Here is a 144,179-nt window from a genome sequence, read left to right as displayed (position 1 = left end):
GAATGGATTTTTTTCTGTCGCCAAGTTGTGAGAGCCATAACGGTTCTAAATTTTTCGTCGGCGGAGCTGTATTAGGGCTTGTTTTTAGCGAGACGAGTTATAGTTTTTATAGACACCATTTTTAGGTACATGCGACTTTTTGATCACTTTTTATTTCAATTTTTGGAAGACAAAGTGACCAAAAAATAGCAATTATGTCAGTATTTTTTAGTTATTTTTTTTACGGCGTTCACTGTGCGGAATAAATAACATAATATTTTTATAGTTCAGGTCGTTACGGTCGCAGCGATACCAAATATGTATGGCTTTATTATTTTTTTCAATAATAAATGACTTGATAAGGGAAATAGGGCGATTGTGTTTTGTGTTATTATTTGAAACTTTTATTGTATTTTTTACAACTTTTATTTTTACTTTTTTGACACTTTTTTTGACACTTTTCTTTAGTCCCACTAGGGGACATGAAGGTCCAACTGTTTGTTTGATGTTCTAATACATTGCACTACCTATGTAGTGCAATGTATTAGAACTGTCAGTTGTTCACTGACAGCAAGCCGATCAGGCTCCGCCTCTGGGCGGGGCCTAATCAGCTTACGTAATGGCAGACAGGAGTCCATTGTTAGGGCTCCTGTTGCCATGGTAGCAGTCGCCAGCCTTGCCATCGCGTGGCAAGGCTGCCGATTTGCTACAAACCTCTAGGATGCAGCGATCACAATGGATCGCTGCATCGAAGGGGTTAATGCCAGGAATCGGAGCTAGCTCCGGTTCCTGGCGATAGATCGGGGTGTCCGCTGTAACATACAGCGGACACCCACTGCTGATGACGCCGGCTCAGCTTCTGAGCCGGAAGCTGAGCCGGCGCCATCTTGCCGATGGTACCGGAAGCCTCCTGGGCCCCGCCGACGACGGGGCATAGGAGGATTCCGTTGCTGGCGGACCGGGAGGTAAGCATTAGCCCTCCGATCGCCTTTGCAGCCACCGGCAACCCAGCGATCATGTTGCTGGGGCGCCGGTGGCTATAAACTCCTCACATGCTGCGATCGCTATTCAACGCAGCATGTGAGGGGTTAATCGGTCGGATCGGAGGCTAGCTCCAGTCCTGGCCGATACCTCAGGGTGCCAGCTGTAACATACAGCTGTCACCCGGCGGTGATGTCGCTGGCTCAGCTCCTCAGCCAGCTTCATCTCCATGACGTACAGTTACGTCAAGATGCGGGAACAGTCCATCTCCCATGACGTAACTGTACGTGATTTTGCGGGAAGGGGTTAATAACAATGCTCAGGCAAGGATCAGAAAAGCAGGGCGCATTTTATAGTTCAGGGTGATCATGGAATAATTAATTAATTATCTACATATATGCGCGCTGGCCCTTTAAGGCCGGGAACCAGCACGCGCACGCCCTCTAGTGATCACTACGGGACAGAGCGGGCACATGTGCCGACGTCTCTGGGGAGGAAGACGCCGACAGGACGAGGAGGATGGTAGGCAGGTAAATAAAGGTCGCGGTCCGTGACCGCGGGCATAACAGTAGTATTGTTCAGTCTATGGAAGATGTTCAGAAATTACAAGCCGATTTGGGCACACTGAGTGTTTGGGCATCCACTTGGCATATGAGGTTTAATGTAGATAAATGTAAAGTTATGCATCTGGGTACCAACAATCTGCATGCATCATATGTCCTAGCGGGAGCTATCCTGGGGGAGTTACTTGTTGGGAAGTAGCTGGGTGTACTTGTAGATCATAAACTAAATAACAGCATGCAATGTCAATCAGCTGCTTCTAAGGCCAGCAAGATATTGTCGTGTATTAAAAGTGGCATGGACTCATGCGACAGGGATATAATATTATCACTTTACAAACCATTAGTGCGGCCTCATCTAGAATATGCAGTTAAGTTCTGGGCTCCAGTTCATTAAAAGGATGCCCTGGAGTTGGAAAAAAATACAAAGAAGAGCAACTAAACTAATAAGGGGCATGGAGAATCTAAGTTATGAGGAAAGATTAAACAAATTAAACCAATTTAGCCTTGAAAAGAGACAAATAATGGGGGGACATGATTAACTTATATAAATATATGAATGGCACATACAAAAAATATGGTGAAATCCTGTTCCATGTAAAACCCCCTCAGAAAACAAGGGGGCACCCCCGCCGTCTGGAGAAAAAAGGTTCAATCTGCAGAGGCAACAAGCCTTCTTTACTATGGGAACTGTGAATCTGTGGAATAGCCGACTGCAGGAGTTGGTCACAACAGGATCAGTAGATGGCTTTATAATAGGCTTAGATCATTTCCTAGAACAAAAAAATATCAGCTCCTATGACAATGTGTAGAATTCTTGTTTCATCCTTTCCCTTTCCTATATCTTTTTTCAACCATACTATGTAATTATGTAATGTTAACGATGTTATCTATTGGATTAATGCAATAGATATTGGGTGGTAATACTCACCTCTCCCCACTTGTCTGCAGCTCCAGGCCCCGCCATACTGGGTCCTGACGCTAGTAGCGGCAGGTCTGGGAGCAGGGAGACATAACTATATAGAGGGGGTCTGGTTTTGGTCTGATTATTAAAGGGGTCTGGGGTCTGAAGTAATGTAGCGTTTTGAAGTTATAAAGGGGTCTGAAGTAATTTAGGGGTCTGGTATGGGGTCTGACGTAATTTAGCTGTCTGAAAATAACTTAGAAGTCTGGTCTGGGTTCTGAAAATCATTTAGTGGTTTGGTCTGTGGTAAGTAGTAATATAGGGGTCTGATCTGGGGTCTGAAGTAATTTAGGGGAATGTTTGGGGGTCTGAAATAAGTTAAGGGATCTGGTCTGGGTTATGAATTTATTTAGGGGTCCGGTGTGGTGTGAATTTATTGCTCTGGTCTGGGGTCTGACTTAATTTTGTGGTCTGGGATCTGAATTAATTTTGGGCTCTGATATGGGGTTTGAATTAATTTAGGGGTCTGTTATGGGGACTGAATTTATTTGTGTTGCCATAGAGACTGGGGATGGTTGCAGAAGCGGGTGTCCAAATATGTCTGGGAAGCAAACTCAGGAGAAGTCTTTATTGCGCTCTGAGTCTGATGGTTAAGAAAAGAAAATATCTAAACAATCAGAGTAAACGTCACTTGTGATTTAAAGAGGGTTTAAAGATGATCCGTCGGCTCTCCTGACATGTATGTTTTAGTAAATGTAAAATTTTAAGTAATAAGAATTCTGGAGCATCTTTACTTAAAGCTATGTGTTGTTATTTTCCGCAGTTATTCCTCCTGGAAATGTATCAATAAGGCCGGGCGACTTCTTCCAGCCACGACTTCTGCCTGAAGAGTTTGTTGCCAAGACATCTTTTGCTCCTTGATTTTTCAGCACCCACCTTAGCAATTCATAACCAATAAAAACTCCCCATCCTGCTTCTACCCCCAATTCTGTGCCTGTACCTTCCTCCTTTTCCCCTATTAACGTACCTGCTACGTTGCACAGTTCCCCAAACATAGTACTTAAAAAATAATAGTATCAGAACTTTAGTTACCCCCTAAAAATGCCATACAGACTGTGCCGCTGAAAAGGATAGTGCCAGATAGTGCCCCCAATAATAATAGAGTCAAACAGATTGTGCCCTAAACATAAGTCATACCACAGATAGTAATAGTGCCGCACAAATGGTGGTATTATTATTTGGTGGGGAAGAAAGTGAGTATGTTTTGGGGGCAGAAAGTTGGTATTATTAATAATAATACCCCTTTTATTCCACTAAAACAGTAATACTGTCAGAGTAATTCTATAAATTGTATAATATTATCAAAATGACTGCATTATATTGTTTGAGATATGTATTAGTTATGTTTTAGATGTTTTTAATCTTCTCTTAAATTAATGTATTCCCTATCATCTAAAATAGGGTAAAGATGACATCTGGCATTCCAAACAAATGAATACCAGGATTCATACTAGGAAGAAAGTCATTACCTTATATGGAAGTATTTTTGGATATATACCTATATGTACTTGGCATCATCTGATTGGTTAATGTGTGTTAAGTGAAAGCATGAATCTATAAATAAAGGCTCAATTCACAGCCATTTTAGATTTTCTGTACATCAAACCATTGTATGTGCAATTTCTCCCGATCGGTCATTTTTGTGAATTTGAATGAATCCTGGACAAATTCTGGTATCGAGAAAAGGAACTCAAGAATGATGTAGTCCACTCTGACAGTTGGAGGCCCCAGCGAGATCTCATCAAAAGCCACCTGATCCGAAACTAGCGTGGAATTTCCCTTTGGAGGAAGGGAGAGAAAAACCGGTGAGTAAGCCATTGTCTTGCTATTCAAACTCTCCCTCTCTCTGTGGGGTAAGTCCCTTGTGGGTCTGGTGGGCAGCGGAGAATCTCTGTGAATTTGTCTGGGATACTGTACGGGTTATATGTGTGTGCTTTATGTATGCTACGTGTATGATTAAAATATGAGGGGAATAGCTGTTTGTCTCTGTTAGATGTATGCTTCTGTTAATATTAATGTATGATATGAGCCATATCTGAGTCAGTGAAATGGTCCTCTTCAGTATGGTGTTAACAGGAATTATCCCACCACAACTTCTATTACTAAATTCTCCAGAACTGCTAGTAATCCTCACATAAAGGGTTAATATTGAATCTTGTTGTGCATAGCTGAACTTTAGAAAAGGTGTGGGTGGATGGATACAGAGGGAGTATATGTTGTAGTACTACAAGACCCAGTTTCTTTCATTACCTCATCCTGATTGGTCCTTTCACAGCTGCCTTATCTCTTCTTGAAAAGATGCTGTTCCACAGCTCATCCAGCTATGTCTGTTTTTATCCCCCTTCCTCCGCCCCTTCTGAAAGCCTGGGAATGTCTTTGTCCAGTGTCTTCTGTATCTTTATTATAAAAGTAATAGTTTTAAGTGGGTATTGGCATTTGCAAATGTAAAATATTTTGGTTGAACATTTGTATGTAACATTTAATTATCAAATGTTTGTAAGGTAAAAATTGGTCCCCAGAATAGCTGCTGCAGTGTTTTCTTATTGTGGTGTATTATATCTGTGTTTGAAATATTGATTCCAGAAAGTCAGGTAGTCATCCTAAAGCATCCTAAAGCCATTCCAGGTTAATGGAAATTTAGATTCAAATTTCCGGGATAGGGGAACTTTTAAAGGGGAACGTAAGGTAAAATAGTTCCAGGAGTAGACCTAAAGAATACCCTAATAAGTAGAGGTGTGTATTAAAATGTCCTCACTAAATAGCAAATTAGGTTCTAAGGGTCAGGAAAAGGCGAGGAGAACCAGCGCTATGGATATAGTGAGACCACAAAAGGGAGGATGGGCAGTAGAAGGAAAGTAAAGATGTAGAAAGTGATTATGTAAATGAGAGGGTCAAACTTGGTTAGAAGTGTCAGAGAAAGCAATGAAAAGTAAAGTGAAAAATGTTGTAGTATAACCAGATATAAAACACACAAGGTCATAAATACGGAAATAAAACACTGCAGCTAGAGATACAGCTGGAGATAAGTCTACCACTATGATAGTCATCCCACCCCCCAATTGATACCTCAGATAACTTAACCTCCACTTCCCCAGGACAGGTACACGTTATATCCCCACCCTATCCCTATCTCAGGTATCAATATGGGAAAGACTATAAGGGAAGGATCTTGGTTGTATCCAAATATCTACTGAGAGTTGGAGTACCCCATAGATAGACAATGTAATCCTATGAATGCCTTCTTTTGTTCTAAATGAAGAAATGCCAAACCACTACCTGTTAATTAATGTTGGGGTGCTTGCTCTCATGGACCCTACCTGAACATCTGGCTATGACAAGTAAATTGCCAGATGCTACGGAATTGAGGGGAGGAGTACACCGGACTGTATTCTGATACCTGTGGAGCAAACAATTTTGGTCCTCAGAGCATTAGAAGAGCAGGAAGTAAGACAGAGAGGGGGCAAATAAACCCCAGCCCATCATGATGAATCTAGTCACAGAAACCCAGAGCAATGCCAGACTGTCAAGAAGTAAATGGTCGTGCTTCATGTTTAAAGTTTTTTGTAATGTTTGTAACCTTTGTTGTGGTACAGGAGTTCCCTGGTTTACAAAACTGTGTGACTGCTTCTAATTCTTTTATTCCTCGCTTTCCCCATCAGGCTGGCCACCTAATGCTCTATTTATTCTCCACTTTATGTTTTGTCACCTGGGAACAATGTTCCAAAACCAAGGAAATACTCCCAACAATATGAGCCGATATGTTAATCTATTAGTGTTTCTGTGTAACTATATTTCACTTACCTGCACTAGAGCAGCTGCAGCAGGTTATACTATGAGCGTATAAGAGACAGACCTGCAGCGACTCTAGTCTTTTATAGTGAAATCTGCATGGGCTTGTGGAAGTTTTGTTGTTATGAAAGGTCTCATGAAACTGCAATCAGAGGTAGATGAGGGTGGAGACTGAGGTGTGGTGTTAACATGATAGGAGTCTATGGAATTGCAACATCCTGATGTTTAAGGATTTTGTTGTACAAATGATTGATTTTTCAAACCTAAATTCAGGTTGTACCAGACTAAGGGTGTGATGACTAGGAAAAAGGCAGAAAAATTTCACTTGACAGCTGAGGAATTGACAACACTTCAGCAGCTAAAGTAGGAAATGTTTAGCTACATCAGCCTTATGCATACCAGACGACATGAAACCCTTTAATCTCTTTTGTCATGAGACAAAAGGACATGCACAAGGCGTCATTACACAACTACATGGGTCAAACCAAACACCATTGGGGTAGTACTCTGTACATCTAGGCCCTGTGATCAGGTGGGCACCGTCATGCATCAGATCAGAAGAAGCAGCAGAACTTTAAAAGATAAAGCAGCAGATATTGTACTTGAGAGCCCTCTTACCATACAGGTGCCACATACCATACAGGAAACGTTGTCACAGGGCAGGACAAAACATCTATCAGATGCGGGACTTACAAAATACGAGGTAGCATTACTTACCCCCCACCCCTCACCATCGAAAGATGCCCAGTTCTGAACCCAGCGACATTACTTACGGTTGGTCCAAAAGAGGGGAATGACTAATGGGAACAAAGGCTAGAACAGAAAGAAGAGGCCCATAAGAAAGCATTAGATGGAGCAGAACGTGAAGCTGATAGTCAGATAAGATTGGAAATTAGGAAGAAAGGTGAGAATAAAATACCACACCAATTTTTCTTATTTGATACTCCAGATGACATACAGGATTGTTTTGAATTAATGAAACAAGAAGAAAATACATTTGATAATGTGGTGAAAATACACAATGCTGATGTAGATCTTGAACTTTTTGTAGATGGATCCTGATCATATCACAACGGAGAAGCCAAGACAGGATATGCCATTACCACCTTGTATGAAAGATTGATCGATCAAACCACTCCCACCTGGGATTTCGGACCAGGAGGCGGAGCTGAAGGCACTCACTGCAGCGTGTACACAGGCCAAGGTTCATACTGTAGGCTTTTATACAGTCTCGAGGTATGCTTTTGGTTTTGCACATGATTACGGCCCAATTTGGAGGAGCAGAGATTTTGTTGGCTTATCAGGTAAACCTGCGGAAAAACAGTGAAGCTGTAGCAGGCCTATAAAGTGCCTTACAGCTACCTAAAAAGCTAGCATTATAAAAGTCCAGGCACATACAAGGGAACAGTCACCTGAGGTCATAGGTAACCGAAAGGCAGATGAGGCGGCCAATGCAGCTGCACTGATGCCTCTCCCCACAATAAGATATGATCCTGCTGAAGCAGGCTAGGGGCGGTTGGCATGACAAATCTCAGATTACTCCAAAAACAGGCTGCAATGGAAGAAAAAGGAAAATGGAAGGAAAAAGGGGCAAAAGAGGCCCAAGACGGGCTATGATAGACAGAAGGAAAAATGTGCCTACCCCTGGTCCGATACCCTATGATGACACATCATTTGACACATGGACCAACACATGCAGCTAAGGATGCAATGGTAAGTTTAGTTTCCAGGTTCTGGGTTGCCCCTGGGTACAACAAAACTGATACCCGTTATGTGCAGACATGTCTTCTCTGTGCCGGCCATAACACAGGGAGAACAGTAAAAATCCCAGAGAAGCATATCACAAGGCCATTGTACCCGTTCCAGCGACTGCAGATTGATTACATACAGCTACCCAAGGTTGGTCGGTATGACTATATCTTTGTCTGTGTTGATATCTTTTCAGGATGGCCTGAAGCATTATCTGTGGTATCAGCAAATGCAAAAACATGGCTAAGAAGCTTTGCAATGAAGTGGTATGTAGGTATGGTGTTCCAGAAACCATAGAAAGTGATCCAGCTACACAATCCACAGGAGATAGGGAAGTAATTTCAGAATTAAACATTGAACAAGCGTTCCATACACCCCATCACCCCCAGAGTAGTGGGAAGGTAGAAAGAATAAATGCTACACTGAAGTTAAAAATTCAAAAGGCAATGGCTGAGACAGGAAAACCATGGACAGAATGCCTTCTAATAGCATTACACTCAGTCAGAGTCACTGCAAACAGAGAGATAGGGCTGAGCCCATATGGGATATTGCTTGGATGTCCACCCAAAACAGGATTATTTTTCCTCAACAGCTTCAATATTTGCACTCTTGATCTTACTGCATATGTGGGAGCACTGAATAAAAATAGAATTTCTTTGTATCATCATGTTCATGGTTCCCTTCCAGATCCAGATTCCCTTGCAGGGTCTAATGCATTAAGCCCAGAGAATGGATAATGATAAAGAAATACATCCAGAGAACTCTTGAGCCAGGATTTAATGAACCATATCAAGTCCAGCTGACCATTTCCACTTCGGTAAAACTTGAAGGGGAAGCTTCCTGGATATATACCAGTCACTGCAGGAAGGTTCTGAACCCAGAGGCTTCATCATTGTAACCTATCTTTTACTCCCAAGTATTGCAACCTTGAATCCTAAAGGAGAATTGAGACAAGTTTATCAAATATCATCAGGATGTAGTAAAAAAAAAAAAGACTAACTTGTGTCCGATTGTTGGAACTTGACATTGTACGATTAACATATGTAGCCGAATGTTAGTGTCCCTCTTCCAATGGTGGGGCATGTTTTTGACCCTTGATGGGTGGTTAACATTACTGAAAGAGTGAATAGACAAAGAATCCCTGGAAGTTGGAAATGGGTCAATATGACAGCACTTAAGTTGGGAGATACTACTAGTAGCAAATTGAAAATTAGCTTTCAGAAGGCCTCAGATTATCTAGGCTGTAACATGCCATATTCAAATAACTGTTTGGGCCCGCATGTGCATGATCCAGTTGGAGATGGGCATCAAATTTCACGAAAGGAGAAAATACCACATATACCCAAATGGTAGCTATTCCTGATTTTGGTGATAATTATAATCACAGTGACCCTTCTATATACAGACAGGAAAGATATCATATAACTATATCATTCCATAAGGCTTGTGGAACTAGCAGATATAATGGTACATCATATGAGTGGCGCCTTTAAGCCTCCAAATTGTATATATATATATATATATATATATATATATATATAGAAGAAAACGTAGAAAGCAGTGACAGCACCAGGACTTCAAGGCAGATGAAAGCAAAGTGGATTTATTCACCTCAAAAATAACAGCAACGTTTCGGTTCAACAGAAACCTTTCTCAAGCCATGTCAAACTCACAAAAGTGCCAAGTATATATAGGGAGGACGTACATCAACTGGCAATAAAACAAATTGACAGTACAATTCTCATAAAATGCATAAAAATGTGAACATAGCAGTGTATTATAAACTTTATACAGACAGTGCAGCAATGAGTCTTCAAAACGCTATTAATAGGCGACAATAAATTTGAAGACATGATTTATACATATCATAAATAGTGGAGACTAAGTGTAATAGGATAAATTAGGAGGACAGCAGAGGCCAATTATTAATTAATTCGATTAAATAGACTTACAGTTTACACTCTCTTCATGTGCCCAGCGTGTGGAGTTTGCGCGCATATACTGCGCATGCTCCAAGATGGCGTCGAAACCGGATATCCAATCCGGTGAAACGCATCGTGGAACGCAATCGCTACCGCGCATGCGCAGGGATGGAGCTTGCGTTCCAATCCCATTGCGCAGGCGCAAGTAGCGATAGAATAGGAATATAGAATGGATTAGGTATAAACAATTAAGTCCTATAGACTATCTGGAGGATAATATTCAAACCAATACTGCACAGATCGGGATGTGAAGAGATCATTAATGTAAATGGGCATGAATTTAAAAATACAAAGATTTTTTATATCACATATCCCATATATGAAAGATGTGACTATAGTCACCCATGGGTTTAATAGGCACGCCATAATAGATAGACATTAATGATCCCCGACATAAGTGTTAAATACATCAGATATATCAAGAACAAGAGGAGAAATCATATATGTCATATATCACAAACAATATATATTTCTGTTGAAAACATGCTCATCCATAAAAAGATAGCAAACCTACAATATGATAAGAACCATACTCCAGAGTGAATATAATTATCTATAAATGTATGCACGATAGATATACTATAGTGCTGAGATCAATGCTGGATATAGAGAAAAATAGGTAAACTATTTTCTCTATATCCAGCATTGATCTCAGTCTCAGTCTATTTAATCAAATTAATTAATAATTGGCCTCTGCTGTCCTCCTAATTTATCCTATTACACTTAGGCCTCATTTACACGAGCGTATTATACGCGCGTGCGACGCGCGTGCTTTTCACGCGTGTCGTACGCACCTATAATAGTCTATGGGGCTGTTTAGACGATGCGTGAATTTTGCGCAGCGTGAGTGCGTTGCGTAAAACTCACGACATGTTCTATATTCTTGCGTTTTTCACGCAACACGCACCCATTGACTTCAATGGGTGCGTGAAAACAACGCATGCCACACTGACGGTCCTGCGTTGCATGCGCGAAAATCACGCAAGAGCTGTCAAAAGGATGAATGTAAACAGAAAAGCACCACGTGCTTTTCTGGTTACAAACATCCAAACGGAGTGTCAAATTAGAGATGAGCGCACCGAACTTCACCGGGTTCGGCCGAACTCGTTTTAACCGAACCCGGCAAAAAATGTTCGGGTACGCGACGTCAGGAGACAGTCACTGCCCACGGTGCTGAAAGACTTAAACTGTTTCAGCACCATGGACAGTGACTTTCGATCACAATATACATATACGTGTAAAAAAAAAAAGAAGTTCTGACTTACCGATAACTCCCGGCTTCTTCCTCCAGTCCGACCTCCCGGGATGACAATTCAGGCCAAGTGACAGCTGCAGCCAATCACAGGCCAAGCACAGGCTGCAGCCAATCACAGGCTGCAGCGGTCTCATGGCCTGCCGCGTCATCCTGGGAGGTGGGGCCGGATGACAAGAGAGGGACGCGTCACCAAGGCAACGGCCGGGAGACCGGACTGGAGGAAGCAGGCAGTTCATGGTAAGTGTGAACGTCTTTTTTTATTCACAGGTTGGTGTAGATTGTGATCGGCATTCACTGTCGAGGGTGCTGAAAGAGTTACTGCCGATCAGTTAGCTCGTTCAGCACCTTGGACAGTGACGGGCGTCGACTACCTCATCTCTATGATGGCGGCTGCGCGAAAATCACGCAGCCGCGCATCATACACGGATGACACACGGAGCTGTCAATTGCCTTTTGCGCACGCAAAACGCAGCGTTTTTTTGCGTGCGCAAAACGCACACGCTCGTGTAAATGAGGCCTAAGTCTCCACTATTTATGATATGTATAAATCATGTCTTCAAATTTATTGTCATCTATTAATAGCGTTTTGAAGACTCATTGCTGCACTGTCTGTATAAAGTTTATAATACACTGCTATGTTCACATTTTTATGCATTTTATGAGAATTGTACTGTCAATTTGTTTTATTGCCAGTTGATGTACGTCCTCCCTATATATACTTGGCACTTTTGTGAGTTTGTCATGGCTTGAGAAAGGTTCCTGTTGAACCGAAACGTTGCTGTTATTTTTGAGGTGAATAAATCCACTTTGCTTTCATCTGCCTTGAAGTCCTGGTGCTGTCACTGCTTTCTACGTTTTCTTCTATTTAAAAAAAAAAGGGGGGGATCGATTCATCCCCTGGTGACGAGCATATGGCCTGATTTCCTGTTATTGTGGAGTGCTGTGTTTATCTATTGCTGGACTATATATATATATATATATATATATATATATATATATATATATATATATATATATATATATATATATATATATATATTGTGTGGTCATAATGCATATAAATGGATACCTTTGGGAGCAGAAGGAAACTGTACATTAGCTAGACTCCAGCCAGCCACATGGGTATGGGTAGATAATAATTTTCATTATAGGAACATACCAAATCATATGTTTTTCAAGAGGTAAGCCAACCCCTGGTAAGGCTAAATCCCTAGTACATTTTCCCTGGCAAGAAAGGTTTGGCATGTCACTCACACTAGTAGGCACATAATATTGAAAAGCTTGCTGACTTATTTGACAATATTACAGAATATGTCTTTGATGCTTTACATATAACTAGCACACTTACCAGTCAGCTTATCTTAGTAACTAATCAGCATGCTATAGTAACTGGACTATCTCATAACATCCCAAGGCGGTATGTGTCAGATAGTAGGTCCTGCCTGCTGCCATTATATAGAACACTCTGGCCTGCTGTAAGTCAAGTAGGATATCAAGCAGGCTTAGAAGGTAAAGGAAGAGTTCAGGAAAGTTAATAACTCAGGATAACTGGAATTCAGATTTGCTTAGTTGGCTAAACCCTGCTAACTGGTTTAAGGGAATAGGTGGATGGTTTTACGGAATATTACATGTAGCTTTGCAGGTATTTATTATAGGAATACGTATTTATTTGATTGTCAAACTATTTTTTATGCTGATGACGAAGCGTTGTAATGGTTATAAAAACTCAACGCAGATTAAAGTTCTATGTGTAGAAAAAGGAAAAACATTGGGACATAAAATAACTTCTACATCCTTTCCTCCAGTAACAGTTCACATGCCTCGATTTATCAAGGATGATGGATGGATATACGCCTACTGTGATGGATGAAACTCTTCTCAAGTTGACATATGTGTCCTTTGTGGTGTTGTTAGGAAAGAATCAGATAATTAGGGATAGATTTGTGTGGCCAGGAACACCCCACCCTTAGGTCAATGATTTATAGATGATCTGTGGGAAAGGATCTCAAGGCAAGTTTGATGATCCCACTGTTTATATGGCTACCCATGTAATCCGTGATATACCACAGTTTCGGCTGTAACTCATGATAAGTAGATTCCCCAATCTAATGGCCACTATACTAGGTTAGGAAGGGATGGGAGGATCTGAGTTTTCACCTTCAGAGGATATCGGTTCCTATAGGGATGGAATAGTTGGAAGCAGTATTTTGTCAAAAAGAGGTTGAACTGTCAGAGTAATTCTATAAATTGTATAAATATTATCAAAATGACTGCATTATATTGTTTGAGATATGTATTAGATATGTTTTAGATATGTTTTTAGTCTTCTCTTAAATGAATGTATTCCCTATCATCTAAGATAGGGTAAAGATGACATCATCTGGCATTCCAAACTAATGAATACCAGGATTCATACTAGGAAGAAAGTCATTACCTTATATGGAAGTATTTTTGGATGTATGCCTATATGTACTTGGCATCATCTGATTGGTTAATGTGTGTTAAGTGAAAGCATGAACCTATAAATAAAGGCTTCATTCAAAGCCATTTTAGATTTTCTGTACATCAAACCATTGTATGTACAATCCCTCCCGATCGGTCATTTTTGTGAATTTTAATGAATCCTGAACAAATTCTGGTATCGAGAAAAGGAACTCAAGCATGATGGAGTTCACTCTGACAATACCAACCCTTTTTGTGGCCTTACACAATAAAAATGCTCACTTTTGTGCCCCTAATAGTTAAGAGTGCCCACTTACAGGTAAAAGTATCCCCTTAAAGCTAATAGTGCCCCCTAATAGGTAAAAGTGCGGCCTTATAGGTAACAGTGCCCACTTATACTGTAGGTAATATTGTCCCCTTATAGTTAACAGTGTCCCATTATAGCTAATTTGCCCCTTTTATAGGTAATACTAGCCCTTCTTAGCTAACTGTGCCCCCTAATAGGTAACAAAATGATAAAACATTTACTCACCTACCCTTGATCCCACGCCAAGCAGAGAAGCTCAGGCCTAAAGCAGCCAGTGGCCTAAGGAATAGCTGGGCAGGGAGCCTATTCCTCCCTGCTCTGCCATAGATTTAAACTGTAACCGCATCCTTAAAGAGGCTCTGTCACCAGATTTTGCAACCCCTATCTGCTATTGCAGCAGATCGGCGCTGCTATGTAGATTACAGTAACGTTTTTATTTTTTTAAAACGAGCATTTTTGGCCAAGTTATGACCATTTTCGTATTTATGCAAATGAGGCTTGCAAAAGTACAACTGGGCGTGTTGAAAAGTAAAAGTACAACTGGGCGTGTATTATGTGCGTACATCGGGGTGTGTTTACTACTTTTACTAGCTGGGCGTTGTGTATAGAAGTGTCATCCACTTCTCTTCACAACGCCCAGCTTCTGGCAGTGCAGCACTGTGACGTCACTCACAGGTCCTGCATCGTGTCGGCACCAGAGGCTACAGATGATTCTGCAGCAGCATCGGCGTTTGCAGGTAAGTCGATGTAGCTACTTACCTGCAAATGCTGATGCTGCTGCAGAATCAAGTGTAGCCTCTGGTGCCGACACGATGCAGGACCTGTGAGTGACGTCACAGTGCTGCACTGCCAGAAGCTGGGCGTTGTGAAGAGAAGTGGATGACACTTCTATACACAACGCCCAGCTAGTAAAAGTAGTAAACACACCCCGATGTACGCACATAATACACGCCCAGTTGTACTTTTACTTTTCAACACGCCCAGTTGTACTTTTGCAAGCCTCATTTGCATAAATACGAAAATGGTCATAACTTGGCCAAAAATGCTCGTTTTTTAAAAATAAAAACGTTACTGTAATCTACATTGCAGCGCCTATCTGCTGCATTAGCAGATAGGGGCTGCAAAATCTGGTGACAGAGCCTCTTTAAGATGTTGGATTCGGTGTGGGGGCCCTGGGTAATTGCCCAGTTTGCCCCTCCCTAATGCTGGCCCTGCTTTCAGCGATAAATGGAGAGTGAGGGAGTGTGTAGGGACACATTTTTACATATATATCGGAGATAGCATATCTATAAGACTAAGGCCCCTATAGCTACACCACTGGATAGAGTTGGATGCATTGCCTCAGCAGACAGTATCACACATGATAGGCTTAGATACAGGGCCCCAGCAGACAGTATCACACATGATAGACTTAGGGCTCATTCAGACGAGTGTGAATCTCGTCCATGTGCTGTGTGTTGAAATAACGCACAGCACACGGACCCATTGATTTCAATGGGGCTATTCACATATGCGTGAGTTTTCACACAGCGAGTGTCCATTGCGTAAAACTCACTGCATGTCCTATATTAGTGCGTTTTCACGCACCTAGTCGCCCATTGAAGTCAATGGGTGCGTGCAAACCACGGACAGCACACGGACGACATCCGTGTACTGTCCGTGTTTCACGCATCAATTACATTGATGTGCTTGCAGGTGCGTGGAAAAACACATGCTACACGCAAAGCACACTGATGCAAAATGCAACACACACAACTAGATTTAAATCTGTCACGCTCGTGTGAATGTAGCCTTAGATACAGGGCCCCAGCAGTAAGTATCCTTGTACTCACCCTCAGGGGCAAATTTGGCATTTCCGGGGCCCCAAGCAAAGTTATGTCTAATCAAAGACACCTGTAAAGAGTTCCCCACACACTGCCCTATGTATGGTTCCACACACAGACCCCTGCCTTACACCCCCCTTGTAGACAGTGCCATGCAGTCCCCTGTAGGTAGTCCAACATACCCCCTTGTCTCAGCAGACAGTATCATACATGATAGGCTTTGATACATGGCCCAGCAGACAGTACCACGCATGATAGACTTAGATACAGTGCCCCAGCAGTCAGTATCACACATGATAGACTTAGATACAGGTCCCCAGCAGTAAGTATCCTTGTACTAACATATGTTCACCCCCCACCCCCCCCCCCCCAAATGTGTGTGCGTGTATGTATATGTGTTTATATGTATGTGTGTGAGTATATATATATATATATATATATATACATATACATATATATGAGACATCATATTTGTAGCACTCTGAACCTGTAGCTATGGATAGGATTGGATACAATGGCTCCGCAGACAGTATCACACATGTTAGGCTTAGATATAGGGCCCGGCTTGCTATCATTGCGGCTCCAGTGCTGGACTCAGGAAAGGAAAGTATAATAATTGTTTTGCTTTTTAATAAGTTGTGTGTTTTTTTTTTATTTCAATAAAATATTGTTTTTATGTCTTTGTATTTTTTTAAACTTTATTACTACCACCTTATTAAAAGCTGCTGGATGATTGACAGCTAGCATTACTAAGGTGTGGTTTAGTGTTAGCCGGTGCAGAGGCTAGCACTCACCCCCATTATTACCCCGGTACCCACCGCCACCAGGGGTGCCAGGAAGAGCTGGGTACGATCCAGTACCCGATCATCTGTCTGGATTGTCGGGCAATGGGCCGGCCACAGGCTGGTATTATTAGGCTGGGAAAAATGGGGGGGGGGGGGTGACCATGTCGTTTTTTCATATTAATTATTTAAAAAATAAATCAACTTTAACAAACAACGACGTGGGGTACCCCCCAATTTTTATGACCAGCCAGATAAAACACATCAGCAGCAGTAGCCAAGAATTACCAGGGTGGGAAAGGCCATTGCTTTTGGCCTTTCCCAGGTTAATAATACCAGCCTGCGGTCGCCCCAGTGCCCAACCATCGCTACAGATGATCAGGTATTGGATCGTACCCGGCTCCCAGTACCCCTGGTGGCGGTGGGTACCAGGGTAATAATGGGGGTTAGTGTTAGCCTCTGCATCGGCTAACACTTAGCCCCGCCTTAATAATAGATGCTGTCAATCAGCCAGCAGCCATTACTAGGGCGTTAGTAATAAATTTTAAAAGAAAATACAAAAACATAGAAAACATTGTGACGTCATGACGCGAGAAAACGTCAGGACTTCTGATGCACTTGGGATGGAAGATGGGTCGCTGCGGGACAACTGTCCTGTACTGTAATCATGTTTTCAGTATGGGATAGTAGTTCCACGGAGAGGCAGGGACTCCTAGCGTCGTACATAACTATGATGCTAGGAGCCCGTCTCCCTGCAGTGTGTTCGGTCCGGGACTTGTGGCCGAAATATGTTCCGTCCTTTACGGATCGAACATGCTCATGTGAATCCAGCCTAAAGCTGATAATTTTGCCAAATGGGTTTGTTAACGCTATTTCAAACCCTAAGGATGCAGCCATTCTTCTTAAGAAATGGTCTCTTTATTCTCCACAAGATGGCGACAACTCCCCAATAAGGAGAAAGCCTCCTAACATCCCTCAAGAATGGATTACAGTAAACCAGAAGGATTGCCCTTCAGAGGAGACTTGAATTTATCCTGTTTTCTCGACTTCATGTTCTTTCTATTAGCAATGGTTTATCTTGCAATTATAAAATATACTTTTGGTTCACTTTAAACTAAGTCAGAAACCTACCAGGACTTTCATCAACCTGAAAGATTTCAGTACACCTGCGATAATCTATATTTCCCAATATAACATATATGGGCTCTGTGTAGATCCTGTTTGATCATCGCCTTTCTCCTATATTTATTGCTCACCCTCCCCAGCCTGATAGTTGAAGTTAGTTCATGTAGAACCAGGACTGTTACTAACTGTAGATTCTACAATTTTTCTCCACGTTCTTTGTTACATTATTATGTTCATTAAATTTTGCGGATTTATGGAATCTTGGTACATTCTATATATATTCTATGTCATTGTGGGGACTTCACTTACTTATTGTAATGGCAGGAAGGAGGTGAAGGGAACAAGTGAGCCCTAATCTACCCACCGCCCTGTCCCTGCCTACTTGCAACGACCCGCCCTAGGCGACGGGGTACAACTTGGCGGCGGTCCCTACGCTGTCTAAGTGCAAGGGAGTACAAACAGGGAACACGCAAGGGAAGGGGCAGTAGCCCACGGAACGCCGCGAGGAAACGGAGCGGTGAATGAGTCAGTCAGGATCAGGATGTAGTGGAGTATACCAACGAGAGCACGGAGCAGGAAGCAAGCCAGGGGCAAAGCGAAGCAGGATAAGCGGAACTGAAGCAAGGCAGAAGCACGGCAGAAGCAGGCTGGGGCAAGGCAGCAGTGGGGCCAGGAATCCAAGAAGAATAACAAGCACTGAGGAAGAGAACACGGCAGGTATAAATGGACAGGGGGCGGAGCTAACTCCGACTGACCAGGCCGCGATAGGCTCTCCCACTCCTGAGCCTGCCACCCTGGTTGGTGGGAGCCGGTGTCAGTCTAAGAGGTCTGGCCTCAGGTGTCGACTGATTAATCCCGGGAGTATACACAGTAGTACCTGGCAGATCCTTTACACTTATGTTATCATTAGATATTTCCATATAGCTTTCATGTATGCTCGGTACGGGTGCCCCCCTTGGACTATTTGTTGATCTCGTTGGTGGATTGCGGGTGGCCACGCTCCTCACAGCCCCCGGGCGAGATCTAACACGGCCCATGCCGGTAAGAGATGTCAGACCCGGCGAGGGAGGAATAACATCCTCGTCGGGCTCCCTGGGCACGTCTCGCGATATCGGCGAGAGTGCGGTGTGCGCATGCGCGGACTGTCTAGCCGACAGTGAGCGAACTCTACTGTCGCCGGAGGGGGATAGATGCTCTGGCGGCCTGGAGCGCCGGGAGGAGCGACGCGCAGGAAGTGTGCCAGGTAGGGAGGACGTCGGTGCTACATTCTCTTGAATAAGAGACTGCAGCCATACTGAACCTTTCTCATCCAGCTCTTGCCGGTACATGACAATCAGGTAAATGTACATACAATTTTTTGGCAATACAAATCCCTGAGTGGTAACAGCCAAAAGAGGAAGATGGCTACCCTCTTTGCCCTTATAAACCCTAGCATAGGGAGGGTGTGTAAGACTGCCCTCTATCCCCCCAAAAAACGCCCTGTACGTGGGTACCCCATCCCTATAGGCCCCATTATTAACAACATTGCCTGGAACAATCCCCCTAGCGTAAATGTGGCTAAGTTAACCCTCTTATTGCCACCCAGTCATGGGCACAACGGCCAATAAGCCTGAGTGCCTTCAATAATGTTAAGGGTCTGAATAGTCCCTTCAAAAGCTCCCCCTTATGGAAAGAGGCTAGGAAACAAAAATGTGACATATTATGGGTTCAGGAAACGCATCTTAATGACGCCGATGGGCCAAGAGTTTCAAATTGCCACTTCCAGGATATATTTTTTTCTCACGCTGTCAATAAGAAAAGAGGAGTACTGATGGCATTTAAAAACATTATTGCCTTCCAATTGACATCAACTGTTTCTGACCCAAAGGGTAGATATCTTATTTTGATATGTAAAATTAACCCCTTCTTGACCAAGCTCATTTTGGCCTTCAGGACCAGCCCTATTTTATCAAATCTGACATGTGTCACTTTATGTCGTAATAACTTTGGAATGCTTTAACCTATCAAAGCGATTCGGAGATTGTTTTCTCGTGACATATTGTACTTTATGTTAGTGGAAAAATTTGGTCGATGAATTCATTGCTTATTTGTGAAAAACACCAAAATTTTGAGAAAATTTGAAGAAATTATGATTTTTCTAATTTTAAATGTATCTGCTTGTAAAATAGATAGTAATACCACACAAAATAGATACTAATTAACATTTCCCATATATCTACTTTGTGTTGTTTTTTGAACGTTATTTTATTTTTCTAGGACGTTACAAGGCTTAGAACTTTAGCAGCAATTTCTCAAATTTTTAAGAAAATTTCAAAAGGCTATATTTTCAGGGACGAGTTCAGTTCTGAAGTGGCTTTGAGGGGCCATATAATAGAAACCTCCATAAATCACCCCATTTTGAAAACTGCACCCCTCAAAGTATTCAAAACAGCATTCAGAAAGTGTTTTAACCCTTTAGGCATTTCACAAGAATTGAAGCAATGTAGAGGTGAAATCTCCAAATTAAATTTTTTTTTGCCAAGTTTCATTTGTAATAAAATTTTTTACCCGAACGTTTTACCCGAGAAATGCATCTCAATATTTATTGCCCAGATTCTGCAGTTTTTAGAAATATCCCACATGTGGCCCTAGTGTGGTAATGGACTGAAACATCAGCCTCAGAAACCAAGGAGCACCTAGAGGGTTTTGGGGCCTCCTTTTTATTGGAATATATTTTAGGCACCATGTCAGATTTTGAAGAGGTCTTGTGGTGCCAAAACAGTGGAAACCCCCCCCCCCCCCCCAAAGTGACCCTTTTTTTGAAACTACACCCCTCAGGGAATTTATCTAAGGGTATAGTTAGCGTTTTGACCCCACAGGTTTTTTTTGCTGAATTTATTGGAATTAGTCTAAAGATGAAAATCTTTTTTTCTGGATCTTTTTGCAAGGAATAAAGGAGAAAAAGCACCTCAACATTTGTCATGATTACGGCAATACTCCATATGTGGTAATAAACTGCTGTTTGGACCCTCGGCAGGGCTTAGAAGGGAAGGAGTGCCATTTGGATTTTGCAGCTCACATTTTGCTAAATTGGTTTCTGGGGACCATGTCGCATTTGCATTGTGCTGAGGTACCAGTACAGTGAAAACCCCCGAGAAATGACTCCATTTAGGAAACTACAGCCCTCAAGGAATTCGTCTAGAAGGGTAGTGAGCATTTTGACCGCAAAGGTTTTGCAGAAATTAGTACACAGTAGATGTTGCAGACTGAAAATTGCCATTTTCCACAGATATGCTATTTCAGTGCCCAATGTGTTGTGCTCAGATTGTGCCACTTTAGACACACACCCCATAAATTGTTAAGCGTGTTCTCCAAAGTACAGTAATGGTACAAAGTACAGTACAGTCAGGCCCAGAAAGTGCGCCATTTGGCTTTTGGAGCACAGATTTTGCTTGGTAGTAGTTTTGTTTAGTGTTTTACTGGTGTTTCAGTTTATAATGTGGGGGCATATGTAAGCTGGATGGAGTGCATCAGGGTATATGTAATTTGTGCGGAGTACATCAGGGCATATGTAATCTATGTAAGCTGTGAGGAGTATATCAGGGTATATGTAAGCTGGGCAGAGTGCATCAGGCTATATGTAAGCTGGGCGGAGTACATCAGAGTATATGTAAACTGTGGGGAGTACATCAGGGTATATTTAATATAGGAATTACCTCATAAGTGTTTCTGCTCTTGCTTGTGCTCTCAGTTGGCCACTGGGGTAAAGTGAGCTTATTCCATCTGTTCACATGTTGTGGTGCTCTCGGGTGGCGTCTGTTGTTGTAGTGCTGCACTTGTGGGGGGATGTGGCCCAGAGCCAAGGAAGCTTGGCACAGCCTGATAACATGGGTGCTTTTGGGCCCCTGGGTTGCTCCCTCTGCAGGATCAACGTATATATTTTGAATGTGTGGTCCATGTCTAGTTTCTCACAATGCTGATACATCAGGGTATATGTTAGCTGGGCGGAGTACATCAGGGTATATGTAAGCTGAGCGGAGTACATCAGGGTATATGTAAGCTGTGAGGAGTACATCAGGGTATATGTAAGATGGGCAGAGTATATTAGGGTATATGTAAGCTGGGCGGAGTACATCAGGGTATATGTTATCTGGGCGGAGTATATCAGGCTATATGTAAGCTGGGCGGAGTGCATCAGGTCATAATAGGATGATGTAATAATGGGGTAAATGAATAATAAAAATAATTATCCATGGATAGTGACGTACGCTTTGAACCAATCCATTATGCACAGGCCAGTTTTTTGGGTGCAGGAGTCGCACTTCTAAAGGGCGTCCATGGCATTGTAAAAAACATCCGCACTCCAGCATTGCCTAATCTTTGACTTCTTCACTAGCCCCATATGTAGCACAGACCCCAAAATGTCATAGTTTCCGCTGCATTTACAGGGTCTACCAGTGGGGGCTATCAAATGATGACGTTAGATTTTAGGTGAAGAACTGCTGGATGTATAAATTACTCTGGGCCGTCGGTTTATTATTGCGTTTCGAGAGTCATAACTTTTTATTTTTCCGTTGAAAAATAAAAGTGAGTGCTTGATTTTCATGGGACGAGCTGTAGTTTTTATTCGTATCATTTTGGGGTACATGTAATTTTTTTGATCAGTTTTTATTCAGTTTTTTGGGAGGTATATATTTTATATGTTTTACTACTTTTACATAATAAAAATACTTTTTTCTGAATAAAATAATGTTTTAATGTCACCATATCCTGAGAGCCATAACTTTTTTATTTTTTTGTCGACGGCGCAGTGTTAGGGCTTGTTTTTTGTGTGACAAACTGTAGTTTTTATTTGTACCATTTTCGGGTACTTGCGACTTTTTGATCACTTTTTATTCCATTTTTTTGGAAACAATGTGACCAAAAAAGGAAATTCTGCCAAAGTTTTTAATTTTATTTTTTTAAAGTGTTCACTGTGCGGGATAAACAATATGATATTTTGATAGGTCAGGCTGATACGAACGTGCCAATACCTATTATGTATAGTTTTTTTTTATTTTTTCATTCTTGTTCTAATTATAAAGGACTTGATCAGGGAAACAGGGCGATTATTGTTTTGATTCCGTAAAACTTTTATTTATTTATTTATCTAAAACATTTTTTTTACTTTTAAAAAAAAAAATTTTTTACACTTACTAGGGGAATGGAATATCTGATCTTCTGATCCCTAGTACAATACACAGTGTATTGTAACTATAATTTTACAACTGACAGTTAAGCCTATTACGTCCTGCCTTGGGCAGGACCTAATAGGCTTCCGTACCTGGCAACCAGGATGCCGTTGCTAGGCTTCCTGGTTGCCATAGCAACCATCGGCACCCCGCAGGCTCTAACGGGGTATCGAGGGAGCCCCCTTCCTCTGTCAATCACTTAAATGCCGCTGTCGCTATTGACAGCGGCATTTAAGGGGTTAAACGGCGGCGATCGGAGATAAATAAAATCAGTAAAAATTTAATAACATTAGCAAAAAAACAAAATGAAAGGCGAGGCCAAGGATAGTAAAACAAATCCCAAAAAATTCTTCCAGTATATAAATGCAATAATAGAATATATCAGTTGATATACTGAATTGGCTGAATGTAGATATGGTCCAAGCTAAATTAAATAAAATAAATGTGCACAAGGCCCCGGGACCAAATGGGTTACACCCTAGAGTTCTTAAAGAGTTTAGTTCAGTTATTTTAGTCCCCCTCTTCATAATATTCAGAGATTCTCTAGTGACAGGTATAGTGCCAAAGGACTGGCGGAGGGAAAATATGGTGCCTATTTTCAAAAAGGGCTCTAAGTCTTCCCCGGGTAATTATAGACCAGTAAGCTTAAAGGGAATGTGTTGCCAGCAAAACATGTTTTTTTTTTTTTTTAGTTAAACAGATAGTGTGTAGGTGATTAAACATTGCTGTAATTTTTTTTATTTTTTTCACGAGTCAGGAAATATTATAAATTGGATTCAATTTATAATATTTCCCAGCACTGGTCACTAGATGGAGCAATTCCCAAAATTGCAGCATTGCATGTGGTAAAGCAACCACATTGCTTTATGCTGCAAAATTGGGAAAAAATCCCTCGCTCTAGTGAGCTCTCAGAATCCCCCCCCCCTCCTTTATCCTGGCTAGTGCCGGGAGAAACGAGGGGTTTGAACGGTCTAACCTCCTACACTGTGTGTCGCCATTTTTTGAGCTAACACACAGTGTAGAAGGTTTACATACACTAGTAAACAGACACTGAAACACGAACATACATAGAAATCACTTACCTGCTCCAGTCGCCGCCGCTCCCTCCGGTCCGACCGCTCCGTCTGCTGCCGCTGCTCCATGTGCACAAGTCCAGAAGCCGCGACCGGAAGTAGTAATCTTACTGTCCGGCCGCGACTTCCGGTCCACAGGAAAATGGCGCCGGACGGCGCGCATTTCAAATTGGACTGTGTGGGAGCGGCGCATGCGCCATTCCCACACACACGGCGTACACCATAGTGGATGGAACGGGCCCCGTTCGCATTCCCTATGGGACTGGAGCTGCCGTATTCCATGTCTGTATGTGTCGTTAATCGACACATACAGAAATGGAAAAAAAAATGGTAGCCCCCATAGGGAAGAAAAAGTGTAAAAATAGAAAAAAGTAACACACAAACACACAAATAAATATAAACGTTTTTAATAAAACCCTAACATAAAACTGATATAAAAAAAAAAAATTTGGTGACACTGTTCCTTTAACATCCATCGTGGGTTAAAATGTTTGAGGGGCTATTGAGGGACTATATACAGGATTATGTGACAAAAAATAGTATTATAAGTGACAGCCAGCACGGTTTTACTAAGGACAGAAGTTGTCAAACTAACCTGATTTGTTTTTATGAAGAGGTGAGCAGAAGTCTAGACAGAGGGGCCGCTGTGGATATAGTGTTTTTGGACATTGCAAAGGCATTTGACACTGTCCCTCATAGACGTCTAATGGGTAAATTAAGGACTATAGGTTTAGAAAGTATAGTTTGTAATTGAATTGAGAATTGGCTCAAGGACCGTATCCAGAGAGTGGTGGTCAATGATTCCTACTCTGAATGGTCCCCGGTTATAAGTGGTGTACCCCAGGGTTCAGAGCTGGGACCACTATTATTCAACTTATTTATTAATGATATAGAGGATGGGATTAATAGCACTATTTCTATTTTTGCAGATGACACCAAGCTATGCAATATAGTTCAGACTATGGAAGATGTTTGTGAATTGCAGGCAGATTTAAACAAACTAAGTGTTTGGGCGTCCACTTGGCAAATGAAGTTTAATGTAGATAAATGTAAAGTTATGCACCTGGGTACGAACAACCTGCATGAATCATATGTCCTAGGGGGAGCTACACTTGGGGAGTCACTTGTTGAAAAGGATCTGGGTGTACTTGTAAATCATAAACTAAATAACAGCATGCAGTGTCAATCAGCTGCTTCAAAGGCCAGCAAGATATTGTCGTGTATCAAAAGAGGCATGGACTCGCGGTACAGGGATGTAATATTACCACTTTACAAAGCATTAGTGAGGCCTCATCTAGAATATGCAGTCCAGTTCTGGGCTCCAGTTCATAGAAAGGATGCCCTGGAGTTGGAAAAAATACGAAGAAGAGCAACGAAGCTAATAAGGGGCATGGAGAATCAGTCATGAGGAAAGATTAAAAGAACTAAACCTATTTAGCCTTGAGAAAAAACGACTAAGGGGGGACATGATTAACTCATATAAATATATGAATGGCACATACAAAAAATATGGTGAAATCCTGTTCCATGTAAAACCCCCTCAAAAAACAAGGGGGCACTCCCTCCGTCTGGAAAAAGAAAGGTTCAACATGCAGAGGCGACAAGCCTTCTTTACTGTGAGAACGGTGAATTTATGGAATAGCCTATCGCAGGAGCTGGTCACAGCAGGGACAGTAGATGGCTTCAAAAAAGGCTTAGATCATTTTCTAGAACAAAAAAATATTAGCTCCTATGTGTAGAAATTTTTTCCTTCCCTTTTCCCATCCCTTGGTTGAACTTGATGGACATGTGTCTTTTTTCAACCGTACAAACTATGTAACTATGTAACTATATGTCCTATTTCAGGCCGTAATTACGGCACGGGCAGGCCCATAGAAGTCTATGGGGCTCCCGTAATTACGGGTGACTACGTGTGTGCACCTGTAATTACTATGAGCGTTGCTAGGCGACGTCAGTAAATAGTCACTGTCCAGGGTGCTGAAAGCGTTAAACGATCGGCAGTAACTGTTTCAGCACCCTGGACAGTGACTTCCGATCACAATATAGAGCAACCTGTAAATACTGGTGCAATACGGGTCGAATACGTGTGACCAAGGACCCGTATTTACGCCAGTATTTACGGGAGGACAAAATTAAGTTTGTGTGCATGAGGCCTTACTCGGCAGGTACTGGCGGAATTTAAGTTTCCCTTTAAAATGTACCAGGGACTCATCAACAGAAATACACTTCTCGGGGGTGTATGCTTGGGAATACCGGGCACTGAAATGGTCTAATAGGGGTCTCAGTTTATACAAACGGTGAAAACTGGAGTCATCTCGGGGTGGGCACTGCTTATTATCAGCATAATGTAAGTATTGGTTCATAACGCATCCTGGAGATGGCCATGCGGTACATCAAGGTGTGGTATAACAGGTCTGTACTCCAGTAGGTCCTAATGGATGGCTTTTTCAGAAACCCCATGTTCAAGAGCAGTCCCCAGAACTTGCCCAACTCTGCTGCGTCTACAGGAGTCCACCTGTGGGATTGGGCATAAAATTATGTGGGGTTCTTTGTTATATACTCTTGGGCATATAAATTTGTCTGGGATACCATAAGCTCTATATAAATTCATCCGTGAAAAAGAACTTGAAAAAGTCCATCTCACTGAGCCCTGCTGTATTAAATTTTATCCCTGGGCTGCCCATGTACTCAGGGATTTGGGGCTCGTAATTGTCTGGTGTGGTGGTCCAAATGGGGTCACTTCGCTCAGAGGTTTCAACTGTCGCGGGTTCACTTCTCTCAGGGGTTTCAACTGTGGTGGAGGTCCTGGGGCGTCTCCTAGGGCGTCCCTCCTCTTCATCACTGGATGAGGAGGTTGATAAATAAAAGAGAGTCTCGCCATCTGACGAGTCCGTGTCAGAGGCAAGAAACGCATAGGCCTCTTCCAGAGAAAATGACCTTTGGGACATATTTTATTATTTATGTATCACACGTGTAAATTGTGTGCTTAGACACGTGTATTATGTATACAGCAAAATGTATTCTCTTGCACAGTACTTTTATTAGTACTTTTATTAGTACTAGTAGAAGCAATAGATTGCTACCTAAAACTTTTTTTGTTTTTATGGAATGATTCCCTGACACTAACAAACCCTAATACCAGCTGAGATGCTGCAGATAACTAAATATCTAAACTTTTATATATATGTGTGTGTATATATATATGATTTTTTTTTTTTTTATAGAACGAGTGGACTTCCCTGACACTAAACCTAACTAGGGCAAGGGTTCCTAACACTAAACCTAACAAGATTGTACATGAACTTCCCTGACACTAAACCTATCTACGGAGACGATTCCCTGACACTAAACCTATCTACGGCGACGATTCCCTGACACTAAACCTAACTAGATCATTCTTTATAGCTTTCCTGACGCTAAACCTAACTACGGTGACGGATGCCTGACACTACACCTATCTAGATTATTCCGAGCTTTCCTGGCGCTAACAAGTGATTTTACTCTAAACCTAACTACAGTGATGGATCCCTAATGCTAAACCTGACTACAGTGACGGATTCCTGCCGCTAAACCTGAGGGTATGTTCACACGATGAGAGGCATTTACGTGTGAAAAGACAGACTGTTAACAGCTGCCTCGTTTCACACGTAAATGCTCCTCCTCGCATTTTGCGAGCTGTCTGAGACGCTCGTAAATCTTGAGCTGTGCTTCATTGAGTTCAATGAAGAACAGCTGAAATTACGTGGCAAAGAAGTGCCCTGCACTTCTTTGCCGAGGCAGTCCATTTACGCGTCGTCGTTTGACAGCTGTCAAACGACGATGCGTAAATTACATGTTGTCTGCACAGTACGTCGGCAAACCCATTCAAATGAATGGGCAGATGTTTGCCGACGTATTGCAGCCCTATTTTCAGGCGTAAAACGAGGCATAATACGCCTCGTTTACGTCTGAAAATAGGTCGTGTGAACCCAGCCTGACTACGGTGATGGATCCCTAACGCTAAACCTAACTACGGTGACGGAGTGTTGACGCCAAATTCCATGACACTAAACCTCACTATGCTTTTTGACGGTTCCCTGACAATAACTAACCCTAATACTAAACTAGCTAAATTATAACATTCTAAATTAACTTTTTTTTTAATACATTTTTTTTTGTTTTTTGTATTATATAAAGAAAAAAAAAAGTAAAAAAAAATCCACAGGGACCAAGAATATGTGGCCCTGAAGACTAAGAAGTGGTCAGTGATAGGAGATCACTGACCAAAAATGGGGGTGACAAGGGGAACACAAGGAGGAGGACAGGTGTGGGAAGTGGATGGAGCAAGTGGGATGTACAAAAAAGTAACTTTTTCAAGTTTTTTTAAAGTTTTCCTAACACAACCGCTCTGAACAACTCTCCAACGGCAACAGAGAAGTTCAGAGCGGGTGCAGCAGGATGTGAGGTCTGGGGAAGGAAATGATGTATGCAATCGCTGCTATTGGTTAGTAGTCACTGACTAACTAATAGCAGCGATCGCCGGGGCGGGACCACTGCAATTGGTCCCGGAGTATTGAGCTGTGATAGCCTGCTGTCGGAAACAGCAGTTATCACAGCTCGATGAAGCGCTGGGGGGAAAATGGCAATGCATTTTCCCCTGGACGTACTATTCCGGCACTGAGCGCGAACAATGCACTTAGCGCGACGGAATAGTACGTCGCTGAGCGCGAAGGGGTTAAGTCAGGGTAGAGCTGTGGAGGGTTAGTGATGAAAATAAGCAAGTCATCAGCAAAAGCAGCTGGGGAATGCACTCGGTCGCCAATAGAGACCCCTGTAAGAATTGGCTCCTGACGCAGACTCTGGATCAAGGTCTCAATTGTGAGGACAGAAAGGAGTGGAGAGATTGAAAAACCCTGTCTTGTTCCGTTCCTGATCTGGAAAAGCCACGATAGGTGGCCATTTACTCTAACCTTGGCGTGGATAGATAACTTCTTAACCCCGTAGTGACCAGCCTATTTTAGGCCCTAATGACCAAGCTATTTTTTTTGTTTTTCTATAGTTGCATTCAAAGAGCAATAACTTTTTAATTTTTCCGTAGACATAGCTGTATGAGGACTTGTTTTTTTCGGGATTAGTTGTACTTTTTAATGGCACTATTTTGGGGTATATATCATTTTTTTAATTACGTTTTATTAACTTTTTTGGGGGGGAATAGAAAAAAAACCTGAAATTCCACTATGGTTCTATGCGTTTTAAATTCACGCCGCTCACTTTGCGGCATAAATAACACATTGCTTTTATTCTATGGGTGGTACGACTATGATGATACCACATATGTAGAGGTTTTTTATGTTTTACGACTTTTGCACAATAAAAACACTTTTGAACTTAAATTATTTGTTTTTGCATCGTCGCTTTCCAAGAGCCGTAAGTTTGTTATTTTTCCGTCAATGTAGTGATATGAGGGCTTGTATTTTGCAGGACTAGACATAGTTTTGATTGGTAGTGTTTTGGGGTACATGGGACTTATTGATTAACTTTTATTATGACTTATTTGGGGGGAAATGGAAAAAAATAGCAATTTCACCATTGCTTTTTGCATTTTTTTTGTGGTGTTCATCTTGCGGTTTAAATTACATATTAAATTTATTGTTTGGGTCATTACGGTCGCGGCAATACCATATATGTGTACTTTTATTTTTGTTTTACACTTTTACTAAATAAAACCACTTTTTATGGAAAAAATAGTTTTATTTATTTTTTTACTGTAATATTTATTACTCATTTTCATTTCACATTTATTACTTCTTTTATTAGTCCCACTAGGGGACTTTACTATGCCATCTTTAGATATATTCTTTCTCCTTATTTACTGAATACGTTTAATCAGTTCATGTGTACTGGTAAATGCCAACACGAGATGCTCCATGTGTTGAAAATGACCCTTCCCAAACTTGATAAATCTCCAGACTCTCCTCCAAATTTTCGCCCCATTTCTCTTCTAAATTCTGACCTGAAGATCTATGCTAAAATATTGGCAAATCGTCTGGTTAATCTTCTTCCCCAATTGTCCAAAACTGATCAGGTAGGATTTGTGGAGGGACGTCAGACGTCTGATAGTACTAGACGCTTCTTAGACCTTGTGGAAATAGTAAGTTCTGGGGGTCCACCTTCTCTGCTCCTGTCCTTGGATGCAGAGAAAGCATTCGATAGAGTTAATTGGAAATACTTAGAAGCCGTTTTGAACAAATTCTAATTTGAATGCCCCCACCTCGCAGCTCTACTGGCTTTTTACTCTAACCCTAATGCATCGGTATATTCCTGGGGTTTTCTTCCTAGGTACTTCCAAATTTCAAATGGAACTAGACAGGACTGCCCAATGTCACCCCTAAAATTTGCATTACTGATGGATCCATTTGCAGAACAGATTAGATCTGCTACTGATCTTACTGGTATAAAAATTGGGGATTATGAGCACCGCATTGGACTTTTTGCCGATGATGTTCTCATACCCTTAGCAAACCCGACGGTATCTCTACCCTCGGTGTCAGACATTATACAGAAATTTAGCTTTGCCTCCTATTATAAGATAAATACTTTAAATCTCAGATTCTTAACTTACCGTAGGTCTAAACAAAACTGTAGTATCCATAATTTCAAATGGGTCAACAACATGCTACATTATTTGGGCATAGATGTTTCTTTTCCGGCATCTAACTTGTTTAAATCGAATTATGTTCCTCTTTTGTACACAATCAAGGCAGATATCAAAAGATTGAGACTACAGGGAATCTCGTGGTTAGGTAGAATGTCGACAATAAAAATGGTTACTCTTCCCAAAATTCTTTATATATTTTGCAATGTGCCATTGCCACTTCCCATCTCATATATTAGAAAGCTACAAACTTTAATACTCTCCTTTATATAGAGAAACAAAAGATCCAGGGTCAAAGCTAACATCCTTTATCTACACAACTTTAGAGGCGGTCTGAATGTGCCCTCAGTATTATTCTATTATAGAGCAGTCATATTAGATCAAATGAAATCTCTCTGGACTCCAGACCGTTCTAAACTTTGGGTTAATATTGAACTACATGTCTTGGGAAAACATTCTCCATCCTCGTATTTGAAGTCTGTTATTTTTTCAAAAAAGCTTTGCTCCTTGTTTATCCATATTAAAAGCAATAGCGAATGTATAGAGGGCCTCAGCTATCAATTAGAATCGTTCTAACTTCCACTTACATAGTTCACCGCTAGATATTTTAGAGCCTTCCATTCCAGATCTTTCGATGTCTTCATGGAAAGAGAAGGGTCTTTTAACCATAGACCAACTTTGGCAAGATGATATCTTTCTTTTCTTCTCTCAATTGGTTGACAAATTTGGTATATCTAAAAAAGTTTTTTTTTAAATTAGACATATACTCTCGAACAGCCCTCCACCCTCTGAGGCTATGAGCCTGTCTGTTCTTGATAGCTGGCTGCTTTCCCCACAAACTGATGTTAGAGGCATTTCAAAATGTTATAAATTCCTTAATGACCCCCAAACTGATCCTACGAACGGTACTAAACAAAAGTGGGAATACCATTTGAGTGTCCCGATATAGGATATACAATGACGTAATGCCTTTACTTGCATATCCAAGGTATCAAACTGTATTAATAACCTAGAAAATGCTAGAAAAATATTCTATTTTTGATATTTAGCCACTGTCAAATTAAACCAAATTTATCCGAGATTCCCAAGTCTTTGCTGGAAATGCAAGAAAGGTGTGGGTACCTTTTTTCATCTTTGTTGGGAGTTTCCTCTGATCTCCAATATTTGGTCTCAAATATTCTTAATTCTATCCAAAATCTTTAAAACACAAATCCTTCCTAACCCAGATATGGAAATACTGGGACTTAACCCCTTAACGCTCAGCAACGTAATATTCAGTCGTGCTGACCACGCCGTTCGCGCTCAGCGACGGAATATTACGTCGCGGGAGTAACGGTAATTTCAGCCGTCTTCCCGACACATGCAAGAGCTGGGACAGCTGCTGTCTCGTACAGCAGTTGCCGCAGCTCCTATAGCGGGGACCGATCGCTGTGTCCCCGCTGATTTACCCCTTAAAAGCCGCGTTCAATACCGAACGCGCCTTTTTAGGGGTTAAGCTACCATCGCCGGCCTGCTACACGATAGCGGCCAGCGATGGTGACTATGGCAACCGGACGCCTAACAATGGCGTCCGGCTATGCCATCGACGGAAGCCTAGTGGGTCCTGACAAAGTCAGGACCCACTATGCTTGCTGTCAGTGAGTAGCTGACAGTTCTAATACACTGCACTACGCATGTAGTGCAGTTTATTAGAATAGCGATCAGGGCCTCCTGCCCTCAAGTCCCCTAGTGGGACAAAGTAATAAAGTAAAAAAAAGTTTCAAAAAAATGTGTAAAAATAAGAAAATAAAAGTTTTAAAAGTAATAAAAGTAAAAATACCCCTTTTTCCCTTATCAGTCCTTTATTATTAATAAAACTATATAAACAAACAAATAAACTATACATAATTGATGTTGCCGCATCCGTAACGGCCTGAACTACAAAATTTTGTCATTTATCCCGCGCGGTGAACGCCGTAAAAGAAAATAATAATAAACCGTACCAGAATCACAATTGTTTTGTCACTTCACCTCCCAAAAAATGGAATAAAAAGACATCTCAAAAAGTTGCATGTACCTAAAAATGGTCCTGATCGAAACGACAGTTCGTTCCGCAAAAAATAAGTCCTCGCACGGCTTTATTGATGGAAAAATAAAAAAGTTATGGCTCTTAGAATAAGGTAACACAAAAAGTGAATGATTGCACAATAAAATACTTGTTGTAAAAAAACGGCATAAGACATAAATAAACTATAAACATATGGTATCGCCGTAATCATATCGCCCCGCAGAAAAAAGTGAATATGTCATTTATAGCGCACAGTGTACGCTGTAAAACAAATAAAATGAAAAATCAATAGATGAATTGCTGTTTAGTCACCACGCCACTTAAAAATAGAATAAAAACTGATCAAAAAGTCGCATGCACCCCATGAAAACTGCAATGAATTCCTCAAGGGGTCTAGTTTCCAAAATGGGGTCACTTTTGGGGGGATTCCACTGTTTTGGCACCACAAGACCTCTTCAAACCGGACATGGTGCCTAATAAAAAAGAGGTCTCAAAATCCACTCGGTGCTCCTTTGCTTCGGAGGCTTGTGCTTCAGTCCATTACCGCAATAGGGCCACATGTGGGATATTTCTCAAAACTGCAGAATCTGGGCAATAAATATTGAGATGCATTTCTCTGGTAAAACCTTTTGTGTTATAAAAAAAAAATGGCATAAAAAGGATTATCTGACAAAATAATGTAATAAAAATGTAAATTTCACCTCTACTTTGCTCTAAATTCCTCTGAAACACCTAAAGGGTTCAAAAACTTTCTAAATGCTGTTGTGAATACTTTGAGGGTTCTAAAATGGGGTGTTTGATAGGGGTTTCTAATATATAGGCCCCTCAAAGCAACTTCGGAACTGAACTGGAACCTAAAAAAAATATAAAAATGAGGCAATACTTCGCTTCTTACATTATACTGATAATGAGCCGTGCTTACCCTGAGATGACCCCAGTTTTGATCGTTTGTATAAACAGAGACCTCTATTAGACCGTTTCAGTGCCCGGTTTTCCCAAGCATACACCCCCGAGAAGTGTATTTCTATTGATGTGTCCTTGGTACATTTTAAAGGGCGGCTTCAATTCCGCCAGTACCTGCCGGGTAAGAGGGCAAGGTATGGTGTGAAGATGTATAAGCTGTGCGAGAGTGCATCAGGGTATGCCTACAAATTTAGAATATATGAAGGAAAGGACACCAGTATTCAGCCCCCAGAATGCCCCCCCCCCCCCCACCTTACTGGGAGTTAATGAAAAAATTGTTTGGGATTTGGTGCACCCTCTGCTGGACCAGGGTTACCACCTCTACCTGGATAAATTTTATACCAGCTTCCCACTCTTCAAGTGCCTTGCTTCCAGAAGTACTGCGGCATGCGGCACTGCTAGAAGAAATCTGAGAGGCCTCCCTAAGACTCTGCTTGGGCAAACACCCAGAAGGGGTGAGAGCAGGGCACAATCCAGCAGCAACATATTGTGTGTCAAGTACAAGACAAGAGAGATATCCTTGTATTGACAACAATACATGGCCACACCAGTACCCATGTACCTGTACGACGTACCAGTACAGAGACCCCCAAACCAGACTGCATCATGGACTACAATAGGTACATGGCAGGGGTGGACTTGTCAGATCAAGCCCTGAAGCCCTACAGCGCAATGCAGTATGGTATAAGAAGCTGGCCGTGCACATCATACAGATGGCATTATACAATGCGTACGTGCTATGTCGATGTACAGGCCAGAGGGGAACTTTCCTGGAATTTCAAGAGGTGGTTATCAAGAAACTAATTTTTATGGACCAGGAAGGGGGGGGGGGTGCTCCCAGTACTTCTGGAAGTGAGGCCACACGCATCGCACCAGGACAACACTTTCCAGGAGAAGTTCCCCAAACTGGCAAGAAGGGAAAAAGTCAAAAGAGGTGCAAAGTCTGTTATAAGAGGGGGGTAAGGAAGGACACAATATATCAATGTGACACGTGTCCTGAAAACCTAAGGCTATGTTCACACGGAGTATTTTGGGGGAGGAATATCTGCCTCAAAATTCCGTTTGGAACTTTGAGGCAGATTTTCCTCTCCCTGCACGCCGATTTTCGCGGCGGTTTTCGCGCCGTTTTTTGCCCGCGGCCATTGAGCGCCGCGGGCATAAAACAGCGCGAAATACGCTTTCTCTGCCTCCCATTGAAGTCAATGGAAGGTCAGAGGCGGAAGCGCCCGAAGATAGGGCATGTCGCTTCTTTTTCCCGCGAGGCAGTTTTACTGCTCGCGGGAAAAAGACGCCGACGCCTCCCATTGAAATCAATGGGAGGCGTTCTCGGGCCGTTTTTGCCGAGTTTCACTTTTATTTGTGTTGATGTTGTGGGTTACATATTTAACCCCTTCAGGACTGAACCTGTTTTGACCATCAGGACAGAGTCGATCTGACATGTGTTACTTTATGTGGTAATAACTTTAGAATACTTTTACCTATCCAAGCGATTCTGAGATGGGTTTTCTCATGACATATTGTAATTCATGTAAGTGGCAAAAACTGGTCGATAAATTCAGTATTTATTTGTAAAAAACTCACCAAAATATTGAGAACATTTTCAAAAATGTGCACTTTTCTAAATTTAAATGTATCTGCTTGTAAAGCAGTTAGTAATACCACACAAAAAAGTTACTAGTTAACAATTTCCATATCTCTACTTTATGTTTGCATCAATTTTTGAACGTCCTTTGGTTTTTCTAGGAAGTTATAAGGATTAGAACTTTAGTGGACACATGGCAGTGCCTGGTAGTGAAGGAGCAGTCTCGGACTTTCATGGCCCAAGCTTTGCATGATTGGTTCAACAGCCCCATTTGATATTTGAAGAGAATCTGAGCCCCCAGAATGCTGGAAACCCCCACAGAAATGACGTCATTTAAAAAAATACACCCCTCAAAGAATTTATTTAGGGGTGTGATCACTTTTTTGACCCCCCCCCACAGTTGTTTTTTTTTTTTTGCAGAATCTTGTGTAAATCTGGTGAGAAAAATGACATATGTCAGTTGTATCAGCATCTGTTTTTTTGCCTCTCAAGTGATTACAACTGATGCAAAAACTGATGCAAAAATGCAGTTGCCATCAGGCTTTTTCAACATTTTTACTACAAAACCATCAGTTATCGTTAGTTGTCATCAGTTTTTAACATCACTTTTTACCACAATGGTCCACTAAAAAGGTAGTCTACAGTCTGAAAATGTGCCAATTTTATAAGAGTGGTGCATAGTTTGTGATAGATTGGATACATGATAGATTAGATACTTGTTACGTACCATGTCAGGGCCCTCCTTCTTTGCTCCGGCCTTGGGGCTACATTGAAGTCTGGCACACACATTGTAATGTCACATGTGTCATATTCAGTGCAGCGCCAAGGTTGGCGCCAAGAGAGAGAGAGCCCAGAAGGCAGCTGCTGTCCACTGACCTCAGATCAAATCTTCAAAGCAGCCATGGGAGCCTGAAAAGATGCCAAACACTAGCCCTAACTTCAGGGAGTAGATCGTTTTTAGCGCCTTTACAGCTACCCAATACCACCCTGCATCTCTTACCCACCCAGAACCACGCAGGGATTCACACAACAGGGTTCAGGTGTCAGCTGTTAGAAACAGCCATCTAGGTCCGTTTTTGACGGAAGTTTTGCATCAGTTTTGTGTCCGTTCTGTGTTTTCCGTTCTCGACAAAAAAATGTAAATAGATGAATTTCATGTGTATATAATGAAACACTGCCCTTGGTAGATAATGCAACAGTGCCCTCTGTATATAGTGCCAAACACACCCTGTAGATAATGCCACGGTTCCCTCTGTAGATAGTGCCACACCACCTGTAGATAATACTGCAGTGCCCTCTATAGATAGTGCTACAAACCCCTTGTAAAAATACTGCAGTGCCCTCTGTAGATAGTGACACACCCCCCTGTATATAGTGCCACATACCCCCTGTAGCTAATGCCAAAGTACCCCCTGTAGATAATGCCACAGTCCCCCTGTAGATGACGCAACACACACACCCCTGTAGATAATGCTGCAGTGCCCTCTGTATATAATGCCACAGTACCCTCTGTAGATAATGTCACACAGCCCCCCTGTAGATGGCGACACACAGCGCTCCCTGTAGTTAATGTCTCACAGCCCCCTGTAGATAATGTCATACAGCCCCCTTATAGATGGTGCCACACAGCGCCCCCTGTAGATGGCGCCACACAGCACCCACTGTAGATTGCGCCATACAGCGCCCCATATAGATGGTGCCACACCGCTCCCCATGTAGATTTTTCCACATAGCGTCCCATGTAGATAGCGCCACCCCCACTGTATATAGTGCTACCCCTCTTCCCCTATAGATAGTGCCACTGAAGCATTGCCAACGCTTTGGCTGGGGGGAGGACCCCCTGACGCCACTGTCCATATATGGATAGTGACGTCAGTGGCTACTCCTTGAGCAGAATCCCCGTTGCCGACTCTGGCCAGGGATTCCGCTCCTAGGAGGAGCCCCTGACGTCAATGTATAGTAACCTCAGGGGTTTCCTCTAGGAGCGGAATCCCCGGCCAGATCATTGGCAACGGGGATTACGCTCAATCAGTAGCCGCTGACATCACTGTCCATATATGTTTCCCCGAGCACATCGCTTAGGCTCTATTTACACGACAGGGTCCGAGTGTCGGCCGATAAAAACAGCCGTTTTGGTCAGTTTTTCTCGGCCGTTTTGCATTTGTTCCGTTTCCGTTCCATGATTCCGCTTTAGAAGTCCCTGACGTCACTGTGTCCATATATGGACAGTGACGTCAGGGACTTCTCCTGGAGCGGAAACACCGGCCACAGCGCTCCGGTGTTTCCAGGGACTTCTCCTGGAACGCTCCGGGCAGACACCAGGCGCGGTGAAACACAGCAGGCGTATTATACGACAGGGTTCATTTTTACATCCTAATTCCACTAAATTCAGCAAAAAAAACATCTGGGTTCAAATGCTCACTATACCCCTTGATAAATTCCTTGAGGGGTGTAGATTGTCAAATGGTGTTTTGTGGGTGTCTCCACTGTTTTGGCACCACAAGACCTCTTCAAACTTGACATGGTGCCTAAAATATATTCTAATAAAATGGAGGCCCCAAAATCCACAAGGTGCACCTTTGTTTCTGAGGCCTGTGTTTCAGTACATTACCACACTAGGGCCAAATGTGGGATATTTCTAAAAACTGCAGAATCTGGGCAATAAAAATGAATTTGCATTTCAGAAAAAAATGAATGAAAACAGATTTTCTGCTAAAAAAAAAATTGTAAATTCCACCTCCACTTTCCTGTGAAACACTGAAAGGGTTAAAAAAAAACTTTCTAAATGCTGTTCCAAATGCTTTGAGGTGTGCAGTTTTTAAAATGGGGTGTTTTATAGGGGGTTTCTAATATATAAGGCCCTCAAAGCCACTTCAGAAATGAACTGGTCCCTGAAAAAATAGCGTTTTGAAATTTTCTTGAAAATTTGAGAAATTGCTGCTAAAGTTCTATGCCTTGTAACGTCTTGTAAAAATAAAAGAAATGTTCAAAAAACTATGCCAAGATAAAGTAGACATATGGGAAATGTTAACTAGTAACTATTTTGTGTGGTATTACTATCTGTTTTACAAGTAGATACATTAAAATTTAGAAAAATGAAAATTTTTGCTAATTTTCTCTAAATTTTGGCATTTTTCACAAATAAACACTGAATGTTTCGACCAAATTTTACCACTAACTTAATGTACAATGTGTCACGAGAAAACAATCTCAGAATTACTTGAAAAAACAGAAGCATTCCAAAGTTATTATCATATGAAGTGACATGTCAGATTTGAAAAAAATTGCCTGGTTCATAAGGGTATGAACACACGCAGTGTTTTCAAGCGTATTTCAGGGCATTTAAGCCTCGAAAAACGCCTGAAAAAACTGAAGTTGAACGCCTAAAAACATCTGTCCGTTGAAATTAATGGGAAAAACAGCATTTAATTCATACGGGGCATCTTTTTACGCCTGTTTTAAAAAACGGAGCGTAAAAAGACATTCCGTAAAAAGAAGTGGCATGTCACTTCTTGAGGCGTTTTTTGGAGCTGATTTTCCATTGAACACTATGAAAAACGGCTCAAAAAACGCCTCCAAAGTAGCCTGAAAAGAAGCTCAAAATTAAAAGAAGCTTAATTTTTACATTCAAAAATGCCTGAAAATCTGGGACTGTTTTCTCTGAAAACAGCTCCGTAATCTTCAGCCGTTTTTGACTCAGCGTGTGAACATACCCTTAGGATATGTGCACACACAAACTCAAAAACGTCTGAAAATACGGAGCTGTTTTCAGTGAAAACAGCCTCTGATTTTCAGGCGTTTTTGAGGCCACTCGCGTTTTTACGGCCGTTTTCAATAGACTATATGAAAAACGGCTCCAAAAACGACCCAAGATGTGACAGAACGCCGGAACAGAACGCCATTTTTTCCATTGAAATCAACGGCCCGAAAAATGTGAGAAAATAGGCCGTGTGAACATAGGGTGTTAAAGAAATCCGGACAGCACACGGACCCATGCAATTCAATGTGGCTGTTCACACGGCCATTGTTTTAACAGACTGTGTGAAGCGTCCGTGAAAATATAGGACATGTCCTATTTTCACGGATCCCTCAGTAGACTCAAGTCTATGAGGGATCCGTGAAAACGGGTCCCGCACGGGTGTGACTCGGACATGAAAAACAGAAGTTTTTCACGTCCGAGTTTACACTCGTTTGTCTGAATAAGCGCTTATTAGAAGTAGAGATGAGCGAACCGGGACAACCGAACCCGGTTTCGATCCGAACTTCCGGAAAAGTTCGGTTCGCAGCGAATGCGAACTTCACCGGGTTCGGCCGAACCCGTTTTGACCGAACCCGGTCAAAAACATTATACAAATCGGCAGCCACTTATCTCTATCAATCACTGATAGAGAAAAGAGGCTGCTGATTAAAAATAAAATAAAAAGCATTTCATACGTACCCGGTCGTTGTCTTGGTGACGAGTCCCTCTTCTTCCTCCAGTACGACCTTTTCTGACGCGACAGCCTGTGATTGGCTGCAGAGGCCTCTGCAGCCTGTGATTGGCTGCAGAGGCCGCGGCAGCCTGTGATTGGCTGCAGCGCTCACATGGGCTGCATCGTCATAATGGAATGTCGGGCCGGATGTCGAGAGGGACGCGTCACCAAGGCAACGGCCAGGAGACCGGACTGGAGGAAGCAGGGAGTTCCCGGTAAGTATGAACGTCTTTTTTTTTTACAGGTACTGTGATCGGTAGTCACTGTCCAGGGTACTGAAACAGTTACTGCCGATCAGTTAACTCTTTCAGCACCCTGGACAGTGACTATTTAGGGTATGTGCACACACACTAATTACGTCCGTAATTGACGGACGTATTTCGGCCGCAAGTACCGGACCGAACACAGTGCAGGGAGCCGGGCTCCTAGCATCATAGTTATGTACGATGCTAGGAGTCCCTGCCTCTCTGCAGGACAACTGTCCCGTACTGTAATCATGTTTTCAGTACGGGACAGTAGTTCCACGGAGAGGCAGGGACTCCTAGCATCGTACATAAATATGATGCTAGGAGCCCGGCTCCCTGCAGTGTGTTCGGTCCGGTACTTCGGCCGAAATACGTCCGTCAATTCCGGACGTAATTAGTGTGTGTGCACATACCCTTACTGACGTCGCCTAGCGACGCTGCCGTAATGACGGGTGCACACATGTAGCCACCCGTCATTACGGGGCCTGATGCACACGACCATAAAAACACCCGTTATCACGGGTCGTAATTACGACCCGAAATAGCGGGCCCATAGACTTCTGTTAGCCACGGGTACCTTCCCGTTTTCTCACGGGAAGGTGCCCGTGCCGTTAAAAAGATAGAACATGTTCTATTTTTTTATTTTACGGGCCGTGCTCGTAATTACGACTCGTAACTACGAGCACGGCCGGCCGGCCACGGGCAGCCGGCCGCTTTTGCGATCCGTGCTGTCATTATAATTATAGCAGCACGGCCCGTAAAATAGAAAAATAGAACATGTTCTATTTTTTTAACGGCACGGGCACCTTCCCGTGAGAAAACGGAAAGGTACCCGTGGGTAACAGAAGTCTATGAGCCTGTTATTGCGGGTCGTAATTACGACCCGCAATAACGGGTGTTTTTACGGTCGAGTGCATAATGGGAGCACGGCTCGGAAAAACGAACGGCTGCCCGTGCTCATCTCCTGAAAAACTCTGTGCTGCCTTAGGGCATGACCACACGTGGCGGATTTCCTCCGCAACTGTCCGCATCAATGCCGCACAGAATCTGCGTTGCAGATTCTGCTGCGGATCTGCACAAAATGTGCAGTAAATTGATGCGGACTAGCTGCTGCGGACTGCGGTAAAAGTACTTCCCTTCTCCCTATCAGTGCAGGATAGAGAGAAGGGACAGCACTTTCCCTTGTGAAAGTCAAAGAATTTCATACTTACCGGCCGTTGTCTTGGTGACGCGTCCCTCCTTCGGCATCCAGCCCGACCTCCCTGGATGACGCGGCAGTCCATGTGACCGCTGCAGCCTGTTATTAGCCTGTGATTGGCTGCAGCCGTCACTTAGACTGAAACGTCATCCTGGGAGGCCGGACTGGAGACAGAAGCAGGGAGTTCTCGGTAAGTATGAACTTCATTTTTTTTTACAGGTTGCTGTATATTGGGATCGGTAGTCACTGTCCAGGGTGCAGAAACAGTTACTGCCGATCGCTTAACTCTTTCAGCACCCTGGACAGTGACTATTTACTGACGTCTCCTAGCAACGCTCCCGTCATTATGGGAGCCCCATTGACTTCCTCAGTCTGGCTGTAGACCTAGAAATACATAGGTCCAGCCAGAATGAAGAAATGTCAAGTTAAAAAAGCAAGACGGATCCGCAGCACACATAACATGTGCATGACAGCTGCGGACTTCATTGCGGAAATTAGAATCTCCATTGAAGTCAATGGAGAAATTCCGCCATGAGTCCGCCACTGCTCCGCAACAGACAGAGCATGCTGCGGACACCAAATTCCGCTCCGCAGCCTATGCTCCGCAGCGGAATTTTACGCCTCGTCTAAACGAACACTGCTAAATTAAAGTGTAAGTCAATGGACAAACGGCTCCGCTGCGGATTAACGCTGCGGAGTGTCCGCAGCGGAATTTAAGTGAAATTCCGCCACGTGTGAACCCAGCCTTAAACTCTGTGGACAGGTCAGGATACTGTTTCTTTTAAATGCTGCTGGGGAACCCGCTCGATCCACTATATAAGGCTACGCTACAGTGCAGCATTTAAAAGAAACAGGATCCTGACCTGTCCACAGAGTTTAAGGCAGCACAGAGTATTTCAGGAGATGAGCGTGCAGATTCAGTGCTGCTGTGAACTCTGCTCTTACCATTACGTAGCTCTCAGTCTGTTACCTCTCCTCCACTCCTGTCCTCAAGAACACCTTCACATGATTGGCAAGTCACCACGTAATGGTAAGAGCAGAGTTCACAGCAGCACAGAGTATTTCAGGAGATGAGCGTGCGGATCTTGTGCGTGGTGGTGACTTGCCAATCATGTGAACGTGTTATAGAGGACAGGAGTGGAGGAGATGTAACAGACTGAGCTACGTAATGGTAAGAACAGAGTTCACAGCAGCACAGAGTATTTCAGGAGAGGAGCGTGCAAATTCAGTGCTGCTGTGAACTCTGCTCTTACCATTACGTAGCTCAGTCTGTTACCTCTCCTCCACTCCTGTCCTCAATAACACCTTCACATGATTGGCAAGTCACCACCCCGCACAAGATCCGCACGCTCATCTCCTGAAATACTCTGTGCTGCTGTGAACTCTGCTCTTACCATTACGTGGTGACTTGCCAATCATGTGAAGGTGTTCTGGAGGACAGGAGTGGAGGAGAGGTAACAGACTGAGAGCTACGTAATGGTAAGAGTAGAGTTCACAGCAGCACTGAATCTGCACGCTCATCTCCTGAAATACTCTGTGCTGCCTTAAACTCTATGGACAGGTCAGGATACTGTTTCTTTTAAATGCTGCACTGTAGCGCAGCCTTATATAGTGGATCGAGCGGGTTCCCCAGCAGCATTTAAAAGAAACCGTGTTTGTGTATGTGTGTGTTTGTGTATATATGTGTGTTTGGGTATGTGACTTTGTCTGTTTTTGTTTTTATATGTGTGTTTGTGTATATGTGTGTGTATATATGGGTGTGTTTGTGTATATGTGTTTGTGTATATGTTTGTGTATATATGGGTGTATTTGTGTATATGTTTGTGTGTAGATGTTTGTGTGTGTTTTTGTATATGTGTGTGTTTGTGTATATGTGTGTTTGTGTGTATATATGGGTGTGTTTGTGTATATGTGTTTGTGTATATGTGTTTGTGTATATGTGTGTTTGGGTATGTGTGTTTTTGTTTGTATATGTGTTTGTGTATATGTGTTTGTGTATATGTGTTCGTGTATGTGTGTGTATAACTGTGTGTGTGTGTGTTTGGATATGTGTGTTTTTGTTTGTATATGTGTGAGTTCGTGTATATGTGTGTGTGTTTGTCTGTTTATGTGTGTGTGTGTGTGTGTGTGTGTGTGTATATATCTTGTTGTGTTTGTGTATATATGTATGTGTCTGTGTATGGTTGTTTGTTTGTTTGTGTGTGCGTGTATATATGTGTGTAGGTGAGTAGAAGTATTGGTATTGTTCACATTGATAACTGTTTTTTTATGTTGTTGCAGATTTTGATGTACCGATTGGACTACATCTTCGATTCGTTGGACTACTGCATAGATCTACGTTTTTTCAAATTTTAAGAAAATGGTTAACGAGGGTTTTGTTGGGGATTTCTTATTTCAATAAAAAAGAATTGTCTTGTTTTTTTCTAAACTTTATTAGTGCCTAGATAATGGCAGTTGGCTGATTGACAGCATCCATTATTAATTCGGTACTTAGTGTTAGCCGGTGCAGAGGCTAGCACTAACCACCCATTATTACCCCGGTACCCACCACCACCAGGGGTGCCGGGAAGAGCTTGGTACGATCCAGTACCAGACCATCTGTTGTGATGGTTGGGTACTGGGGCGGCCGTAGGCTGGTATTATGAGGCTGGGAAGGGCCAAAATCAGTGGACCTTCCCACCCTTGTAATGCTAGGCTGCTGCTGCTGCTGCTGCTGTGTTGTATCGGGCTGGTTATAAAAATGGGGGGGACCCCCACGTCGTTTTTTTTTTGAATTTAACAAATTTAGCAATAGATGGGTCCCCCACATTTTTAATAACCAGCCATATACAAGGCCGCAGCAGTCTGGCATTACATTGGTGGGAAGGGCCACTGGTTTTGTCCATTCCCAGGCTAATAACACTGTGTTGTATGTGGCTGGTTATGATAAATTGGGTGGAACCCCATGTCTTTTTAAAAAAAAAAATGTAAATAAATAAATAATTTAAAAAAATGACGTGGGGACTTTTATAACCAGCCAGATACAACACAGCAGCAGCAGCCTAGCATTACAAGGGTGGGAAGGTCCACTGTTTTTGGCCCTTCCCAGCCTCATAATACCAGCCTGCGGCCGCCCCAGAGCCCGACCATCACAACAGATGGTCGGGTACTGGATCGTACCTGGCTCTTCCCGGCACCCCTGGTGGTGGTGGGTACCGGGGTAATAATGGTGGTTAGTGTTAGCCTCTGCACCGGCTAACACTAAGCCTCGCCTTAGTAATGGATGTTGTCACTCAGACAGCGGCCATTACTAAAGTGGTAGTAATAAAATTTGAAAAGAAAAAGACAAAGATATAGATAAAATATTTTATTGAAATAAAGCACCCCCAACACAACCCTCATTAACCATTTTATTGTAGAAAAAAAAAACGTCATCTAAGTAGTCCTCGAAACCGACGTAGTCCAAACAACAAACCTGTAAAAAAAATGAAAAAAAATGAAATAAAACATGTCGTAGGCTTAGATTCAGTTTAATGTGTGATACTGACTGTTATACCATGTATAGAAGCCTGCTGCGAAGTTGACTTAGATACAGGGCGCCAGCAGACAGTATCATACATGGCCATACATACATATATACAAACATACATACAAGCATGCACATATATACATGCAAATATACATACATGCAAACATACACACATATAGACATGCAAACTATCATACATACATGCATACACACACACATGAAAACATACATACATACAAACAAACATGCAAAGATACATACATACATACATATATACAAGCATGCACAAATATACATGCAAACATAATTACATACATGCACATATATATAAACATACATGCAAAAATAAAAACATGCAAACATACATACATGCACATATATAAATACATACATGACAACATACATACAAACATACATGACAACATACATACATACATGCAAACATACATACATACATGCAAACATACATACACACATGCAAACATATATACATGCAAATATACATACAAACATGCACATGTATACATACATGCCAACATACATGCACATATATACATACATACATACATGAAAACATACATACATGCAAATATACATACATACATACACACATGCAAACATATATACATGCAAATATACATACAAACATGCACATGTATACATACATGCCAACATACATGCACATATATACATACATACATACATGACAACATACATACATGCAAATATATACATGCATATACATACATACACACATGCACATATATACATACATGCCAACATACATGCACATATATACATACATGACAACATACATACATACATACATGACAACATACATATATATATATATATATATATATACACACATGCAAATATACATACAAACATGCATACATACATACATGCAAACATACATTCATGCAAACACACATACATGCAAACATACATTCATGCAAACATACATACATACAAATATACATACACACATGCACATATATACATACATACATGACAACATACATACATACATACATACATGCAAACATACACACATGCAAACATACACACATGCAAACATACACACATGCATACATGCAAATATATACATGCAAATATACATACAAACATGCACATATATACATACATGCCAACATACATGCACAGATATACATACATGACAACATACATACATGCCAACATACATACATACATACATACATGCCAACATACATACATGCCAAAAAATAATAATAATACGTTCATACTTACTTTCCTCCTGTCCGGCCTCCAGCGATGACGTTTCATCCATGTCGCCGCTGCAGCCTGTGATTGGCTGCAGAGGCGGTCACGTGGGATGAAGCGTCATCCTGACGTGCGTGACCGCCACTACAGCCTGTGATTGGCTGCAGCGGCGAAAGGGATGAAACGTCATCGCTGGAGGCCAGACAGGAGGAAAGTAAGTACGAACGTATAATTTTTATTTTTTTATTACATTTAAATTGTATTTTCCGCGCGCCGAGCATGTACTGTGAAGGTTGCTGAAAGAGTTAGTGCAGCCCATTAACTCTATCAGCACCCCGGACAGTAGCATGCTCGGCGCACGTAAGTGACAGGTTCGGTCAGAACTAGTTCGGTCCGAACCGAACTTTTTTGTGAAATTCGGCGAACTAGCCGAACCGAACTTTTGATAAGTTCGCTCATCTCTAATTAGAAGCATCGGCGTCTGTCTGTGTGTGTGTATGTCTCTCTCTCTGCAGCTGCTTCCTCCTCTGACTTTTTCCATTGACATCTACGGGCACCAGCAGTAAAATAATTCCTCACGGAGTTGATTATCTGTCTTCATCTCTGCCTCACTGAATAATAATTTTATCAGCAAATTGAGAGGGAATAATCAGTGCAGGAAGGAAGGGGGCGTGGAGTCTGATGATTGGAGAAAGGCATTTTTCTGTAAAAAATTATATTGCAAAGTTTCTTAGCACCCCTTGTACTACTGATTTATGAGGAAAAATTGAAACGACAGTCACCCAAGTCATCCAGTTTGCACTTTTTTTGGCAATAATGATTTTGTTACACCGCGTTCCAAATTATTATGCAAATGTTATTTTTCGCTGATTTTCCTAAATAGTCGATGCAAATGACAGTCAGTATAATCTTCAAGCCATCAACCGTTGGAGTATAATGCAAATTTTATTGAACAAATCTCCTAATGATAACAGATTTTTTTTTAGAAGTAAAAAACTCAAAATGCACTGTTTCAAATTATTATGCACAACAGAGATCAAAACATTTTAAAGGTTGTAAAGAGAACTAAAATGGTAATTTGTTGAATTTGCAGCATCAGGAGGTCATATTTACAGAAATCAAAAGCTCTTTCAATAAAAAAAAACTTAGCAGGCCAAGTCACATGTTAACATAGGACCCCTTCTTTGATATCACCTTCACAATTCTTGCATCCATTGAATTTGTGAGTATTTGGACAGTTTCTGCTTGAATATCTTAAGAATAGCCTCCCAGAGCTTCTGTTTTGATGTGAACTGCCTCCCACCCTCATAGATATTTTGCTTGAGGATGCTCCAAAGGTTCTCAATAGGGTTGAGGTCAGGGGAACATGGGGGCCACACCATGAGTTTCTCTCCTTTTATGCCCATAGTAGCCAATGACACAAAGGTATTCTTTGCAGCATGAGATGGTGCATTGTCATGCATGAAGATAATTTTGCTACAGAAGGCACGGTTCTTCTTTTTGTACCACGGAAGAAAGTGGTCAGTCATAAACTCTACGTACTTTGCAGAGGTCATTTTCACACCGTCAGGGACCCTAAAGGGGCATACCAGCTCTCCATGATTCCAGCCCAAAGCATGACTCCGCCACCTCCTTGCTGACGTCGAAGCCTTGTTGGGACATGGTGGCCCTTCACCAACCATCCACTACTCCATCCATCTGGACCATCCAGGGTTGCACGGCACTCATCAGTAAACAACACGGTTTGAAAATTAGTTTTCATGTATTTCTGAACCAACTGCAACCATTTCTGCTTGTGAGCATTGTTTAGGGGTGGCCGAATAATAGCTTTATGCACACTTGCAAACCTCTGGGGAATCCTACCCCTTGAGGTTTGCGGGACTCCAGAGGCACCAGCGTCTTCAAATACCTGTTTGCTGCTTTGCAAAGGCATTTTAGCAGCTGCTCTCCTAATCCTATTAATTTGTCTGGCAGAAACCTTCCTCATTATGCCTTTATCTGAACGAACCCGTCTGTGCTCTGAATCAGCCACAAATCTTTTCACAGTATGATGATCAAGCTTAAGTTTTCTTGAAATATCCAATGTTTTCATACCTTGTTCAAGGTATTGCACTATTTCACGCTTTTCAGCAGCAGAGAGATCCTTTTTCTTTCCCATATTGCTTGAAACCTGTGGCCTGCTTAATAATGTGGAACATCCTTCTAAGGGGAGATTCACACGAACGTTGCGTTTTTGCGCGCGCAAACAACGCAGCGTTTTGCAAGCGCAAAAACCATTTGACAGCTGCGTGTGTCATGCGTGTCTGATGCGCGGCTGCGTGATTTTCGCGCAGCCGGCATCATAGAGATGAGGCTTGTCAACGCCCGTCACTGTCCAAGGTGCTGAAAGAGCTAAATCTTTCAGCACTCTCGACAGTGAATGCCGAACACAACAGCGAAAAACCTGTAAAAAAAAAAGATAAAGTTCCTACTTACCGAGAACTTCCCGGCCGTTGCCTTGGTGACGCGTCCTTGGTGACGCGTCCTTGGTGACGCGCCTCTCTTGACATCGGGCCCCACCTCCCTGGATGACGCAGCAGTCCAAGTGACCGCTGCAGCCTGTGATTGGCTGCAGCCTGTGCTTGGCCTGTGATTGGCTGGAGCTGTCACTTGAACTGAAGTGTCATCCCGGGAGGTCGGACTGCAGGAAGGAGACAGGAGTAATCGGTAAGTTAGAACCTCGTTGTTTTTTTACAGGTTAATGTATTTTGGGATCGCAAGTCACTGTCCATGGTGCTGAAACAGTTTAACTCTTTCAGCACCATGGACAGTGACTATCTCCTGACGTCGCGTACCGATAATTTTTTTGCCGGGATCGGCCAAAACGAGTTTGGCCGAACCCGGTGAAGTTCGGTACGCTTGTCCCGCTTCGCTCATCGCAAAGACACTCCGTTTGGATGTTCGGAAACAGAAAAGCACGTGGTGCTTTTCGGTTTTCATTCATCCTTTTCACTGCTGTTGCGCGAATCACGCTCGTCCCACGGAAGTGCTTCCGTGTGGTGCGCGTGATTTTCACGCACCCATTGACTTCAATGGGTGCGTGATGCGCGAAATACGCAGAGTTTTTGAACCTGTCGCGCTTTTTGCGCAGCAGACAAACGCTGCGCAAAAAGCACGGACTGTCTGTACTGCCCCATAGACTTGTATTGTCCATGCGTGCCGCGTGAAAACCACGCGGCCCGCACGGACCGAATACACGCTCGTGTGAATCCCCCCTAAGGCTGGGTTCACACGTGGCGGAATTTCACTTAAATTCCGCTGCGGACGCTCCGCAGCGTTAATCCGCAGCGGTGCCGTTTGTCCATTGACTTACACTTTAATTTAGCAGTGTTCGTTTAGACGAGGCGTAAAATTCCGCTGCGGAGCATAGGCTGCGGAGCGGAATTTGGTGTCCGCAGCATGCTCTGTCTGTTGCGGAGCAGTGGCGGACTCATGGCGGAATTTCTCCATTGACTTCAATGGAGAGTCAAAATTCCGCAATGAAGTCCGCAGATCTTATGTGTGCTGCGGAGCGTATTGGTTTTACTACCATGACATTTCTTCATTCTGGCTGGACCTATGTATTTCTAGGTCTACAGCCAGACTGAGGAAGTCAATGGGGCTCCCGTAATGACGGGAGCGTTGCTAGGAGACGTCTGTAAATAGTCACTGTCCAGGGTGCTGAAAGAGTTAAGCGATCGGCAGTAACTGTTTCTGCACCCGGGACAGTGACTACCGATCTCAATATACGTGTATCTGTAAAAAAACATATAAGTTCATACTTACCGAGAACTCCCTGCGTCTGTCTCCAGTCCGGCCTCCCAGGATGACGTTTCAGTGTAAGTGACGGCTGCAGCCAATCACAGGCCAAGCACAGGCTGCAGCGGTCACATGGACTGGCGCGTCATCCAGGGAGGTCGGGCTGGATGCCGAAAGAGGGACGCGTCACCAAGACAACGGCCGGTAAGTATGAAATTCTTTTACTTTCACTAGGGAAAGTGCTGTCCCTTCTCTCTATCCTGCACTGATAGGGAGAAGGGAAGCACTTTTCCCGCAGTCCGCAGCAGCTAGTCCGCATCAATTTTCTGCACATTTTGTGCAGATCCGCAGCAGAATCTGCGACGCAGATTCTGTGCGGCATTGATGCGGACAGTTGCGGAGGAAATCCGCCACGTGTGGTCATGCCCTTAAGTAGTTTTCCTTTGATTGGGCACACCTGGAAAACTAATTATCACAGGTGTCTGAGATTGATTACAATGATCCAAAGAGCCCTAAGGCTGGGTTCACACGACCTATTTTCAGGCGTAAACGAGGCGTATTATGCCTCGTTTTATGCCTGAAAATAGGGCTACAATACGTCGGCAAACATCTGCCCATTCATTTGAATGGGTTTGCCGACGTACTGTGCAGACAACCTGTAATTTACGCGTCGTCGTACGACGACGCGTAAATGGACTGCCTCGGCAAAGAAGTGCATGGCACTTCTTTGCCACGTAATTTGAGCTGTTCTTCATTGAACTCAATGAAGCACAGCTCAAGATTTACGAGCGTCTCAGACGCCTCGTAAAATGTGAGGAGCATTTACGAGTGAAACGAGGCAGCTGTTAACAGTCTGTCTTTTCACACGTAAATGCCTCTCATCGTATGAACATACCCTTAGGGTATGTGCACACGGTAGCAGGCTTTTACGTCTGAAAAGACAGACTGTTTTCAGGAGAAAACAGCTGCCTCGTTTCAGACGTAAATGCTCCTCCTCGCATTTTGCGAGGCTTCTCTGACAGCCGTAAATTTTGAGCTGTGCTTCATTGAGTTCAATGAAGAACGGCTCAAATTACGTCTGAAAGAAGTGTCCTGCACTTCTTTTGACGAGGCTGTATTTTTACGCGTCGTCGTTTGACAGCTGTCAAACGACGACGCGTAAATGACAGGTCGTCTGCACAGTACGTCGGCAAACCCATTCAAATGAATGGGCAGATGTTTGCCGACGTATTGTAGCCCTATTTTCAGACGTAAAACGAGGCAAAAAATAGGTCGTGTGAAAATAGGTCGTGTGAACCCAGCCTTAGACACAATACCATCCATGAGTTTAATCGAAAAACTAATAATTAAATGTTTATGACACTTAAATCCAATGTGAATAATAATTTGGAACACGGTGTATAATCACCTGTCTAAACCTGGACTAAAGACTAAGGACTTATTTACACGAACGTGTATTATGTCTGTGATACGTGCGCGAAAATCACGCACGTCGCACGGACCTATGTTAGTGAATGGGGCGGTTCAGACAGTCCGTGATTTTCACGCAGCGTATGTCCGCTGCGTAAAACTCACGACATGTCCTATACCGTTTTTCGCGCATCACGCACCCATTGAAGTCAATGGGTGCGTGAAAATCGCGCACAGCACACGGAAGCACTTCCGTGTGTCGCGCGTGATTCGCGCAACAGTAGATAAAGAAATGGAGGAAAAAATAAAACCACTTCCTTCATTTCTTTTTCTAAACTTCAAAACCGCGTGTCATAAGCATGGCATATGCGCGAAAACCACGCAGCCACGAAACACATACTGATGACACAGGCAAATGCAACGCGCAAAAAACGCACATGTTCGTGTGAAAAAGGCCTAACTATTTAGGGTCCATGCACACAGCATTGCCACACCCACAGACCCTGTATGGTACCTTCCTAAGGCACCCTATTTTATTGCCCTATTATGGTTCCATATAACAAAGATTGGTAATACGGTCGCATGAGGCCTCATAGTGAATCATGCAGCTTGATTATTCCGCCGCGGCATGATGCAGGAAGTGGTAAAATAAGGTAACACAACTACAACACAGAAAGATAACCATGTCTTTAATATTTACAGAAATACAAAGTAAGCATAGAAACATCTTAGTAAAAACGGTTAAGGTCTGAGACCCAGCTGAAAGAAGACAGCACTTATTATATGTTGTCCAGTGGTTTCTCCGCCAGGAACAGGCCCCAGCGCTGATCGCCTAGGCTACAGCGATGAAGCTTTTCCTTCCAGCCTTCAATAATGTAGTTGTAATCTTCTTCAGAAAAACTCTACATGGAAGAGAAAGTGACAGTATAAGGGCTTATTCAGACGCACGTATAAATAGTCAGTATGATGACCGTTTTTTTAATGGCCATCACACGGCTAAATATATTTCTATGGGGCTGTTCACACGGCTGTTGTTTTAACGGACCGTGTGAAGGGCCCATGAAAACATAAGACACGTCCCATTTTTGTCCGTTTTCACGGATCTCTCAATAGACTCAAGTCCACGAAGAATCCTTGAAAACGGGTCTCGCCCAGGTGCGAATAGGACGCGATAAACTGCAGTTTGTCACAGCCGATTTCGAACATGTTCGTCTGAATAGGCCAGAAGTGATTCTACATTCCTAGATGTCATGTCAGGCACATTATAAGTCAAGCTTTAGGCCATTACCTCTAGGAATTCCTGCCTTATCTCTTGAGCATGTGCAAGCTCCTTTTTTAAAACTTGTACAAACTGTTCTGTCCGATCCAGAGCCTGAACTTTGACAAAGCCAACTTTCTGCAAGTTCTGTGGAGAGAGGTGAAAGGTTACCAAGAGTCTACTACTACATCACTGCATGAATTCAACATAGCATTACAGTAAAATCTGCAGATGGTAGCTCCTGTACCTAACTCTTCATCAAACAGCGCGACAAAATCCTTCCAAGTCCTACACCATCATCACCCAACATTGTGTAGATCTGGGCAAAAATATGTTTTACATCTAGGGGGAGGAAGAGATAATCCGAGGGGACTCTAGCTTATGGGATTCTGGGAAAAATAATATCTATATTATTTTTTTTCAGTGTATAGGTGGAAATAATATGTTATATAGTTGACAACAATATATTATATAGTTCATGAGCTGTGAAGGGGCCTGACCAATCTCGAATTACCATGTCTGACCTGACTGGTTCAGCTGAAGTCAGCAGCAGTGAGCAGTCAAAAGTCTCATATTTTGACTGCTCTGTGAGACTTCCTGCTTCTAAACTGGGAAAGTCCATTGTGTGAGAGGAGACGGAGTGTGCAGTATGTAAACACAAGGGAGATCACTGCTGCTACCATACTTCATGCCGTTATATTAGAGGCAATGTAAGGCCTGGGCTACATGGAGAATACTGATTGATTTACAGCTGCGGTCCAAAGAAATACGGGCCATATTTACCAAAAGTGTCTAATAGTAAAACCAGGTCTTGTTGCCCATAGCAACCAATCACAGTACAGTTTTGATTTTTTCAAAGCAGTTTAAAAAAAGTAAAGCTGAGCGATGATTGGTTGCTATCGGCAACAAGGCCAGTTTTACTGTTAGACAGTTTTAATAAATTGGGCTCAATGAGTTGGTTGCAATTTTGTGAATTGCAACGGTCACTTAATTGCTAATTAGTCAGTAGTACTACAAAAAGTCTCAGTGTAGCCCAGGCCTAAGGCCCTGTTCACATCTAATTTTTGCCCTACGTTTAGCGTGTACGTCGGGAAAGCTCCCTAAGTACACGATAAACATGTCCATAGGGCTCCATTAGCGCAACGAAGGCCAAAAGAGTGTCCTTTTAGCATTTGTCGGCTGGTATACATCGGTATACCTTTTTATTGGAGGATGAAATGACATACTGCGCTATTCCATCTCGCGCAGTATACATTTTGTTACCATGGGAATAGGCTCCAACGTTAACAAAATGTATACCGCACGGGACATTAACCCCTTCTCTCTCCGTACTATTACGTCGGGCTGAGCGCATCGTTCGCGCTCAGCTCAGTAATAGTACATTGCGGGTAAAACCCGGCGCCATTCCCTCCCAACACATTTTTATGAGCTGTGATAACTGCTGTCTCGTACAGCAGTTATCACAGCTCATGCCAATTATACCGATCGAGTTGGGCCCCCCCCCCTAATTAACTCTTCAGAAGCTGCGTTCAATAGTGATCGCAACTTCTAAGGGGTTATAACACCATCGGAGGCCACGCGAAGCAATCGCGGGCTGACGATGGTTGCTATGGCAACGGGAGGCCCAATAATGGCCTCCGGATCTGCCATCTAAGGAAGCCTAGTCGGTCCTGCCAAATGCAGGACCCACTATGCGATCAGGGCTTCATGCCTTCAAGTCCTCTAGTGGGACAAAAAAAAGTTTACAAAGTTGCATCAAAAAAAAAAAAAAAAAAAGTTTTAAAGTAAAAAAAGTAAATATCGCCCTTTTTCCCTTAACTAGTCCTTTATTATTAACCCCTTAAAGCTGAAGGAGGGATATATCCGTCTTCTGCAGCTGCTAGTTCGCGCAGGAGGACGGATATATCCGTCCTGTGATCGCGCGGGTACTGACAGTTTACCCACGCGATCAGCGGCAGGAGAACGGCTGTTATACACAGCCTGGCTCCTGCTGCAACTGCCGGAATCGAAGCGCGCTCCAATTCCGGCAGTTTAACCCATTAAATGCTGCTGTCAATAGCAACAGCGACATCTAATGTGTTTGACAGAGGAGGGAGCTCCCTCTGTCACCCCATCGTCGCCCCCGTAAAGAAACCTGTTAGGCGATGCCGGAGGCATGGCCTAATAGATTGCCTGTCAGTTTTATACTGACAGGCAATAATGCTTTGGTATACTAAGTATACCAAAGCATTATATATGCGATCAGCAGATTGCATAGTGAAGTCCTCTGGAGGGACTACAAAAAAAAAGTGAAAAGCAGTTAAAGAAAAAGTTTGTGAAAAAAATAAAATAATAACTTACAGTAAAAGTGTAAAAACAAATAACACATACACATATATGGTATCCCCACGATCGTAACAACTTGAACAATAAAATGAACACATTAATTAAACCGCCGGATGAACGGCGTCCAAAACAAACCAGAAAAAACAACGGCTTTTCTCCCATTCCCCCCATAAAAAATGAAATAAAAGTTAATCTATAAGTCCTATGTACCCCAAAATACTACTAATGAAAACTACACCTTGGCCCGCAAAAATCAAGCCCACATACGGCCACATTGACGGAAAAATTAAAACATTACGTCTCTTGGAATGCGGCGCTGCAAAAACAAGTAATTTTTTTCTGAAAGGGTTTTTATTGTGCAAACGTAGGAAAACATTTAAAACCTTTACATATTTGGTATCCCCGTAATCGTGCCGACCCATAGAATAAAGTTAACATGTTATTTATGCTGCATAGTAAACGGCGTAAATTTATAACGTGAAAATCAATGCTGGAATAGCTGCTTATTTTCAATTTTCTCCTAAAATAAAGTTAATAAAAGTTAATCAATATATTATATGCATCTAAAAATGGTGTCATTACAAAATACAACTCATCCCGCAAAAAACAAGCCCTTATACGGCTATGTAGACGGAATACAAAAAAAGTTACGACTCTTGGAATGCGACCGTGAAAAAACAAAAAATAATCCTTGGTCATTAACGCGCAAAATGGCCTGGTCATTAAGGGGTTAAATAATAATAATAAAGAAAGTAACTATACATAATTATTATCGCCACATCCGTAACAGCCTGAACTACAAAAGTATTTGGTTATTTATCCGGCGTGTGAACGGCGTAAAAAAAAATATAATAATAATAAACCATACCAGAACAGCTATTTTTTGGTCACTTCCCATCCTAAAAAATGTAATAAAAAGAGATCAAAATGTTGCATGTACCCAAAAATGGTACTAATCAAAACTACAGCTCGTTCCGCAAAAAACAAGCCCTCGCACAGCTTTCTTGATGAAAAAATAAAAAAAAATTATGGCCATTAGTATATGGCAACACTAAAAGTAAATATATTTTTTTTAAAAATTGTTTTATTGTGCAAACGCTGTAAAACATAAAAAAAACTATAAAGATATGGTATCGCCATAATCGTATTGACCCGCACAATAAAGTAAATATGTAATTTATAGTGCACAGTGAACATTGTCAAAAAAATGAATTAAGAACAATAGTGGAATTGCAGTTTTTATTTGTCACCACGCCTCGTAAAAAAAATAGAATAAAAACTGATCAAAAAGTCGCATGTACCATAAAAGGGTACCAATGAAAACGAAAAATTGGCCTGCAAAATATAAGCCCTCATACCGCTATTGCTCCTCTCAGAATATAGCGACACAAATGTGCAGAATATGTTCCAAAAGGGGATAAGATCGGGCACCTTTTATCAGTGCGACACTGGCCACACATCTGCAGATTATTTATTTACCCCATTATTATACCCTCGTATTTTGCCCTGATTTACTCCGCACAGATTACATATGCCCCCACATTATAAACTGAAATACCAGGGAAACCCGAAACAAAACTACTACCAAGCAAAATCTGCGCTCCAAAAGCCAAGTTGCGCTCCTTCCCTTCTGAGCCCTACACTGTGCCCAAACAGCAGTTCATGTCCACATATATAGCATTCCCATACACAGGAGAACCCTCTTAACAGTTTATAGGAAATTTGTCTTCAGTGTCACAAACTGGGCACAACATATTGTGCACTAAAATGACATATCAGTGGAAAATCCACTGCGCATTATTTTCTAGTAAAAAACACCTTTTGTGTCAGAATACCCACTGCGCCCCTTAAAAAATGCCTTAAGGGGCGTAGTTTCAAAAATGGGGCCACTTCTTGTGGGTTTGTTTTAGTATTTGACCTCAGAGCCCTGCAATTGTGGGCCAATGGTGTGAAAATCACAGAAATAGGCCTCAAATGCGCATGGTGCTCTTTCACTTTGGCGTATGTCCAGGAAAATTATAAATGCCTTTAGAGATGTAGTTTACAAAATGGGGTCACTTTAGGGGTGTTTACACTGGACTCTGGTACCTTAGGGGCTATGCAAATGCTACATGGTGCCCGAACACCAATCCAGCAAAATCTGTGCTCCAAAAGCCAAATGGCGCTCCTTCCCTTCTGAGCCCTGCCAATTGCTTAAACAGCACTTAAGGGCCACATTTGGGGTATTGCCGTACTCGGAAGAAATCGAGTAACAAAATGTGTGGTGTTTTTCTCTTATTATCCCTTGTGAAAATGAAAAATTTGGAGCTAAAACAACGTATTTTTGGGAAATATTAAATTTTTCATTTTCACTGCCTAAATCTAATTAAATGCATGAAACGCTTGTGGGGTGTAAATGCTCACTACACCGCTAAATTAATTCCTTAAGGAGTGTAGTTTCCAAAATGGAGTCACTTTTAAGGGGTTTCCCCTGTACTGGTACCTCAGCAAATGCTCCATGGCGCCCAGAAACCAATCCAGCAAAATCCACATGCCAAATAGCGCTCTTGCCTTTCTGAGCCCTGCTGATTGTCCAACCAGCAGTTTATGACCACATATGGGGTATTGCCATACTCGGGAGAAATTAAATGACAAATTTTGGGGTGCTTATTCTCATTTAACTCTTGTAAAAATTATAAACATTAAAATTTAAGTGGAAAAAAATGTCAAATATTCAAATTCAAGGCCTAATTCCAATAAATTCTGCAAAAGACCTGTGGGGTCTAAATGCTTATTATACCCTTAGATAGATTCCTTAAGGGGTGTAGTTTCCCAAATGGGGTCACATTTGAGGGTACATACTGTTTTGGTCCGCCAGGGGCTTTGCAAATGTGAAATAGCACCCGAAAACCATTCCAGCTAAATTTGAGCTCCAAAAGCCAAATGGTGCTCCTTCCCTTTTGAGCCCTGCCATGTGTCCAAACAGCAGTTTATGACCACATATGGGGTATTGCCTTAATTTAAAGAAATTGCTTTTCAAATGTTGGAGTGCATTTTCTTCTTTATTCCTTGTAAAAATTAAAAATTTGCATGTTTTATCGGAAACATACGTGATTTTCAATTTCACAGTGTAATTCCACTAAATGCAACAAAAAACATGTGGGATCTAAATGCTCATTATACCCCTCGATAAATTCCTTGAGGGATGTAGTTTGTCAAATGGGGTCACTTTTGAAGGGTTTCCACTGTTTTGGCACCACAAGACCTCTTCAACCCTGACACGGTGCCTAAATATATTCTAATAAAAAGGAGGCCCCAAAATCCACTAGGTGCTCCTTTTCTTCTGTATAATGTGCTTCAGTCCATTAGCACACTAGGGCCAATAGTGGAATAATTCTAAAAACTGCAGAATCTGGGCAATACATTTTGAGTTGCTTCTCTCTGGTAAAGCCTGTGTTACAGAAAAAAATGGAATAAAAGATTTTCTGCAAAAAAAATAATTTAAATTCCTGTGGAACGCCTAAAGAAACTTAAGAAACTTTCTAAATGCTGTTTTGAATACTTTAAGTGGTCTAGATTTTAAAATGTGGTGTTTTATGGGGGTTTCTAATATATAGGACCCTTAAAGCCACGTCAGAACTGGTACCTAAAAAAACTATTTTTGACATTTTTTTGAAAATATGAGTAATTGCTGTTTAATGTTCTAAGCCTTGCAACATCCTAGAAAAATATAAGAATGTTAAAAAAATGATGCCAACATAAAGTAGATATATGGGATATGTGAACTAGTAACTATTTTGTGTGGTATACCCATCTGCCTTACAAGCAGATACATTTAAATTCGGAAAAATTTTCTCTAAATTTTGTTATTTTTCACAAATTAACACTGACTGTGTCACATGAAAACAATCTCAGAATCGCTTGGATTAATAAAGGCACCACATAAAGTGACACATGCTAGATTTTAAAAATGGGCCCTGAGCCTTAAAGTCCAAACTAGGCTGCGTCATTAAGGGGTTATACGTATATCTTGGGAAGCTTTTCCAGGACCAAAGTCCCTGGGAAGAGAATCTGGTAGTGATGAAAAGTTATGTCAGGGGCTCTCAACAATGGAGTCCCCGGCTAGAGCATTGGTAGCGCTCTGGCCGGGGACTTTGAGACTGGAGAAGCCCAATGTTACTGTCCAGATATGACATAGTTACATAATTAGTACGGTTGAAAAGACACATGTCCATCAAGTTCAACCAAGGGATGGGAAAAGGGAAGGTAAAAATTTCTACACATAGGAGCTGATATTTTTTGTTCCAGGAAATTATCTAAGCCTTTTTTAAAGCCATCCACTGTCCCTGCTGTGACCAGCTCCTGCGGTAGACTATTCCATAGATTCACAGTTCTCACAGTAAAGAAGGCTTGTCGCCTCTGCAGATTGAACCTTTTTTTCTCCAGACGGAGGGAGTGCCCCCTTGTCTTTTGAGGGGGTTTTACATGGAACAGGATTTCACCATATTTTTTGTATGTACCATTAATATATTTATATAAGTTAATCATGTCCCCCGTAGTCGTCTTTTTTCAAGGCTAAATAGGTTTAATTCTTTTAACTCCTTAACGCCGAAGGACGGATATATCCGTCCTCAGCAGCTGCTAGTTCGCGCAGGAGGACGGATATATCCGTCCTGTGATCGCGCGGGTACTGACAGCGTACCCATGCGATCAGCGGCAGGAGCACGGCTGTTATACACAGCCTGGCTCCTGCTGCAACTGCCGGAATCGAAGCGCGCTCCGATTCCGGCAGTTTAACCCATTAAATGCCGCTGTCAATAGTGACAGCGGCATCTAATGTGTTTGACAGAGGGAGGGAGCTCCCTCTGTCACCCGATCGGCACCCCCGCAAACAAATCGCGGGTCCCCGTCGGGTTTCCATGACAGCCGGGGGTCTAACAAAGACCCCCAGGTCTGTCTTCAGCATCTGCCTGTTAGGCGATGCCAGAGGCATGACCTAATAGGTTGCCTGTCAGTTTTACACTGACAGGCAATAATGCTTTGGTATACCAAGTATACCAAAGCATTATATATGCGATCAACAGATCGCATAGTGAAGTGTCCTGATGGGACTTTAAAAAAAAATGACAATCAGTTAAATAAAGTTTGTGAAAAAAATAAAAAAATGAATTACATTCAAAGTCAAATAAAACTACTTTTTTGGTCCAAAAAGTGGTTTTATTTAGTAAAACTGTCAAAACAAATCACACATACACATATATGGTATCCCCGCGATCGTAACAACTTGAACAATAAAATGAACACATTAATTAAACCGCCGGATGAACGGCGTCCAAAGAAAACGCAAAAAACAACGGCAAAATTCTCTCTTTTCTCCCATTCCCCCCTTAAAAAATAAAATAAAAGTTAATCAATAAGTCCTATGTACCCTAAAATAGTACTAATGAAAACTACACATTGTCCCGCAAAAATCAAGCCCACGTACGGCCACATCGACGGAAAAATAAAAACGTTACGGCTCTTGGAATGCGGTGATGCAAAAACAAGTAATTTTTTTCTAAAAGGCTTTTTATTGTGCAAACGTAGGAAAAACATATAAAACCTATACATATTTGGTATCCCCGTAATCGTGCCGACCCATAGAATAAAGTTAGCATGTTATTTACGCTGCATAGTGAACGGCGTAAATTTATAACGTGAAAATTAATGGAATAGCTTCTTATTTTCAATTCTCTCATAAAATAAAGTTAATAAAAGTTAATCAATATGTTATAAGCATCTAAAAATGGTACAATTACAAAATACAACTCGTCCCGCAAAAAACAAGTCCTTATACGGCTATGTCGACGGAATAAAAAAAAAGTTACGACTCTTGGAATGCGACCGTGAAAAAACAAAAAATAATCCTTGGTCATTAACGTGCAAAATGGCCCGGTCATTAAGGGGTTAATCTTTCCTCATAACTTAGATTCTCCATGCCCATTATTAGCTTCGTTGCTCTTCTTTGTATTTTTTCCAACTCCAGGGCACCCTTTCTATGAACTGGAGCCCAGAACTGAACTGCATATTCTAGATGAGGCCTCACTAATGCTTTGTAAAGTGGTAATATTACATCCCTGTCCCGCGAGTCCATGCATCTTTTAATACACAACAATATCTTGCTGGCCTTTGATGCAGCTGATTGACATTGCATGCTGTTATTTAATTTATGATTTACAAGTACACCCAGATCTTTCTCAACAAGTGACTCCCCCAGTGGACATATGATGCATGTAGGTTGTTGGTACCCAGATGCATAACTTTACATTTATCTACAGTACATTAAACTTAATTTGCCAAGTGGATGCCCAAACACTTAGTTTGTTTAAATCCGCTTGCAATTTACGAACATCTTCCATAGACTGAACTATATTACATAGCTTGGTGTCATCTGCAAAAATAGAAACAGTGCTATTAATCCCATCCTCTATATCATTAATAAATAAGTTGAATAATAGTGGTCCCAACACTGAACCCTGGGGTACACCACTTATAACCAGGGACAATGCAGAGTAGGAATCATTGACCACAACTCTCTGGATACAGTCCTTGAGCCAATTCTCAATCCAATTACAAACGATACTTTCTAAACCTATAGTCCTTAATTTACCCATTAGACGTCTATGAGGGACAGTGTCAAATGCCTTTGCAAAGTCCAAAAACACTACATCCACAGAGTACCCTCTGTCTAGGCTGCTGCTCACCGCTTTATAAAAACAAATCAGGTTGGTTTGACAACTTCTGTCCTTAGTAAAACCGTGCTGGCTGTCACTTGTCATACTATTTTTTGTCACATAATCCTGTATATAGTCCCTCAATAGCCCCTCAAACATTTTTCCCCCGATGGATGTGAAATTCCTGGTCTATAATTACCCGGGGAAGACCTAGAGCCCTTTTTGAAAATAGGCACCTCAAATAGGCACCTCATTTGCCTTGCGCCAGTCCATTGGCACTATACTAGTCACTAGGGAATCTCCAAATAATATGAAGAGGGGGACAGAAATAACTGAACTAAGCTCTTTAAGAACTCTAGGGTGTAACCCATCTGGTCCCGGGGGCCTTGAGTATATTTATTTTATTTAATTTAGCTTGGACCATATCTACAATCATCCAATTCAGTATATCAACTGATATATTAACAGCACTGGCACCGGCTACATCAGCTGCTCTTTCTTCTGTTGTATATACAGAGCTAAAGAACCCATTTAGTAACTCTGCCTTCTTTTGATCCTCTGTGACCAACTCCCCATTACCACTATCTAGGGGTCCTACATGTTCAGACCTTGGCTTTTTTGCTTTTATATACTTGAAGAATTTTTGGGGATTTGTTTTACTATCCTTGACCACCTGCCTTTCATTTTGTATTTTTGCTGATTTTATTACCTTTTTACAGTTTTTATTACGCTCTTTATAACTTAAAAAGGCTACAGCTGTACCCTCAGATTTGTATTTTTCAAATGCCCTTTTTTTGTCATGTATTGCCCCTTTCACAGAAGGTGTAAGTCGTGTGGGGTTTAATTTTAGTTGTTTATACTTGTTACCTATAGGAATAAATTTTGCACTATAATCACCCAAAGTAGATTTGAAAATCTCCCATTTATCATTTGTACCATTATTTGACATTAGTTCTTCCCACTCTATATTCTGAATTGCAGCCCCCATCCTGGGGAAATTGGCCTTCTTAAAATTAAGTGTTTTTGCCTTCCCAGCCATGTGGACAGTGACATCAGGGGCTTACCCAGCAGCGGAATCACTGACCAGAGAGCTACCAACACTCTGGCCAGGCGAATCTGGTCTGTAATAACGGACCAGAACAGGGTATGCTGTGAGTTGCTCGCAACAGACACACGCTCTGTGAAAAAAAACCTAAATGTGTGAATGGCCTCATTGAATTCTATTTTATATTTTTAATGTCGTCGTAGCAATCCTTATAAGGGCTGGCTTTTTGCAAGATAGTTTGTATATTATTTCTTTTTAACAGCCCCATTTTTGGGGTACATTTAATGTGGTGAATAACGTATTCATTTTTTGGGGGAATTGAAAAAAAATTAAAAAATTCTACAATTCTGTGATTGTTCTTTAGGTTTTGATTTTACAGTACTCACCATGCGGTTTAAATGACATGTTCACCTTATTCTGCGGGTCGTTAAGATTACAGCAATACAAAATTCATATATTTTTTAGACAATAAAAGCAACTTTTATCGCTTTGTTTATTTTTCTATATATTTTATTTAACTTTTCTTTTTCTACCATTCTTATAGGCCAGGATCACACATGCAGTTTTGATGGAGTTTTTGGTGCAGTTTTTTTTTTAGCTAAAACTAGAAGTTAAAAAGATATAAAAAGTTAAAAAGAAAAAGACTGATGCAACTCCCTTCTTTTATGTCCATTCTTATGTTTGGCTAAAAAAAACTTCTGTATTGCAGAGTATTATGCCTGTCCGTGTTAGGCCGGGTTTCCACGAAGAATAAACGCTGTGGATTTTCCACAACGGAATTCTGTGAGTAAATTCCGCAGCATTTACAGTAGCACCAAAGTGGATGAGATTTTAAAGATCCCACTGCCACGCTGTGGAAAAAAAAACTACAGCAAAAACTTTAATAAATTGACCAGCGGTGCGGAATTTAAATCTGCAGCATGTTAGTTTGTGCTGCGTTTTCGTTGCTTTTCTGTTGATGGTCTTCCCCATTCAATTCAATGGGAATACAAAACCTGCAACAGCCTGAAAAATGACAACTCATAAAAAAAAAATAATTCATACTTACCCAAAACTCACTGCTTCTTCTTCTAGTCCGGCCTCTTGGGATGACATTTAATTGAATCCCATGTGACTGCTGCAGCCAATCGCAGAGGTCACATGGGCTTTAGCGTCATCCAGGGAGGCCGGACAGCCACAGAGGGACGTGTCACCATGACAATGTCCTAGGTAAGTATGGGCGTTTTTGGGGTTTTATTATCTACGCAGCTTTCCGCAGCGGAAATTCCGGCTTAAAAACCGCACCACAACTGAATGTGCTGCGTGTGTTCCAGGTCTGATACGCTACGTGGTTTTTATGCAGTGTATCCGACCCGTGGGAACCCGGCCTTAGAGGGCCACTGGATCTAGGGGGTTAAACGGACAGGCTCAGAGTTATCAGAGATCCAGGCCATTGCAGCAGGAGTTCAGCTGTAATACACAACTGACATGAGCTGCTGAACCGTTAATGTATGGCGCAGTGCGCCATGGTTTTATGGTATGTTGTTTATTAGGACAGCCCCTGTCCATATGCCCTATTAGCAGATATGGACTTCATAGAAGAAGCCCCTCTATTAGCCAGAGCAAAGTAGCGCTGCTAAATGTGGCTCTAGCTCTGGATGACTCAGCACAACCATGTATTACAAATTTCACCTTTGATAAAAGCTGATCGCCATGTGTTTCAGCTGCCGACTATTCAACGAATTGAAAAAAAAAAAAGGTGGTTATCCAGATGGGTAAAATACCAATATCATAGATACCGTGTTCTGTAACAGGTGGTGTACACATCACGCATATAAATGTATTCTTGGTTGAAAACCTGTAATCAAATTACCTGGCCATACTCCTCAGATGTGTACAGACGATAACCCCTCTGCTTCACATACTCCTCAAACACTGGAGACAAAGGCTGCTCACCGCAACAGTAATCTGTGATTAAAATTTTCCCTCCGGGTTTTAGCCAGGACTACAAAAGAAACAAAAAATAAAAAAAACAAAAAAACAGAACTCATTTATGAAAATTTATTTGAGGTAAAAAAAATAAAAGTGAAAGCACTACGGCTTATTTCCATCTTATAAAGTGAGGATATGCTTTCTCTTTATGATCGATGGGGGTCCGGCCTCAGGGACCCCCCACAATTATGAGAATGAAGGGGCCACAGTGCTGCATTCTCTTAATTTTTTTTCCTGCACATCGGTGCCCCAGCAATGTGCAGGGAACTGCAAGAAGGTCCCATTCAAGTGAATGGGGCCGGCTGCAGTTCCCTGCACAGCAGTGTGCCTGGGAGAGCAGCTGTGCAGGGAAAACTTAGAAGAGGACGTAGCACTATATCAGCATGGAGGCCCCTTCATTTTTAGGATTGGTGGGAGTACCAGAGTTTGGACCCCCATCGAGGGATATGCCATAACTTTATAAGATGGGAATAACCCTTTATGGAGTCACTCAAGTTTTCATAGGGTCTTACATAGAATTTCCTGAAAAGAGCTTCCTTGTCATTGATGTGAAGGATGGTGTCTCTGCTGTACACCACATCAAATGATGCTTCAGGAAAGATCCTTCGTGTGGCATCTCCAATTTCAAACTGCACCTGTGGAAAGGAGAAGAGGTTATGTCTACCTTCATAATAAAACACGTTATAATAGTGATATCAGGTCATTCCGTCAGGTCTACTAACGCAGAGGGTTCCAGCAATGATTAAATTCTCCAACCTACCCAACAGGTTAAGCTACATAACTCACCTGAGGAATCTTCTCCTTGACCGCTCTCTCCATGGCAATTTCCACCATGTTGGAAGACAGGTCCATCCCTAGAACTTCAACCCCATACATCTGTCAAGAGTAAAAGAAAAACAAGTGTATGCAGCAGGTAATTATACTTGCACAATAATAGGACTGATTGTAGAAAAGAACATCCATCATAGGGAACCTAACTAACCTATTAGTGACCGCTCATTAGTGTTTTTACGGTGACCACTAACGGGCTTTATTCAGATGCAATGGACTTTTTTTACGGCGTTGCATCGGAATAAATCTCCCTGCTCTCAGCTACCGGAGGTAGCTGAGGGCTGGGAACACACCTGCTTGAACGGGCGAGATCTAAATAAGTATCGATCTTGCCCATTTAACCCCTCAGATGTGGCGCTCAATAGCGAGCGCAGCATCTGAGTGGTTTTGGAGGGAGGGAGCTCCCTCTCACCCCACCGGCACAATGCTATATGATCGCAGGGTGCCGGTGTCATCTATGGCAGCCAGGGGCCTAATAAAAGGCCCCCAGGTCTGCCTCTAGTTAATGCCTGGTAGGCCATGCCAGAGGCATGGCCTAGCAGATGCCTGTCCGTTTTGAATGGACAGGCAGTAATACACTGTAATACAGAAGGATTAAAGTGAATTATAAAAGCGATCAGATGATCGCATAGTAAAGTCCCCTAGTGGGACTAATATAAAAAGTAAAAAAAAAGTTTAACAAAGTTAATAATAAATAGATAAATAAAAATCCTAAGTGAAAAAAAATGAAAAACCCACTTTTTCCTTTTCCAAAATGCTTTATTATTAAAAACCCTAAAAAAGTTACACATTTGGTATTGCCGCGTCCGTAACAGTCCCAACTATAAAGTTATTACATCATTTAACCTGCTCAACGAACGCCGTAAAAAATAAAAGAAACAATGCAAAAACTTCTGTTTTCTGTGAATCCTGCCTTAAAAAAACGTGATAAAAAGTGATCAAAAAGCCTAATGATCTCCAAAATGGTACCAATAAAAACTACAAGTCATCCCGCATAAAAAAAAGCCCTCACACAGCTGCGACAGAAAAATAAAAAAGTTATGGCTCTTCAAATATGGAGGCACAAAAACAAATCATTTTGAAAGTGTTTTTACTGTGTAAAAGTGGTAAAACATACCAGTGAGGTCAGATGACAGGTCAGGTGGCTAGACTGGTCCACTCCTGGGCTGGCATCGACCCCAGTCAGAACACCGCCACAAGACCTCCTGCCTCCTTCTGACGCTGATCGCTGCTGCAGTCGTACGGCATGCAGGGCGCCTGCCAGAAGCGATCAGCTGTTTTGATACAGCTGCAACACTCAGCGGGACATATTTCAGACAGCCCGGGACAGCGGTGAAAAACTGGGACTGTCCCACCGGATCCAGGACGGTTGGGAGCTACGCGTAGAAGTGTACCGCAAAAGATAGGACATGTCCTATCTTTTTCTTTTTACCGGCCGTGCTCCCATACTTTGTATGGGAGCATGACCCTCAAATGTGGACGGCTGTCCGCGACCGTCGGAAGCCGGCCGTGCCCGCAATCGTGGGCCGTGATTACAGGCACGGCCGTGTGCATGAGACCCAAGGGCTTTCATTTTGCAAGATAGTTTGTAGATTATTTTTTCTAGGGGATGTTGTCATCTTGTTAATAAAGTTAACTAAAAAAAAACAAAAAAATAACACATACAGGAGGCAGGGAGAAGAATGTAATAGCGGCTTCTCTCAGACAAGGACAGACATGATAATGAGATGTTGCTGTAGGTGGAAATGCTTTATAACTTCTGCTCCTCAATAACCTATAATTCACCTGTCAGATTCCTGGACAGTGTTACCTGAACGCCGGATATCACATGTGTGGGTGGTGGGTCATATAACTGACACCATGTTTGAGTATAAGACACACCTGACTATTAGACGCACCCAGGTTTTAGATAACAGAAAACAGGAAAATATTTCATATATTAGTACTTTTACAAAAAAAAAAAAAATTTGTTCTGTTTCACCGCATTCTGAGAGCCATAACTTTTAGATTTTTTCATCGATTGAGTGGTGTGAGGGCTTATTTTTTGCGGGATGAGCTGTAGTTTTTATTGGCACCATTCTTTGGTATATACTATTTTTTTATCACTTTTTATTTAAAAAAAATTAGCGCTATGGTGACCAAAAAACAACGATTCTAGGGTTTTACATTTTTTGTTTTGACGCCCTTCACCGTGCGAGTGAACTAATGCTATAGTCTAATAGTTTGAACTTTTACAGATGCAGCAATACCAATTTTTATTTATTTATTTTTTTAAATAGTGCTTGGGGAAAAAAATGGGAAAAGTGTTTTTTATTTAACGTTTAATCTTTTTTTACACTCCTAAAAATGTATCTAACTTTTTTTTTTTTACAAATTTTATTAGTTCCCCTAGGGGACTTGAACCAGCGATCATTAGACCGCTGGTACAATACACTGCAATATATTGATAAGTTTTGGAAACAGCGTAATTCGCTGAGCTATGCTGTTTCCGTAACTCCAATAGTAGTTAATGGCAGTTACAGAAGCAGTGTAGCATGCGAGCTACGCTGTTTCCGTAACTACTATTTAGTTCTACGTAGTTACGCTATTTTCATAACTCGACCATGTACACTGTTTTCGTAGCTACCAAGTACCAGAAACACCGTAGCTCGCGGTGCTACGCTGTTTCCGTAACTCCCGTTCACTTCTATGGGAGTTACGGAAACAGCGTAGCTCAGTGAGCACTCGGCTGTTTCCGTAACTCTCGACCACCTAACCAGAGTGGCCAGGAGACAGCGGAGCCGAGTAAGATAGAACAGGGTTTAGGGGGCACTGTTTTAGAGATAGGTGCGGGTCCCAGAGGTGGGACGTGCATCTATCTGACATTTATGACATATCCTGCGGATATCTTCAGAAAAAGCGTGGTGAACAGCAGCACACGTCTCCCAAGTTTCAATCAATAAGTTCTTTTATTGGTTAAACATCCAGTAAAAGTGGCAACGTTTCGACCCGTGACAAGTGGAGGGTCTTTCTTGAGAAAGACCCTCCACTTGTCACGGGTCAAAACGTTGCCATTTTTACTGGATGTTTGACCAATAAAAGAACTTATTGATTGAAACTTGGGAGACGTGTGCTGCTGTTCACCACGCTTTTTCTGAAGATTACATTACGTCAGACTGTGTTTGTCTGATTTTACAGCGTGACACCGCTCCTGATAACGGGATTTGTGCTGCTTCAAATATTGTATATCCTGCGGATATGTCATAAATGTCCTTCATAGGAAAACCCCTATAAATGCAATGGCTGTTCCTGCCCGTTAGAGCAGCGTGTCAGCTGTAAAACACAGCTAACACCTGCAGAGTACAGAGCGGGCTCAGCGAGTGAGCCCGCTCCGCTCCAAACATCATCCCCTCCCCGCTCCATGGAGTGCCGGCATATCATTAGTCGGGAAGCGGGTAAGGAAGCGGTCAGGGGGCCTGGCAAGTTGGGTCCGTTGACTGCCGACTATAAGACGCAAGGACATTTTAGAAAGATTTATTTTCGCTAAAAAATGAGCCTTATAGTCCGAAAAATATAGTAATCTGTGGGCTATGACATCATTTATTTTTTTTAAACAACTGCACTGATATAAGAAATGTATGTGAGCAGAATTTTAAATACATGTACATTAGAAATCGGTATGATTAACGATTCTATATAAAAAAATAAAAAAAAATATGTGGACAACCCATTTAAATCTAATGTCTTGCAAAGCAAGCTAGACTGAATTCAGAGTTAAAAAAAGAAAAAATAAGCACTGAAATATCTTTGCACAGGTTGTCCTGTCTTATGTAAATAAAGCTTTTCCTTTGTACTATAGATATGTATTCATTGTATTTATAGATATTTATTTATATTTGAATTATACTTTGTGCACCACTACCTCACAGTTTTCAAAATCAATGTTTGCTGTCAATGAATGGAAACATTCTCGTTTACAATCAGAGGCCGAAAACACCTCCTACTGATGACACAGGTACAGGACTCCATATTATCCAGCTCCCTCTTCTAACTGGCTTTGGCGGCTTTTCAATCTCTGAATTGAAACAATGAATACGTCCATTTACCGACAGCAAGCAGAGATCTCGAAAACGGTGGGGAATTGATACACAAAGTATATAAGAATGTTGCAGTGCTTAATTATATTTATTTTTCTATAGGAGGAACATTTTAAAATGTATAAGTTAAGAATTCGGTTTCACTGTGTCAAGAAAAAATGCTTTCATTCTCAAAACTCATGATACAAACCCATGTCAGTTTCTTTTACAAAGTTTGATCGCACAAACAAGCGGTCTTTTTGATGCTTGCAAATTAAGTTAGGTGAATATAAACATGTGGTCCTACCTTGGCCATATAGAAGTCTCCTCCACCAATGCCACAGCCCACATCAATGACTCGCTGACCTTGAACAAGGTTTAGCATAGCAATAAACTCCTACAATTGGAACATACAGATGTGTTTGAAGAAAATAGAAGGTTTCTAGTATACCATGGCATGCCACATTCCTCTTCTATACCGGCTTTACCTTCGTGGTTTCCAGCCCTCCAGTGCTCACAAAGCCATCCCCAAATATCTTCTCATATCTGAGGATTCCTGTCCGAGAATACTGATTATTATCAAGGAACTGCTGGAATGTCATATAACCCTGGTGCCCATCAGCGTCCCGTGGGACCTTCTGCAGCATCCAACACACTTGGTTCTGATTCTTCTTTATCTATAGCACAGTATAAATAATACAAATACAATTATAATATGGAAGAATAATAAAGTAAAAAAAGGAAGAACTAGTATAATGGCAGTGATGTGTGAAGTGTAACATAAAATAGGAATTTAATATATTGCTTTACAAAAAACAAAATCCCATATGGGAATAAAATGCAGGCAAAAGAGCAGCAAATAAGGCAAAGAATACAAGAAATAAAGATGGGCAGGGGAACAACATTCCATGGTAAGGTCTTATAACCAGATCCTCACATTATACTTCACCTCCACATTACAATTGTCCTACATAATCAGACATCACTGCTAATGCTAGAGATTGCTTTTAGAAAGCTTACACAATTGAAAGGAAAATTTCCAATTTCCATCATTTTTCCTGCAAGAGACGTTTATTGCATATCAAAAAGGACCCACTTGGATGTGTCCAGATCTTTCCTAAACTTTAATACAGAGGGACCATTCATCAGGAACCCGCATGCTTCAGGTCAGTCTGAGTTTAAGAGGTTAGATCGCCAATGATCAGACATTTATAACAAGCCAGGATCACACACACACAAAGTTTTGATGCAGTTTTTGTGACAAACACAGGAGTTGTAGTTGTAGCTTTTACTGAACCATTTAATGTACCATAAGGCCCTGTTCACACAGAAGATTTTGAATTCAGATTTTTACCTGTCTGCACTTTCTTGCCACGTTTTTTTCTGCCTCCCATTGATTTCAATTGGAGGTCAGAGGCGGAACTGCGTCACGAAAGAACAAAAGAATAAAAGCCGGTTTCCGAAGTTTTTTGGCGCTGGTTCCGATGCGGTTTCTGCGTCAAAATCAGCGCCAAAGGGTGTGATGCCGAACGAAGCGGTCGCACTTGCGTTCTGCGCTTTGACTTCTTAGCTACTAATTAAAGTGACCAATTGCACATTACCACGGACTCCAGCTGACCTGTACCGGGATACCGTGAGCCCCAACAGGATGACCTGAAAGAAGGCTCTTAAAACGGGCCCTAAACGCCTCACAGACGACTTCTTATTGCGGGGTAACAAACAAGCTGCGGGCATGCCATCTTCTGGAGGCGCCTCTCCCGCCTCCTCTCCAGGGGCTGAGGTCGATGCAGAGTCTTCCAACGCAGCTGGAATGGGTGATTCTGTCCCTCTCTTTGATGGAGAGGGCACAACATGCCACAATCCTGGGACACAAGGAGACATTTTCCCGCCAAACTTGCCACTGCAATCCCAACCTAAAATGGTGGTGCTTCCTACTGACACACTAGCTAGGGCATCTCCCTCAGTCAGCCCGCTAAAACAGACACCAAGACTGGAGTCGGATGCTTTGTTTGAAAACGGAGACAACCCATATACTAATCCTCTAACTGACCCCATAGAGGAGATCCCCTCCTCGGATCAAGTTGCCTCAGAACATTTTATAAAAACCATGATACTGGCTCTCAGGGGCTCGTTTCAGAGCGATTTATCTCGCCATTCTGCAAAAACGTCTGTCGCTATTGATGATCTCGGCAATAGAGTTGATCATATAGAAAATAAGATGGGAGAACTCACTCATGCTCATAATGACTTGGTGGATGCTCACCAAACTTTGGAGGAGGGAGTAGATTCTCTTAGATCGAAACTAGCCGACCTGGAAGATCGAAATAGGAGGAATAACGTCAAATTTAGGGGCGTCCATGAGTCTGTCCTCCCGGCTGCACTTAATCCATATCTCCAGCAAATCATCAAGTCCTTATTACCGACTTGTCAACCGACGGATCTAATAATTGATAGAGCCCATAGGCTCGCCAAACCCAAATCACTTCCTCCTGAAACCCCTAGAGATGTGATAGCCCAAATTCATTTTTTTCACATAAAAGATTCCCTCATGTCTGCATCAAAACACAATCCAACCTTACCTGAACCATATGACAAAATACACCTCTATGCGGATTTGTCTCAAGCCAGACTAAAAGCAAGAAGAAAGTTTACACCCCTAACCCTCGCTCTGAGAGAGAACAATCTAGCATACATATGGGGTTTCCCTACAAAGTAGCTCATCCATAGAAATGGAACCATGTATCCCAACACCAATTTGGAGGAAGGCAATGATTTGATTAAACGATGGGGACTCTTGCCCTTATCTCCCCCCTCTGAGAAGAATAGGGCTTCTCCTCTGAGAATTTTGCATGACTGGCACCATGGATCGAAACACTGCTGATTTCTAGTGCACATCTCGTCCCATAAGAGGTCAAATTTTTCTTCGGGTAGACTCACTCTCCCCCACTTTTCAGTAGCTGATAGCCAATTCCATTGGTGAAGTTACGTCTGTACAAATAAATTAACTCTTATTATTCCGGTCATTCTCATTCCAGTTTAGCAGCGCCGTTTTGTTGGTCCATATTTTGTTCAAATTTTTTTTCTTCCTGATCTCTGGCGGTAACACCATTGATTACCGGATCGGACCTTGGAAGCAGCTTGCGATTGGCTCCTTACAAATAAACCCTCGCACACATCAGAGTTGTGTCTTTCTAAGCACAACTCGTATAGGTGAGCATAACTTTCAGCTACCTTTTTATACTGTTTATCAGTTTTATCTGCACTATGTTGGCGCCGTGCATTCTCTCTTTTTTCTACAATACAGATTACAAATATGTTGTTGTATATTTTGTTCTCAACTCTACCTTCCCTTCCCTCTCCCTCCTTGTTCCTTTCCCACAAAGGTCACCATATATTTTTGCAGCAATTAGGGGTTTCATATTATTCTGTAATAGGTACGTCCTGTATTCAAATCCATAGCTTGCACAAGCTTTCCCATTCTTTTAAATATGGTGCTAAAAATTATGTCATTAAATGCTAAAGGTTTGAATTCTCCCTTTAAAACAGCCTCTGTATGGAGAGATGCATTATCTTTTCAAACAGATATCATTTGTCTCCAAGAAACCCATTTTGCCTAACCCGATTGGCCGAGATTTTCCCATCCTAAGTATCCTGTCATATTCCAGGCTAATGTTGCATGACAGAAAGCAGGGGTAATGATTGCTATAAGAGACTCTGTCTCCTTTCAGTTAACTGAATCTCTGGTTGATGTGAGGGTGAGATTTCTTGTCCTGGTGGGGTTGCTCAACAACGTTCCTATTACAATAGCTATCATTTATGCCCGAACACTTCTCAGATTCGCTTCTTGAATAAACATATGCGTAAAATCCGTAAAATTAATAAAGGGAAACTCATTTTGTGTGGAAACTTTAATGTTATCCGTGATGTTCAGTAGGATACTACCAACCAGGATAGGAGATCTTCCTCAGTACTTTCACCATGGCTGTATAGGGAGGAATTATATGACACGTTGCAGTGTATGAACTCCTCCTCTAGCGAGTCTACTTACTATTCGCCGAGATATCACTCTTTCTCCAGAATTGACGTTTCTAGTAGACAGGTATATCCTTCGAAATGTGAAGTCGTCTGAGATTGGTCAGACAACCTGGTCTGATCATGCTCCCATTTTTCTCTACTTGTCCCTATCACACTCCATCTCCCCTCTTCCTTCCGGGCGAATCAACACTTTTCTCCTCAAACACCCTACATACAAAGACAATATACTCGCCCAACTTAACAAATATTTTCTTTTGAATGACTCACCAGATATTAGCCCTAACTCCCTATAGAATGCATACAAAACAGTGTTGAGAGGATTTATGATCCAACAAGGCGCACGAAACAAGAAGCAAAAACTAGCTAACTTTAACTCCCTAATGAATCAAATGCGAACTTTAGAATCTCAGATACAAAAGACTAAATCTACATCGGCACATGATGATCTAATGTCTCTAAGATGCAAGTTGAAAACCCTCCTGCTAGATGAATATGATAGGAAAATTACCTCATTACATATGAACTATTAAACCCCTTATAATAAAGCTAGTCGCTTAATGGCCAGCAGAATAAAAATCTTGCGAGATTACGATGTAAACGAGATTACGTTTGACTTGTTGTAAATCTCACAGAAAAGATTCAGACGTGTCAGGATTCTGAATACACATCACGTCCTGGTTGGAGGTAATGTATATTCATTGTCAGGACACTGCAGTAATGTTATAGTGTGTGGATATAGCTGCACATAACGATATAGCTATATCGCTAGTGCAGTGTAAATGAATGGAGAGAAGTGCATGACGCTGATTGGTCAGCGTCATACACTCCTCTGTACAACGCCCACTTGGTCTAAAGTAAAAACACGCCCACTTGGGCATTAAGAAACTAATTAGCATAAAGCTAAAAATCGCTCATAAAGTGGTAAAAATAGATTGTTTTTCTAAATAAAAAGCACTGCTGTCACCTACACTTTAGCGCCCATTTCCTTATGTAGGAGATAGGGCACTTATAATGTGGTGACAGAGCTTCTTTAACCCCTTAATGACCAGTCTATTTTAGATCTTAATGACCAAGCCATTTTTTACGTTTTTCCATCGTCTCATTCAAAAAGCTATAGCCTTTTTATTTTTGCGTCGATATAGCTGTATAAGGTCTTGTTTTTTGCAGGACAAGTTGTAATTTTTAATAGCACCATTTTTGGGTACATAGAATTTATTGATTAACTTTTATAAACTTTTTTTTGAGGGGGAATAGAAAAAAACAGCAATTTCGCCACACTTTTTTTTGTCCTAAATTTACGCCGTTTACCGTGTGGTATAAATAACACAATATCTTTATTCAGTGGGTTGTTGCGATTGCAACGATATTTTACTACTTTTACACAGTGAAAACACTTTTTTTTCAAAATTATTTGTTTTTGTGTCTCCATATTTGAAGAGCCGTAACGTTTTTATTTTTTCACCGATGCAGTTGTAGGAGGGCTTTTTGCTTGCGGGACGACTTGTAGTTTTTATCGGTACCATTTTGGAGGAGATGCGACTTTTTGATCACTTTATCAAATTTTTTTTAAGGCTGTATTCAAAGGAAACAGCAATTTTTGCATGATTTTTTTTATTTTATTTTTTACGGCGTTTACCGTGCGGGTTAAATTATGTAATAAGTTTATAGCTGGGGTTGTTATGGTCGCGGAGATACCAAATATGTGTAACTTTTTTACTTTATTTTGTTTGTTAATAATAAAGCAGTTTGTAAGGGGGAAAAAAGGGTTTTTCATTTTTTTTTTTTTCACTTTTTATTAAACTTTTTTTAAAATTTTTTACTAGTCCCACTAGGAGACTTCACTATGTGCTCGTCCAATCGCATTTATAATACACTGCAATACTTCTGTATTGCAGTGTATTATGCCTGTCCATGTAAAACGGACAGGTATCTGCTAGGTCATGCCAGAGGCATGATCTAGCAGGCATTCACAACAGGCAGACCTGGGGGCCTTAATTAGGCCCCCGGCTGCCATCGGAGACACAGACACTCGGCGATCTTATCACCGGGTGTCAGTGGGATGAGAGGGAGCTCCCTCCCTCTCTCCAAAACCACTCAGATGCGGTGCACGCTATTGCGCACCGCATCTGAATGGTTAACCGGGTGAGATCGATACTAATATCGATCTCACCCGGTCGAGCAGGGACGCCCCCAGCCCTCAGCTGCCTCTGGCAGCTGAGAGCAGGGAGATTTGACAGCTCCCTGCTCTGTTTACTTATTCCAATGCAGCGACATAAAAAAGTCTATTGCATCGGAATAAGGCTCGTTAGTGACCGATGTAAAAACACTATGGGCCAGTCACTAACGGGTTAAGTTCGGATTTGTTGGTAATATATTTAGAGTTAAACAAGGTCTTTATACTTCCCACTCGACTAGAGTTCTAGCAAATGGGTCCCATTCCGCTCCATTCCATATAACCAATGGAACACGTAAGAGTTGTCCACCCTCACCCCTATTTTTTTACCCTGGTAATGGAACCCTTTGCAGAATCCATTAGTTCCAATTTAAATATTAGAGGCATCCCAGTAGGATTTCGCCAGCATAAGTTGGGTTTATTTGCAGACGACGTAATTTTAACAATATCTGATCCCTTACCTTCCTTAAGGGAAATATCCAACATTATATCCCGATTTGGTATGGTCTCAGATTACAAAATTATTGCTTCAAAGTCTCAGGTACTGGGGCTGTTCATTTACTCAATTTTGAAACAACTCATGCTGACAGTTTCCCTTTCAGTGGGAAAATACTTCTATCCCTTTTTTGGGAATAAAATTGGGGTTTCCTCTTTCCTCACTCCCTAGATTGAACCTTGGACCCCTCCTATCCACCCTTCAAGATGAACTTAGTGACATATCTAAGCATGAGCCATCCTAATTAGGCCGTAATGTATGCTATAAAATGTCCGTACTCCCAAAAATGTTATATCTCCTGCGGACTTTGACTGTCCCCATTCTCCTTTCCTTACTTTTGAAATTTCAGAGACAACTTAGAACCTTTTTATGGTCAGGAGGAAAGCCTAGAATAGCTTCCTCTATTCTTACGATTCACAGCCGTAGGGGAGGGTTAGGAATACCTAACATTCTGAACTACCACAAAGCATTAATAGTCAAACAATTAAGCTCATGGATATCTCCAACACCAAGTACCAACTGGGCCTCCATAGAGCAACACCTCACTGGAGGCAACTCCCTCTCTGACGTTCTTTTGGCTTATGCTTTTAAAGTGGTGCCCGCCGATTAACCCCTTAGAAGCGATTCAATAGCGATAGCGGCTTCTTAGGGGTCAAAGCACCATTGACGTCTCGCGACATTTTCTCGGGCGCCAATGGTTGCAATGGCAAACGAAGGCCTAACATTGGCCTCCGGCTATGCCATCTACGGAAGCGATGTGGGTCCTGACAAAGTCAGGACCCACCATGCTTGATGTCAGTGAGTGCCTGACAGCACTAATACACTGCACTACGCATTGGGTGCAGTGTATTAGAATTGCGATCAGGGCCTCCTGCACTCAAGTCCCCTAGTGGGGTAAAAAAAAGTTGTATAAAAATATAAAAGTTTAAAAGTAATAAAAATTAAAATCCCCCTTTTTCCCTTATCAGTCCTTTATTATTAAAAATAAATAAACTATACATAATTGGTATCGCCGCGTTCGTAACGGCCTAAACTACAAAACTATTTGGTTATTTATCCCACGCGGTGAACGCCGTAAAAGAAAATAACAATAAACTATACCAAAATTAAAAATACCCAAAAATACTATCTATCTATCTATCTATCTATCTATCTATCTATCTATCTATCTATCTATCTATCTATCTATCTATCTATCTATCTATCTATCTATCTATCTATCTATCTATCTATCTATCACTGATCGAAAGCATGGTTCATTACGCAAAAAGCAAGCCCTCACACAGCTTTCTTAATGGAAAAATTAAAAAGTTATGTCTCTTAGAATATGGCAATACAAAAAGTAAATAATTTTTTATAAAAAGTATTTGATTGTGCAAATTGTGCCATTAGACATTAAAAAAAAATTATAAACATATGGTATTGCTGTAATCGTATCGACCCGCACAATAAACTGAATATGTCATTTACAGTGCACGGTGAACACTGTAATAAAAAATTAAAATAAGAAAAGGAATAAAAAACAATAGTAGAATTGCTGTTTTTAGTCATCACGCCTCTTAACCCCTTTAGGACACAGCCTGTTTTGGCCTTGTGGACACAGATGATTTTTTCAAATCTGACATGTGTCACTTTATGTGGTAATAACTCTGGAATGCTTTTACCTATCCAAGCGATTCTGAGATTGTTTTCTCGTGACATATTGTACTTTATGTTAGTGAAAAAATTTGGTCGATAAATTCAATATTTATTTGTGAAAAACTTCAAATTTTAGCAAAAATTTGCAAAAATTTGCATTTTTCTAAATTTAAATGTATTTGCTTGTGAAACAGATAGTAATACCACATAAAATAGTTACTAGTTAACATCCTTCATATGTCTACTTTATGTTTGCATCATTTTTTTTCACGTACTTTTATTTTTCTAGGACGTTACGAGGCTTAGAACTTTAGCAGCAATTTATTTTTTCAGGGACCAGTTCAGTTCAGTTCTGAAGTGGCTTTGAGGGCCTTATATATTAGAAAGTCCCCATAAATCACCCCATTTTGAAAACTGTACCCCTCAAGGTATTCAAAACCACATTCAGAAAATATTTTAACCCTTTAGGCGTTTCACAGGAATTAAGGCAAAGTAGAGGTGAAATTTACGAATTTCATTTTTTTTGCCGAAATTCATTTGTAATAAAAATAAATCTGCAACACAGAAGGTTTTACCAGAGAAACGCAACTCAATATTTATTGCCCAGATTCTGCAGATTTTAGAAATATCCAACATGTGGCCCTAGTGCGGTAATGGACTGAAATACCAGCCTCAGAAACAAAGGAGCACCTAGTGGATTTTGGGGCCTCCTTTTTTTAGGAATATATTTTAGGCACCATGTCAGGTTTGAAGAGGTCTTGTGGTACCTAAACAGTCGAAACCCCCCCAAAGTGACCCCATTTTGGAAACTACACCCCTCAAGGCATTTTTCTAGGGGTATAGTTAGCATATTGACGCCACAGTTTTTTTGCAGAATTTAGTGGAATTAGTCTGTGAAGATGAAAATCACCTATTTTTCTGTGGAAACATAGAATTTTTTCATTTTTACAAGCAATAAAGGAGAAAAAGCACCCCAAAATTTGTAAAGCAATTTTTCCCGATTACGGCAATACCCCATATGTGGTCGTAAACTGATGTTTGGACCCACAGCAAGGCTCAGAAGGGAGGGAGCGCCTTTTGGATTTTGGAGCGCAGATTTTGCTGAATTGGTTTTGAGTGCCATGTCGGGTTTGCAACGCCCCGGAGGGACCAAAACAGTGGAAACACCCCAAAAGTGACCCCATTTTGGAATCTACACCCCTCAAGGAATTTTTCTAGGGGTATAGTGAGCATTTTGGCCCCTCAGGATCTTTTTTAGAGCTAAGGTGACCAAAAAACAGCGATTTTGGCGCTTTAAATTCTTTATTTATTACAGCGTTCACCGTGCGCAATAAATTACGTTTTAATTTATTCTGCCGGTCGGTACGATTATGGCGATACCATATGTGTATAGATTTTTTTACGTTTTGCAGCGTTTGCACAATAAAATTAAGTTTCTATAAAATAATTTATTTTCTGAGACACCATATTTTGAGTCGTAACGTTTTTATTTTTTCATCAAAAAAGCTGTGGGAGGTCTTGTTTTTTGCGGGACGGGTTGTAGTTTTTATTGGTACCATTTTGGGGTAAATGCGACTTTTTGATCACTTTTTATTCTCTATCTTGGGAGGGGTGGTGACCAAAAAATAGCGACGCTGACAGTTTTCCGTTTATTTTGTTTGCGGCGTTCACCGTGCGGAAAAATTAACATTATAGTTTCATAGATTGGGTCGTTACGAACGCGGCGATACCAAATATGTGTACTTTTTTTTAACGTTTTCATTTTTTCCCTATAATAAATGACTTCTTATAGGAAAACAAAACCTTTTATTTTTACACTTTTATAAAACATTTTTATTAACTTTTTTTTACTTTTTACACTTTATATTTTTGTTTATTAAGTTTTTTTTTTACTTTTTACACTTTCTTTTTTTGACCTGCAGCTCTGATCGCTGCTAGAATACATTACACTACCTAGGTAGTGTAATGTATTCCAACTGTCAGTGTGACGTCACAGTCACTCTGACAGTTGGTCTACGAGGATCAGCAGAGGCTGATCCTCATAGGCTGACATACATGGCAGACTTGGGGGCCGCTGTCTGGCCCCCCGATGCCATCACAAGCATCAGAAGCCCCCACGATTGCATGGGGGCTGCTGATGCGCTACAAACCCGCTACATGCGGAGATCGCAATCGAGCCCCGCATGTAACGGGTTAATTGCCGAAATCAGCGGCGATGAGCCGCTGATCGGCAACACTGGAGAGTGTCAGCTGTCGGGGACAGCTGATCTCCAAGTTCCCGATGCACACTGTCGCCGACAGTGTGCATCGGTAACGGCACAGTGACTTTCTGTCACTCTGACAGGAAGCCTATCAGGACCAGCCGAAGGTTGGTCCTGATGGGCTTCCATCCATGGCAGACCCGGAAGCCATTGTTTGGCTTCCGTTTGCCATACTAACTATCGGCAGACCCCGCGATTTCGGACGGGGGTCTGCCGATATGTTAGAAACCCCTAAAATTCGGCGATTGCACCCGATCGCCGAATTTAAGGGGTTAATGCGCCGAAATCAGCGGCAAAGGACCGCTGGCCGGCAAGAGGGGAGTGTCAGCTGTCGGCGACAGCTGACCTCCCGATTCCCGGTGCACACTGTCGCCGACAGTGTGCACCGGGATTAACTCAGTAACTGTACGTCCTCGTGCGGGAAGTAACCTCCCGCAACGACGGACAGTTACGTCCTGGTGCGGATAGGGGTTAAAAAAATAGAATAAAAACTGATCAAAACGTTGCATGCACACCATGAAAATTACAATGAATTCCTCAAGAGGTGTAGTTTCCGAAATGGGGTCTCTTTTAAGAGGTGTCCCCTGTACTGGTACCGCAGAAGCTCTGCAAATGTGACATGGCGCCCAGAAAACAATCTAGCAAAATCTACATGGAGCACTGCCGTTTGTCCAACCAGCAGTGTATGACCACATATGGGGTATTGCCGTAATGGGGAGAAATTGCTTTTACAATGTTGGGGTGATTTTTCTCCTTTATTCCTGGTAAAAATTAAAAATTTGTACCATTTATCGGAAAAATATGTGATTTTCTATAGCACAGCATAATTCCAAAAAATGCCGCAAGAAAACTGTGGGTTCTAAATGCTCACTATACCCCTCGATAAATTCCTTGAGGGGTGTAGTTTGCCAAATGAGGTAACTTTGGGGGGTTTTCCACTGTTCAGACGTCTTCAAACCTGACATGATGCCTAAAATATATTCTAATAAAAAGGAGGCCCCAAAATCCACTAGGTGCTCCTTTTCTTCTGAGGCCGATGCTTCAGTTCATAACCACACTAGGGCCACATGTGGGATATTTCTAAAACTGCTGAATCTGGGCAATAAATATTGAGTTGTGGTTCTCAGGTAAAAACTTATGTTTTACAGAAAAAAATAGAATAAAAAGGATTTTCTGACAAAAAAAATAAATTTGTAAACGTCACCTCTACTTTACTTTAATTCACTCTGAAACGCCTAAAGGGTTAATAGACTTTCTGAATGCTGCTTTGAATACTTTGAGGGGTCTAGTTTTTAAAATTGGGTGTTTTATGAGGGTTTCTAATATATAAGATGCTCAAAACCACTTCAGAACTAAACGGGTACCAAAAAAAAACAGGCTTTTGAAATTTTATTTAAAATATGAGAAATTGCTGCTTATGTGCTAAGCCTTGTAATGCCCCAGAAAAATAAAAGAATGTTCAAAAAAACGATGTCAACATAAAGTAGACATATGGGAAATGTGAGCTAGTAAGTCTTTTGTGTGGTATACCCATCTGCCTTACAAGCAGATACATTTAAATTCAGAAAAATGCAAATTTTTCCAAATTTTCTCTAAGTTTTGCTATTTTTCAAAAATAAACACTGAATATATAGACCAAATTTTACCACTAACATAAAGTCCAATGTGTCACGAGAAAATAATCTCAGAATCGCTTGGATAGGTATAAGCAATTCAGAGTTATTGCCACATAAAATGACACATGTCAGATTTGAAAAATTGGCTCTGAGCCTTAAGGCCCAAACTAGGCCACGTCATTAAGGGGTTAATTACAAAAGCATCTAGTGGTTACATAGTTACACAGTTAGTACGGTTGAAAAAAAGACACATGTCCATCAAGTTCAACCAACGGATGGGAAAAGGGAAGGTAAAAATTTCTACACATAGGAGCTAATACTTTTTCGTTCTAGGAAATTAGCTAAGCCTTTTTTAAAGCCATCTACTGTCCCTGCTGTGACCAGCTCCTGCGGTAGACTATTCCATAGATTCACAGTTCTCACAGTAAAGAAGCCTTGTCGCCTCTGCAGGTTGAACCTTTTTTTCTCCAGACGGAGGGAGTGCCCCCTTGTTTTTTGAGGGAGCTTTACATGGAACAGGATTTCACCATATGTGCCATTAATATATTTATATAAGTTAATCATGTCCCCCTTAGTCGTCTTTTTTGAAGGCTAAAAAGGTTTAACTTCTTTTACTCTTTCCTCATAACTTAGATTCTCCATGCCCCTTATTAGCATTGTTGCTCTTCTTTGTATTTTTCCCAACTCCAGGGCATCCTTTCTATGAACTGGAGGCCAGAACTGAACTGCATATTCTACATGAGGCCTCACTAATTCTTTGTAAAGTGATAATATTATATCCCTGTCCCGCGAGTCCATGCCTCTTTTAATACACGACAATATCTTGGTGGCCTTAGAAGCAGCTGATTGACATTGCATGCTGTTATTTAGTTTAAGATTTACAAGTACACCCAGATCCTTCTCAACAAGTGACTCCCCCATGTAGCTCTCCCTAGGACATATGATGCATGCAGATTGTTGGTACCCAGATGCATAATTTTACATTTATCTACATTAAACTTCATTTGCCAAGTGGATGCCCAAACACTTAGTTTGTTTAAATCAGCTTGCAATTCACGAACATCTTCCATAGACTAAACTATATTACATAGCTAGGTGTCATCTGCAATAATATAAATAGTGCTATTAATCCCATCCTCTATATCATTAATAAATAAGTTGAATAATAGTGGTCCCAGCACTGAACCCTGGGGTACACCACTTATAACCGGGGACCATTCAGAGTAGGACTCATTGACCACAACTCTCTGGATACGGTCCTTGAGCCAATTCTCAATCCAATTACAAACAATACTTTCTAAACCTATAGTCCTTAACCCCTTCCCTCTTTGGCCGCTTTTGACCTTCCTGACAGAGCCTCATTTTTCAAATCTGACATGTTTCACTTTATATGGTAATAACTCCGGAATGCTTTTACCTATCCAAGTGATTCTGAGATTGTTTTCTCGTGACACATTGGACTTTATGTTACTGGCAAAATTTGCCCGATACATTCAGTATTTAATTGTGAAAAACACCAAAATTTAGCGAAAAATTGCAAAAATTTGCATTTTTCTCAATTTAAATGTATCTGCTTGTAAGACAGGCAGTTATACCACACAAAAATGTTGCTAACTAACATCCCCCATATGTCTACTTTAGATTGGCATCGTTTTTTGAACATCATTTTATTTTTCTAGGACGTTATAAGGCTTAGAACTTTAGCAGCAATTTCTCACATTTTCAAGAAAATTTCAAAATGCTATTTTTACAGGGGCCAGTTCAGTTGTGAAGTGGGTTTGAGGTCCTTAGATATTAGAAACCCCCAATAAGTCACCCCATTTTAAAAAATGCACCCATCAAAGTATTCAAAACAGCATTTAGAAAGTTTCTTAACCCTTTAGACATTGCGCAGGAATTAAGGCAAAGTAGAGGTGAAATTTACAAAGTTCATTATTGTTTTCCAGAAATTCATTTTGAATCCATTTTTTTTGTACCACAGAATGTTTTACCCAAGAAATGCAACTCAATATTTATTGCCCAGGTTCTGCAGTTTTAGGAAATATCCCACATGTGGCTCTAGTGTGCTACTGGACTGAAGCACCGGCCTCAGAAGCAAAGGAACACCTGGTGGATTTTGGGTCTCCTTTTTATTAGAATATATTTTAGGCACCATGTCAGCTTTGAACAGGTCTTGTGGAACTAAAACAGTGGAAACCCCCCAAAAGTGACCCCATTTGGGAAACTACACCCCTCGAGGAATTTATCTAGGGGTGTAGCAAGCATTTTGACCGGCCAGTTTTTTTGCAAAAATTTTTGGAACTAGGCCATGAAAATGAAAATCTACATTTTTTAAAATAAAATGTAGGTTTAGCTAATTTTTTTTAATTTCCACAAGGACTAAAGGAGAAAAAGCACCATAAAACTTGTAAAGAAATTTCTCCCGAGTAAAACAATACCCCACATGTGGTAATAAACGGTTGTTTGGACACACGGCAGGGCTTAGAAGGGAAAGAGTGCCATTTGGCTCTTGGAGCTCAAATTTAGCAGGAATGGTTTGCGGAGGCCATGGCACATTTGCAAAGCCCCTAAGGTGACAAAACAGTGGAAACCCCCAACAAGTGACCCCATTTTGGAAACTATACCCCTTGAGGAAATTATCTAGGGGTATAGTGAGCATTTTGACCCCACAGGTTTTTTGCAGAAATTTTTGGAAGTAGGCTGTGAAAATGAAAATCTACATTTTTTCAAATAAAATGTAGGTTTAGCTAATTTTTTTTCATTTCCACAAGGACTAAAGGAGAAAAAGCACCATAAAATTGGTAAAGAAATTTCTCCCGAGTAAAACAATACCCCACATGTAGTAATAAACGGCTGTTTGGAGACACGGCGAGGCTGAGAAGGGAAAGAGCGCCATTTGGCTTTTGGAACTCAAATTTAGCAGGAATGGTTTGTGGAGGCCATGTCGCATTTACAAAGCCCCTGAGGGGACAAAACAGTGGTAAACCCCCAACAAGTGACCCCATTTTGGAAACTACACCCCATGAGGAAATTATCTAGGAGTACAGTGAGCAGTTTGACCCCACAGGTGTTTTACAGAACTTATTGGAAGTAGGCCGTAAAAATGAAAATCTACATTTTTTGAAATAAAATGTAGGTTTAGTTTTTTTTTTTCATTTCCACAAGGACTGAAGGAGAAAAAGCACCATAAAATTAGTAAAGCAACTTCTCCCGAGTAAAACAATACCCCACATGTGGTCATAAACGGCTGTTTGGACACACGGTAGGGCTCAGAATGGAACTAGCACCATTTGGATTTTGGATAGTGTCTGGGCGCCATGTCACATTTGCTGAGCCCCTGTAGTACTAGTACAGTGGAAACACCCCAAAAGTGACTCCATTTGGGAAACTGCACCCCCTGAGGAATCATCTAGGGGTATAGTGAAAATTTTGATCCCAAAGGTTTTTTGCTGAATTAATTAGAATTAAGCCATGAAAATGAAAAATAATTTTTTTTTCCAACAAGATGTCGTTTTAGATCAACATTTTTCATTTTTACAAGGAATAGAGAAGAAAAAGCACCCCAACATTTGTAAAGTAATTTCTCCCGAGTACGGTAATACCCCATATGTGGTTATAATCAGCTGTTTACATATATGGGAGCATTCAGAAGAAAAGGAGTGGTATTTGACTTTTGGAGCGTAGATTTTTCTGGAATGGTTTGCGGACGCCATGTTGCATTTGCAAAACCCCTGATGTACCAAACAAAAGTGACCCCGTTTTAGAAACTACACCCCTAAAGGCATTTATCAAGGGGTGTAGTGAGAATTTAGACTCCACAGGTGTTTTTCAGAAATGAATACGCAGTGGATGGTGCAAAGTGAAAATTGCAATTTTTCCACTGATCTGCCCATTCACCACACAAGATGTTGTGCCCCTAGAGAATCTTACCCCATAAATTGTTAAGCGGGTTCTCCCGGGTATGGTAATGCCTTACTTGTGGCCATAAATTGCTGTTTGGGCACGCTGTAGGGCTAAGAAGGAATAGACCGCCATTTTGAGCATGGATTTTGCTTGGTAACAGTTCTGTTTGGGGTTTTGCTGGTATTTCCGTTTATAATGTGGTGGCGTATGTAATCTGTGCGGAGTACATCAGAGTATATGTAATCTGTGCGGAGAACATCAGGGTATATGTAATCTGTGCGGAGTACATCAGGGCATAATAAGAGGGTATAATAATGGGGTAAATAATACAATTATCCATAGGTGTGTGTTACGCTGTGAAGCAATCAGTTATGCACAGGCTGGTGTCACACTGATAAACGGTTTTCTTTCTTATCCCCCTTTTGTAACGCTCTGCACCTTTTGGGGAATTTTTCTCCTTCGTAGTTTGGGAAATATTGCTGGGAAAGTTTTGCGCTGGTATAATACGGGCACCCTCGCTTCCAGCGGATGCGCTGTGTCCATTCCCTTTCCTAGTTCCTAAATACTAGGGCCCTGAAACTGAAGGAATGTTCCCCTCCGGCCTGCGCATTGAGATGTTTTTCATCACCGCATTACTAGTGCCATAACTTTTTTATTTTTCAGTTGATTGAGCGGTGTGCGGGCTTGTTTTTTGCGAGACGGGCTGTAGATTTTATTGGTACCATTTTAGAACACATACGACTTTTTGATCACTTTTTATTTCATTTTTTGGTAAAGGAAATTACCAAAAACAAGCAATTCTGGAATCGTTTTTTATTGGTTTTTTTATCGGCATCCACAGTGTGACCTAAATTACATGTTCGCTTTATTCTGCGGGTCGATACGATTATGGCGATACCAAATTTATATAGTTTTTTTTATGTATTGCAGCTTTTGCACAACAAAATCACTTTTTTTATAAAATCATTTGTTTTCTGTGTCGCCATATTCTAAGACACATAACGTTATTATTTTTGCGTGCACAAAGCGGTGTCAGGGATTATTTTTTGCGGGACGGATTGTCGTTTTTATTAGTACTATTTTGGAGTAAATGTGACTTTTTGATCACTTTTTCTAGCATTTTTTGGAAGGAGATGTGACCTAAAAACAAAGATTCTGGCGTTGTTTTTCATGGTTTTTTTTTACGGCGTTCACCGAGCGGGATAAATTACATAATAGTTTTGTAGTTTGGGTCGTTACGGACGCGGCGATACCAATTATGTATAGTTTTTTTCATTTTTACGGTTTTTCCCATAATAAAAGACTTACTATGGGAAAAAAGTCAGTTTGGCTTTATTTTTATTTGAAATGTGTGTGTTTTTATTGTTTTACCACATTTTTATTAACTTTTTTTTACCTTTCTGACTTGTCCCACTAGGGGACATGAGGGCCTGATGCCCCTATCGCTACTCTAATACACTGCACTACATACGTAGTGCAGTGTATTAGCGCTGTCAGTTATTCACTGACAGCAAGCCTATGAGGACACGCCGAAGGCGGGTCCTCATCGGCTCCCGTACAAGGCAGACTCGGACGCCATTTTCTGGCGTCCGATTGCCACAGCAACCCAGCGATTGCATCACTGCATCTTGGATTGCATCTGAGGGGTTAATCTGCCGGATCGGAGAGTAGCTCCGGTCCTGGCAGTTACAGGAGGGTGCCAGCTGTATAATACAGCTGTCACCCCGCGGTGATGGTGCCGGCTCTGCTTCTGAGCCCGCACAATCACTGCGCCGTACATGTACGGCGCTTTGCGGGAAGCACCTCCCGACAGCGCCGTACATGTACGGCGCATGTCGGGAAGGGGTTAATTTACCCATTAGACGTCTATGAGGGACAGTGTCAAATGCCTTTGCAAAGTCCAAAAACACTATATCCACAGCGGCCCCTCTGTCTAGGCTTCTGCTCACCTCTTCATAAAAACAAATCAGGTTAGTTTGACAACTTCTGTCCTTAGTAAAACCGTGCTGGCTGTCACTTATAATACTATTTTTTGTCACATAATCCTGTATATAGTCCCTCAATAGCACCTCAAACATTTTCCCCAGGATGGATGTTAAGCTTACTGGTCTATAATTATCCGGGGAAGACCCAAAGCCATTTTTGAAAATAGGCACCACATTTGCCCTGCGCCAGTCCCTTGACACTATACCAGTCACTAGAGAATCTCTAAATATTATGAAGAGGGGGACAGAAATAACTAAACTAAGCTCTTTAAGAACTTTAGGGTGTAACCCATCTGGTCCAGGGGCCTTGTGTACATTTATTTTATTTCGTTTGGACCATATCTACATTCATCCAATTCAGTATATCAACTGATATATTAACAGCACTGGCAGCGGCTACATCAGCTGCTCTTTCTTCTGTTGTATATACAGAGCTAAAGAACCCATTTAGTAACTCTGCCTTCTCTTGATCCCCTGTGACCAACTCCCCATTACCACTATCTAGGGGTCCTACATGTTCAGACCTTGGCTTTTTTGCATTTATATACTTGAAAAAAAAAATTGGGATTTGTTTTACTATCCTTGGTGTTACTAGTGGAGTTATGGATGACCCTGTCCCCACCCCCGATTGTTTTAGACTTATTAATTCCCAATTTACAGATCAAGAATTGGTCTGGGAGTGGTCTTCGTTACGTTTCATGAGACCGGCATTAGACCGTTTTCGGAATTAGTGTCATTATTTTATATACCAGAAAGAGATATATATAAATATGTTCAGATAGAATCGTATCTGGAGGTTTCATTTACCTAGATTCATTTGTGGTAATTTCTCTAACCCTAGCACAGGGGACCTGAACTACACTAAACAAATTTATGATATATTTAATGGGGACGTGGAGATTGCCAAACGGGCTAATTTTCTAAATTGGGAAAGAGATCTAGCTAAAGTTTTTTCCACTAAACAATGGGCCGTGGCATTTGATTGGACAATGAGTTTCTCCTTACTCATGTATCTATTGGAAGTATATCAAAGTCCTGATAAAATGGTATTATACGCCTTTCAAATTTGGCCAGAATATATCCTCACATGTCAGAACTGTGCTGGCACTGTTGTGGTCACTCGGGCACCCTATACCATATTTTCTGGAGTTGCCCCTTAATTTCTTCCTTTTGGGAAGGGGTATTTCAGCTAGTTTCAGAAATCTCTGGGATGTACCTTATAGAGGGAGCTCAGTTCGTAAGTCCACTCTATACTCCCTTTTCATCGGCTCTGACATACAGTAACATCAAATGTCGGGAAGGGGGAAACATGCATACAGCAGCAACATTCAGCAGATGTTAGTCACGCTCTTGTCTAAATTAATTGCTGATTTGGCTGTGTGACCACCACATTAGGCAGGAATAAAAGTGGATTTTGTTGTCTCACCTTTATATAGGTCTGTACAGACTTAGACATCACGATCTCAAAACCATTGTCTCCAGACTTTGAGGTGACGGATGTAAGGGCGTGATTATACTGAGCAGGTGTACGGTAAACCGTGGGGTTAAATTTTCGTTCACAGTCCCCTAAAAGGAAAAAATTGCATCCATTAAGGTCTACACATTTAATCATAGACACATATAATGTTTGTATATGTTCACGTCAAGTCTCTTGTATGCATATAGTATATTGCATGTATAACAGGATTGTTTGAGTACTCGTCGTAAAATCATTTTCTTGTCCAATTCTTTGGGGGACACAAACTGTGGTACATGATGTTGCAACTAGGAGGCTTGACACTAATAAATAAATAAGTGGCTCCTCGTACAGGTTATACCCTACCCACAGACACTGAGCTATTTAGGTCTGTCCGCAAGCAGTAGGACAAGCAGATTTAAGGTAAGATAAGTATGTCAAACAATAGAAGGAAGGGAATCCCTCAAACTGACAACCATGTACAAAAAACCTTAAAGAAAATGGGAGGGAGCTGTGTCAATGAACTGGACAAGAAAAGGTTTTTACGGTGAGTACTCCAAAAATCCTGGTTTTCTTGTTCGTTACATTGGTGGGACATAGACCATGGGATGTCCTAGAGCAGTCCCCAGCGGTGAGAGCAGAATACCGGACATGTCCAGGTATTTCACAGATGCCTGCAAATTCTAGGAAACCGTCTGCAGAAGCAAAGGTGTGAACTTGACAGAAGTTGATAAAACTGTGCAAAGAAGACCACTTGGCTGCCTTGCAAAACTGAAGGGCAGAGGCCTGATAGCGCACAGGTCAGGAAGCTCCAACTGCTCTGGCAAGGTGAGCCGTGACCCAGAAAGGAAGAACCTTTCCCCAAACCCAATAAGACTTGCAAACAATCATTTGAATCCAGCAAGCAATGGTGGCCTTCAAGGCCACCAAATCCTTCCTGGGAACATCTGGGAGAATGAAAAGTAAATCAGACCTCCGGAAGGAAGCAGTGACAGAAAGGAAAGTCCATAAGGCGCAGACGATATCCAGGTTGATCAGGGAGATAAACAAAGAGACGTCAAAATGATATCCTCATTCATGAGGCAAGCCAAAACAACCTTAGGCAAAAAAGAAGGCACTGTGTGGAGCACCGTCTTGTTTTGATGAAGAGTCAGAAAAGGAGAAAGGCAAGAAAGAGCCGCCAACTCAGAGACCCTCGAGAAGGAGGTCACCCCAACCAGAAAAAAAACAATTTCCAGGATGGAGAACGAAGGGAGTTGTCCCGCAAAGGTTTAAGGGAGCCGATAGTAAGACATCTAAAACTAAACTGAGATCCCAAAAGGGGATCAGAGGACGATAAGAGAGGGACCATATGTGCCACCCCCTGCAGAAATGTCTTGACGTCAGACTTAGATGCCAATGGGTGACCTAACAAGATAGAAAGGGTAACCACCTAGCCTTTCAGGGAGCCGAGTGCCAAACCTTGATCCAGACCACCCTGCAAAATAAAAAAATTCTACATAGAGAAAAAAGCGGAGAAGCTTGCAATCCTCACACCAATGAAGGAAGGCCTTTCAGGTACGATGGTAAATGTGGGCTGAAGAAGGTTTCCTAGCCTTAAGCATGTCACAGGGACATGAGGTCCACATACCAACAACAGCGTTGCAAATATGGGGGTATCAGAGCCGTCGGAGGGGCCATACGTGGATGCATTAGAGATAATGGGAGACACAACCACCAGGTCCTATAGAGCAGGGCCCGAGAACAGGCCATGGCGGAGTTTGTGCGGCCATTCGGTGATAGCTCTGCTAACCCAGACAGAGGCGGAAAATGGGCGAAAGGCATGGACTGATCCTCAAAAGTCGTTTTAGCAAAAGAGTCCACACAGCGATCCTGAGGATCTTTGAAGGAAGGATGTTTTCTACCCTTCTTGAAAAGGGTAGAAAACATACAGACGGTTAGAGGGAGAAAACTTCTTGTCCAGGTGTTTGCATCCCTTAAAGAAAATCCCTTCAAGTTCTGAATAGTCTGGAAAGACTGCTATTGAACGTTGAGGCTAAAGAAAGGAAATTAAGACAGTTGAAGGGGAACGTGCAGAATCAGTGACCTGTAGGGTGTCACGGACAGCCCTAATAAAGACCTCCACCGAGGTGGGTGGAGGGGTAGAACCCTTACCAGCTGAATCCAAGTCGGAATCAGACCATTCGCTCTCAGACAAAACCTTTCTGGGGGGAGAGGAAGCACCGAACCTCACCTGTGGTGGGAGGGGTGAAACAGAAGAGGACGGTAAAAACAATTTATTAGGTTAGTTAGGAGATAGGGCATTAATAAACTATTGACAAAACATCTTTAAGGATATGACAATAGAGGGAGTTACTAAACCACACACTGTACTAGTGGGACTGAAGGAGATCACTCCCCGAACCAAGAGAACCACTCAGGACTGCACAGTAATAGATATTTACTCCTATTTAGGGAGTAATGGCTGCCTTTACCTAGTACTGCTAGGATAAGCACACACTCCTACAGGGAGCAAGCACAGTGACTGAGGCTAGGGCACCTGTAGGGAAAGTAGAAAAAGGCCAAGGGCAGGTCCTACCTAGAGTGCCTGATGTCCCTCCTGAGGCAAAAATGCAGCAGCACTGATCAGGAGGTCCTGTGTCCACAGCAGAGTCCGTCCAAATGGAGGACAGTAGTGCGGCAGGCAATAAGATACATAGCGCTCCGCCCCAGTAGCGTCGCGATTGGCCACTTAAGAGTCATGTGATGAGAACGGTCAATCAGAGGAGAAGGCTGAGTCCCCATGAGGGGATAGGGAAGAAGGGCTAGCCCCCTGCTTGTACTATGGAGCTGAAAATGGTACAGCTGGCATAATAGCATCGGATATGTTGAAATAAATGGTGCCGCAGGCAAAATGAGCCAAAGAGCCCAAAACGACATGCTACTGAAGGGTAGCTTCAGGGAACCTATACTACATACAAGCAGGGGCCGGGGGGGGGGGGGGGTAGCACTCATTATCCTCTCAGTGCTTTTTTCTCCATCTCCCAGATGAATGACCATCAGGAGCACCCCCTTGTTGTTACCTCGTATACTAATGGGACACTGGTGGGAGAAGTGTTAGGCCTTGTTCACACGGTGTGTTTTTGACACCATCAAAAGCGCTTGGTTTAAGCTTCCCACTGACATAAATGGGAAAGCGCACCATTAGTGCATACGCGTTTTCTTTACGGACGTGTTTAAGAAACACGTCGCGTATAACAAGAAGCGTCATGTCAGTTCTTTGGAGCGTAGAACCCGCCAAAAACACGCCTAATTCCCAGTCAATGGGAGTCCTGTTTACACAGCAAAAAAACGCTCCAAAAGCGTGAACAAAACGTGTAAAAAAAAGTGTCAAAAACGTCTGTAGTTTAAAAAGTGCTTTACAAAAATGCAAGTGTTTTTGAAACGTTTACACAAGGTTTTGTTTTTTTTAGCCCAGTGTGAACAAGGCCTTAGAGATGCTCTTTAGGCTGGTGGGTGACAGTGGAGCTGACGCTTTTGTCTCACTTGTCTTCACAGGCAGGTTGGACAGCGGTGCATTTGCAATATAACTCTGCGCACCCCGCAAGGAGAGGACAGAAGTGTCAAACCTGTGTCCCATCTTCTTGCTTGATAAAAAAAACAAAAAAATAAAAAAAGTACAAATTCTTGGTAGAGACTCTGCTGCATTAGTAGAAGTGTCTGCCTCCTACGGACATTAAGCGAACACTGAATAGATCAATATCTGTGGGCAGGGGATATCCTGTAGGAGGGGTTACTTTTGTATTTTTACGTGTAAAGCCTTCTAGTGGCAACAGCATATACATTGGGGGACACAGACCCTGGGTAACAAACTATAAATTATAACTGCCCATGAATGGTGACAAAACTGGGAATGGATCTCAAAGGAAGGAGATATATATTTAGGAAAACTGAAAAAGTATCCCAAAAAGTTGAGGCGTATAGAGGAATATCCTCTAGAATATCTGGTTTTCTGTATTAAAAAAACAAAACAGAAACAAGACAGCGGAAACCACGAGAGAAACATCCAGTCTTATAACTGGTGCACAGTGCATACAGCAAAGCTCTGAAATATCAAGTGCATAACTAAAGCAACAAGGAAGGAGGTAATTTCTACAGGAATGTCTGTACAAGAGTACAGCAAATAAAGACAAGCTGTAACATGTCGTTTATTATAAAGACTGGTCACAAGAAAAGGAAACTTATATTGTAATGTCTAAATATGCATATGTGGAGGACACCATGCCCTGAGAATAAGCAGCAAGTAAAGGCTTAAAATAATCATAATAATATAATGGACATGTACATGAAATAAATGAACCCAGGATTGTAGTCTATTTTACAGAATTTATCCAGCCGTACTATCTGTAACGCGGGCGCGTCTCTGCTCTTCACTCGGCACATGCGCAGTACAATCTTTCTGCTCGACGTTCTAATGGACAGTACTGCGCATGCGCCGAGTGAAGAGCAGGGACACGTGCGCGTTACAGATAGTACGGGGCCAGGTATGAATGCCCCGATTACGCTGCCTGACCCCTCTTTATCAATGTTAGGAGGGAGGGGTATTGAACTGGGGAGCGAAATAAGAGCATTTAAAGAGGCTCTGTCACCAGATTTTCAAACCCCTATCTCCTATTGCAGCAGATCGGCGCTGCAATGTAGATTACAGTAACGTTGTTTTTTTTTTTCAAAAACGAGCATTTTTGGCCAAGTTATGACCATTTTTATATTTATGCAAATGAGCCTTTCTTACGTACAACTGGGCATGTTTAAAGTTATGTACAAGTGGGCGTGTATTGTGTGTGTACATGTGGGCGTTTTTACTTGTTTTACTAGCTCGGCGTTGTGAATGGAAGTGTATGATGCTGACGAATCAGCATCATCCACTTCTCTTCGTCAACACCCAGCTTCTGGCAGTCCACAGACACACAGCGTGTTCTCGAGAGATCACGCTGTGACGTCACTTCCTGCCCCAGGTCCTGCATCGTGTCGGACGAGCGAGGACACATCGGCACCAGAGGCTACAGTTGATTCTGCAGCAGCATCGGCGTTTGCAGGTAAGTCGATGTAGCCTCTGTCGCCTGGTGCCGATGTGTCCTCGCTCGTCCGACCCGATGCAGGACCTGTGGCAGGAAGTGACGTCACAGCGTGATCTCTCGAGAACACGCTGTGTGTCTGTGCACTGCCAGAAGCTGGGTGTTGACGAAGAGAAGTGGATGATGCTGATTCGTCAGTATCATACACTTCCATTCACAACGCCGAGCTAGTAAAACAAGTAAAAACGCCCAGATGTACACACACAATACACGCCCACTTGTACTTAAGAAAGGCTCATTTGCATAAATATAAAAATGCTCATAACTTGGCCAAAAATGCTCGTTTTTGAAAAAAAAAACACGTTACTGTAATCTACATTGCAGCGCCGATCTGCTGCAATAGGAGATAGGGGTTTGAAAATCTGGTGACAGAGCCTCTTTAAGTGCAATGGTAAAGACCTCATTGCACCTAAATGCTCATTAGCATAAACTTAATAAAACTTATTTCTCTATAAAGGAGGCAGTAAGCAGAAAATGAAAATAAACGCTAGAAACAGGTTAGTCTCCCCTACAATACCCTGTTACTAAGTTAATACGGAAATTCTGGTGACAGACTCCCTTTAAATACTTCCATCACTGGTTAACCCGTTAGTGACCGCCAATACGCCTTTTCACATCGACCACTAATGGGCTTTATTCTGATGCATAAGTCATTTTACGGCACTGCATCAGGATAAATAAACAGAGCAGGGAGCTATCAAATCTCCCTGCTCTCAGCTGCCAGAGGTAGCTGAGGGCTGGGGGCATCCCTGCTCGAACGTGTGAGATCGATATAAGTATTGATCTCACCCGTTTAACCCATCAGATGCGGTGCTCAATAGCGTGCACCGCATCTGAGTGGTTTTGGAGAGAAGGAGGGAGCTCCCTCTCTCTCCCACCGACACCCGGCGATAAGATCGCCGACTGTCTGTGTCTCCGATGGAGCCGGGGGGCCTAATAAAGGCCCCCTGGTCTGCCTGTAGTGAATGCCTGCTAGATCATGCCGCAGGCATGACCTAGCAGATGCCTGTCCGTGTTAAACGGACAGGCAGTAATACACTGCAATACAAAAGTATTGCAGTGTATTATAATTGCGATCTGATGATTGCATAGTAAAGTACCCTAGTGGGACTAGTAAAAAAGTTAAAAAAAAGTTTAATAAAGTTAATTAAAAAAAATGTGAAAAAAAAAATGAAAAACCCAGTTTTTCCCCTTACAAACTGCTTTACTATTAAAAAACCAAAATAAAGTAAAAAAGTTACGCATATTTGTATTGCCGCGTCCGTAACGACCCGAACTATAAATCTATTACATTATTTAACCCGCACGGTGAACGCCGTAAAAAATGTAATATAAAAATATGGAAAAATTGCTGTTTTTTGTTTATCCTGACTTAAAAAAAATATGATAAAAAGTTATCAAAAAGTCGCACCTACTCCAAAATGGTACCAATAAAAACTACAAGTCTTCCCGCAAAAAAAAAGCCCTCATACAACTGCATAGGCAGAACAATAAAAAAGTTATGGCTCTTCAAATATGGAGACACAAAAACAAATACTTTTGAAACAAAAGCGTTTTTACTGTGTAAAAGTAGTAAAACATACAAAAACTATACAAATTTAGTATCGCTGCAATCGTAACAACCCACTGAATAAAGTAATTATGTTATTTATACCACACGGTAAATGGCGTAGATTTAGGATGCGAAAAAGTGTTTTTTTTCTATTCCCCCCCAAAAAAAGTTAACAAAAGTTAATCAATAAATAATATGTACCTCAAAATGGTGCTATTAAAAAGTACAACTTGTCCCGCAAAAAACAAGACCTTATACAGCTATGTCGACGCAAAAATAAAAAAGTTATAGCTCTTGGAATGCAACGATGGAAAAACTTAAAAAATGGCTTGGTCATTAAGGTCTAAAATAGGCTGGTAATTAGGGGGTTAAAGAGAAGAGGCCCTTTACTTAAAGAGGCTCTGTCACCAGATTATCAAATCCCTATCTCCTATTGCATGTGATCGGCGCTGCAATGTAGATTACAGCAAAGTTTTTGTTTTTTTTTAAAACGATCATTTTTGGCCAAGTTATGAGCAATTTTATATTTATGCAAATGAGCTTTGAAATGGACAACTGGGCATGGTTTTTTTCTTATTTCCAACTGGGCGTGTATTGTGTTTTTAACAACTGGGCGTGTATTGTGTTTTTAACAACTGAGCGTGTTTACTTGTTTTACTAACTGGGTGTTGTGAATAGAAGTGTATGATGCTGACAAATCAGCATCATACACTTTTCATCGTTCCCACCCAGCTTCTTTCACTAAAGACACACAGAGTGACGTCACCCACAGGTCCTTCAACCTTGGCGTCGGTCAGAGAAGATACATCGGCTGAAAGGCGTCCAAAAGGTTAATATGCTCGTCTCTAGGGAGTTTGCTATGCTTACCTGCACATGGTGATGCTGCTGCAAATTCAACTGTACGCCTGGAGCTGTGGTGTCTTCTCTCTTCCGACGCCAAGGTTGAAGGACCTGTGGGTGACGTCACGCTGTGTCTGCAGTGAAAGAAGCTGGCTGGGAGTGATGACGTCACCCACAGGTCCTTCAACCTTGGTGTCGGAAGAGAGAAGACACCACAGCTCCAGGCGTATAGTTGAATTTGCAGCAGCATCACCATGTGCAGGTAAGCATAGCAAACTCCCTAGAGACGAGCATATTAACCTTTTGGACGCCTTTCAGCCGATGTATCTTCTTTGTCCGGCTACAAGGTTGAAGGACCTGTGGGTGACGTCACGCTGTGTGTCTTTAGTGAAAGAAGCTGGGTGGGAACGATGAGAAGTGTATGATGTTTATTTGTCAGCATCATACAATTCTATTCACAACGCCCAGTTAGTAAAACAAGTAAACACGCCCAGTTGGAAATACGAAAAAAAACACGCTAATATGTTGTAGCGCTGCTATGAATCGTATTCGGCGCCTATGAAGAGCGGTAAGCCGCCGAATACGATTCATAGCAGCGCTACAACATATTATAGATTCAGATCGATCCAGTCCCCAGTACGGCTCAGTGCCCGACGAAGGTCTTACGACCGAAACGTTGACGTTGCACATATAGCCTCTGGCATTTATCCTGAGAATCAAATAAAAATAATTTTTGAAACACAAGCAAGGTGTGCCGACTACAATTCTTAAAGAGGCTCTGTCACCAGATTTTGCAGCCCCTATCTGCTATTGCAGCAGATCGGCGCTGCAATGTAGATTACAGTAACGTTTTTATTTTTTAAAAACGAGCATTTTTGGCCAAGTTATGATCATTTTTGTAGTTATGCAAATGAGGCTTGCAAAAGTCCAAGTGGGTGTGTTTAAAAGTAAAAGTCCAAGTGGGCGTGTATTATGTGCGTACATCGGGGCGTTTTAAATACTTTTACTAGCTGGGCGTTCTGATGAGAAGTATCATCCACTTCTCTTCAGAACGCCCAGCTTCTGGCAGTGCAGATCTGTGACGTCACTCACAGGTCCTGCATCGTGTCGGACACATCGGCACCAGAGGCTTCAGTTGATTCTGCAGCAGCATCGGCGTTAGCAGGTAAGTCGATGTAGCTACTTAACTGCAAACGCCGATGCTGCTGCAGAATCATCTGTAGTCTCTGGTGCCGATGTGTCCCCGCTCGTCTGACACGATGCAGGACCTGTGAGTGACGACACAGCGTGATCTCTCGAGAACACGCTGTGTCTGCACTGCCAGAAGCTGGGCGTTCTGAAGAGAAGTGGATGATACTTCTCATCAGAACGGCCAGCTAGTAAAAGTATTAAAAACGCCCCGATGTACGCACATAATACACGCCCACTTGGACTTTTACTTTTAAATACACCCACTTGGACTTTTGCAAGCCTCATTTGCATAACTACAAAAATGGTCATAACTTGGCCAAAAATGCTCGTTTTTTAAAAATAAAAACGTTACTGTAATCTACATTGCAGCGCCTATCAGGGTATGGATATATCACTTTCATTACTGAAAGGACAGAATAATTCTCAACTACAAGCAAATTAAGTTCTAATGAGGAAAAGATAGTTTTTAGGTAAATGTCACACACATACTCAGCAGGGGTGCAACTATAGGAAATGCTGAGGTTGCAGTTGCACCTGGACAGTAGAGCCGCTCTACCACGTAAAGGGAATAGCAGGGTTTACTCACATCACTGTTTACTACCCCTGTACAGCAGCGTTGGATGTACTTCAACATCACTGCATTAATTATTCCTGTTCTGTGACATCACTGTGTATATTATCATTGTATTAGGATGCTTTATCGATTATCCCTGTTTTATGACATCACTATGTCTCCGATTGGATCCTCCGTTTGCAGTTCTGTCACACTTGACAGCAAGATTAGCACAGCATGCACAGCTATTCTTGCCGTCAAAATGACAGGCACCACATAAGAACCCCATTGTAAGTCAACGGGTTCAGTTGGCTGGCGTTCATACAATGGATCCGGCACTGTGTCGTGGTTTCCCTCTTGTATTATGATGCTGTGTTTAATATTGTGACGTCACTGTTTATTATCCCTTGTCTGTGAGATTATCCCTAATCAGTCACATCACTGTGTACAATAACCATTTTCTATGATTTCAGTGTTTATTACCCATGTAGTGTGACATCACTGTGTTTGTTATTACTGTTTTGTGACATTTCAGTGTGCATTATCAACAAAAGAAATAGCCAGATTTTAATGCCTGATACTATAACATGGGACTGCAAACAAACACTTATGTCATTTAAAGGACGAGTGTCACGAAAAAAAAAAAAATTCTATCAATTTGCTTTTAGTGATTTATTAAAAAAAAAAAAAATTATTTGTGTGTTTGTGTTTTACTTTTTTTTATTTTTGAACTTTTTCTTGTCTATGGGGGCTGCCATTTTTTTTTCCATCTCTGTATGTGTCGATTAACGACACATACAGACATGGAATACGGCACATACAGCCCCATAGTGAATGTGAACGGGGCCCGTTCCATCCGCTATGCTGTACGCCGTCTGTGTGGGAACGGCACATGCGCCGCTCCCACACAGTCCAAATTGAAGGTCTTCGGCCGAGCGACGTCCGGCGCCATTTTCTTGTGGACCGGAAGCCGCGGCCGGACAGTAAGATTACTACTTCCGGTCGCGGATTCCGGACTGTGTTCTGAAGCAAGCACGAGGTGCGGAGGGAGAAGACAGAGCGGATGGACCGGAGGGAGCGGCGGCGGCAGGAGCAGGTAAGTTAGGTCTGTGTATGTACGTGTTTTAGTGTGTGATTACTACTGTATGTAAACCTACTACACTGTGTGTTAGCTCAAAAAATGGCGACACAGTGTAGGAGGTTTGACCGTTCAATAATAAATGAGGGGGGATTCTGTGAGCTCACTAGAGGGAGTGTCTCTTCTCAAATTTTGCAGCATAAAGCAATGTGGTTGCTTTACCACATGCCAATGTTGCAATTTTGGGAATTGCTCCATCTAGTGACCAGCACTGGGAAATGTTATAAATTAGAATCTAATTTATAATATTTCCTGACTCGTGAAAAAATTTAAAAAATTAGAACAAGGTTTAATCATTTATACACTAACTGTTTAACTAAAAAAAAAAAATAATAATTTCTAGTGACACATTCCCTTCTTATCATAGTTCATGCGATTATTCCATCCAGAGGGGATACTGGAGATGTACATTATTCCTCAACAGCAACCAATGTTAATAAATAAATGTATGTTTACTGTACTAACCTGACTGATAAAAGCAGGACTCTCTGAAGAAGAGATGGCCACCAGGTTTAAGCCATCCCAACAACTTTTGAGTCAACGCTGTTAATTCTGCATCAGTCAGGTACATGAAGAGCCAATTTGAGAAGATAAAGTCATATCTGGAGAGAAAGAAAACAAGTTTTACAGTTACAAGTTCTTCATAATATTCTTCTTAGCTGGTCAACAGTTGCATAATGCTGTATTTATTTCATGCTACAACTCACCTGTCATTGGGCAGGTCCAAAAGAGTGACATCAGCTTGTAGGAAGGTAATGTTTTCACGATGACTATTGTCCTCACGATTCTTGTCAACGAAGGTTTGCATGAAGTCCACCGCAGTGACTTGGCTTGCCAACTTGGCCAGGTGCCCAGTATAACGACTGGAGAGAATATAAAGTGTAAATGAAAGGTTTTACAAGGTGCAATTTTGGTTCTCACCAGACTACATGTCCCTTAAAGAGCCTTTATACTGTCCAGTCTATCCTAAACGCTTTGTATGGTTCTTTATCTAAACCTTCATCACATCTCTATATAATGGCTTCTCTACAGCAAAGTTTAGCAAACTTTTTCTACTGGGCCTCAACAACTGACTGTAGAACATTAAAATACGCACAAACGCAATCTGCTATGTTGCTAAACCAGATATTGGTGCAACCATAGAAAAGCCTGTGCAGCATTTAATCACTTCGGTCAACACTGACTTCCTGGCTGAACCTCCCCAACAACTGGGGGGAGGGGGGGGGAACCTCACCAGTGAGGCCCACCGCACAGTTTGAAAAGCACTGCTCCACAGAATGAACTCAACATGTTTGACGTCTCCGGTCCTATACCAGACAACGCAATATGAAGAAAAAACATGCTACCATGATGCATACATATGAGTCTTAAAGGAAAATAACCCCTAAAACCTTCAGGTGGGGTTTTCTATTGATCTTCAGGCTCCTTCACCTGCTTTTACAAATATCAGCCTCACAATCGGTTAGTGCTCATAAAACTCGTCGATCCTAATGCATAGATTATCAATTGTTAGCAGGTAGTAACAGGGAGTGGGGATAAGGTCTCATAGCCATGTATACGGTCATTTAGTTGTCAAGAAAACAAAGAGAGGCAGACATCAGTGGTGCCCCAAACTTTGTAGAATACTTCAGACATAATGCTATATGGTAGTCAGCACCCACTAAAGAGGTTGTGCAGTGCCTCTTTCTTTCACGCGATGTGACACCCGGTCAATCGTTTGACATCCGGCAGGTGTCGTGGGCGTGTCATATTCTAATTAATAGGACATGTGCGTGATACCTAATGGGTGTCGGAGAGTTGCCTCAGCAACTGTTCCGCCCAGTGTACCTCAGCAACTGTTCCGCCCAGTGTACCTCAGCAACTGTTCCGCCCAGTGTACCTCAGAAACTGTTCCGCCCAGTGTACCTCAGCAACTGTTTCGCCCAGTGTACCTCAGCAACTGTTCCGCCCAGTGTACCTCAGCAACTGTTTCGCCCAGTGTACCTCAGCAACTGTTCCGCCCAGTGTACCTCAGCAACTGTTCCGCCCAGTGTACCTCAGCAACTGTTCCGCCCAGTGTACCTCAGCAACTATTTCGCCCAGTGTACCTCAGCAACTGTTTCGCCCAGTGTACCTCAGCAACTGTACCGCCCAGTGTGCCACACCCATCTCTCAATGCCCCATGTCAGATCAGGTGGAAGAGAGAGAGAGGCGCCACACAACCCCTTTTAAGAGAAGCTCCACTTCAAGAAAATGCTTAATTCGTTCTTGAAATTACATTCACTTACAAGAAATTGGAAATCATCTGATTGGACAGATTGTGCTATAAACACAAATACAACGTGTTGGTTTAGGCTGTGTTCCACTGAGGAGTTCCGTCGGGTTTACCCCTCAGCGAAAAGTCAAACGGAAAACTCAGCTTCCGTTTCCCTCACCATTGAACTCAATGGTGACGAAAACCTAGCTAATGGTTTCCATCTGTCACCGTTGTGACAGGGTTCTGTCGTTTTGACAGAATCAATAGCGCAGTCGACTCCACTATTGGTTCCGTCAAGAGCAACGGAACCCTGTCACACTGGTGACAGACGGAAACCATTAGCTAGGTTTCCGTCACCATTGAGTTCAATGGTGAGGGAAACGGAAGCAGAGGTTTCCGTTTGCCTTTCCGCTGAGGGGTTAACCCGACGGAAGCCACCGACGGAACCCCTCAGTGGAATACAGATGGTGATGTGAACACGGAACCCCTCAACGGAAGGGCAACGGTGATGCGAACAGGCCCTTAGAATGACTAATCATACATGGAAATCTGGTTAAATCTTGTGTGTGCCTCTTACCCTATCCCAGCCCCAAGCTCCAGGACATTTAATCCATCTAAGCATGGCAGCAATGAGATAATCTCAGTTTTTTCTTCTTTGGATAAGAGCGTAGCACTTGAGTCAAGCATCATCTCTTCTACTGTTGCATCCTGTGAATGCTGTTCCCAAAATTGAGTCATTGTTTGTCTCACCTCTACAAGAAAAGAAGATGTAAAATGTTAATGGTCTATATATAACTTTACTCTAAATATCTGTTAAATAACTGGAGCCCCAGTGTTCTAGCACAATCTGCAGAGATGACAGAAGACTTGTGAGAAGGGTTGTCCAGATACCAGAATTTGGACCTTTATACCAATATTTTGTGTAGCATTGCGATTCTCGATACCAATACTATACTTGAGGACAGAATAATTTGGGGATTTTTTCCTCTTTGCATCCCAGCGTTTATAACTTTTTTATTTTTTGCTCGACACAGCTGTATAAGGCTGGGTTCACACAGAGTTTTTCGCAGGCAGAAAATCTGCCTTAAAATTCAGTTTGGAATTTTGAGGCAGATTTTGCTCTGCCTGCATGCTGACATCCACCTGTAACAGCAGGAACCGGAGCAAGCTCTGATCCCTGCCATTAACCCCTTCGATGAAGCAAATCTAAAGCGATCGCTGCATCTTAGCGGTTGCTAGCAGATCGCCAGCCCTGACAGGCAATCAGGACTGGCGACTGCTGCTATGGCAACAGGAGACACAATGGCCAGCTGCTCTCCCATTACGGAAGCCGATTAGGCCCTGCCAGGAGGCGAAGCCTAGTTGGCTTACTTAGTGAAAAAAATAAAAGTTTGAAAACAATAAAAGTTTCAGGTAATAAAATAAAACACAATCGCCCTTTTTCCCTTATCAAGTCCTTTATTATCGAAAAAAAATAATAAACCATATGTATTTGGTATCGCCGCAACCGTAACGATCTGAGGTATCAAAATATTATATTATTTATTGCACGCGGTGAACAGAGTAAAAAAAAACCGTTAAAAACTATACCAGAGTTTCTGTTTTTTGGTCACTTTTCCATACAAATATTGGAATAAAAAGTGATCAAAAAGTCGCACGTATCCAAAAATGGTACCTATAAAAACTATAGCTCGTCTCCCAAAAAACAAGCTCTCACACAGATCCATCGACAAAAAAGTTAAAAACGTATGATTCTCACAACTTGGCGACAGAAAAAATACATTCTTACTCAAAAGTAATTTTATTGTGCAAAAAGTTGTAAAACATTAAAAAGTGCTATAAATTAGGTATCGCCGGAATCGGACTGACCCGCAGAATAAAGTTAACATGTAATTTAGAACGCGTGGTGAGCGCTGTATAAAAAAAAACTAAAAAAACTATGCCTCACCTGGCCTCCCAAAAAATAGGATAAAAGGTGATCAAAAAGTCGCATTTACCCCAAAATCGTACCAATAATAACTACAGCTCATCCCGCAAAATAAAAGCCCTCATACCACTACGTCTATGAAAAAAAATAAAATTAGTTATGGCTCTTCAATAAGTCAGGAAAAAAAAAAATGCAGTTGTGCCGACCCGAGGGGAACATTTTGTCTGTTTCAAGAGGCGATTTATCAAGGCCCTAAAATTAGGGAACCAGGAAGGGGAGGGCCCAAACATATCTGCTGGAAGCGAGGGTGTCCGTATTATACCAGGACAATACTTTCCCAGCAAAATTCCCCAAACTGCAAAGGTGCAGAGTGTGGACCAAAAGGGGGATAAGAAAGAACGCCATATATCAGTGCGACACCGGCCTGTGCAGAAATGATTGCTTCACAGCGTAACACACATCTATGGATCATTTTATTGTTTTTTTACCCCATTATTATGCCACCTGACTATGCCCCTGATGTACTCTGCCCAGCTTACATGTAACCCCACATTATAAACGGAAACACCAGCAATACTCAAACAAATCTACTACCAAGCAAAATCCGCTCTCCAAAAGCCAAATGGCGCTCCCTCCGCTCTGAACCCTACAGTGTGCCCAAACAGCAGTTTACTTCTATGTATATGGCATCGTCATACCCGGGAGAACCTTTTTAACAATTTTTGGTGTGTGTGTGTGTCTCCAGTGGCACAAGCTGGGCACGACATATTTGCCACTGAAATAGCATATCTAGGGAAAAATATAAATCTTTAATTTGCACCATCCGCGGTGCATCCATTTATGGAAAAGACCCGTGGGGTGAAAATGCTCACTACACCCCTTAATAAATGCCTTGAGGGGTGTAGTTTCCAAATGGGGTCACTTCTTAGGGGTTTCTTTATTATTTCACATCAGAGCCTCTGCAATTGTGAACCAATACTTTGTAAATCGCCAAATTAGGCCTCAATTTTACATGGTACGCTTTCACTCCTGAGCACTGTCGAATGTCCAGGCAAAAGATTAGGGCCACAAGTAGGGTGATTCTAAAACCGGGAAACACAGCATAATAACTAGAGAGCTGTCTTGTTATGGTGGCACAAGCTGGGCACCACATATTGACATATCTATGGAAAAAAAATCCAATTTTTCACTCTGCAACATCGAGTGCACACTAATTTCTACAAAACACCTGCAAGGTTAACATGCTCACTACACCCCTAGGTGAATACCTTGAGGGGTGTTGTTTAAAAAATGGGGTCACTTCTGGGGGGTTTCCACTGTTTTGGTCCCACAGGCGCCCAGAAACCAATCCAGCAAAATCTGCACTCCAAATGGCGCTCCTTCTCTTCTGAGCCCTGCCGTGTGCCCAAACAGCAGTTTATGACCACATATGGGGTATTGCCGTACTCAGGAGGAATTGCTTTACAAAAGTTGGGTTCTTTTTTTTCCTTTATTTGTTGACAAAATGTAAAATTTTGCGCTAAAGCTACGTCTTATTGAAGAAAAAGGATTGTTTTTATTTTCACTGCCCAATTCTAATAAATTCTATGAAACATCTGTGGGGTCAAAATGCTCACTACACCCCTAGATGAATTCCTCAAGGGGTGTATATTCCTAAATGGAGTCACTTTTTGGGCGTTTTCATTGTTTTGTCCCCTCAGGGGCTTTGCAAATGCGACATGGCCTCTGCAAATCATTCCTGCTAAAAGTGATCTCCAAAAGCCAAATAGCGCTCTTTCCCTTCTAAGCCCTGCCGTGTGTCCAAACAGCCGGTTATTACCACATGTGGGGTATTGTTTTACTCGGGAGAAATTGCTTTACAAATTGTGCTTTTTCTCCTTCAGTCCTTGTGGAAATGAGAAAAAATTAGCTAAACCTACATTTTCTTTGAAAAAATTTAGATTTTTATTTTCAGGGCCTACTTCCAATAATTTCTGCAAAAAACCTGTGGGGTCAAAACGCTCACTATACCCTTAGATAATTTCCTCAATGGGTGTAGTTTCCAAAATGGGGTCACTCGTGGGGGCGGGTTTCCACTGTTTTGTCCCTTCAGGGGCTTTGTAAATGTGACATGGCCTCCGCAAACCATTCCTGCTAAATGTGAACTCCAAAAGCCAAATGGCGCGCCGTCCCTTCTAAGCCCTGCATGTGTCCAAACAGCCATTTATTACCACATGTGGGGTATTGTTTTACTCGGGAGAAGTTGCTTTACAAATTTTGCTTTTTCTCCTTCAATCCTTGTGGAAATGAGAAAAAAATTACCTAAAACTACCTTTTCTTTGAAAAAATTTAGATTTTAATTTTCACGGCCTACTTCCAATAATTTCTGTAAAAAATCTGTGCGGTCAAAATGCTCACTATACCCCTAAGATAATTTCCTTGAGGTGTGTCGTTTCCCAAATGGAGTCACTTTTGGGGGATTTCCACTGTTTTGGCACCGCAAGAGCCCTGCAAACCTGACATGGTGCCTAAAATATATTCTAATAAAAATAAGGCCCCAAAATCCACTGGGTGCTCCTTTGCTTCTGAGGCCTGTGCTTCAGTCCAGTAGCACGCTACGGCCACATGTGCGATATTTCCTAAAACTGCAGCACCTGAGCAATAAATATTGAGTTGCATTTCTCTGGTAAAACTTTCTGTGTTATAACAAAAAATTGGATTCAAAATTAATTTCTGCAAAAAAATATGAAATTTGTAACTTTCACATCTACTTTGCTTTAATTCCTGTGAAACGTCTAAAGGGTTAAGGGATTTTCCAAATGCTGTTTTGAATACTGTGAGGGGTGAAGTTTTTAAAATGGGTTGACTTTTTGGGGGTTTCTAATATATAAGGCCCTTAAATCCACTTCACAACTGAACTGGCCCCTGTAAAAATAGCCTTTTGAAATTTTCTTGAAAATGTGAGAAATTGCTGCTAAAGTTCAAAGCCTTGTAACGTCCTAGAAAAATAAAAGGATGTTCAAAAACGATGCCAATCTAAAGTAGACATATGGGGATGTTAATTAGCAACAATTTTGTGTGGCATAACTGCCTGTCTTACAAGCAGATACATTTAAATTGAGAAAAATGCTAATTTTTGAAATTTTTCGCAACATTTTGGTGTTTTTCACAATTAAATACTGAACATATCGAGCAAATTTTGCCAGTAACATAAAGTCCAATGTGTCACGAGAAAACAATCTCAGAATCGCTTGGATAGGTAAAAGCATTCTGAAGTTATTACCACTTAAAGTTAAACATGTCAGATTTGAAAAATGAGGCTCTGTCAGGAAGGTCAAAAGTGGCCAATGAGGGAAGGGGTTAAATGTGTAAAATATTATTGTTGTCGGCAGCACATCTCCCTGTGTAAACGAGCTGAGCACCAAACAAACTTGGCCGGTGTAAAAATACTTTTAGCCTGTATAATGAGTGCCAATGAAGAGGCACAGCTGCGCTCCTGCAAACATTCCGGGAACTCGAGACTGCGTAAGATAAGATAATCAGCGATTGAACAGCAAGGACTTTTATTATTTTCCCTCATGAATGTTGCCAAGGCAGGGAATTGTGACTCCCACCTCCAACCAGATCTTAGGTGGCATTGCCAGCAACCAACAGGCTTCAGCTGCGTCATCACTTGACATGAACGACATGACATATACCATCACTTGTGTTTGTTTAACCCCTTCGCGCTCAGCGACATACTATTCCATGGTGCTAAGAGCATCGTTCGCGCTCATCGCCGGAATAGAAGGTCGCGGGAGTAACGGCCATTTTGGCCGTCTTCCCGACAAATACAGGAGCTGTGACAGCTGTTGTCTCGTACAGCAGTTGCCGCAGCTCCTTCAGCGGGGACCGATCGCTGTGTCCCTGGTGATTAACCCCTTGGAATCCGCGTTCAATAGCTATTGCGGCTTCTTAGGGGCCGCTATCGTGTAGTGGGCCGACGATGGTGGCTTTGGCAACCGAACGCCTATGGGGGGATTCACACGAACGTGTATTGGGTCCGTGCGGGCCGCGTGGTTTTCATGCGCCACGCACAGACCAATACAAGTCTATGGGGCAGTACAGACAGTCCGTGCTTTTTGCGCGTTTGTCCGCTGCGCAAAAAGCGCGACATGTTCAATATCTACGCGTATTTCGCGCATCACGCACCCATTGAAGTCAATGGGTGCGTGAAAACCACGCAGGTCGCACGGAAGCACTTCCGTGCGAACTGCCTGTTTCGCGCACCAGCTGTCAAAATGATGAATGTAAACAGAAAAGCACCACGTGCTTTTCTGTTCACAAACATCCAAACGGAGTGTCTTTGAGATGAGCGAACCCGGACAACCGAACCGAACTTCACCGGGTTCGGCCGAACCCGACAAAAAAATTTCCGGTACGCGACGTCAGGAGATAGTCACTGTCCAGGGTGCTAGAAGAGTTAAACTGTTTCAGCACCCTGGACAGTGACTTCCGATCCCAATATACATGAACGTGTAAAAAAAAAAAGAAGTTCTGACTTACCGATAACTCCCGGCTTCTTCCTCCAGTCTGACCTCCCGGGATGACAATTCAGTCCAAGTGACAGCTCCAGCCAATCACAGACCAAGCACAGGCTGCAGCGGTCACATGGACTGCGGCGTCATCCAGGGAGGTGGGGTCCGATGTCAAGAGAGGCGCGTCACCAAGGCAACGGCCGGGAGTGAAGTTCTCGGTAAGTACGAACTTTTTCTTTTTTTTTAACAGGTTTCTCGATATTGTCATCGGCATTCACTGTCGAGGGTGCTGAAAGAGTTAACTGCCGATCAGTTAACTCTTTCAGCACCCTGGACAGTGACTGACGTAGACTAGACTCATCTCTATGATGGCGGCTGCGCGAAAATCACGAAGCCGCGCATCATACACGGATGACACACGGAGCTGTCAAGTGGTTTTTGCGCGCGCAAAACGTCGCGTTTTTAGCGCGCGCAAAAACGCAACGTTCGTCTGAATAAGCCCTAACAATGGCGTACGGCTATGCCATCTACGGAAGCCTAGTGGGTCCTGACTAAGTCAGGACCCACTATGCTTGCTGTCAGTAAGTAGCTGACAGCTCTAATACACTGCACTACGCATGTAGTGCAGTGTATTAGAATAGCGATCAGGGCCTCCTGCCCTCAAGCCCCTAGTGGGACAAAGTAATAAAGTAAAAAAAAAAAGTTAAAAAAAAGTTGTGTTAAAGACTTTCTAGTAATCACCTACACCGCTACATCGATTTCCAGAAAAAGTCGAACAGAATCTAAGCAGCTCAGCGCTCACACGAGCGCTTCTGCCACTTTGTTTTAGCGATTAGTGGGGGCCTCAGTGCTTGGACCCCCACCAATCAAAACTTCTAACATGTCACTATGACATGTCAGAAGTTTGTTGAACGTTTAGTTACCCTTTAACTGGTTAGACGAGTCATCTGCAACCTGTGCCTCTCCAGCTGCTGTAAAACTATAATTCCCAGTTTGCCCTGACAAGTAAGGCCTTATTCACATGAAAGTTAAACGTCTGTGTGACGGCCGTTAAAACAACAGCCGTCACACCCACCTATGTAATTCAATGGGCCCGTTCACACGGCCGTTGTTTCAAAGGACTGTGTGAAGGGTCCGTGAGAAAATAGGACATGTCCTATTTTTTTGCGCCTCACGCATCCCTCCATAGACTTTAGTCTATGTAGGATATATGATAACGCATTCCACAGAGAAAAGCACGGATGCACTTCGGACATGAAAAACAGATGCGCAACACAACGTGTGAATTTAGCCTTATGCTGAGAGTTGTAGTTTTAAGAAGGGTATGTTCACACGGCCGAAAACATAACGCCTCCAAACATCTGCCCATTGATTTCAATGGGCAAAACGGCGTTCTGCTCCGACGGGGCGTTTTTTTTTAAAACGCCCATAAATAAAGAAGTGCATGAGCCATTTTTAGAGCCGTTTTTCACTGACTCTATAGAAAAACAGCTCCAAAAACAGACGTAAAAAACGAGTTGCTAAAAAAAACGGCTGAAAATCAGAAGCTGTATTCCCTTGAAAACAGCTCCGTATTTTCAGAAGTTTTTTAGTAAGCGTTTGAACATACCCTAAGGGTATGTTTACACGCTTGAACCAATAACGTCTGAAAATACGGAGTTGTTTTCAAGGGAATACAGCTCCTGATTTTCAGACAGTTTTTAAGCCACTCGCGATTTTTGCTGCGTTTTTTACGGCCGTTTTTGGAGCTGTTCTTTTAGACTCTATGAAAAACAGCTCCAAAAATGTCCCAAGAAGTGTCATGCACTTCTTTTGACAAACCGTCATTTTACACGCCGTATTTTGACAGCGACACGTAAAATAAAGGCTCGTGGGAACAGAACATCGTGAATTCCATTGCAATGCAATGGGCAGATGTTTGTAGGCGTAATGGAAACGTTTTTTCAGGCGTAATTCGAGGCGTAAAACGCCCGAATTACGCCTGAAAACACTGCATGTGAACATACCCTAAGGCTTCATGCCCACTTAAGTCTTTTTTTCTGGGTGCTAGCCGATTTTCAGACGGCCAGCACCATGACCCATTCATTTCAATGGGGCCATGCACACTTCAGTTTTTTTGACGTTCCCGTTGCTTCGTTCCGACAAAAGTAGAGCACATCCTACTTTGGTCCGAGATTCCGTGACCGTGAGGCCCATGCAAGTCAATGGAGCCGTCAAAAAAACTGAGGGCACACGGAAGGCATCTGTGTGCCGTCCGTGTGTGACGGAGCCGTTGCCTAGCTACGGCCGGGCGGGCAGAGGTACACATACAGATACTGCACTAAGCCGCAGCCCCTTCTCTCTGTCAGCACTGATAGAGAGAAGAGGCTGCTGATCAGTGCTGGAACGCAGCGATATTAAGAAAAATAAGTTCATACGTACGCAGGACGTTGTCTTGGTGACGCGCCCCTCTTCTGACATCCAGTCCGACCTCCCTGGATGACGCGGCAGTCCATGTGACCGCTGCAGGCTGTGATTAGCTGCAGCGGTCACATGGTCTGAAACGTCATCTCAGGAGGCCGGACTTGAGGAAGAAGCAGGGAGTTCTGAGTAAGTAGTAACTTTTTTTTTGTTGCAGGTTTTTTTTGTAATGAACCATTAATCTATATTGTGAGCGCCGCACATGGTATTCCCTGTCCAGCGGTAGTCTCTGTCCAGGGTGCTGAAAGCGTTAAGGGGCTGCACTGATCGGCAGTAACTCTTTCAGCACCCTCGACAGTGAGTACCGCTGGACAGGGAATAGCATGTGCGGCACTCACAATATCTTGTACATAGTGTGAACGGGTTTCAGTTTCCTCTCGGAAACAAACATGGGAGTGTACATGGAGTACACACGTGAAGCACACGGTTCCAATCACGGACACACGTATCTGTGAAAAACGGCCGTGAAAACGGTGATGGAAGTGTGCATGAGGCCAAAGGCCAAAGCCACACGTGGCGGAATTCCTCTTGAATTCCGCAGCGGACACTCCGCAGCGTTAATCCGCAGCGGAGCCGTTTGTCCATTGACTTCCACTTTTATTTAGCAGTGTTCGTTTAGACGATGCGTAAAATTCCGCTGCGGAGCATAGGCTGCGGAGCGGAATTTGGTGTCCGCAGCATGCTAGGGCTGTTGCGGAGTTGTGGCGGACTGGTTGCGGACTCATGGCGGAATTTCTCCATTGACTTCAATGGAGATTCTAAATTCCGCAATGAAGTCCGCAGCTGTCATGAAAATGTTATATGTGCTGCGGATGCGTCTTGCTTTTTTGACATGACATTTCTTCATTCTGGCTGGACCTATGTATTTCTAGGTCTACAGCCAGACTGAGGAAGTCAATTGGGCTCCCGTAATTACGGGAGCGTTGCTAGGAGACGTCAGTAAATAGTCACTGTCCAGAGTGCTGAAAGAGTTAAGCGATCGGCAGTAACTGTTTCTGCACCCTGGACAGTGACTACCGATACCAATATACAGCAACCTGTCAAAAAAATAGAAGTTCATACTTACCGAGAACTCCCTGCTTCTGTCTCCAGTCCGACTTCCCAGGATGACGTTTCAGTCTAAGTGACGGCTGCAGCCAATCACAGGCTGCAGCGGTCACATGGACTGCCGCGTCATCCAGGGAGGTCGGGCTGGATGCCGAAAGAGGGACGCGTCACCAAGACAACGGCCGGTAAGTATGAAATTCGTTTACTTTCACTAGGGAAAGTGCTGTCCCTTCTCTCTATCCTGCACTGATAGAGAGAAGGGAAGCACTTTTACCGCAGTCCGCAGCAGCTAGTCCGCATCAATTTACTGCACATTTTGGGCAGATCCGCCGCAGAATCTGCAACGCAGATTCTGTGCGGCATTGATGCGGACAGTTGCGGAGGAAATCCGCCACGTCTGGCCATGCCCAAAGGGTATGTTCACACGCAGTGTTTTCAGACGTAAGTCGGGCATGTCACTTCTTGGGACGTTTTTGGAGCCGTTTTTCATTGACCCCATTGAAAAACAGCTCCAATAACGGCCGTAAAATACGCCGCGAAAAACGCGAGTTGTTACAAAAACGTCTGAAAATCAGGAGCTGTTTTCGCCTGAAAACAGCTCTGTATTTTCAGACATTTTTGGTCACTGCGTGTGAACATACCCTTAGGCCTCGTTTACACGAGTGTGATATACGTGCGTGCGACGCCTATATTAGTCTATGGGGGCATGCAGACAGTCCGTGAGTTTTGCTCAGCGTGAGTCCGCTGAAAAAAACTCACGACATGTCCAATCTTTGTGCGCTGTTCGCGCATCACGCACCCATTGAAGTCAATGGGTGCGTGAAAACCACGCATGCCGCACGGAAGCACTTCCGTGCGAACTGCGTGATTCGCGGAACAGCTGTCAAACTCTGAATGTAAACAGAGAAGCACCACGTGCTTTTCTGTTTACAAACATCCAAACGGAGTGTCATAATGATGGCGGCTGCGTGAAAAGCACGCAGCCACGCATCATACGCTGATGACACACGCAGCTGTTAAGTGTAAATCAGGCCTAAGAGAGACACAGGTTGCAGAGCACTACCCTATATCACATCACACGGCACAGTACATGCAGAAGTGAATTCAAGATATACAAGTCCCAAATCAATTACTGGACCCAGAGCGTGTGCGTTTTGCGCACGCAAAAAACGCGGCGTTTTGCGTGCGCAAAAGGCACTTAACAGCTGCGTGTGTCATCAGCGTATGATGCGTGGCTGCGTGATTTTCGCGCAGCCGCCATCATTTTGACACTCCATTTGGATGTTTGTAAACAGAAAAGCACGTGGTGCTTTTCTGTTTACATTCAGAGTTTGACAGCTGTTGCGCGAACCACGCAGTTCGCACGGAACTGCTTCCGTGCGACCTGCGTGATTTTCACGCACCCAATGACTTCAATGGGTGCGTGATGCGCGAACAGCGCACAAAGAAAGGACATGTCGTGAGTTTTATGCAACGCACTCGCGCTGTGCAAAATTCACGCACTGTCTGCACTGCCCCATAGCCTAATATGGGTGCGTACGACACGCGTGAAAAGCACGTGCGTATATTACGCTCGTGTAAATGATGCCTCATAGTGATCTGGCACGTTGTGATACACAATGACATCACACTGCATAGGTTCAGTACACAGCATAGAAATAAAGTAGTCCTGAATATATAGGATCAGTATACATGATAGAAATGTAGTATTCCCCAGTGCTATTATCATGACGTGTCACTGTCTCCCGAGCACTGTGTAGCAGTTTTGTTACATTATGTTTGATTAGTGCATGGGGCCACCTAGACATCTGGCTTTTGCTGTGCTAATTTCTTAGGCTGGATTCCCGCATAGCGTAAACGCTGCGGAATTTCCACAACAAAATTCTATGCGGAAATTTCCACAGCATTATTGGCTTATCCACACATAACGGAATTTCTGCAGCAATTCCGTTGAAAGTAGCAGACTTTCCGCTGTGGAAAAAAAACGCACCATTTCCTGCGTTTTTGACTGCAGAAAATGATACGTATTTTGCTGCGTTTTTTCACAACGCAAGAAGATGGTGACGTCTCCTCTGAAAAATGCCGCAATTTAGTCCACCTTCCGCAGCAGGAATTGACCTGAAACGGTATGAAAAATACATAATGCAGGTCAATTTCTGTCTGGGATTTTTACGCAGGGTGTGGATGAGATTTTTTTAACCCACTTTGCGGTTAGTGTATTCCGCGGCGTATTTTCCGTCTGCAATGCCGCTATGTGTGGACGAGTCCTTACTGTAGCAGCAAAATGGACGAAATTCGACACATCTCAGCCACGCGCTGTGGAACAAAAACGACACTGAAATCAACAGCGTGTCAATTTATGCTGCGTCTTCTGTGCGGAGATGCTGCGTGTTTGGGCATAGACTTAAGGGTATGTTCACACGTACTAATTACGGACGTAATTCTGGCGTTTTTGCCCCGAATTACGTCCGAAAATAGCGCCTCAATAGCGTTGACAAACATCTGCCCATTGAAAGCAATGGGCAGACGTTTGTCTGTTCACACGAGGCGTATATTTACGCGCCGCTGTCAAATGACGGCGCGTAAATAGACGCCCGCGTCAAAGAAGTGACCTGTCACTTCTTTGGCCGTAATTGGAGCCGTTATTCATTGACTCCAATGAATAGCAGCGCTAATTACGGCCGTAATGGACGTGGCGTTCAAGCGCCTGCACATGCCGTTACGGCTGAAATTACGGGGATGTTTTCAGGCGGAAACATCCCCATAATTTCAGCAGTTACGGACGCTGTCGTGTGAACATACCCTGAAGAAAAACACACGGTTTGCTGCGGATTTCTGTGACAGATTTATCTGCAGATTTTTTAGAATGTCTGTGCATGAACATACCCTTACTAACGTCAGACCTGCACATGTCACTGTACACACACACACTACGTAAGTTATATAGCAGTATACAGTATATAAACCTATATATAAATCTATTGTTGTCCGTTTTCTGGAAAAGTCACAATAAGAAATCAAATGGTTTTTTTTACCCCCATAAATTTAACAACATTCTCATATCTCTAACTGCAACAAGAAAAGTTTGGCAGCAAATGTCTGTTAACTTTGGTATCGGACTTGAGAAGAACATACAGAGAAATGTCGCGTGCGATCTCTCCTCAGTAGAAAGTCCTCCGGGCCACGTGTGTGAGGAGAGGCTACAGAGGTGAAAGGTCACAATCCTCCACGTCATAAATCTTACCACATGATGTAACGCCACCAATTATCACAAAGCACTATATGACACTGTTGGTCACGATGCCCCCAGCACCTTCACTCACCATTTGCCATCGTTGTTGTTGTTGTTGTTGTTGTTGCAGTATATGACGTCACAGGATGAGCACCACAAATCAGGAATAAATAAGTCTAGTGTTGTACAACACTATCTATGTATATATCTCTATTTATTATATCTAGCACACTATAAGTAGCGATGAGGTAATAAGTTTGCAGCTTCTGTCCCTGCTGTCTATCACTGCGTGAATGGCTACTCTAGTGCGGCTGAAGCTCCTGCTGTACCTATTATATCTCCTGCCCCGAGGCCTCATTCGCAAGGCTATTCGTGGAAATGCGAAAAAAAAAACTAATATTAGCTATTTATAAGGGAAAGCGTGCGCCACCTCTAGAATGACAGCGACATGGGTGACGTCACGGGCAGCACATGGACACCGCAGCCGGCTGATTTAGTGGACAACGCCCATCTGTGTGCTGATTGGTTAAGAGGCGCTCAGGCGGTAAAAAACCAATGGCACAATTGCGGGGAGGGCGCAATGAACTTGGCAGTGAGCCAGGTTAAGTGGGCCGAGATGTTAGGAGGATTTGTACAATGTCAGCACGGGGACACTAAACAGTACTGTAGACCTGGGACTGTCCTGTATTATCGTCCTCGACCTCTCTGCCTCAGTTCATGGGTCACATTAGACAACACAATAAAGAACTTTAGTTCGCACTGAGTTTTGTTACGCTGATTTTAACGCGGGAACCGCGCCGGAATCAGCAGCAAAAAACAACTGAAAACGAGGCGTTGTTTTTCCACAGCGGTTTTTTGCTGCATGCTCTTGTCGCAGTTCCGCCTCTGATCTCCCATTGAAATCAATGGGAGGCATAGAAAGGGTTTTTAGGCTGGATTCACACGAGCATGTTCGGTCCGTAAAGGACGGAACGTATTTCGGCCGCAAGTCCCGGTCCGAACACAGTGCAGGGAGCCGGGCTCCTAGCATCATAGTTATGTACGATTCTAGGAGTCCCTGCCTCTCCGTGGAACTACTGTCCCGTACTGAAAACATGATTACAGTACGGGACAGTTGTCCCGCAGCGAGGCAGGGACTCCTAGCGTCATACATAACTATGATGCTAGAAGCCCGGCTCCCTGCACTGTGTTCGGTCTGGAACTTGCGGCCGAAATACGTTCCGTCCTTTATGGACCGAACATGCTCGTGTGAATCCAGCCTTAGAGGAGCATGTTACTACATGAGCCATTTTTTAGCTGTTTTTCATAGGGTCAATTGAAAAACAGTTTTCTGCTTCAAAAACGGCTGAAAATCAGAGGCTGTTTTCCCCTGAAGACAGCTCTGTAATTTTCAGCCGTTTTTACTTGTGCGTGTGAACATAGCCTAACACTTCTACGTATAAGGGAATCTGTATTCTTTGCATATACAATGGTCCACATTAATGAGACTGGCTTATGTTGCGCTAAACAAAGTAAAGCAGTTAGTTGCAGCGATTTGTGCCAAATTTATTATACATTTGGCACATTTGGGATGGTCTTAGTCAGAAAATCATATCTATAACCTCTATGAGCGTATTTCGGCCGCAAGTCCCGGACCGAAACACACTGCAGGGAGCCGGGCTCCTAGAATCATAGTTATGTAAGACGCTAGGAGTCCCTGCCTCGCTGCGGGACAACTGTCCCGTACTGTAATCATGTTTTCAGTACGGGACAGTAGACTGTGGACAGTGGACTCCAGCGCTGCAAAGCAATAGTGCTAACCACTGAGCTACCGTGCTGCTCTACATATAGCTTCCCCTATAGATAGTGCTCCACATATTGCCAACCTCTATAGATAGTGCCTCACATATAGCCCATCCCTGTAGACAGTGCCCTACATATACCCCCCCCCTGCAGATAGTGCCCCACAGGTAACCCAGCGCTGTATATAGTGTCCCATATATATCCCACCCCTTTAGATAGTGCCCTACAAATAGCTCCCCCTATAGATATTGCTCCACATATAGCCCAACTCTGTAGATAGTGCCTCACATATAGCTCCCCCTGTATATAGTGTCCTACATATAGCCCACCCCTGTAGACACTGCCCTACATATAGCCCCCCTGTAGACAGTGCCCCACAGGTAACCCTCCCCCGTATTTAGTGTCCCACATATAGCTCACCCCTATAGATAGTGCCTTACAAATGGCTCCCCCTATAGATAGTGCTCCACATATAGCCCACCCATGTAGATAGTGCCCTACATATATGGATGGGACTGTTATCAATCAGATCTAAGTGATGAACTTAGATTTGATCGATAACATCTCGATCCTGCGTGTCTCGCAGTCACTGAACCTATCAGTCCTGCTGACCTGACTGATTCAGGGCTTATATACAGAAGCTGTGTATCCAGGATACACAGCAGCTATATCTGAAAAAGTTAACATCATTTTTAAAAGTATAAATATTTTTTTTAAAACAAATTATAAAAGTAATTACAAAGTTGCAGCAAATACACTGAAACACCTGTTTTCAAAGGTGTATATAGGCTAAACGTTATGTACACTTTTGAAATAGTTGGTTTTTTTTAATAGAATTTACTATAAGAGTCATGTTGTGAGCATTGCCAACGCACTGGTCCAGGGATTACGGCGTCTTAAAGCTCCTAACATCACTGTCCATATATGGACAGTACACAAAAAAATGGTGACAGCACACTGCGAACACCAATGTCACCTAAGCCACTAAATATAAACAAGCACCCCTTGAGGAAGCACACCGAGAAACGCACGTTGGGGTTCTTTGCATATCATCCAGATCTCCCTGTAACACCAATATGGGTAAGGCTTTTTGAAGGAAGGGGGGAGGGGTGGATTAATATCTGTTCGTGACTGATTGTCTCTTGTTTATAAGTACCTGATATTTATCTGACTACTATGTCTCTAACCTATAGACTATAACCAACAGACACTACATGACGATTTAGTGTTACTACATTTTCCACCACCTATCCCTCATACTCCTCTCTTAGAATGTACTATACATTCCCATCAATGATGTAGGGAGTCTGCCTTTCATGTGCAAACTGGAACATTATAGAGTCTCTTTGTCCTTTTTTGTACCTCTTTTAAATGACGTCCTGTCTAAAATTATGTGATTAATAAAGTTTATTTATTTTTAATATATGGCTTCTATGCTCAGTTTTTTCTCTTTTGTTTAAATACATACCTAGGAGTTGCCTTTGCCGTAATTAAGGGAGAATGCTTTATTTATAATAGCATCTAGCCCATTATTTGAATTGCATTAGGAGTTTTATGCAAATATAAATAAACATGCATTACTACTAAATCTACTTACCATAGGGAGGTTCTTAGTGCACATTTTGATCAAATTATGTATGCCCACCTGCCACGACAAGGTGTCCCAGGTGGGCTTAGTCCCAGTTCTGGGTGTATGTGCAGAGTAGGTCCCCACCTATGGAGGACGCATTGTCGTGGCAGGTGGGCATACACAATGTAATCAAAATGTGCACTAAGAACCTCCCTATTGTAAGTAGATTTAGCAGTAATGCATATTTATTTATATTTAATGGCTTTGGTGACATTGGTGTTCGCAGTGTGCCTTCGCCGTTTTCTTGTATGCTGTAGAAATTTGCGGTCACAAACGTTCTTGCACCTGCATACACGTTTTGCTCCATTTTGTTAGAATGTGCTGTTCAAATTTTTGTGTTGTTTATGTGATAAACATATGGACAGTGACCTCAGGGAATCCCCGGCCAGAGCATTGCCGACACTCTGGTCGGGGATTCCGTTCCTAGAGGAAGCACCTGATATAACTGTCCATATATTTGCAGTGACGTCAGGGGCTTATTCAGGAGTGGAATACCCAGCCAGAGCGTCAGCAATGCTCCTGTAGAAGCCCCTGGACTCACTCTCCATATATATGGAGAGTGACGTCAGGGGCTACTGCTGGAGTGGAACCTCCGGCAAGAGCATTGCCGATGCTCTGGCCGGGGATTCCGCTCCTTGATTTCACTGTATTGACGTCAGGGGCTCTCTCCAGGAGCCGAATCCCTGGCCAGAACATTGTTGACGCTCTGGCCAGTGGTCTGCTTTTGGCATAGCCCCTGATGTCACTGTCCATAGATGGTTAGTGACGTCAGGGGCTTCTCCAGATGGCGCCATCTACAAGGGGGTGGCGTGGCACTATCTACATGGGCACTGTGGCACTATCTACAGAGGACACTGTGGTGCTATCTACATGGGCACTGTAGCACTATCTTTATGGGCACTGGCACTTTATATGTGGGCACTATGGCACATTATATGTGGGCACTGTGGCACTATCTACAGTGGGTACTGTGGCACTATGTGGGCACTAGTAGTATATGGGCACTGGCACCATCTATGTGGGCACTATCTACAGTGGGCACTGTGGCACTATCTACAGGAGCATTGCAACACTATGGGGCATTATTGTATGGTGGCATCTAAGGAGGCATTATACTGTATGGGGGCATCTGTGTGGAAATTATACTGTATGGGGGCATTATACTATATGGGGGCAGCTATGGGGCACTATTCTTTATGGGGGCAGATATGGGGCATTATGCTGTATGGGGCAGCTATGGGGCATTATACTGTATGAGGGAATTTATGTGGGCATTATATTGTATGGGGGCCTCTATGTTGGTGTTATACTGCATAGGTACGTCTATCGGGACATTATACCGTACGAGGGCAGCTATGGGTGGGGGCATTATACTGAAACCTTCAGTGCCGTTGACCTGACAGATACAGGTTTCAGCACTAGATCCAGCTGCTCTGTAAACAGAATACAAAGCAGCTGTATCTCAAAAGTTAAAATTATTTTTAATAAAAAGTATTTTGAAAGCCGCACCAATCACACTGATTCAAACTATTTCAAAGGTTTACATAGTTGTCTAAAAGTATGTTTCTTTGCAAACCTCAGCTAATTTTCTCATCACTTTTCAATTTTGGAGAGTGAGGAGAAAACTCACAATTGTTTTTTTGACACAGTTTGCATTAAAAACTAAACAGCATGGTAAATGTGGGCCAGTAAGTCCATCCAATGTCTGTTTTACATACAACGGTGCATACAATTTCTGCATACTATGGCTGCCGCTACAGCCATTTTTTGGTATTTCATTTTCGCTTTTTCCTCCCCACTTCCAAAAGCCATAAAGTTTTTTACCCCATCGAAATAGCCATATGAGGGCTTTTTTTTCCGGGACGAGTTGTCATTTTTCATAACTCCATTTATTGTACCATATAATGTAGTGGGAAACTAGAAAAATCAATCTTCTTTGTGGGGTGGAAAGGGAAAAAAACAGTGATTCCGCATTTTTTATTTAGTTTCTATGACGTTTACTGTGTGGTAAAAATGACATGTTAACTTTATTCTGCAGGTTAATCCGATTACGGCGATAACACATATATATATATATATATATATATATATATATATATATATATATATATATATATATATATGAGGAACAGAGAGCAAGTAACAGCACCAGGACTTCAAAATTGGGGAGATGTTGGTTTATTCACCACAAAGTGAAAAGAAAAAGAATGAGCAACGTTTCCGTTCACACCTGAAACTTTCTCAAGCTGGTGTGACCCGAAACGCTGCTCATTCTTTTCACTTCGTGGTGAATAAACCAACATCTCCCCAATTTTGAAGTCCTGGTGCTGTTACTTGCTCTCTGTTCCTGCTGTTTATTCCATTCCGAGGAGTTGAATTATCCATTCACTGGTAACGTGCACATGGCCTAATGTTCAGCTTGCTTTGAGTGCTGTGTTTTCTCCATTTCTTTTGATCATATATATACACTACCGTTCAAAAGATTGGGGTCACCCAGACAATTTTGTGTTTTCCATGAAAACTCACACTTATATTTATCAAATGAGTTACAAAATGACTAGAAAATATAGTCAAGACATTGACAAGGTTAGAAATAATGATTTTTATTTGAAATAATAATTTTCTCCTTCAAGCTTTGCTTTCGTTAAAGAATGCTCCATTTGCAGCAATTACAGCATTGCAGACCTTTGGCATTCTAGCTGTTAATTTGCTGAGGTAATCGGGAGAAATGTCACCCCATGCTTCCAGAAGCCCCTACCACAAGTTGGATTGGCTTGATGGGCACTTCTTGCATACCATACGGGCAGGCTGCTCCCACAACAGCTCTATGGGGTTGACATCTGGTGACAGCGCTGGCCACTCCATTACAGATAGAATACCAGCTGCCTGCTTCTTCCCTAAATAGTTCTTGCATAATTTGGAGGTGTGCTTCGGGTCATTGTCCTGTTGTAGGATAAAATTGGCTCCAATCATGCGCTGTCCACAGGGTATGGCATGGCGTTGCAAAATGGAGTGATAGCCTTCCTTATTCAAAATCCCTTTTACCTTGTACAAATCTACCACTTTACCAGCACCAAAGCAACCCCAGACCATCACATTACCTCCACCATGCTTGACATATGGCGTCGGGCACTCTTCCAGCATCTTTTCAGTTGTTCTGCGTCTCACAAATGTTCTTCTGTGTGATCCAAACACATCAAACTTCGATTCGTCTGTCCATAACACTTTTTTCCAATCTTCCTCTGTCCAATGTCTGTGTGCTTTTGCCTATATTAATCTTTTTACTTTTATTAGCCAGTCTCAGATATGGCTTTTTCTTTGCCACTCTGCCCTGAAGGCCAGCATCCCGGAGTTGCCTCTTCACTGTAGACGTTGACACTGGCGTTTTGCGGGTACTATTTAATGAAGCTTCCAGTTGAGGACCTGTGAGGCGTCTATTTCTCAAACTAGAGACTCTAATGTACTTGTCTTGTTGCTCAGTTGTGCAGCGGGGCCTCCCACTTCTCTTTCTACTCTGGTTAGAGCCTGTTTGTGCTGTCCTCTGAAGGGAGTAGTGCACACCGTTGTAGGAAATCTTCAGTTTCTTAGCAATTTCTCGCATGGAATAGCCTTCATTTCTAAGAACAAGAATAGACTGTCGAGTTTCACATGAAAGCTCTCTTTTTCTAGCCATTTTGAGTGTTTTATCGAACCCACAAATGTAATGCTCCAGATTCTCAACTAGCTCAAAGGAAGGTCAGTTTTATAGCTCCTCTAAACAGCAAAACTGTTTACAGCGGTGCTAACATAATTGCACAAGGGGTTTCAAGTGTTTTCTAATCATCCATTAGCCTTCTAACACAGTTAGAATCCCCAAAAAAATGAAGAGGCACCACAGGAAATTGGTGAAAACAAGTGGTGTGTTTATTCACCCCAGGCAGGCAACGTTTCGATCCGTCTCTATGGGATCTTTGTCAAGCAATGACCAACAATCTTAACATGGTATATATAACCCAGTGTGGTAATACAATCAGTGATTCAACCTGAGTTCACAAGTAAGAACAGGTGATCCATTAGTGGTTACAGTGGTTACTACATAACAACCTAAGTGAGCGTGAGGCACCTGCGCAGAGAGCCCTCTGTTATAACAGTGTGTATAGCGGTACAGTGTATACAGTGTTTAGTAAACATTCGTGAAGTGGCAGATTTACAATAAAAAGGTACAATACAGGAAAGACGTTCCCTTTAAAACTATAACACTTATGTCCTATGAAAATAGCAAAAGGGGGAAACCCTAGGAAGGACTAATACTTATTAACAACCAGGACCCAATTGCACAGAACACAACCCGTCGCAGGGTCCCCACGTGATGGGGTCCACTCCTAGGGGTACAAAGGAAAAAGGGGGTAACTCATTCGTGTACACACAAGTGAGTATGCTTTAATTATTGAGTTACCTTAACCCCTTAATGACCGGGCCATTTTGCACGTTAATGACCAAGGATTATTTTTTGTATTTCCACGGTCGCATTCCAAGAGTCGTAACTTTTTTTTATTCCGTCGACATAGCCGTATAAGGGCTTGTTTTTTGCAGGACGAGTTGTATTTTGTAATTGTACCATTTTTAGATGCTTATAATATATTGATTAACTTTTATTAACTTTATTTTAGGAGAGAATTGAAAATAAGCAGCTATTCCAGCATTAATTTTCACGTTATAAATTTACGCCGTTTACTATGCAGCGTAAATAACATGTTAACTTTATTCTATAGGTCGGCACGATTACGGGGATACCAAATATGTAAAGGTTTTATGTTTTCCTACGTTTGCACAATAAAAACCCTTTTAGAAAATAATTACTTGTTTTTGCATCGCCGCATTCCAAGAGCCGTCATTTTTTTATTTTTCTGTCGATGTGGCCGTATGTGGGCTTGGTTTTTGCGGGCCAATGTGTAGTTTTCATTAGTACTATTTTGGGGTACATAGGACTTATAGATTAACTTTTATTTTATTTTTTATCGGGGGAATGGGAGAAAAGAGAGAATTTTGGCGTTGTTTTTTGCGTTTTCTTTGGACGCCGTTCATCCGGCAGTTTAATTAATGTGTTCATTTTATTGGTCAAGTTGTTACGATCGCGGGGATACCATATATGTGTATGTGTTATTTGTTTTGACACTTTTACTGAATAAAACCACTTTTTGGGCAAAAAAAGTCGTTTTATTTGATTTTGACTGTAATTTTATTTATTTTTTTTCCACAAACTTTATTTAACTGATTGACATTTTTTTTTTAAGTCCCACCAGGGGACTACACTATGCGATCTGCTGATCGCATATATAATGCTTTGGTATACTTCGTATACCAAAGCATTATTGCCTGTCAGTGTAAAACTGACAGGCAACCTGTTAGGTGATGCCTCCGACATCGCCTAACAGGCAGTTGCTGAAGACAGACCTGGGGGTTTTTGTTAGACCCCCGGCTGTCATGGAAACCCGACGGCGACCCGCGATTTGTTTGCGGGGGCGCCGATCGGGTGACAGAGGGAGCTCCCTCCATCTGTCAAACAAATTAGATGCCGCTGTCACTATTGACAGCAGCATTTAATGGGTTAAACTGCCGGAATCGGAGCGCGCTTCGATTCCGGCAGTTGCAGCAGGAGCCAGGCTGTGTATAACAGCCGTGCTCCTGCCGCTGATCGCGTGGGTACAGTGGCAGTACACGCGCCATCACAGGACGGATATATCCGTCCTCCTGCGCGAACTAGCAGCTGCTGAGGACGGATATATCCGTCCTTCGGCGTTAAGGAGTTAAACAGAATAATAATGATCATAATGCAAACTATTTGGTTCTGGTGCGGCATATCTGGTAACAAAAAAATTAATACAGTTGCCAGACTGAAAAAAGGGGGAAACATAATTTGTATGTGTGTCCAACGGGGGGTGAGGGTCAAACTCCCGGAAGCAAGCAGGGACAACGAATTCCTAGAAAATAATAATAGAGAAATATTATTGAATAACAAAATACAATTTGATAAAAGCAATGTAAAGAATGTCAGTACATGTCTAAACCATTAGCGAGCGAAGGTAAGAGAGCACATCAGTGAGATCCAAAGGAGTCCTCAACCTAAACCAGCAGCGCCCACCTTGAAATCAACATAAAGGCCATAGGGTCTAAGGGTATTCAGCCTGAATATCCATTCGAGTTCCCGTTTTTCTAAAAAAAAAGCCACTCTGTCACCACCTCGACATAGGGGTGGGATGTGGTCGATTATCCTGAAATTTAACTGTTTCTCCGTATGGTTCATTTCAGCGAAGGGTTTGGAAACAGGCAAGTCTAACCTTTTATTTCTAATGGTGAAACGATGGTTGTGGAGTTGTACCTTTAGTTCTAGGGTGGTCTCCCCAATGTACCACAGTCCGCAGGGACATTCCAGTAAGTAAATCACAAATGAGGAGTTACAGGTGAGATAATGCTTGATTTGGGTTGTCTTGTCCGTAATGGGATGTGTAAAGGTGCGCCCCTTAATCATGTAATGGCAATTCAACAGGATAAACAGGGATAGCACCCTGTGTTACTTGCTGTCAAGAAACGTTGTCCTGTTTTTTTGACCTTGGGCTCAAAGGATGCCCTAACCAGTCTGTCTTTGAAATTCTTTGAACATCTGTAAGAGAATAGTGGTGGGATCTCAAATTCAGGTACTTGTCTAAGGCTGCTGTGAAGAATAGGCCAATGTCTCCTTATGATATTAGTAATCTTGTTGCTTTGTTCAGTGTAAGTAGATATAAATGGGACTCTAGTTAATCGTTTAGTCACTGTAGTTGTGTTGTAGATAAATGATTGTCAGATATGGAAACCAAGGTGTCAAGGAAGGAAATTGAAGAGGATGAGTGTACTAATGTAAATTTTACACTTGGGTCTATGGTGTTAAGGAACATGTGAAAGGTAGATAACTCATTAGTGGAGCCTGTCCAAATCAGAAAAATATCATCAATATAGCGCCACCATTGCAATACTTGAGAGAAGTGTGGCGAGGGGTAAATGAATGATTTTTCTAGCTTAGCCATGTAAATGTTAGCGTATGTAGGTGCGATATTAGAGCCCATGGCTGTCCCCTGTTGCTGTATATAGAATACATCTTGAAATGTGAAGTAATTGTATAGCAAAATGATGGCCAGGAGAGAGAGAAAAAAACCTCTACATTTTTCTGAGAAGCTACTATTCTGCAAACATTGGTCAATGGCATTGAGGCCCCTCTGGTGTACAATAGATGTATATAGACGGACTACGTCGAATGAAGCTAAGATAGCTCCTGGGGGGACAGTCACCTGTTTAATTTTGAGTAAGAAGTCACTAGTGTCTCTGATATAAGAAGAGGTGTCCGTTGCAAAGGTCCTGAGATTCCTATCCAGAAAGATGGCCACATTAGAGAAAATATACCATATACCCAACACTATTGGACGTCCTGGTGGATGTACAAGTGTTTTGTGTATTTTGGGTAAAGTATAAAGTGTGGGAGTCTCTGAATGGTCTACAGTTAGAAATTTTTTAGTTGGTTTATCAATTATGCCTTCAGAGATAGCATTATCAATAACTGTCTCAAGTTTCTTGGTGATCTCGAATTTAGGATCTTGATCAACCTTCTGGTAGATCGTATTATCCTGTAACTGCCTCCTGATTTCCATCACATAATCGTTGGTGTCCTGGACAACTATGGCTCCCCCTTTGTCAGCTGGCTTAATAATAATATCCTTGTTTTGGGTCAGTTCGGATAATGCTGCTAGCTCACTCAATGGCGTAACTACCGCCATAGCAGCCGTAGCGGCTGCTACGGGGCCCGTGGCATGAGGGGGCCCGTGTCGCCCGCCGGCTCGGGGCCCCACCATGGCTGGAGGCTCCGCTATGGCTGCTACAGCGCGACGCCACGGAACACTACGGCACAGCAGGGAGATATCTCCCCGCTCTGCCATTAAACAAGACATGTATCCCCTATCCACAGGATAGGGGATACATGTGTGATCGCTGGCATTGATAGGGAGAACGGGGGACTGAAAGTCCCCTGAAGTTCTCCATCACAAATCTCGGACTTCCGGGGTCTGTGTCAGCAGCTCCGTAGAAATGAATGGAGCGCCAGTCGCGCTTGTGCGCATGCGTGACCAGTGCTCCTTTCATTTTTATTGAGCTGCGCAGACGCCGGAAGTCAGAGGTTAGTCATGGAGAACTTCGGGGGACTTTCTGTCCTCCGTTCTCCCTATCGCTGCCAGCGATTACACATGTATGGCGTCCCCTACAGGGGGGGGGGGCTGTATGGCGTTCCCTACAGGGGGGGCTGTATGGCGTTCCCTACAGGCGGGGGCTGTATGGCGTTCCCTACAGGGGGGGCTGTATGGCGTTCCCTACAGGGGGGCTGTATGGTGTTCCCTACAGGGGGGGCTGTATGTCGTTCCCTACAGGGGGGGCTGTATGGCGTTCCCTACAGGGGGGGCTGTATGGCGTTCCCTGCAGGGGGGGGCTGTATGTCGTTCTCTACAGGGGGGGGCTGTCTGGCGTTAGCCCCCTCTGTTATTTAACGCCATACAGCCCCCCCTGTAGAGAACGCCATACATACCCCCTGTAGATAATGCCATACAGCCCCCCTGTAGAGAACGTTATACAGCCCCCTCTGTAGATAACGCCATACAGCCCCCTCTGTAGATAACGCCATACAACCCCCCTGTAGAGAACGCCATACAGCCCCCCTGTAGATAACGCCATACAGCCCCCACTGTAGAGAACGCCATACAGCCCCCTCTGTAGATAACGCCATACAGCCCCCTGTAGATAACGCCATACAGCCCCCTCTGTAGATAGCGCCATACATCCCCCTGTAGATAACGCCATACAGCCCCCTCTGTAGATAGCGCCATACAGCCCCCTGTAGATAACGCCATACAGCCCCCTTTGTAGATAACGCCATACAGCCTCCTCTGTATATATCTACAAAGGGGGCTGTATGGCGTTATCTACAGGGGGGCTGTATGGCGTTATCTACAGGGGGGTGTATGGCGCTATCTACAGAGGGGTCTGTATGGCGTTATCTACAGGGGGATGTATGGCGCTATCTACAGAGGGGGCTGTATGGCGTTATCTACAGGGGGGCTGTATGGCGTTATCTACAGGCGGATGTATGGCGCTATCTACAGAGGGGGCTGTATGGCGTTCTCTACAGAGGGGGCTGTATGGCGTTATCTACAGGGGGGCTGTAAAAAAGGCACTATCTACAAGGGGGGGTTGTGTGACACCCAGGGGAGGGGGGCCCAAGTAAAAAGTTTGCTATGGGGCCCAGTCTTTCCTAGTTACGCCCCTGAGCTCACTACTAGTCATATTCGGATGTTGTAAACGGAGCTTCATGCTCTCATCTCTCAAACTCCCTATATTTAGCTTAACTGCTGTGATAAATGTGTCTGTCGCTGGTGGACAGGGAAAGGGGACAAAATCACTTTTCAAGAACAGGTCACATTTTTTCAGAGTTATTTCAGTACGTTTACTCACAATATTACAACCATCTCTATATTGTCCCTCTGCAAAAAAGGTTTTAAGTTTAATAGACCGAAAGAATTGATGTAGATAAACCTCAAGGTCAAACCAATTGGCCTTGGTACTTGGGCAAAAAGAGAGGCCTTTATTCAAAAGGCTCTCCTGTTCAACTGTCAATGCTTGTGATGCAATATTTACCACTAGACTGGAGGTGGGTTGACATCCTTGGTCCTCAGTGTCGCCTGTCGTGGGGTTGGTGCCCGTTGTGACTTTGGTAGTTTGGATTTCACCGGTATTATGGTGTCTTCTGCCTCCTCTTCAGGTGCGTGGTTTAAACGTGTACCTAGAAAAAGACTTAATAAAGGAAAGTTTTGAGCTGTGGTATGCAGAACCAGCAGAAAGGGCACCAAGTTGGTTAGTACTTGGCTTTGTCTTTCGTTTGGTCCCGTTGTCGCGTTGATCCACCCTCCTAGTATCAGCTTGCCAATTGTAGACGTAACCTTTTTCATAGTCTTCAGCATCCCTTTGCCACTTGTGTCTTTTGGTAGTTTCTAGCTCGATTCTGGGTTTACTTAGGTGGTATAAAGGAGTCGATGTAAAAATCAAAATCGTGTGTGGACAGTGCAATCTTTAGTTTAGACTCTGTTTCTAGGATCATAGGGATAAGCATATTCAGTTCTTTTGTAAGAAACTCGATGTTCAGCAGGATAAGGTCCAGGGAGTACTTATTAGCAATTTGTGCAAAACGGACCTTGAAATCGGTATCATTTGAAAAAAGGTTAGGTCTCAGCTGGGACCTCATACCTCTAGGGATTCTACGGAGTTTGTGGTATTCCCCAAGGGTAGCCAAGTGCAGTGCAAGATGGACCCGTCTTTTAGAATCTTGCTCAAACCTTTTCTTGAGATCAATGGTGGACGGTGTAAGTAGGAAGGTGACATCTCCCTGTAGCCCACACAATATGCGCTCCTCCTCCGCTCTGCTATAGGAAAAGACATCTGTGGGTGTAGCATCTTGTGGACGAGACATGTTTAACAGGAAAGCAGCGTGCAAGCTTAAAGGGAATGTGTCGCTAGAATTATTTTTTTTTTTTTAGTTAAACAGTTAGTGTATAAATGATTAAACATTGTTCTAATTTTTTTAATTTTTTCACGAGTCAGGAAATATTATAAATTAGATTCTAATTTATAACATTTCCCAGTGCTGGTCATTAGATGGAGCAATTCCCAAAATTGCAGCATTGGCATATGGTAAAGCAACCACATTGCTTTATGCTGCAAAATTTGAGAAAACACACTCGCTCTAGTGAGCTCACAGAATCCCCCCTCCCTTATCCTGGCTAGTGCCAGGAGAAAGGAGGGGATTGAATGGTCAAACCTCCTACACTGTGTGTCGCCATTTTTTGAGCAAACACACAGTGTAGTAGATTTACATACAGTAGTAATCACACACTAAAACACGTACATACACAGACCTAACTTACCTGCTCCTGCCGCCGCCGCTCCCTCCGGTCCGTCCGCTCCGTCTGCTCCAAGTTCTTGCATTAGAACACAAGTCCGGAAGCCACGACTGGAAGTAGTAATATTACTGTCCGGCCGCGGCTTCCGGTCCACAAGAAAATGGCGCCGGACGTCGCTCGGCTGAAGACCTTCCATTTGGACTGTGTGGAAGCGGCGCATGCGCCGTTCCCACACCGACGGCGTACAGCATAGTGAATGGAACAGGCCCCGTTCGCAGTGGCGGATTATAATATGGGTGTTTCGGGCGGCCGCCCGGGGCCCAAGCTTTTAGGGGGCCCATCGCAACCCGAAACGCACATCATTTTAAATCGCTTAAGGTCGGACTCACTAATGGCCGTTCACAAAAAGCGCCGCTAATGGCCGTTGTGAGGGAGGGGCGGGCGGACTGCAACAGAGGGCAGCGCAGTGCTGATGAGGAGGGGGATGGATATCAATTGCTGGATAGGACTAGCAGACGTGCGTCTGCTAGTCGTGGTAGAACACGCCCCTCTGACGCTTCACGTACCACCAGTGAGGAACAGACGAGAAGGGCGGTGGTCGAGCAACGAGGAGGTTAGTGTTCATGTTCGTATCCATCTTAATTTACACCTAAAGTGACTCCAGAGGACTCCATGAAGGGGGGAATAACCCTCCATCCCATCCCCCATAGAGCTCTCAGTATTTCAGTATTTATTATACAGCAGGGGGGTCTGAGCGGTGTAACTCACTGCAGAGGACTCTATGGGGGGGACAATAATTTCCCTCCATAGACACTCAGCAGTGAGTCAATGAGCCCGTACACCGCTACTTTGGCTTTCCGGAAAAAGCCAAACAGAAATGAAGTGGCTCTTTGCTCACATGAGCGCTTCTGCCGCTTAGTCTCCGCACCCGGACCCCCACCCATCAAAAGTTCTGACATGTCACTATGACATGTTAGAAGTTTGTTAAAAATTGACTTACCCTTTAGGCCTCATTTACACGAGCGTGTGCGTTTTGCTCACGCAAAAACTGCGGCGTTTTCCGTGCGCAAAAGGCACTTAACGGCTCCATGTGTCATCAGTGTATGATGCGCGGCTGCGAGATTTTCGCGCAGCCGCCATCATTATGACTAGAGATGAACGAACTTATGAAAAGTTTGGTTTGGCTAGTTCGCCGAATTTCACGAAAAAGTTCGATTCGGACCGAACCTGTAATTTCCGTGCGCCGAGCATGGTACTGTCCAGGGTGCTGATAGAGTTAATGGGCTGCACTAACTCTTTCAACAACCTTGACAGTACATGCTCGGCGCACGGAAAATACAATTTTAATGTAATAAAAATAAATAAATCACAGGCTGTAGTGGCGGTCATGCACGTCAGGATGACGTCAGAAGGCCGGCCTCCAGGGATGACGCTTCATCCCACGTGACGGCCTCTGCAGCCAATCACAGGCTGCAGCGGCCTCTGCAGCCAATCACAGGCTGAAGCGGCCTCTGCAGCCAATCACAGGCTGAAGCGGCCTCTGCAGCCAATCACAGGCTGCAGCGGCCTCTGCAACCAATCACAGGCTGCAGCGGCCTCTGCAGCCAATCACAGGCTCCTCTCCTGAAATACTCTGTGCTGCCTTAAACTCTGTGGACAGGTCAGGATCCTGTTTCTTTTAAATGCTGCTGGGGAACCCGCTCGATCCATTATATAAGGCTGCGCTACAGTGCAGCATTTTAAATAAAAAACAGGATCCTGACCTGTCCACAGAGTTTAAGGCAGCACAGAGTATTTCAGGAGATGAGCGTGCAGATTCAGTGCTGCTGTAAACTCTGCTCTTACCATTACGTAGCTCAGTCTGTTACCTCTCCTCCACTCCTGTCCTCAATAACACCTTCAAATGATTGGCAAGTCACCACGTAATGGTAAGAGCAGAGTTCACAGCAGCACAGAGTATTTCAGGAGAGGAGCGTGCAGATTCTGTGCTGCTGTGAACTCTGTGTGAGGGGGGCCCAAGTTGTATCAACAGCCCAGGGCCCATGGTACACTTAATCCGTCACTGCCCGTTCGCATTCACTATGGGGCTGTATGTGCTGTATTCCATGTCTGTATGTGTCGTTAATCGACACATACAGAGATGAAAAAAAAAATGGCAGCCCCCATAGACAAGAAAAAGTTCAAAAATAAAAAAAAGTAAAACACAAACACACAAATAAATAAAACATTTTTTAATAAAACACTAAAAGCAAACTGATATAAAAATAAAAAAATTCGCGACACCCATCCTTTAAAGGCCAAAACTGTAATGAGAAAAACAATAAAGCAGCACAGCAACAGCAGTGGGTGCAAGCCTCCTAGGTTGAGGCTAGGAACACTTGTTGATGAAATCCCAAAAAAATTAAGAGGCACCACTGGAAATTGGTGAAAAAAAGTGGTGTGTTTATTCACCCCAGGCAGGCAATGTTTCGATCCGTCTCTATGGGATCTTTGTCAAGCAATCACCAACAATCTTAACATGGTATATATAACCCAGTGTGGTAATACAATCAGTGATTCAACCTGAGTTCACAAGTAAGAACAGGTGATCCATTAGTGGTTACAGTGGTTACTACATAACAACCTTATTACACTTGATGTCTCTGTGTTTTTGCATTCTTGAATTGGAAGTGTCTCCACAATATCCACGCCACCACCCTATACAGACACTGGAAGTTGGGATACTCACTTGTGTGTACACGAATGAGTTACCCATTTTTCCTTTGTACCCCTAGGAGTGGACCCCATCACGTGGGGACCCTGTGATGGGTTGTGTTCTGTGCAATTGGGTCCTGGTTTTTAATAAGTATTAGGCCTTCCTAGGGTTTCCCCCTTTTGCTATTTTCATAGGATATAAGTGTTATAGTTTTAAAGGGGAATGTCACCCAGCTTTCCCAGACTCCTGAATGGCAAATCTGCCTAAGTATGCAGTAATACTGCAGCGGTTAGTAGCATTGTCTTGAAAATTGGTTACGCACTAGTTCCGATTACTTACCTGGTCCTGTTATCTGCAGTTCCTGGTACTCTTCTTTCTTCTTTTCTTTCCTCTTTTACCCTGCCGCACTAAAAACATCATATAAGCGGTGCGCATGCGCAGTACGTTCGTACGGTCATCGCCCGCCTCCTCCCCTTATGCATTACGTGCGCGCATGCGCATAAGTGAGCCGGGGACGCTGATGTAGTGAGTTTCTCTTCATTGATTGTCGTCCAACGGTGAGTATCGTCTTTCCTGTATTGTACGCTTTATTGTAAATCTGCCACTTCACCAATGTTTACTAAACACTGTATACACTGTACCGCTATACACACTGTTATAACAGAGGGCTCTCTGCGCAGATGCCTCACGCTCACTTAGGTTGTTATGTAGTAACCACTGTAACCACTAATGGATCACCTGTTCCTACTTGTGAACTCAGGTTGAATCACTGATTGTATTACCACACTGGGTTATATATACCATGTTAAGATTGTTGAGCCTTTGTAGATTGTAGAGCCTTTCTCAAGCATGTGTTCACATGTACATGAGGAGGTATATATAAGGCATATGTGATACTGTTTATCACATATGCCTTATATATACCTCCACATTTTCTTGTGAACACATGCTTGAGAAAGGCTCTAGGTTTTTGAGCCAAAACGTTGCATTTGGGCTAATAAAGCTCTTCCTTCTCTAACAACTACGACTGGACGTGCTGCCTTTTTTTGTGTTTCTCTACAAGTTTGTGGATGATAGTCAAATCCCTGGGATCTACACCCAATTACTGTGACCAGTGCTGCTAGAGCCTTGGATTGTATAATATATATATATATATATATATATATATATTTATATACACATATTGAATGGTCCCATTTACAAAAAGGACCATTGGGACGATAAAGCAGTATCCCCGAACCAAGAATGTCATATAACGTCTGTGTCTGCTAATGGGCTGAGAAATATAACATGTGAATATCACTTCCCTCCAGCTTTTATGCTCTATTGCTGGAATCATTTCCTCTTGTGGTGCATTTAGATGTTTTTACATGTGAAACTTGTAAAATAAATGTCTTTCAATTGTAAATACTGCACAGGCAAAAAACGTAGCAATTAGCGGTAAAACCACATGTATTTTTGCTGTGATTTTTGTTGCGTTTTTTACCACTCAGCCAGAAATGTCTCATCTATTTGTTAGGGCATGTACACAGGCAGTGTTTTCAGCCATTTTTCGGCCCGTGAACGTCCCGAAAAACGGCTGAAAAATCTGAAGCAGAACACTTCCAAACATCTGCCCATTGATTTCAATGGAAAATATGGCGCTCTGTTCTGACGGGCTGCTACGGGGCCCGCGGCACGCCGGCACGGGCCCCCACCATGGCCGCAGGCTCCGCTAGCAGCCGCTATGGCTGCTACAGCGGGACGCCACTGAACAGTACGGCAGAGCAGGGAGGTATCTCCCCGCTCTGCCATTAAACAAAAGACATGTATCCCCTATCCACAGGATAGGGGATACATGTGTGATCGCTGGCAGCGATAAGGAGACTGAAAGTCCCCTGAAGTTCTCCATCACAAACCTCGGACTTCCGGGGTCTGTGTCGGCAGCTCCGGAGAAATGAATGGAGCGCCGGTCACGCTGGTGCGCATGCGTGACCAGCGCTCCTTTCATTTTTAGTGAGCTGCCGACACAGACGCCGGAAGTCAGAGGTTAGTCATGGAGAACTTGGGGGACTTTCAGTCCCCCGTTCTCCCTATCAATGCCAGCCATCACACATGTATCCCCTATCCTGTGGATAGGGGATACATGTCTTTTATTAGGTCTCTAAAGTCTTTATCACACTGTAGGTCGCATTTTTTTGGGAGGGGGGACGCTGTATGGCGTTCCCTACAGGGGGGGGTGCTGTATGGCGTTCCCTACAGGGGGGGGCTGTATGGCGTTCCCTACAGGGGGGGTGCTGTATGGCGTTCCCTACAGGGGGGGACGCTGTATGGCGTTCCCTACAGACCCCCCCTGTAGGGAACGCCATACAGACTCCCTGTAGGTAACGCCATACAGTCCCCCCTGTAGATAACGCCAGACAGCCCCCTCTGTAGGGAACGCCATACAGCCCCCCCGTAGATAACGCCATACAGTCCCCCCTCTAGATAACGCCAGACAGTCCCCCTCTGTAGATAGCGCCATACAGTCCCCCATGTAGATAGCGCCATACAGTCCCCCTGTAGATAGCGCCATACAGTCCCCCCTGTAGATAGCGCCATACAGCCCCGCTGTAGATAGCGCCATACAGCCCCCCTGTAGATAGCGCCATACAGCCCCCCTGTAGATAGCGCCATACAGCCCCCCTGTAGATAGCGCCATACAGCCCCCCCCTGCAGATAGTGCCATACAGTCCCCCCCTGTAGGGAATGCCATACAGTCCCCCCCTGTAGGGAACGCCATACAGTCCCCCCCTGTAGGGAACGCCATACAGTCCCCCCCGAAAGGGAACGCCATACAGTCCCCCGTAGATAACGCCATACAGTCCCACCGTAGATAACGCCATACAGTCCCCCCGTAGATAACGCCATACAGCCTCCCCGTAGATAACGCCATACAGCCCCCTCTGTAGATAGTGCCATACAGCCCCCTCTGTAGATATCTACAAAGGGGGCTGTATGGCGTTATCTACAGGGGGGCTGTATGGCGTTATCAAAAGGGGGGTTTGTAAAAAAGGCACTATCTACAAGGGGGGGGGTTGTGTGACACCCGGGGGAGGGGAGGGCCCAGTCAAAAGTTTGCTATGGGGCCCAGTCTTTCCTAGTTACGCCCCTGTATACAAGCACAGATTCCTCAACAGTTAACCTAATAACCAGCAATTTGAGGCCTACTACATGAAGAGATATTGCCGAGACATGTAGTTCCACAGCTGTAACATCATTGCTGTTGCCAACTCCGCTGCGTACAATTGACCTGCCTGAAGTGTATGGAAAGTACAGACATATACACTTAGTGGAAAATCACATTATTCCTCCCCCTCTCTCATTCTGTTTGTCTTTTGTTAACTTGCCAAACTGCAACCAAGCAGAAAATGCCAGATCAGAGTGACTTCACTATAGAGTGACTTATTAACAAATTGCCCTCTTCACTAGGGATAAGCATCACAAATCTATAGACTTAGGTAACGCAGCTCTTTACTCACAACCTGATGTGGTTTGTGTCAGATTTATTGATGTCACTTGGACTTTGCACAATTTACACAACTGTAGTGCTTAGATCTGTCCCCGATGACTTTTCACACGTTTCAGACCTATACCCCTGTAGGTGAACACTTTCTCCACCTCATCATGTTATTGGGCAAAGTTCATAATAATTTCTTGTAACTCATAACTCAAATAAACTGTAATCTGGAGAAGAGTTAGTTGGCCTAATGGGTGTTCCCAGTAATATGTAATGTTACTACAATTGTTTTCCAATCCTAAAGATTCCCTAATGTCTAACTTTGGCTTCAGTTATTTCTACTTTCCTGGTACATCTTGGTGCAGTTTTACTCTTGGTGCAGGTTTACTAAGACAACAGGTTGTGACCTATTATATTTTGTATGACCAATATATACCTGGGGGCCTGGCCAATGGGACCTCCATAAATCCCAAGAATGGGTCAGTGTGATACCAAAAATCAATGGCAATGCTGCCACACATTCAGGTCACTGTCCAAATAAAAGGAATCCCTATCACAAAATAAAAGTCTGAGCAAAAGGGGTCTGACTGCTAGAAACCTTTGCAATCCCAATAATGGGCTAATGCTGTTACTGAACATTATTAAATAAGTGGGCACACATACAAGGTCACACTGGGCTGAAATTAATGGGAGTTACCAATCAATAAACACTTCCATAAACTTACATTTCCATTTTTGCTTCGTTCCCCGACGCTCCTCTACGTACTCTTCAGTGTCTTTTATAACTCATTACCGCAGCTCGTTTGGCTCAGTATATCTGGGGCAATTATCTATCTCCTTTTTCTGGCTTCTTTTAGTTCCCGGTGAGCGGTCCTGGGCTTCTGCTTATACACAGCAGCCAATCTGATCACACTGAGCTGCAGTGTAAAAGTATGAAGGAGGGACAGAGCAGCAGCCAGAAATACAAATGTTTTAAAAATGGTCCGCGCCACCTACGAGTGGCAATAGCTGACTGCTGGGGCAGGTCTAGGAGGGGTTAAAACAGATTAGATAGGCCACAAGTGGATAGTAAAGGGTTAAGGCAAGCTATAGGTGGATTTATCAGGTCAGGAGCTGCTCAGGGATTATATAAGGTCACTCCCTTAAGAGGCTGGCCTCTTTCCCTCTGGACTCGTTTGGAGAAGAGAGTTGTGTTGGTACCGGCGCTTTGGCTGATCCCTTCATGGAAATGTTTCTGCATGAGGTGAGGAGTGAGGGAGTGTCATTTACTTCTGCCTTTGGGGCAGGTGGTGCCATCGCTCCTTCCTCCATATCTCCCCCTGTTGTGGCTGGTATGTATTCTGAGGCATGTGGGCGGCGCCGGATTTGGATGAGGCTGCCATCTAGATTGAGCCCAAGTTCTGCCAGTTTCCGGAAGAGTGGCGTGACCGTTCCCGCCTCTTTAGTGGTTAATGCAGCGGCGGTCCACCTGCATGATAGCGCTGAGGCTGCAGGCCCTGTATTTCCTCCTCCTGCTCGCTGTGTTCAGCGGGCGTTGAGGACTTTAGACCCGCCCCTGTACACTTGACTGGCACGGCAGCACAGGGTTTTTATTCCCCTGCCACTCGGGCGCCACGGAGCACACACATAATGGTAGCTCAGACTTCTAGCAGCCAAGAGTCTGGCTCCACTGTTTGTTCAGTGCCTCCTGCAATATTAGATACCCCTCCTCAGTCACAAGTATGGAAACTGCCGAAGCCTATGAGCGCTCTGGCCCCTTCAAAAGAGCTGATCGGCGGGGGTGCCGGAAGTCGGACCCCGACCAATCAAATATTCATAGCCTATCCTGAGGATAGGCCATCAATTTTTAGGGACTGGACAACCACTTTAAGGTAGCAAAAACTATGAGTAACTGGCTTCAGGCCTTCTCTGTCTTGGGTTGTTTCATGGGTCAATGGCATCCCGAAAAATGTTCAGAGTTGTTTGTTTATGTTGTTATTTATAATGCTTTCAAAGCACATTGGGGTTCTGCTTGGTGGTGGTAGAGCAAAGAGTTTTGTCGCCGCCTGTCCCTATAGTTGTCAGGAGGTTGGGCAGTTAAGACAACTGATGTCTGGCTGCGGTTGATGATGTCACAGCAGTTTAATCCCTTTCCAGGGGGAGCCATTGGGCCAGCAGCAGCCTCAAGGGGCACAGTGGCAGTTAAGCGACCAGACACCTGCTGGCTCTTTAATGAGAGTCATTGCCGGTTCTATGGTCTCTGCCATTTTAAGCATGAGTGCTCCACCTGTGGGGGCGCACATGCAGCAGTTAAATGCACCCCAGAAACCACTCGTTAAGCCCTAAGCACATATTTATAGTAAGTTCTTGAGGCAAAAAATCATGAATCATAAAAAGTGCTGCTGACATCAGAAAAAAGTCAAAGGGTAGTAATGTACAAAAATAACAGCTTTATTATGGCTACGCGTATTGACGCTGTACCAGAATCTTCATGAGGCCATTCAGTAGACTGGAGAAACAAACACAACATATATAGAGCTGTCAATTATGCAAGTTATTTAAAAATGAACCGCCAAAGGTCTAACTGATGTCTGACGTCAGAGAGGAGATTTGACATGCAGAAAGAGTATACAATGTTATGGCATCAGAAAGCAATGGCAAAATACTTAGTAAGCTTAAAATAAATACATAAAAACATAAAATGCGTATGTATATAGAATAAAACTTATATAAGCCATAAAACATAAAATGTGCAATATATATAAAAATTCTTAAGAGGGAAGTAGGGAAGGAAGGTCTGCGGGGCATCAGGGGCAGCGGCGGTGGTGTAGACTGGAGGGACCTGCTTCAAAGCCTTGGCTGTAACCACATGCACCTAACCGTGACTGGAGAGAGTCATGGATGTGAGGTACAACGTTAAGAATCACCAGACTCAAGGTAGCTGATAATATGTTATAAGGGATAAGCGAGATCATGGGGCGAGGGAGGACGGGGAACAGAGAGGGAGGGGGATTCAAAATAAAAAGCACTATAAAGTAGGCGGAAAAAGGAGGTGGGGCTGATATATATATCTATATATAGATATATATATATATCTATATATATATATATAGACAATGGGGGACATTGTGGGATTGGCCAATGAAAATGTGTGTGTGTGTATGTGTGTGTGTGTGTGTGTGTGTGTGTGTAAAAATATATGAAGGGAATAAATGAGTGCAAATATAATGTGTGTAGGCGAGATAGATGTGCACAACCTATTAAAAATGTAAATGCTAAAAGGGGATGGGTAGGAGACTGCATTAACCAAAATATAACAAAACATTTGGTATGTTGCAAATAACATGGTATGTTGGAAAAGGAAATTTGAACACAAGAAAAACATCTATTGCAACAATTTGCAAGCAGTGAGGAACTAAAACACATTAGTGCCTAAAGGGGTTTTCCTGCTAGTAAAAATGTATGGCCTATCCTCAGGATAGGTCATCAGTAGCTAATCGGTCGGATCCGACTCCCGAAACCCCCACTGATCAGCTGTTTTGAAGGGGGTGCAGCCCTTGTATGAGCGCTGCTTCCCCTTCATTTCAACTTATACACTGTGAATCGTCAATACACATTTAGTGGCGATTCACAGGTATTGCAGCCTTTTCTCCCATTCACTTCAATGGTTAAGTAGCAAAAGAATCCAAATAAATTATATAAAATGTAGAGTATAAAATTTACAATGCCAAGTAAGAAAGATATAAAATAAAGAAACTATATCTAAAAAATTACACACGGCATCCTAAACATATATTGGTGTAGTAGTTATTCTAGAGCGGTTTCGGTGATGTCATTGGTCCTCCTGGTTGTAAACACGAGATTTTCTAAATCCAGTAATTTTCACGTTGTTTCAACTTGGAGAATCTATTAGGCGTGTTTGCTGGAATTTGTTTGATAGGGGTGACAAAAATGTACAAAGTTGCAATTACGTACTGCAGCGCAATGATGTGACACACTATGTGTTTGAAACCCACTATTTGTTTTGGAACAGTGTTTGTTTATTCTACAAAGCACAGGCTGAATCGTTCTCCCAATATATTGTAAATTACAGGGACATTTAAGTAAGTAAACAACGTAATCAGTACTAAAGTTAAAAAAAGTTTTGATAGTAAAGGTTTCGAGAGTCAAGTGGAAGTGGAAGTCTCCATTCTATGGGTAATGTTAGAGCAACATAGGCATCTCAATTGTCTGCATCGGTAAGATCCATGCAAGGTGGGGAACATCTTGGATACTTTGGGTTTGGTTTCTCGAAGTCTGCTAGGAGCCAATAGATTCCTCAATGTTTGAGACCCTCTATATGTAATATGTTGTAAATTTGGAAGGATACCTTTGAGATGAGTGTGAAAGTAATTTAAATAAGGTTTAAATGAATCCATTTTGTGCAGCAGCCATCTTGTCTGGAGTCCCCATCTTGGTTCTTTTGTAGTGAATGACAGTCATTGCTACTTTAACCCCTTAACGCACCATAACGCAACTGTATGTCATGGTTTGCCCTGCATTAAGGCACCATGAAGTACAGTTACGTCATGTTTCTTTTCTGTCACCATGTCAAAAGACACGGTGACAGAACAGTGACATCGGCTGTCTCAGACAGCCGGTAGTCACTGGGACTCGTTGGGGGAACAATCGCAACGCGGCGGCGCCGCCTGCGATCGCTGTGATTGGTCAGTCAGTAGTGACTGATCAATCACAGTATTGCAGCATGGTTACCGGGCTAAAAGACCAGGGTAGCCATGCTAGGCGATCGGCTGTTGGCAACAAGAGGCCTAACATCGGCCTTCTGTCTGCCAAGTACGGCGGCCTGTTAGACCCTGCCCGGAGGTCGGGCTTAAAAGGCTTCCGGACACAGATGAAAGATGGCGGCAGACTCAGAAGCTGAGCCCGCGCCATCAGCCGAAGGGTGTTAGCTGTTTGTTTTTCTATTGACTTTGTTTGAAAACAGTCATAACCTCATTCCCCAAGTCTTTCCGAGTTTACCCGCCTCCTTACTTTTGATTGACAGCCTTCCCCAGCACACAAAATCCCGCGCTTTTGCATTGATGTCCTCTTCTGGTGTGTGCGCACAAAGGGATACCGGATTATTACGATAAAAGGCGCAAAATGTTTGCAGACCGTTATTAACAGTCAGAGGAGGAGTTTAGGAGAGGGGATGAACTTTTGATAGCAGCGGCCAGCGAGGGGTGAGTAAAGTTCAATAGATGAAATGCTGGTGACAGGTTCCCTTTAAGGCCAAAACAGGCTTAGTCACTAAGGGGTTAAGACAAGTTTGTATGTTTCTAAGTTAAGTTATCTTTGACCTTGGTTCAAATGCGAAGCATGGAAAGAAGGAAAGGGGAGGGAGTGAGATGGGAGAGGGAGACACAATCACATATGTGTGTGAGTATGTCTCTCCCATCTTAAAAGAACGATCTATTATATCCTTGCCAAGAGAGATAAGCCACCTGCAAACCTGATGTATGAAGAATTATAATAATGCATTTGAAATGTATCGTATGTTTGTAATTGGCTGAATTTGAAATATTGTCACATTGCCTCTGATTGGTTAACCTCAAGTTTACACCCCTTTTGAATGATATTATTGTAATTGAGTTTGGCAATAAACCTCAGAGGAGTATTTTGAGCATACCAGCACGTTCTCTGTGTCATTCCTCTCTCAATATATCAATAAAACATGATTTGAAACGGAATAAATTACTGGAGGGCGGGTATCGGTTGACATACCCATTAAAAATTTCAGTCTCATATATTTTGGCTCAGTTGTTACGTCAACAATGAGGGTCACTTTTCAAATCCTTTATGTTCTAAAGAATAACCGGATTTGGATAGGGACAAAATATTTAGGAAGATAGAAAGGAGTATGAATGAACTAAGGGGAGACATTTCCTCAACCTGTTGCAGGAAAATTTTATGGGCCAGTTTGTGGAAGACCCGACTAGAGGTGAAGCTCTGTTGGATCTGGTCATTTCTAATAATGCAGAGCTTGTTGGGAATGTCAATGTTCGTGAAAACCTCGGTAACAGTGATCACAATATAGTTATATTTTACATATACTGTAAAAAACAAACACAGGCTGGCAGGGCAAAAAAATCTTAATTTTAAGAAGGCCAATTTCCCCAGGATGAGGGCTGCAATTCAGGAAATAGACTGGGAAGAACTAATGTCAAATAATGGTACAAATGATAAATGGGGGATTTTCAAATCTACTTTGGGTAATTATAGTGCAAATTTTTTTCCTATAGGTATCAAGTATAAACGACTAAAGTGAAACCCCACATGGCTTACACCTTCTGTAAAAAGGGCAATGCATGTAAAAAAAAAAAAAAGAGCATTTGAAAAATACAAATCTGAGGGTATATCTGTAGCCTTTTTAAATTATAAAGAGCATAATAAAATCTGTAAAAATGTTATAAAATCAGCAAAAATACAAAATGAAAGGCAGGTGGCCAAGTATAGTAAAACTATATGTATGAGGAAAGGGAAGAGGGAGAAAGTGTATGATCTGAATTAATATGTAACTTTTATTTGTATGCATTAAAATAGAGATAATTATAAAAATCCTTGGTGTAAGAGGTATGTGTGAGTGACCCACAAACTCACATACCTTGGCTATATAAAGTATGGTGTCAAAATTGCTGAGTTTGCAAAGCAGTAGTAAATTGTAAAGTGGCAGTACCGCAGGATTAGGTAATAATAACCTGCTGCACTGCTATATGGCTGCACTGCTGTATAATGTGAACAGGAGCCTACAAGCAGCGCTTTATAGCTGTAATCTATTGTGCTAATCAAGAGCACAAATGGCAGCCCGAGGCTGCACTGCTATGATGTGGTGGAAACCTTGACAGAATTGCTATGCTGTAACAACTGAAGAGCAACAGTTTAATTGTAAATAAACTGTGGTTACAGTATAAGTAACGGTAGCAAATATTTAGAATGCACGGGTTGAGTACATGAGAGCCACTCGTGCCTGCAGTTTCTTGCAGGGTATGACAGTGCTGTTAGTCAGGTTGAATATACCAATGCATCACGGAAACCATAACAAAATTGCTATGGTGTAGCAAACTGAAGAGCAACAGTTTAATTGTGAGGTGACAGTGTGAAGTAACGGTAGCATATATTTAGGATGAACGGGTTGAGTAAATGAGAACCACTCGTGCCTGCAGTCTCCTGCAGGACATGACAGTGCTGTTAGTCAGAATGAATGTACCAACGCACCACCGTGCATGTCTGCCGTAATACGTATGAATGGTCAGCATACAGCTGCACTCTCACGCCGCCGTCCCTGTGTGTCAGAGCGGTAGCGTGGAGATCAGCTGTGGTTCACTGAATGTGCCCGCGCCCAGTTGTCAGCTGAGACGCGGCACAAGTTCTATACCAAAGTGCAGGTCCACTGTAAGCGGACCTGAATTGAGCATGTAGCCCTATTCCCGTATTAAAACGGAATAGGCAGCATAGAGGGAGCCGCACGGCAAGTACACCGGCGGTCATATAGGAGCGGCGGCTGGAGGAAAACACAAGCAGCCGCTCGTGTTGTGACAGAAGGGTGCGCTGTGCTAACAGCACAGTCGCGGTGCAGACTTTCAGCTGTCAGCCGGGTAAATAGAGAGCAATTGCAAAATTCAATCGATTAACCTGAGGAGGCAACTTGAGCCATATATTACACAAGGACAGTTAAAAGGATTGAACACCCGACACGCGTTTCGCCAGCATTCTGGCTTCTTCTAGGGGACCCCTAGAATGCAACTTGCTTTATAAAAACCTGACACAACAGCCATAAATATCTGGCTGCCTTGAAAGGATAACAGACGATGAAAATGCATGTTTAAATAAAACATGCATAATTTGTCTGCTCGTTTAAACCTTCTGGTTGTACACACGCCAATCTATAAATCCACTGGGCTTCTTTACGCAGAATGAGGTTGTCCCAGTCACCTCCCTGTTTAGGAGGCCTTATGAGGACAATTGCCTGAAATTTTAAGCATTCTGGTCGACCCTGATGTTTTGCATGTACGTGTTTGGATATAGGAGTGTCTCTCGAATGAACAATATCTCCAACATGCTCTCTGATCCGGCGCCGAAACTGCCGCACCGTTTTGCCCACATAATTCAGTAGACATGGACATGTTATCAAGTAGACCACCCCTGCTGTTTTGCAATTAACAAAATCACGAATATCGTACTCCACCTTCGTGGCAACACTTTTGAATTTGTTTCCTCTCTGGATGAAATCACAAGCTTTGCAACTGCCACATCTATGTGTACCCGGTATCTGTCTGTCCAGCCATGTTCCTTTTTGTGTAATGAGGAATTCAATAGCTTTGTAGCAGCCCTTAACATAAACGATCTAGGGCGAAGGTTCACATGCAAAATCAGTAATCAGGAACTGTCTTTTCTAGATCTTAAAATCATTAAAACAGCGGAAGGTACAATTCGTACTAAAGTACACCGTAAGGAAACAGCAACCAATAGCTTCCTGCAATGGAACATTTGCCACCCTTATCCCCTCAAACGTGGTATCCCCAAAGGCCAGTTCATGAGAGTACGCCGGAACTGTAGCTCGATGGACGATTTTGAGAGACAGGCGCAGGAGCTCACAAATAGATTGAAGGATAGAGGCTTTCCCATGGGAGTAATCAGAAAGGCCTATGAGGGAACGAGAGATGCAGACAGGCAGAGTCTTCTTGTCCCTAGAAAACGAAAAGAAGAAAGAGTCACGAGACTCATAGGCACTTATGATTCCAAACAATGTGAAATTATGCAAATTTTGAAAAGGTACTGGCGTGTTCTTAGTACTGATGCAGACTTGGTAGATCAGATCACACAATGGCCTTCAGTCACGTTCCGTAGAGGTAAAAACATTAGGGATAGGGTCATGCAGAGTTGTTTTGACCCCATTACACAAAAAGGAACATGGCTGGACAGACAGATACCGGGTACACATAGATGTGGCAGTTGCAAAGCCTGTGATTTCATCCAGAGAGGAAACAAATTCAAAAGTG

The 144,179-nt window shown here is 42.7% G+C and overlaps 1 protein-coding gene across 2 annotated transcripts; it reads right to left on the bottom strand.

Annotated features, from left to right (window-relative positions):
- Positions 1-51,774: 51,774 nt before the first annotated feature.
- Positions 51,775-115,072, bottom strand: LOC142660644 (uncharacterized). 2 transcript variants are annotated; one of them, XM_075837334.1, is made up of 12 exons: positions 114,720-115,072; positions 102,044-102,218; positions 99,938-100,093; positions 99,696-99,832; positions 88,813-88,952; positions 69,768-69,956; positions 69,587-69,676; positions 65,180-65,269; positions 64,906-65,028; positions 64,275-64,406; positions 52,391-52,507; positions 51,775-52,004 (listed from the first exon to the last, which is right to left on the bottom strand). In XM_075837334.1, exons 1-12 carry the CDS (start codon positions 114,727-114,729, stop codon positions 51,882-51,884), a joined length of 1,482 nt encoding a protein of 493 aa, XP_075693449.1. In that variant the 5' UTR covers positions 114,730-115,072; the 3' UTR covers positions 51,775-51,881. The 2 variants fall into 2 exon arrangements, with proteins under 2 accessions (XP_075693449.1, XP_075693450.1); XM_075837335.1 differs by lacking the exon at positions 114,720-115,072 and adding an exon at positions 114,532-114,600.
- Positions 115,073-144,179: the final 29,107 nt, after the last annotated feature.

Source organism: Rhinoderma darwinii, chromosome 9, assembly GCF_050947455.1.
Source record: "Rhinoderma darwinii isolate aRhiDar2 chromosome 9, aRhiDar2.hap1, whole genome shotgun sequence".
NCBI classification, from domain to species: Eukaryota; Metazoa; Chordata; class Amphibia; order Anura; family Rhinodermatidae; genus Rhinoderma; species Rhinoderma darwinii.
Note: the sequence above shows the minus strand (reverse complement) of the source record. Positions and strands in the feature narration are given on the sequence as shown.

Excerpts from the sequence above, each read along its gene's own strand:
- LOC142660644 (XM_075837334.1), bottom strand. Across the intron at positions 65,270-69,586 it reads GAGACTTCTATATGGCCAAG|ATGTATGGGGTTGAAGTTCT; the intron begins GTAGGACCACAT and ends TACTCTTGACAG. Across the intron at positions 64,407-64,905 it reads CTCTTTTCAGGAAATTCTAT|TCCTGGCTAAAACCCGGAGG; the intron begins GTAAGACCCTAT and ends TTTCTTTTGTAG.